The following is a 144,179-nucleotide window of genomic DNA, read 5'->3' on the forward strand; positions in this document are numbered from 1 at the left end:
ACCTGACATATGGTACTCCATCAAAAGTAGATATTACTATTAGTATTATTATTTCACCATCCTCATCATTGTTACCACTACAGCAACTCACATAACCCAAAACAATTCTGTTCTCTTGGGCATATTAGAAAAGCACCTCCCAACATGTTTTTTGAGGGTCTATGCTTGCTCCCCTTCAAGAGGCAATTGAAGACAGCAGTGCTTATCCTACAATCTTCCCCAGGCCCCACCTTCACCCATCACCCCTTCTTCCTCTACCTTCCTTCACCCCTTCATCTAACTCCTCAGCCCAAAGCATCCTGGCTACTTTCTTCTGGGAAACGTGGTTGTCTACAGCTAGACCACTTCACTCAGTTAAAGAAAGAAACTAGAGGGCCTCTAAGAAAGGAGAGCTAGACGGAGATGTTCTTTTCAAAAGAGAGTGTGTGTGCATGTGTGTGTGATTACCAAGCCTTCCCAAACATCAGCAAATGAAGAAAAAATGATGGATAAGTTACCTTTGAGCATTGATGATAGTTGAAACCCAGAAAATCTTTAATCATCCACAACTAAATTGAGCTTAATATAAACACTTGCTTAAATAAATCATTGCATATGTAACCTAGATGATCACAACCTCCTTCCCACTTCTGTCACTGAGCATCATGAATTTGTAGTCAAACACCTTCTCTTTTGCCTGAACTTTGAAGGTCATCAAATTTCTATTCCCCACCCCACCTCACCACCAAATTTTTCTGGGATGCAATATTATTCACCTTGGCAGATTCAAAATCTTATCTACTGCTTATAACTCTCCTAAAGACACTTACACTTCCTTTGCCTAGGGTTGCCATATGCTCAGGATTTCCAGTACAACCCCAACCTTGAATCTCTCTTTCTTCATTCCTGTAAATTCATTCACATTTTTCACACTATGTACCCCAATTTATGGTTCTGAAAATAGTTCATCTTTCTTTCTGTTTCCATTCCAAAAGAGGCCAGAGCAATTTTCCCATGTATACAAAGAGAGGAGGAATGTTTAGGGACAGATTTCCAGAGCCTCATCACAGTCTCCTGCTATTCCCTAGAGTGGATGTTAAAAAGCCCACTTTGCACATCCAGCTGGTCAGAAAATCAGACCAAGAAACCAGAGTATTTTATTTACTGAGCTGTTAGACTGGAGTAGAACAAGTTGCTTGGTGCTTTTCGGTTCCCCACAGACAGAGCCATACTCAGCAGGCGAGGCTTCCTCCTCGCTGGTGGCTCCTCTGTGAGCAATGACATCTTGCTCCACCTCACTTTTCTTCTCCATCAAATGAGGCTAACGAGGGTGTTAGGAGACATAATTGCTGTTTATAGAGAGCCTCAGCGTCTTAGATGAAAGGTGTCAGAGCTGGGTAAAGCTTGCCCAAGACGAGCTAACACTTTGATTAGTGGAGCCCAAGGAAGAAAAATATACCTCCTGTCATCTGAGAATTATCCTGCCTACCGGGAGAAGCTCGGTTTCACTTTACAGGGGACTTGCGGGGATTTTTGTTCTCACTTGAATAGTGTTTACAATCCTTGAATTTCACTCCAGGTCTGAGGTTAGAGGAAGTCCTCAAACACAAAGGGAAATCCAGCTCATTAGATCCATAGGGCATTTGGGCCGGCCCGTGGCTTAGCGGTTAAATGCACACGCTCCACTACTGGCGGCCCGGGGTTCGAATCCCAGGCGCACGCAGACCCACCGCTTCTCTGGCCATGCTGAGGCCGCGTCCCACATACAGCAACTAGAAGGATGTGCAACTATGACATACAACTATCTACTGGGACTTTGGGCGGGGGGGAAGGAAGAGGATTGGCAATAGACGTTAGCTCAGAGCCGGTCTTCCTCAGCAAAAAGAGAAGGATTAGCATGGATGTTAGCTCAGGGCTGATCTTCCTCACAAAAAAAAAAAAAAAGAACCATAGGGCATTCAGATCATTCCTCTACATAGCTATGCACAGAATAAGTGCTCAGTAAACTACACTACATGGCCCAATCAAGTACTTTATTTGCTCAATCTGTCCTAATATCCGTGAAAGAGGTCCCAAGAACTAGGTCGGCATAACAATTTCAAATCACAAAAAGATGAAGAATCCCATGAAATTACATGACATGATCATTTTGAGCCATGGAAAATGTTCACGTTCCATTGAGAATAATTTAGAAAGCCATACACAGATTCCCTCAGGCTGAAGGCTGAGCATGCAAGCAACAGCAAACTGATACATAGTTCAAATTATTTGTATTATTTGAGATTATACAGAGAGAGAGAGACTCTAAAGTAATGTCACAGATTTTTAAACAAATGCATCAAAACTTATACATCCTGAGTACAGACCTGAGGGGCCAACTCTCTTATTCCAACAATCATCCCATTGTTCAAAGCATTTTAAAATCCCTCTTTAGAAACTTTATATAGAGGGCCGGCCCCGTGGCTTAGCAGTTAAGTGCGCGCGCTCCGCAGCTGGCGGCCCGGGTTCGGATCCCGGGCGCGCACCGAAGCACCGCTTGTCCAGCCATGCTGACACCACGTCCCACGTACAGCAGCTAGAAGGATGTGCAACTATGACATACAACTATCTAGTGGGGCTTTGGGGGAAATAAATAAATAAATAAATAAATAAAATTAAAAAAAAAAAAAAGAAACTTTATACAGAGCCTGAGTCCTATTCTTTTTGATATCTGTTGCAGTGGCAAATCTTCACATTTGGAGGGTAAATTGATTCTTTTAGACAGCTAAAAGGCATTAGGGACAGATGGGTGATTGAGTATTCTAGGTTATAAACCAAAAGAGGAATGTGATTATGATGTAATGAGAATTAATTTTCTTACATAGCTGATAAACTGGCCCTAAAAGCAAATGCAAAGAAGCAGTTCTGGAAATGGTTTTTTAGGGTTGATTTGGTAAATCTGCTCACTCCCAGAGAGGGCACAAAACGAGCACAAAGAACACATCATAAGCATCATTATACCAAACATCTATGTGTTAGGATTTATCATTTACAATGGGCTTCAGCATAATAGGCCCTCCTTTGCCCTTTACAATGGCCCCTGTCCCAGGTCTGAGTACAGAACCATGATGTGTTTAGCTTCAAAAAGCATCTACAAAATATAATTTTGAGACTTTTTTTTGTAGTATCCTACAATTAATAAAATATATTCTTAGGGGGCCGGCCCCATGGCCTAGTGGTTAAGCTTGGTGCACTCCACTTCAGCAACCTGGGTTCGGTTCCCAGGCACGGACCTACACCACTCATCTTCAGCTATGCTGTGGTGGCGACCCACATACAAAATAGAAGAAGGCTGGCATGGATGTTAGCTCAGGGTGAATCTTCCTCAGCAAAAAAAATATGTATAGATATATATATATTTTTTTTTTTAAATACTGAATAATGAAAACATATCAATAGTCCCCAATTTTGGTAAGTCTCTCTAGCAGTCAAGTGAGTCTTCCCAATCCACAAGGTCCTCCAGATAAAGGATGCGATTTAGAGGTAAAGGTGCCAAGTCAGTCTCAGGAATAAGGACGTGATCTTTCAACCAGGTGACACTGGTGCGAGTGAAACCTCATCATCCTATACAAAGGTCAAACCAACAGAACAAAAGGGGAAAACGGGAAGTTAAAAGACCACATGAAATGTAAAATCCTAATTCCAAATTAAGCATCTTTGTTATTATCCTTGGAGTCACCATTTCTTAACATTTCTTACCTCCAATTCTTTTCACCTAGACGTCATCATTGCATCAAAATATCTACAGCCTATAAGACAACTGTGAGCAAGCAGAAGAACTTCTAGGCTACCAATACTCCCCTAGGCCAATTCTGGAAAATATTGGAGGATTTAAGTAGTGTCTTCTGGTAGCACAAGGTGGAGGGGTGCCCACGGGAAAGTCTATGTCATTGGGTTGGTGTTGTCTTGCAGAGACAAGTCACTCCTCAGTGGTGGTCAAAATATGTACCAAAGATCAAAGTAATAGCTCTCTTTGTGCCTATAGCTATTCACACATGGAATTTATTTATTTATTTATTTATTTATTTTTGTGAGGAAGATCAGCCCTGAGCTAACATCCACACCTATCCTCCTCTTTTTGCTGAGGAAGACTGGCCCTGGGCTAACATCTGTGCCTATCTTCCTCCACTTCATATGGGACACCACCACAGCATGGCCTGACAAGCGGTGCCTCGGTGTGCGCCCGGGATCTGAACCCATGCCACCAGCAGTGGAGTGCGCGCACTTAACCACTACACCACGGGGCCGGCCCCCTGCACATGGAGTTTAAATGGTGCCCATTCATTTTCCATGGGTGTTAGGATATAAATGTCTCCTAGGGGGACTAACTGTCCCAGTTTGCCTGGGACTGTCCTGGTTTTAGCACTGGAAGTCCTACATCCCAAGAAACCACTCAGTTACAGGTAAACTAGAACAAATCATTGATCACAGGAAAAAGGTGCCCATCTGAGGCCATAAGATATATTACATATATTACACAAGGAATGGAAGTCAGCTCTCCTGACATCATCCAGTAGGTCGTCTTGTCTATTTGGCTGGTGCTGGCTCCAAGAACTAATTTTCCCCAGCTTATGACCTAGCAGGTTAAAAGAAGAAAATGAATGCAAGCTCTGGGCCCCAACTTCAACATGACACCTGGGTCGTGCCACACCACCTCCCTGGGCCTCAGAGCCATCGTGTGTAAGCAAGGCGTTTATATTTCAGTGTTTTCAAACTCCAGATAATAGTTTGATTTTCATGGGTTAGGAAATCAATTTGTTGGATTATGAACAGCATTTGTAATGAATGAAGTAAAACAGACAAAACAAGTAGAAAATATTACGTGGTAAGGAAGTATTGTTAGTGAAGCATGTTTCAATTACATGTATATGTACTGGGTCTCAATGTCAAATTTATTGCTTAATGTGGGTTACAGTCAAACATTTAAAGTCGACAGATAATATCTCCAAGTTTCCTGCTGGCTCTAGAATTTTACAGTCGTACAGAAGTCATTTTTATAAATGGTTTTTCTCTTTTATTATTGTAAGAGAGTCTACAATAAAAGTTATTGCTGCCCTATTTACAGCACCCAGTACAGGGACTTACAGTTTGTACATTCTCAATAAGTGTTTCTTATATTCCAAAGCACCACAAGAACACACTTCAACATGATCACTGTTGCGATCTTTCAGCTCTGGCAAAAGCAGAAGTCTCTGTGCTGGGTGGTTGTCCCAGCCAGCAGAAAAACAGCCTCTTGAATATTGTTGCCTTTCAGCTTGAGAGAATAGAGAGCCCAGTAAATGCCACAACCATGAGGGCAGCAGCCTCTGCAAACATAAACTTTGATACTGAGGTGAGATGCTGGTTTCAGGAACAATCTGGTTCAGTTGCTGGAGAGATGAGCACTCTAGCAAGGGAAAAGCAGAGGAGAGGAAAAAGGGAACAGATACATCCTAGAATTAAAAACAGGTACACACTAACTACACATTGGCAATGACTGCTAGGAGCGTGAAACACGACTGGTACTGCCTGCAAATTGCTAAGGAAAAGAACAAGAAGTATAATTTTATGGATGTTGCTTTACAATAGCAAGATATAGAAAGCAGGAAGGTTAGCAATTTTTACATCAGGAATCACAATTAGGGAACACTTATGTTTTCTCCCTCCCAAAAAATATATAATCAGGCCTTCAAGTAAAAATTTCAGCATCCTGAAAGAAAAATGTCATTTCCTTCTAAATCACATTTCTTTCATCAGGTAATTCTGATGTTAGTTAAAAAGAAATGGAGAAGGCCCAGTCTTTAAAGAATTTGTTGTTGTTAGTCCCATCTAGTCAATTCCGACTCCTAGTGACCTATGTACAGCAGAGCAGAGCTCTGCCCAGTCTTTTTGTGCCATCCTCTCACCTTCCTGCACTGCATCAGACAATGCTCCACTGCTATTCGTGTGGTTTTCAAGGAAGTGGGTGGCCAGTTCCTTCTTCCTAGTCTGTCTTAGTCTAGAAGATCTGCTGAAATCTGTCCACCAAGGGTGACCCTCTGGTATTTGAAATCCCAGTGGCAAAGCTTCCAGCATCACAGCAACATGAGGCCACCACAGTATGACAACCAACAGACAGGTGGTGTGGTTGCCTAACCTGGAAATGAACCTGGACCTTGGTGGTGAGAACACTGAATGTTAACCACTAGACCACCAGGACTGGTTCTTTAAAAAATTAGGAAGTGATATTTCTTTTCCAAAATGTAAGAACAGATCAGAAATAAAAACTTAACATTTTACACTGAAGCCTAAACATTAGGCTGCATCAGGAACATGGCTGGCCATGGGACAGGCTCACCCCCAAATGAGGGTGCCTGAGACTCTGGGGCCACATCCCACACAGGTGAGGGAAGTCCATCCAAGAAAGAAAAATAACTTAATATGGAGTGTGCTGACAGAGGTCAGGAGTTGTCCAGGCCGGTGGGGAGGGACTTGGAGTGTAGACACAGTGAGGTGCACGGGTTCAGAGAGGCAGGCAGATGGCCTGCTGTAGTCAGAACCTGTCGCCCTGGCAAAACAAGGTTTAGGGAAAGGACACACATGCTCCGAATCCCAGGATGAGCTGGGCGCTGGGTCTCAGGCGGGGCGAAACTGCTGCAGCTGAGCACTGGCCACTCTCTTTTCTGCTGTCTGGTCTTTTTATTATGTTTCTCAAATCTAGGTATAAATTAAACAACTTCAAATGTAATCCAACCAATCTACAAAACTAGCACCTAAGTTCTTCATGGTTTTTCAGCACTCATCACACCAAATTCCCAAGAAAAGAAGCAGCTCATCTCTCCCAGCAACACACTCCTCTAGCCCGATCAGGATGGTGGTCTTTGGGTCATTTATCCCATCAGTGTGGCTGGGGAGGGGAACGGAGCCCTGAGGGGCCTGCATGGCTCCTTAGACAGCAGGGCTCAGGGCAGGCAGGTTCCCCAAACCCAAGTGACCCCTACAGCTTCAGGAAGTCCCATAGACAAATACCAGCACGGATTCTGGCTCAGGGGAACAACACAGGTACCCAGTGAGTAAAACTGGGGCACCAGAGGAGGCTTACTTACAGGAAAAAGACAGCAGTCACTGAATGTGGGGCGCCCAGTGAGGGACGATGGAGGCACGTTGAACAACTGCCTCTCCTGCAGAGATCCAGCCACAGAGCCCTGCATGCGGTAGCAAATCAATAAAGATTGTCTGGCTGTTTAATTGATTAACTCAGCCCCATATTTAGCTAAATCAGGTCTGCTAGCCTTGAAGGAAAACGCGGATCCGTGTGTAAGTCAGGCTGGCAGCCCTCCGGCATCAGAATCACACGGGGAGCTTGTTTAAGATGCAGAGACCAGGCTCCAAAAGAGCCATAAGGAATCCGAGCGCTCGGGTTGGGCCCGGGAATCTGTTCAGCACCGTGGGCTACACTCTGTAGATGCAGGCCATCTTGTTCCACTGGGGAAACTCTTGCCCTTCGGATTGTTTGCCCTGAACTTCAGGTTAAAATGAATTTTCCTCCAGCTGAACAAAATGGAGGCACTGACAGTATTCGGATAAATATATCTGGTGTGATTTGTCCCACTCTTCAGTGGGCTGTGGTCCATGGGCGGAGGTTATCTCGCTCCCGCCCTGCACACTGGACTGGTTTTCCCAGACTCTGCTTTATACACAGGCCCAGCTGCAGGGCCGGGCAGTCCCAGTTTCTGCTGCAATCCCCACGGCAGGATCTTAGCCCCACCCTCTACCCACTGTGGCTGATAATTAGGTCATTCTTTCCAGACTTGACATCTTGGGCCTGACCAGCCCCGCTCCTAATTGTTTTCTGAAGGTGCTGGAGTCAGAGTGCCAGAGGAGAGCCCTGTGGGTCCACAAATCTCTAAGTCCCAGCATCTCACCCGCCCTCAGCATATCCACCCGGACCACAGGAATGGCTATTGCCTCAGTTCCCTTACCAGTTTCCTTTCCTCATTCAGACACAAATATTTATTGGACACCTACTGTATACCTGGCACTGAGAAAGCAAAGTGAGAGCGTCCTTGGAGTCTCAGGGGTCTTCAGTTTGCCAAAAGAGTATTGGTTGTTGTTGCTGTTTTCATTTTGATGATAATCTTTTTTTAAAAAATTGATATTCTACCATATAATTTAGAGTTTATATTTATATTTGTAAATATATTCTCACCAAGTGAAGTCCAAATGGTATCATGTTATGATGGACAATGAAGGGTCCAAAATAATTTGAATAACTTAAGTAGTTAGAATGCCAAGTGTCTTGGAATCCAAACTCAAAGAAACCTTGGAGTAATCAGAACCCCATTGTCTTTCTGTTCATAGGCCCTATTTTGTACCTACCAGCTTGTGAATGTTCATTTAGTGTGAATGTAGCAGTAAATGAAGAATGAGGAAATTTCCTGCTTCTCATTCTAGCAATAATGCAATTAGACACTTGCTTAATGCAGATTTCCAGGATGTGGCAATGCTCACCTCACTTTTGAATGAACAAGACAGTTCCACAGAGTTGTCAAGTGGCATTTCCTTAAAATCAGCATTTCAGGAATGCTCAAGGGCAGAGTTTTAATTAACTGTGAGGTCTGATTATTCTGAACCAGCAAATACGGCCAGGCTAACAGTCTTCTGTGCATTAGCATTGAACCCAAAGGCCAAAGTAAATACAGAACTGGACTTGAGACCACATCTTCCTACTGTTAAACCCAACTTGACCGATCAGTTTCAGAACAACAGCATCATCTGTTATATTAAATTCATGTGGCTTTCTTGAACAATATTGGTTTTGCAGATGTGGTTGTGCTTCATTCATACATCGGCTTTGTTTTTATAATATAATAGCTAGTACTTGTTGAGAGCTGACAACATGCCAGGCACTGTGCTAAGCACTTTACATGGATTAGCTCATTTAACCCCCACAACAGCTCTGTGAAATAGGTACTATTACCGGCATTTTACCAGCAAGTAAACTGAGACACAGAGGTTAACTTGCCTAAGGTTATATATCAACTAAGTGGTGGCTCTAGGATTTGAACCCAAGCACATGTGGCTTCAGAACCTGTGTTCTTAACCACAACACTGTACTGCTTTATAATTATATCATTATATATGTATATAATGGGACTGGTGTGGCATGGAATATATATATTCCGTATATGTAAATGGAAATATGGAGTTATATAAATAACTCCAATATATATAATATAATAACTATATAAATATAGTTATATAAATACTATGTGAAAAGTTTATATAGCTTTGTATTTTTACATACTTAAGTAATTACAAAAAAAACCATTTAATCCAATATTCAGCTTGTGAGAATTTCCTTTTTTTTATTTGGTATAATTGACATGTAACATCATATTGGTTTCAGGTATACAACATAATGATTCAATATTTGTATATATTGCAAAATGATCACCGCAAAAAGTCTAGTTAACACAGAGTTTCTTTCCTGATTAAACAAAGGAAAAAAAAAAGGTCTGTAGTCTATTCAAGTGAAAGAAATGCTGGTTTAGTGGTTTCTGCTTGGGGTAACTGGCACCCAGCCTAAATCCCAGTGGAGACTTTTACGAGAAAGGGGCTCTGACACCCAGCTTAGCTCTGGAGCCCTCCTGTTCCTCACATCTCCCTCTCCTCCCACTCCAGCACCCCCTCCCCACGAGGGAGGTCCTGCTGTGTATAGACCCCTGAACTCATCTCTACCCCTGAACAGTCCCAGTGCCTAGATTCCTGTGACGGGTTCTGCCATTGGGCCAGATCTCCTGATATGAATGGAAGCCTGAGTCACAGCCGACTTTGCGGTCTGTGAACCCAATGTATTGCTCAGCTCACCCCACCCACACCCACACATCCCCTTCTGCAGGGTTCCCCCACCGCTCTCCCACAGCTGACACCTGACTGTGAGGTCTCTATCAGGATCAGCTTCCTCATCCCCTTCTCCTCTCCTCCCTGCCAGTCTCACGTTGCTGCAGTCCAGATGCTTCTCCCTTGGCTCAGTCGAAGCCCCAACAGCATATGTGATTGCACTGCCAAAGTCTCCAGTTCACCAGGCCAGTATTACAAAAGTGAATTAGGCCATTAAAACTACCTTTCAAGGGAGTTAGGAAGATGCAAGCAATAAATGCTTCTGTTCTGCTGGAGGGCCCATGAATGACCATCCTCCCTCTTTGCCATCACATAAGATATGAAGCATAATTACAAGTCAATGAAACTGACTTTTGCATGTGACTTGGGAATTACGAAATTATAGAGCTGACAGGGTCCTCAGATCATTCAGTTACAAGTTGCAACACTTGTTTACAAATGCAAGCACTTTTACCAGCAGCCATTGTTTCAACTTTAAAAATTGAACCTCAGCGATCTTGAGGCACTTGGGTAAAGTACTGTCCACTGTCCAGTCCTCGGCTTCTTGAGTGATGAGAGGTGGTCACAGTAGCAGCCAAGTGCCTTCCTGGTCCCTGGGTCACAGCTGTGGCACTGTGTTCTTGATGTCCCTGTGAGGGTCTACTAATGGTCCACCTTCCTGATGATGGCAGAAGAGGGAGCTCCCCTGACAGGCCAGTTTGGAAGTGTGTTCCAGAAGCCATTCTTGCAGCCTGGAGCCTGCTTCTCTAGCCTTTCACTGATTTTTATGTTCCTAATTCCATGCATCAAATTCTTTTTCTGCTTCAAGTACTCAGAGTGGTTCCTGTTTCCTCACAAGAGTTCCTCCTGAGACACCTGCACCTATTCACATAATAGAAACAATAACCCTATGAGGAGGTACTATTATCCCCTTTTCACAATCTGAGGAAACCGAGGCATGAGGAGGTGAATTAGCTTGCTCAAGATCCTATTTAGAAAGTGGCAGAGCTGTGTTTCTAACTCAGATAATCTAGCTCCACAGCCCATACTCCAAAGGCTACACTGCCTCCTCAGTAGGCCACTTTAAGTAGCAAGCATTAGTGGCGTCTCACTGGACTTGAATTATTTTTCTGACCCGATGTTATTCCACTCATGATTCAAATTCCCAGAAGAGTCTGATTGGCTTAGCTTGGGTCTCAGATCTCACCCCTCCCCCTCCCCTAGACTCCTTGATTGACAGTTTCATTAAGACTGGTGGAATAGAGTAGTTCCCCCAAAGGAGATTCTGGCTGCTGTTTCCAAAGGGCAGGGAAAGGGATACTGGTCAGACCAAAACAAATGTCCAGTGCAAGTACCAAAACTGACTGAATCTGGCCACTGCTCAAAAGTATCATGATTAAAATAGACAAATGAAAAATGCTCAGGGGTTAAGTGGAAACTTACCTTAGTTCAGTTATTAAATAGTCCCATATGGACCTTGAAGACCGCTCTTAAAATGTGAAGACTTTTATAAAACATCATAGGCATCGTCTCAGAGCTGCCACGGAAGGAAGCCAAGCACCCTGGAAGGGAGGATGGAAGAGAGACCGCACTGAGAACACGATGACTGGGTGCGGTGGTCAGCTGGCCTCACACCCACCTCAGTGAGGAGTTCTGGCAGGCTCTGGTTGAAGCCCCTGCAGAGCTTGGTGGTGGCACTTCACATGCTGTCACAGCCACTAGCTAGAGAATGTCCTTGCGCTAAAATTGTATAGGCCTTAGAGGTGCCCTGAAACAGCCTGGGTGACAAATGCAAAACTGATGCCCTGAAATCAGAATTTATCTCTGGGCACCTGGTGAATTCGTCCATTTCCTGGAGATTTGTAATTTGATTTCAGGAATACATTTCATGGTGCTCTTGGGTGGTTCCAACATCTACCTCTTATTTAATATTTTTTAGTTTTTGTTTAAAGATTTTTTCCAGAACTTAAAAAATAAAAGCCCGTCTCTCCCCACCCCCCCCTGCCCCCATACAGGCACTCTTTGCTGCTTTTACTGAGATTTTCCCTCCCCCATCATTCCCTGGGATTTCTCCCTTGATTTCTTTCCATTGCTCTTCTCTGTTTTCTGCTGAAGGTTGATTATGTGACTAAGAGGTGGTTGCAAAAACATGTCCCTGAATACCACATTTCCCCAAAGCTCTGTCCTTTTCCCAGTTCAGATTTCATGTTTTTACTTTTTCCTACAATATAAGTAATCTCCCAGCTGTAAATTCATCAAACCTCACTCGTGGAGATCTCTCACCCCATTCTGGTCATTCTCTGAACTGGCCAAAGAAGGAAGGTCTCAAGCGTCATTTTATGAAGGCCACCTTTCCCAGTGATCCAGACCAAGGGACACAGTGTAGAAAGGGGAGGAGGACTTATTCTAGTTGAGGTCAGCCTCCCGCAGCAGTCAGCAAAGCAGCAAAGCAGTTTATCACTAACCAAAAAGACACTAGGGCTTTATCTACCTCTGTAGATAAAGCCATACCCAGGAAAGAGGCAGAAATATACGAACCCTGGGGCATTCTTTCTTCTTTTAGAATAGGAAGAAAGATTTTCAGGAAGGTGGGGTCTTGCCTGATATGCCTGGTCATTAATGAGCAGAAATCAGTGCTGTTTACCATATTAGCTGAGTAAGAAAATGTGTAGGGGAATGAAAAGAGGCAAATATTGTTACTGACAATGGTGACGAATCAGATTCCCAAGGGTCAAAGCTCTCTGGACATTCAGGGAGAATTTTCTAAAGCTTTTCCTAAGTTGCTGAACAATCATCTCCCTACAGCAAATAATTTACATCAACTGAGAGAACAGTAGGGCCTTGCATCAAGATGTGGTGAGACACATCACTTGCAAATGGCAAATGAGCAGCAGGACCAGTCACACAGATATAAACTATAACCATGGTGGCAGCCACTCATTAGGAAGCTCCAAAGTGGAATCCCTCCTTAATGGGGTGTCATACTCAGAGTTGTGCCCAGCCTTGCCATGGCAGAAGCTCAATTCATTTGCTTGGAAGTGCCAATAAGAAGTCCTCCCTGATCATATACCATGATCAAGTGGGATTTATACCAGGGACGCAGGGATGGTTCAACATCCGCAAATCAATCAACGTGATACATCACATCAACAAAACAAAGAGTAAAAACCACATGGTCATCTCAATAGACGCCGAGAAGGCACTTGACAAGATGCAACATCCATTTACGATAAAAAGTCTCAACAAAATGAGAATAGAAGGAAAGTACCTCAACATAATAAAGGCTATTTATGACAAACCCACAGCCAACATCATACTCAACGGGGAAAGACTGAAAGCCATTCCTCTGAGAACAGGATGAGGCAGGGCTGCCCACTCTCACCACTCCTGTTCAACATACTACTGGAGGTTTTGGCCAGAGCAATTAGGCAAGAAAAAGGAATAAAAGGAATCCAAATAGGTAACGAAGAAGTGAAACTCTCACTATTTGCAAATGATGTGATTTTATATATAGAAAATCCTAAAGAATCGGTTGGAAAACTATTAGAAATAATCGACAACTACAGCAAAGTTGCAGGGTACAAAATCAATCTACAAAAATCAGTTGCATTTCTGTATGCTGATAATGAACTAACAGAAAGAGAGCTCAAAAAGATAATACCATTTACAATTGCATCAAAAAGAATAAAATACCTAGGAATAAATCTTACCAAGGAGGTGAAGGACCTATACAATGAGAACTACAAGACATTATTGAAAGAAATCCATGATGACATAAAGAAATGGAAAGATATCCCATGCACGTGGATTGGAAGAATAAACATAGTAAAAGTGTCTATATTACCTAAAGCAATCTACAGATTCAATGCAATCCCAATCAGAATCCCAATGACATTCTTCACAGAAATAGAGAAAAGAATACTAAAATTTATATGGGACAACAAAAGACCCCGAATAGCTAAAGCAATCCGAAGAAAAAAGAACAAAGCAGGAGGCATCACAATCCCTGACTTCAAAACATACTACAAAGCAATAGTAATCAAAACAGCATGGTACTGGTACAAAAACAGACACACAGATCAATGGAACAGAATCGAAAGCCCAGAAATAAAACCACAGGTATACGGACAGCTAATTTTCGACAAATGTGCTAAGAACATACAATGGAGAAAGGAAAGTCTCTTCAATAAATGGTGTTGGGAAAACTGGACAGCCATACGCAAAAGAATGAAAGTGGACCATCTGCTATCACCATTCACAAAAATTAACTCAAAATGGATCAAAGACCTGAAGGTGAGACCTGAAACTATAAAACTCATAGAAGAAAATATAGGCAACACCCTATTTGACATTGGTCATAAAGGAATCTTTTCAGATGACATGCCTACCCAGACTAGGGAAACTAAAGAAAAAATAAACAAGTGGGACTTTATCAGATTAAAGAGTTTCTATAAGACAAACGAAACCAGAATCAAGATGAACAGACAACTCACCAGCTGGGAGAGAATATTTGCAAAACATACATCTGACAAGGGGTTGATCTCCATAATATGTAAAGAACTCACACAACTGAACAACAAAAAAACAAACAACCCGATCAAAAAATGGGCAGAGGAAATGAACAGACACTTCTCCAAAGAAGATATACAGATGGCCAATAGGCACATGAAAAGATGTTCAACATCACTAATCATGAGGGAAATGCAAATCAAAACAACACTAAGATATCACCTCATGCCCGTTAGAATGGCTATAATCACCAAGACAAAAAACAACAAGTGTTGAAGAGGATGTGGAGAAACAGGAACCCTCATACACAGCTGGTGGGAATGCAAACTGGTGCAGCCTCTATGGAAAACAGTATGGAGATTCCTCAAAGAATTAAAAATAGAGATGCTCTATGACCCAGCCATCCCACTACTGGGAATCTATCCAACGAACCTGAAATCAACAATCCAAAGTGGCTTATGCACCCCTGTGTTCATTGCAGCGTTATTCACTATAGCCAAGAAGTGGAAGCAACCTAAGTGCCCCTCGACTGACGATTGGATCAAGAAAATGTGGTATATATATATAATGGAATACTACTCAGCCATAAAAAAGACAAAATCGTCCCATTTGCAACAACATGGATGGGCCTGGAGCGTATTATGTTAAGTGAAATAAGCCAGAAAGAGAAAGATAAACACTGTATGATCTCACTCATATGTGGAATATAAACCAACACAAGGACAGAGAAAACTGTACTGTGGTTACCAGAGGCAGTGGGGGTGGGGGGTGGGCACAAGGGGTGAAGGGAGTCATATATATGGTGATGGACAAACAAAAATGTACAACCCAAAATTTCACAATGTTAAAAACCATTAAAACATCAATTAAAAAAAAAAATAGAAGTCCTCCCTGAATGGTAGTGCTGTCTTGAATTTCTTAGCTATATGTGACCTCGAGCCAGGGGACTTCCCTTCTCCATATATGACATTAAAAGGAAACAAGAAAGCATATTTCCTCTTCTCATATCAGGATCTCAAAAAAATTTATTTTATCACCTCTTTTTTATTTTTTAATAAAATATACTGATGTAATGCCAATGTTAAGAAGATATTTGGGGAAAACTTACCACTTTACTAAATCACTCTACTAAAGCTACCTTATAAATTTATCGCCCCCTTTTATTTTGGCAAAGTTAAAATCATAATGTATATGTGACATATTAATCTGCTCTTTTCATTTATCATTATGGCAGGCATTTCCTCGTTTTAAGTTTCATAATCATAATTTTTAACAAAAGCATATGTCATCATATTGTTGGCCCTAATTTAGTAAATCATTTCCCTATTGTTCATCCAGGTTGAAAGAATCCCTATCAGCACAAGGTCAAAGAGGCTTCCATTTACTGTTAAGAATGGAGTCGGGAATTCTATTTGGAGAACATTTACTGTAAAAGCTCTACACGACTCCCCCAGATGCAAGAGTGAGGCCAAGTCAGCTGGCTGAAGCTCCCACTGCAGGGGGCTTAGGGGCTTGTGGAAAATTCCAGAAGCTGGAGCTCCATCACAGAACTTCGACTAGGGTGAGAGGAGTGAGGTACCCACCTCAGGTGTAAAAACAAACAAACGAACAAAAACTTCTACATGACAAATTTGACCCATAATTAGTTATGTTTAATACTGCTTATCTTTCACCTTTTAGTTACTAGAATTTAAACCTTTAACATGAACAAAAAATTTTTTCTTTTAAAATAACTTTAATCATAACTTTTTTTGTTATTCTTTTTTCATTGGAAAAGGAATAAATGCATATGGTTTTAAAAAAAAAATCCAAACACAACAGATTATCTCTGATCCCCAGACATCTATCCTTCATCAAGGAGCAAACATTTCTAATACTTTCTTCCATGTCCTTCCAGAACTTTTCTTAGCCTATACATGCATATTTATATGTTCATGTCCCCTTTTACTGTTTACACAAATGAGGACACACACTATAATGCACTGCTATTTTCACTTGACCTCCGATCTCAAATTGATTCATCTTGGCAAATATAATCTATTTCATTATTTTTTAAAGAGCTGAATAGTTTTCCATTATATGAAAGCCCTATAATTTATTTAACCATTTCCCTAGTGAGAGACATTTTCATAGTTTCCAGGTTTTGGTTTTTGTTTTATATTACAAATAATGTTGTAACCACAACATTTTTTTTGATAGATTCAGGGCAACCAGAAGTCTTAGATTTGCTATCAATTTAATATAATAAATTATTTTTAATAAAATAACTTACATAGATCCCAGAAAGGTATTTGATAAAATTTACCATTTCATTTCCAATTTTTTTTAATTCTTAGTAAAGAAAAAGAGATTTTTAATTTTCATATTTAACACAGAAATCATAGAAACTTTCCCATTAGAGTCAGGAAAAAGACAAAGATGCCTACTCTCACCACTATTGTTTAGCATTGCTCTAGAATTACTAGCCAATGCAAAAGAAAGAAATAGAGGTATTAAAATTGGAAATAAGAAGGGAAAATTATCCTTATTGGAGATGATGTATTATATAACCGGAAAAACACACAAACAGAAAAACTATTAGAAACAATAAGAGCGTTCAGTAAGACGACTCTCATACTCTTGGTGACTGGTAAAGTGGCACAACTCCTGGGGGGACAATTTGAACCATCTGTCAAAACTAAGTGTGCACATGTCCACAGAGCCCATTAATTCCACTTCCAGAAGTGTTATCTTTCAAATACACTATCTTGTGGGTTCAGAGACTCATGGGACAGGTATGTGTGTGTGTGTATATATATATATATATATATTTTTTTTATATATATACACACAGATATGTTCATTAGAGCAGCTTTTATAATAGCAAAAAGGCTGGAAATAGCTTGTTTTTTTAAGAGGCTCCCTATACATGTAAGAGGTGGTATATAATATAAACATACAATATTTTTCAAAGAATAGCAAAGAAACTGGTCTCAGTGAGTGTCTCTAAGGAACAAAACCTAGAAAGGAGGAGAAGGAGCTTTATTTTTCATCTTAGGCCTTTTGTACAGTTGGAATTTGCCATGCAGCCACCTCCAAATGAACACCTTTAAATGTGATTTACTTTTTATATCACACGTAAGGTTTTTCTAGTAGATACATTTATTTTCACAAAATCTTTGATCAAACCTGGAGATTGATTTGTAGTTCAAATAGATGGATGGCCTTTGTTCAGTACAGAAAAGCCTATTTACCGACATTAGGGAGAGGCAGCCTATTCATTGACATAAACTAAAAACTTTGGTTTTTTTAGTTTTTTTTGTTGTCATTGTTGTGATTGTGCTTGTTGTGTTTTAATTTTTTTTAATTGAGATATAACTGAGTGTTTTAGTCTTGATAGCTCTGAAATGGTATGACTGTGTCTCTACTCATCAATTGACTTTACAGATCCGTATTTTTTCAAGCCCTGTGTCCAGGTACCAATTCACATCACTGAACATGGTGAATTCCGCTGGCACATAACCCAGGACCAGCCTCGTTTCCCTGAGGGCTCTCAGGGACCCAGTTAAATGGAGGGATGCTGACTCAAAGAGCTTACCAGACCAGACCAGCAGGAGAGAGCGAGAGAACCTCATCAGGTGGCTGTTCTGCTTGCTCTAGCCAGCTCCTCCATTCACAGTGACAACACAGTTGCACTCTGAATCTCCTTCACCTGTCCTCCCCCTCTGAAGTTCACTTCTAATACAGGGAGGGGTGCTTGGGTAATTCTAGTGGGCGGAAGGATGCAAAGAAATGAGGACATGTGGTGTTGGCAACGGAAAATTCTACACATAATGACAATAACATTTTAACCATAAAATCACCCAGGACTAAACTATATCGATCACTTTCTCACTTCCGGAAACCCTACTCCACCAAGAGGGGCCGGGCTGCTGCACCTGAATCACTGGGGAGCATCTTCAAATGGAAGAATTCCCAGGCTGCACCCCCAGGGATTCTGCTTCACTGAGTCTGGGGTGACACCTGGGAATATGTATTTTCAAGACACTCCCCACGTAATTCTGATGGGCAGCCAGGCTTGGCAAACACAGTTATAAATTATTCAGTTACACCCAAATTATTGTGAACCATATAACAGTCTAATAAATTTGGATGTGACCCTTTGGGGGAAAAAAGTCCTGGAAAAATTGCTATCATAAAAGGATTAAACTAATCCTCAAGAGTGAGTAAATTAATCCCTGTAAACACATTATAGTCACTGCATTAAGTAAAAATTTTGTCTGTCCAATCAATAATGAAATAAGCAGAGAAAGGACATTTTAAAGCCTGCGGGAGATATTATAATTCAAACACTAGCCTAGATCTGATAAATATTTTATAGACGATCAATTTTATTTCATTCTGCTTGAGAAATGAGTAAAGGCTTACGTTTCTATTTGGCAACACCAGGTTTTTTGAATTGAATTGGAAGCATATAGGGTTGGTTAAACTAATGTGAATTTCTCCCTCAAGGTGAGTATTAGCAACATCATAAGTGAAAAACACCGTGTCATTTTCTCTCCTCGGGGCAGGCTACTTCATGCGCCTTTTGGCTCTGGCTTTGAAGTGCAGTTCTGTGAGTCATCTTTTGCGGAGTAATGGTCCTGTGAAACGTCCCTGTTCTCCAGAAAAGGCCAGGTCTGGAGAGCTCCGGTGCTGGCAGGACCCGGTCCTGGTCCTCCTTAATTTCCTCCTGCTGAGAACCTTGCAAAACCTCAGGTTCTTTTCACTCGTCAATGTACAGGACCACAACAAAAAGTTGCGCTGACAGCGGATGAGTTTATGAGTACATATCCATGGAGGGTGAAAGATTGTCATGGGTTTTTTTCCCCATCCTACATTGAGTAAGATGCTTTCTAAAGGATAAAATCAAGCAAGCCTAGAAATCAAGCCAGCTTCAGGGTTTCACAAACTTATGGAGAGAGTCTCTCAACACAAACAAGGAATCTAGACTGTGAAAATTAGGTGTTTGGGGGTCTCAGAAAGTTGCAGGACAGGGCGGTCCAACTTCACGTGACAATGTACTAGAGAAACTGGTTGTCAAAGTTAAAGCTGAGATTTTTCTTCTCCGAGAAACAACGTTCACCCGTTTCCCTGACCCACTTCACCACCGGCTGCTTACATTGGGTATTTTATTTAGGGTCAAGAAGTAATGAGAACCTCCACTGGATTTAACTGGGATGCCACAGTCGGCCTCTAGAGGGCGCATTGCATGAAAGACCTTGGGCTTCCCAGGAGAAAAAGGGAAGGCAGCTGGGAATCAAAAATCAAGCCCCCAGACCCCAAGGTTAAGCCCCCTGAAAGCCGGCCTTTTGGAGAGAGCGTCCCCAGAAGAGAGAAAACTAACGTACACGAAATTTGAAAGCTGTGTGCTTTATTTCAAGGCAAAAGAGGAAGGTAAAGATAACTGCACAGGGGTGTGCTCCACCAAGGCCCCCAGCCCAGCCCCTCCGGAGCTGTGATCACATTCAGCGCAGACTGTCCCCCGCTAGCTGAGAGCACTGTCGCCTGGAGAGAGTGTTCTTCCGTTGTGGGGTGGGAAGAGAAGGGTCTCTAAGCAAAATATTTAAAGAACGGGGTGAGGAGCCTCCGTTTCAGAGTGGAGCCATGAGGCGGTGTAGCGGGGAAGGGGGGGTGGGGGGTTCGGGGGAACAGGGAGGACGGGGTGGTGTAGTGATACAGACAGCTTTAAGCAGCCTCCAGATCCACCCACCACCAACCAGGAAAGGGTTGGGACTGAGGGTTACAACCTCCTGATCATCACGTTTGCACCTGAGAGGAGAGAGGAAACCAGCCAGGAGTGGGAACTCTGAGATTAACGTCCCAGTACCCATATACCTGATTATAATCTTGGCCCTCAACTGCCCCTCCTTTGTGTGTGTCTGGTGTGTGTGTGTGTATGTGTGTGGTGTGTACTGAGAAGAAAGAGGTAGACATAGGTCGCTAATGAATTTCTCATATTTCTATATTTATAATGCACAGGAATACATGATTGAATAAACTGGATACAAAGAATGCATGATTCTTTGAGAATTATATGAGAATTCATATGTGAGAATTATATGAAAATTCAGAGCCTTGGCTCTTCATTAAGCAAAAAATAATTACTTTAAGTTGGCTAGTGCTAACCACTATCTCCCTTTCACATATATAGGTTTTTCCTGCGGTTATTGGAAGCAAAATATTTACCCAGACCTCCAAGAGTTTTATTTGAGATGAGATGACAAAACACACCCATGTAATAGTTAAAGATAAATATAAGGCAGAACATAATCAGAACCTAACTGGTGCAGATGTGGATGAAAATCACAACAGTAAACTAGAGAAAGAAACACCAGTGGGAGCTGAAGTTACTGCTACAGAGAAAGGTTTCCTAAAAGTGGGACTTCAGTGGAGGTCTGAAAATAATTTGGTTAAATATACATGGGCATGGAGACAATGGACGTTTATCAGAGAAATAACTGCAAAAGTACAGAGGGCATAGTATGGAGGGTCCTCAAAAAATAAAAAATAGAACTACCTTATGGGGCCGGCCCCGTGGCTTAGCGGTTAAGTGCTCGCGCTCCACTGCTGGCTGCCCGGGGTTCAGATCCCTGGCGCGCACCAACACACTGCTTCTCCGGCCATGCTGAGGCCGTGTCCCACATACAGCAACTAGAAGGATGTGCAGCTGTGACATACAACTATCCACTAGGGCTTTGGGGGGAAAATAAATAAATAAATAAAATCTTTAAAAAAAAAAAAAAAAAGAACTACCTTATGATCCAGCAATTCCACTTCTGGGTATTTATCCAAAGAAAATGAAAACACTAATTCAAAAAGATATCTGCACCCCCATGTTCATTGTAGCATTATTCACAACAGTCAAGACATGGAAGCAACCTAAGTGGCCATCAATGGATGAATGGATAAAGAAGATGTGGTGTACATATACACAGTGGAATATTATTCAGCCATAAGAAAGAAGGAAATCTGACCATTTTCTACAACACAGATGGACCTGGAGGGCATTATGCTGGGTGAAACATCAGACAGAGAAAGACAAATACCATATGATCTCACTTATATGTGGAATCTAAAAAAAAAACCTAGCTCATAGATCAGTAGTTGCCAGAGGTAGGCATAGGCTGCGGGGGGCAAATGGGTGAAGGGAATCAAAAGGTACAAACTTCCAGTTATAAAATAAGTCCTGGGGATGTAATGTACAACATGGTGACTATAGTGAATAATACTGTATTGCATATTTGAAAGTTGCTAAGAGAGTAGATCTTAAAAGTTCTCATAATAAGAAAAAAATCTATAACTATTGTACACCTGAAACTAATATAATGTTGTATGTCAATTATACCCCAATTAGAAAAAAAAAGTACAGACAGTAGAATGAGAAGGGTGTGTGCTGGACAATGAGATAGATGTCTGCCTGTCGTTCTCCATAGTCCATGACAATACATAGGAATATCCCTTAAATTACCTGCTCACTCTACATAATCATTTAACTTAATCTCACTCACTTAATTTAATCCTCCAAATTGCCAGCCCCTGTACCTGACATAGTCACGTATTACCTTTCTACATCCTCGCAAAAGCCCAATGAGCCAAGTCTAGTTTTACAAACGAGAAGAGAAGGGCTCGAAGGGGTTCAGTAACTTGTCCAAGGTTACATGTTAGTAAGTGGCGGAGCCAGGACTCCAGCTGAAGTCGGCTGAGTCCAGAGCCTGTACCATTATCTTCTGCACAATTGTCTGAATCAGTGGCCAGGTGGCCAACGGGCAGCACGGAGCTGTATAAGGCTCTCAGGTATATGTTCTCAGCCTGCACAATGTTTAGCAAAGCAGAGTGACTAGACAGATAGGCCGGCTGCCCAACCAGCTCAATTCCTATTCTCCTATCCTCCCTGTTCCACACATTCATGCAACCTGCCCAGGCAATTGTGTGGGGACCCACAGCTGACACTGAGGCAGGGGAAGGGGGAACGGAAAAGAAAGCCTATTCTTGAGACTCTTCTAAAAGAAGAATTTGCAAACAAAGACGAAAGAAAGGAAAGAGTTAAAGATGAAGATGCAAAGTCTACAAGGTTTTTCAAAGGGTGTCCTCCAGCATCAGAATTCCCTCTGGAGCTTGTTAAAAACACAGAGCCCAGGCCTAGGAACACCTACTGTGTCTCGGGGATGGCCAGAGAGTCTAAATTTTTAACAGGCTCCCAGGGAGATTCTGATATACACCACAATTTGAGAACTGTTGAATTGTACTCGTTCCAGAAAAACCCCTCACAATCATCTATTTTTCCCTTCTTGCAAATATAACTCTTTGCCACATCTACTCTAAACGGAAAACAGTTTTCACCATCAGCTTGTAAAAATACCTCACTTATGTCCTGGAAAAACCTTTAACTTTATTTTCCCTGAGCACTTCTTTTTATCTTTGAGCTTTGGAATGTCCTGAAGTCAGTCCTAAATACTTTTTTGACCAGCACTAATGTCAAAAGGACTTCACTGTAATCCAGCTCATCCGAGCCATTTTCACCATTCATTCTCAGTCTGCTATTGCCAGCGAGCTGGTCAGTGGCATTGAGAACAACTTTTCACACTGACCAAAGATCGGGGTTCGTTGAGCCACAGATATGTTTCAGGGCCACAGGCAGTCATTCAACCTTCTTCTCCTGCCTGTTCCCTGGGAAAGGCGGGCGAGACGTCAGGGGTACCTAGGCCCTTGCCCTTGACCTGAGGAAAAACTTTCACATCTCCATGCCCTCTATTTGAAGTTCAGTATGCCTGGAATGACTTTCCCTGCCTGCCACGCCCATAACCGATTCATCCTCCAAGTCCCAGCTCAGAAGTAGTGATAATAAAAATAATAATCATAGGGGCCGGCCAGGTGGCACAAGCGGTTAAGTGCGCGTGCTCCACTGCAGTGGCCCGGGGTTCGCGGGTTCGGATCCCGGGTGCGCACAGACGCACCGCTTGTGAAGCCATGCTGTGGCGGCGTCCCATATAAAGTGGAGGAAGATGGGCATGGATGTTAGCCCAGGGCCAGTCTTCCTCAGCAAAAAGACGAGGATTGGCAGATGTTAGCTCAGGGCCGATCTTCCTCACAAAAAAATAAATAAATAAAAATAATCATAAATCAAGTTTCCCTCTTCTATTCTGTCCTAGCCTGCCATAATTTCCCTTTATAGTACTCATCAAAGTCTGTAATGATATATTTGTGTGATTATTTTATGAGCATCTATCTATCCCACTTGACTGAAAGCTACATGAGGGTAGAGACCATTTGCCTTGCTCACACTTGAATTTATAGCCTATTGCCATGTCTGGCAGACAGTGGGTACTCAATTAATATTATTGAATGAGTGAATTAATAGGTTTACATTTATTGAGTACTTCCAGTGTGTCAGGTACTGGGCTAGGTGCTCCTGATACAAGGTCTGTTTTAATCTTCCCAACAACCTTCTCAGGTCAGTATTATTATTATCCCTGTTGACTAGATAAGGAAATCGAGGCTCAGTGAGGTCTCAAGAACTTGTCAGGGTTACACAGCTAATAAGTAGGGGCACTGGAATTCAAACACAAGTTTGTCTACCTCTAGAACTCAGCTCTCAATCAGGATATTGTACACTTCCTATTTGAAATGGTCAACCTCCCTGACTGTTACCTTCTTGGATGCCCTCATACTAGAATTAGTTGTTTCCTTCATCGTTTTTTCTTATTAGCACTTCAACTATTCCTCTATTACCACACTTCTCACGTTGCATCATCAGGATTGAAATATGCGTCTCCGAGCTCCATGAATGCATGGACCATACTTTAGTCAACCAGCAGGCCAATTCTAACCACATAGTCCATACCCAGGGGCAATTACAATACTGGACAATAAGTGCCCAATTAACCCAGGATCAGTCTCTCAATACATTATTGTCACCTCATGGTAAAGAAAACAGATGCCATTAATATAGGTGGACAAATTAACCAAGTGAACAAATAGAGAACTCAGAGGCAGACCAACCATACATGGGAACTTGACATATGAGATAGGAGGCAATGGGAAAAGGATGGAGCCAGTACACTCGGTTATCCACATAGGTTATCCACATAGAAAGGAATGAAATTAGACCCCTATCATACATCATACACAAAAATTAATTCTGAATGAATTAAAGATGTCCATGTGCAAAACAAAACTTTCAAACATACAAAATGATGAGTAATTGCAACGGTAATCAGAGAAATAAAAATTAAGACTATGGTAAGATAATCATTTAAAAACCACTGAATTGGCAAAAATTAAGAAATCTGATAATACTCAGTGTTGGCAAAGATGTGGATCACTAGGAACTCTTAATAGACTGCTGGTAGGTATATATATATTAGTAAATCATTTTAGAAAAAAGTTTGGCAATATCTAATAAATTACTTTATAGTTATACTATAGAATATCATATGCAGTAAAAAAATGAATGAACAGATGCAGCTGCTGTGGAAAACAGGACATATAATGATTCCTCAAAACATAGAATTACCATATGATCCAGCAATTCCACTTCTGGGTATATACCCAAAAGAAGTGAAAGCAGAGACTTGAACAAATATATATGCACTTATGGTCATAGCAGCATTATTCACAAGAGCCAAAGTTCAAAGCAATTCAAGTAACCATCAACAGATGAATGGATAAACAAAATGTGGTGTGTATATATATACAACAGAATATTATTCAGCTTTAAAAAGCAAGAAAATTCTGATACATGCTACAACATGGATGAACTTTGTAAACATTATACTAAGTAAAATAAGCCAGTCACAAAAGGACAAATATTGTATGATTCCCCTTATATGAGGTACCCAGAATAGGCAAATTCATAGAGATAGAAAGTAGAATAGAGATTGCCAGGGACTAGGGGGAGAAGGGACTAGGGAATTAGTGTGTAATGGGTACAGAGTTTCAGCTGAAGACAAAAAAGTTCTGGAGATGGGTGGTGGTGACAGTTGCACAACAATGTGAATGTACTTAATGCCACAAAACTGTACACTTAAAAATAGTTAAAATGGTAAATTTTATGTTATGTATATTTTACTGCAATAAAAAAAATGAACGAGCAATGCATTTACTCATTCTCCTGTCAATGGACATTCAGGATATTTCCAGTTTTGTTTGTTCATTTGTTTGTTTTTGTTTCTACTGCAGACAATGCTACTCTGAATATTCTCTTACACGTCTCCTGGTACACATGTGCAAGAGATTCTGTAGAGTATATACCTAAAAATGGAATTACTGGGTCAACTTTACTATGCCAAATTGTTTTCCAAAGTGATTGTACTATTTTACGTAATTTACATCTTAAAAATAATAATTTGTAAAAGATGTTCAGGAAATGTTAAATTACAGCCAAAGGGAGGTAGATGAATCTCTCAACTTACCCAACCATCTAGAAGTATACTGCCCAGAGAGGCAGGCTCCTGTCAGACCAAATCTGCCATATTGCATTCCTTTGCTAGGCATGCCTTTTAAGACCATTGGTTATTGATGCCAGCTAGTGGCAGACCTCCAAGATGGGGAAAGGTCTGGAAACTCTAAAAGAGGAGAAAGGCAGAATGAGATGGAGTGCTGGTCTGGAAAAGTGCTCTTGGGCTTTTTGGAGAGTCTAGTTCAGAAGCACAGCTTCTGCTCTTTGCTTGGCTAAAGCACTGCTCTCTTCCCTCTGGGAAGTTCACCCTCTTTGATTAAGTGAGCAACCTCAGAAAGATCCAGATCTACAGAATCAGCTTGGAAAAGGAAAAGGGTGAGTTACGGTACACTTGAGACCTAACTATTAGAAAATCTGTCTTATAGAAGTGGATTCACTCTGAGAAGTTCCAGAGAGCAGGTCCAGTGGTTAGAGGCCACAGGGGAACTGTATAAACTTAATCTGGGCAAGCAACCATGAGATGGGCTGCCTGCGAGGTCCTGGGCTTGTTCAACCATCTAGATGGTTAAGGATTCCCGCACTGGAGGCTGGGGAAGCCAGAGAAGATGACAGCTAAGGTCCTCTCCCACTCTGTGATGGTGGTTCAAACACAACCAAATGGTAGACACCCCCCCTGCCAGAGGGGTGTTCAGTCTTAGAACTGCAGTCAACATTTATTTTGAGTTGGTTTTTCTGTCTAATTATTCCATAACCCATTCAGATCTTATCATGAACCATATTCGCCCTTTTAACATAAGTTATGGTCCCTGGAGAATTAAAACTGCTGCCAAGGCTTAGTTTTACTATTTATAAAGTAAGTCATGCATTCCACTAATAAAAAGCTGCTTGAGCAGATGTATACATTTTTTTTCTATATTCCAGACAGGTCATAGTTTGCTACCTCTCCTATAATGGGTCTACCAAATTTTCAAGATTTTCTCCCACAAGCACTTTAAAGCACTTTCATATCCCGCAAACAAAAGTTCTTCAATTACCATTTATAGAAGCCCACAAGACACTGAACTTAAAGATTTATAAAAGCAGCCGCAGGCAGATCTCTTTTGATACTGTCCAACACAAAGGCATGAAGAAGGGACCACAAAATAAGTCAGCTAATTACATGTCACTTTAAAACCACTGGAGGCAGACTGAAGGCTGCTGAAAGGTTTTGATCAATACTTGAACAATTTGATCAATACTCTTTGATCAATACTCTCGCTTGACCACCATGAGAAATGTGAGGCATGATGCTGATGTCTTTTCCTCGGCACCTAAATCTGGCAATTTCCTTTCTAAGCAGTAATTAAATCAGTGAAAATCGTATATAGTCATGTGACTTGCTCAAATTTTTTTAGCAGCAATCATGAAACCAAAATCCCACTGATACACCTAAAAAATCTTCACTTGGCAAATTTTTAAATGTAGATCCATGCTAACTTTTTTTTGCAAGCTACTCCAAGGAAGCCAGGCATCAGCCCAGTCTTCCCTGTTAGTAGGAGAAAGGCTTCAGAAAGTCCTCCATAGCTGATGGCAGAGCCCGATGGGCTCCCTTTGTCCTTTCCCTGGCACCATTTGGGTGGTGTCACTGTGAATTTTCTGCTTCAGCTGCCAGCACTGGCATCGTGTCAAATCTTGGTTCAACATTTCAGTGTGTGCTGAGTCAGAACAGGTGTGAGAATGAAGTAACCGCCTTGTGCCCACATTTGAATATTTCAGCTCGTGAGCAAGTTGGCTCAGGTGTGCTTCCTCCTGTCATCTGCCATTGGTTTTCTTGGCCCAGGATCGGTTGGCTGCCCAGCATGACCTGAATTAGTTGCTTCATCGCTATAATTTGTTGAATTATTGACAGTATATTTGAAGTGGTCCTTTCATTCTTATGAAGTAACTTCTTTCTGTTGTGGAATCTCTTCTTCCCTCAGAACACACGGTTTATGGCAGTACCTAGACTCGGCCCTGAGACCATGTCTGGAGACTGTCATAAAAGGGGGGCAGGTCATGGGTTTTGTCTTGTAACATCTCACCAACCTTCTCCTCAAAAAAAACAAAAGTATATATCTGGCAGGCACCATCTTCTGCTTCCAACCTCAAAAGTGCAGATCACACAGCCAGCACTCTGCACAGCTAGCTGACTAATAAGAGCTTTTTAAAAGCAAACTGGTAAGTGAAACATATTTAAGCAGTCACTTCTTCCTAAAGGCCATGTGAAAGGAGAACTGTCAAATCCCTGACGCCGGAAAGTCAATCAAGGAATCCGCCAGATACTCTCTCTGTTGCGACCTCCATGTTTAGCATCATCTAACCACTCTGACTGTGTGGGTGGTGAGACAGAGTCCACAGGACTGTGACTCAGGGAAGCATAAAGGGGAATAGCCACCCTAGCCATGGTTTGGAGGCTGTGTGGAGTAAAGCAATGAAGAGCAGAGAGAGGAACTATAAGTGGCACTGGCTTCCTTGGGTACACATCAATACGGCACTTCTCTAAGGTTTATTACAGGCGTCCATCAAACACTATAAGATGGAGGTAAGTGAAATTGACATTTTCTTCTTCAGCTCGAGCGTTCATTCCCAGGGACATAATCTTAATTCAGACTTTCCCGGCAAAGCTTTGCCAGAAATATTGCCAATTCTGCTGTCCAGGGCTTTTATAAGAATACAGTCTGTTTATGGCCACTAAGTGAATATAAGCTTCAGGAGACTGTCAGGTTGGTTCCAGACAGCTAACAAACGCATGCATGTGGCAAAAAAACAGAAACACAGATCAATGGAACAGAACTGAGAGCCCAGAAATAAACCCACATGTTTATGGACAGCTAATTTTCGACATAGGAGCCAAGAACATACAACGGAGAAAAGAAAGTCTCTTCCATAAATAGTGTTGGGAAAACTGCACAGCCACATGCAAAAGAATGAAAGTAGATCACTGTCTTACACCATACACAAAAATTAACTCAAAATGGATTAAATGTTAAGACCTGAAACCATAAAACTCCTAGAAGAAAACATAGCCAGTATACTCTTTGACATCGGTCTTAGCAGTATCTTTTTGAATATGTCTCCTCAGGCAAGAGAAACAAAAGGAAAAAATAAACAAATGGGACTACATCAAACTAAAAAAGCTTCTGCACAGCAAAGGAAATCATCAACAAAATGAAAAGACAACCATCAACTGGGAGAAAATATTTACAAATCATGTATCCGATGAGGGGTTAATATCTAAAATATATAAAGAACCCATACAACTCAATAACAAAAAAACAAACAATCCAATTAAAAAATGGAAGAGGATCTGAACAGACATATTTCCAAAGAAGATATACAGATGGCCAACAGGCACATGAAAAGATGTTCAACATCATTAATTATTAGGGAAATGCAAATCAAACCACCATGAGATATCATCCCATGCCTGTAAGAATGGAAATTACTAAAAAGATAAGAAATAACAAGTGTTTGAGGGGACATGGAGAAAAGAGACCCTCGTCAACTGCTGGTGGGAATATAAATTGGTGCAGCCACTATGGAAAACAGTATGGAAATTCCTCAAAAAATTAAAAATAGAGCTACCATATGAATCAGCTATTCCACTTCTGAGTATTTATCCAAAGAACACGAAAACACTAATTTGAAATGTTCATTGCAGCATTATTTACAATAGCCAAGACTTGGAAAGAACCTAAGTGTCTACCTACGGATGAATGGATAAAGAAGACAAGGGACCACTCAGTCATAAAAAAAGATGAAATCTTGCCATTTGCAACAACATGGATGGCCCTTGAGGGTATCATGCTAAGCAAAATAAGTCAGACGGAGATAGCCAAATACCATATGATTTCACTCATATGTGGAAGATAAAACAACAACAAATAAACACATAGATACAGAAAATAGATTGGTGGTTACCAGTGGGGAATCGGGTGGAAAGAGGGCAAAAGAGGTAAAGGGGGACATCTGTAGGCTGATGGATGGCAACTAGACTTTGGTGGGGAACACAATGCAGTCTATACAGAAGGTGAAATATAATAATGTACAATGTTTATACAGTGTTACAAATCAATGTTACCTCAATAAAAAAAATTAACAAAAGAAACATGCATATACTAATAAGTAAATAGTGTTCTTTTAAGTAACCTAGACTCTAAAACAGTATTCTCCAAAACATGTTTGAATGGATAGTAAGAGGAATTATAAAGAAAAAAATGTTTGTAGTCAAATAAACTTGGGAAATACAGAGTTAAACAAAGCTAGACAGGCTCCTTTCCTGCAGAACTTCCCAGGGGCCTTAATATGTGAGTGGACACTGGGATCTGCAGCAAGAGGGGTCCATTGTACGCCGCTTTCCCCACACTTTTTGGTCACCAATCCCCCCTCTCCCTTTTTCTTCCCCTCAGAAAATCGCATGAATGTGGTTGCCCAGAACAGTGCTGCTTTAATGTTAACTGAAAGTAAAATAAAATGGTTAGACCACCTTAACCTCTGTGAAAAGCATGCTGTTGGAACCCTATTGGAATAGGCAGTGGTCATCAACGATGGCTAAAATCCGTAGATGAAAGGCCCACAGGGAACATTATCATGTATGAATCAGACTGACACCAAGGGAAACCACTGATGAGTCCTAACATCACAGAAAGAGAGGCGCTCCTAGGTATACACCCAAAAGAATATGAAACAGGCATTCAAGTAAAAACGTGGACTTGAATGTTAGCATCACTAGTCACAATAGTGAGAAGATGGAAACAACCCAAATGTCCATCAACTGATGAATGGATAAAACAAAATGCGGTATATCCCTGCAATGGAATATTATTCAGCCATTAAAAGGAGTAAAGTACTGGGGCTGGCCCAGTGGCAGAGTGGTTAGGTTCGTGCGCTCTGCTTCAGCGGTCCAGGGTTTGTGAGTTCAGGTCCCAGGCACAGACCCACACACCGCTCATCAAGCCATGCTGTGGTGGCATCCCATATACAAAGTAGAGGAAGACTGGCACAGATGTTAGCTCGGGGACAATCTTCCTCAAGCAAAAAGACGAGGATTGGCAACAGATGTTAGCTGTTAGCTCAGGGCCAATCTTCCTCACATACACACAAAAAGGGGGGAAGTACTGATACATGCTCCAAGGTGGTTGAACCTTTAAAACATTATACCAAGTGAAAGAAGCCAAACACCAAAGGATACATATTATATGATTCCACTTATATGAAATATCCAAAATAGAAAGATCAGTAAACACAAAAAGCAGGTTAGTGGCTGCTAGGGACTGGGGGGAGGGGAGATGAGGAGTGATTACTTAATGGGTACCGGGTTTATTTTTGAGATGATGGAAAAATTCTGGAATTAGATAATGGTGATGGTTGCACAACATCGTGAAGGCACTAAATGCCACTGAACTATACATGTTAATATGGCTAAATTTGTAAATTTGATGTTATGTGTATCTTACCACAACGAGAGAGAGCAGCAAGGCAGGACGTGCCTCCTGACGGGCTGCAACAGGAGGCTCGCAGCACCTCCTATGAGGCAGTCTTGCCAAAAAAATCCAACCTGATTATGTCTCTAGAACCAACTACCAGTTTATAGGAAAAATGACCACAGGCAACAACTGCATGGGGATGCATTCAGCAAAATCCAAAATGAGGGACATCTAGGGAACAAATGACCAGATTTCTTCAACAAATAAATGAAAAGAAAAATAAAGGAAAAGTGAACAGATTTTAAAAGATTTACAAGACCCATTAACCAAATGCAAATTATGACCATGTTTGGATTCTGATTTAAACAAATCAACTGTTTTTAAAAAGCATTAATAAGACAACCAGGGAAATTCAATTACTGACTGGATTTTTGATGATATTATTGTTAAATTTGTAGGTATGATAATGGTATTATGGTAATGCAAAAAAGAAAGATTGTAGAGACACATATTGAAGCATTCATGGATAAAAAGATATGTCTGGGGGATGGCCCCGTGGCTTAGCAGTTAAGTGCGCAGGCTCTGCTGCTGGCAGCCCAGGTTCGGATCCCGGGCGCGCACCGACGCACTGCTTCTCCAGCCATGTTGAGGCCGCATCCCACATACAGCAACTAGAAGGATGTGCAACCATGACATACAACTGTCTACTGGGGCTTTGGGGAGAAAAATGAGGAGGATTGGCAATAGATGTTAGCTCAGAGCCGGTCTTCCTCAACAAAAAGAGGAGGATTAGCACGGATGTTAGCTCAGGGCTGATCTCCCTCACAAAAAAAAAAAAAAAAAAGGAAAAAAAAAAGATATGTCGGGGATTTGCCGTAAAGTGGTTCAGTGTAAGGAAGGGGAGGAAAACAGAGGGCAGCATAGAAGAAACAAGGTTAGCCATGAATTGATACTTGCCTGAAGCTGGGTGTCCTGTCTAACTTTGTATTAAATTTGAAAATGTCCATTATAAGAAGTTTTTAAAAAAATACATTGCTGAGCAGCAGAATGAAAAAGAAGGACCTTAAATCTTGAACATGGGGTAATTTTCTAATAATCAAACCTGTTATGGATATAGGATGCTAAAATTGGACCTAAAAATTGTGAGATCAGGATTTTTACATTTGCTTTCCATCCTTTCTGCCATATCTTAGAAAAGAAAACACTATTCTTATAAAAGGAGATCACCTTTAGAGTCAAGGAAAGTAAAAATAAGAGCTAGCATTTTTTGAGTACTTACTGTGTGCAGTGTTTTAAGTGTTTGGCATGTATTAATTTCTTTTCTTTTTTCTTTTTTTTTTTTGTTTATTGCAGTAACATTGGTTTATAACATCGTATAAATTTCAGGTGTACATCATTATACTTCTATTTCTGCATAGATTACATCATGTTCACCACCCAAATACTAATTACAACCCATCACCACACACATGTGCCAAATTGTCCCTTTCGCCCTCCTCCCTCCCCCCTTCCCTTCTGGTAACCACCAATCCAATCTCTGTCTCTATGTGTTTGTTTATTGTTGTTATTATCTACTACTTAATGAAGGAAATCATACGGTATTTGACCTTCTCCCTCTGACTTATTTCACTTTGCATAATACCCTCAATGTCCATCCATGTTGTCACAAATGGCTGGATTTCATCGTTTCTTATGGCTGAGTAGTATTCCATTGTGTGTATATACCACATCTTCTTTATCCATTCATCCCTTGATGGGCACTTAGGTTGCTTCCAAGTCTTGGCTATTGTGAATAACGCTGCAATGAACACAGGGGTGCATGTACCTTTGCAAATTGGTGTTTTCAAGTTCTTTGGATAAATACCCAGCAGTGGAATAGCTGGATCATATGGTAGTTCTATCCTTGATTTTTTGAGGAATCTCCATACTGTTTTCCATAGTGGCTGCACCAGTTTGCACTCCCACCAGCAGTGTATGAGAGTTCCCTTCTCTCCATATCCTCTCCAACACATGTTGTTTCCTGTCTTGTTAATTATAGCCATTCTGACAGGCATGAGGTGATATCTCATTGTAGTTTTGATTTGCATTTCCCTGATAGTTAATGATTTTGAACATCTTTTCATGTGTCTATTGGCCATTTGTATATCTTCTTTGGAGAAATGTCTGTTCGGTCTTTTGCCCATTTTTTAATTCAGTTGGTAGCTTTTTTGCTGTTGAGATGCATGAGTTCTTTATATATTTTGAAGATTAAGCCCTTATCAGATGTATGGTTTGCAAATATCTTCTCCCAATTGTTAGGTTGTCTTTTCGTTTTGTTGATGGTTTCCTTTGCTGTGCAGAAGCTTTTTAGTTTGATGTAGTCCCATTTGTTTATTTTTTCTATTGCTTCTCTTGCCCGGTCAGACATGGTGCTTGAAAATATGTTGCTAAGACCGATGTCGAAGAGCGTACTGCCTATGTTTTCTTCTAGAAGTTTCATAGTTTCAGGTCTTACATTCAAGTCTTTAATCCATTTGGAGTTAATTTTTGTGTATGGTGTAAGGTAAGGGTCTACTTTCAATTTTTTGCATGTGGCTATCCAGTTTTCCCAACACCATTTGTTGAAGAGACTTTCTTTTCTCCATTGTATGTTCTTGGCTCCTTTGTCAAAGATTAGCTGTCCATAGATGTGTGGGTTTATTTCTGGGCTTTCGATTCTATTCCATTGATCTGTGTGTCTGTTTTTGTGCCCGTACCATGCTGTTTTGGTTACTATAGCTTTGTGGTATATTTTGAAATCAGGGAGTGTGATACCTCCAGCTTTGTTCTTTTTTCTCAGGATTCCTTTACCTATTCGGGGTCTTTTGTTGTTCCATATAAATTTTAGGATTCTTTGTTCTATTTCTGTGAAAAATGTTGTTGGAACTTTGATAGGGATTGCATTGAATCTATAGATTGCTTTAGGAAGTATGGACATCTTAACTATGTTAATTCTTCCAATCCAAGAGCACGGAATAGCTTTCCATTTCTTTGGTCTTCTTCAATTTCTTTCAGCAATGTTTTATAGTTTTCCGTGTACAGCTCTTTCACCTCTTTGCTTAAGTTTATTCCTAGGTATTTTATTCTTTTTGTTGCAATTGTAAATGGGATCGTATTCTTAATTTCTCTTTCTGCTACTTTGTTGGTGATGTATAGAAATGCAACTGATTTTTGTATGTTGATTTTGTATCCTGCAACTTTACCATATTCGTTTATTACTTCTAAAAGTTTTCTGGTGGATTCTTTAGGGTTTTCTATATATAAAATCATGTCATCTGCAAATAGTGACAGTTCCACTTCTTCCTTTACAATTTGGATCCCTTTTATTTCTTTCTCTTGCCTGATTGCTCTGGCTAGGACTTCCAGTACTATGTTAAATAGGAGTGGTGACAGTGGGCATCCTTGTCTGGTTCCTGTTCTTAGAGGGATAGCTTTCAGTTTTTCACCATTGAGGATGATATTAGCTGTGGGTTTGTCACATATGGCCTTTATTACATTTCTTACTTTCATTCTACACCCATTCTATTCAGAGTTTTTACCATAAATGGATGCTGTATCTTGTCAAATGCTTTCTCTGCATCTATTGAGATGATCATGTGATTTTTATTCTTCATTTTATTAATGTGGTGTATTACGTTGATTGATTTGCGAATGTTAAACCATCCATGCATACCTGGAACAAATCCCACTTGATCATGGTGCATAATCTTTTTAACATATTGTTGTATGCGATTTGCTAGTATTTTGTTGAGGATTTTTGCATCAATGTTCATCAGTGATATTGGCCTGTAATTTTCTTTTTTGTGTTGTCTTTGTCTGGTTTTGGTATCAGGGTAAGGTCGGCTTCGTAGAATGAGTTAGGGAGCTTCCCCCCCTCCTCAATTTTTTGGAAGAGTTTGAGAAGGATAGGTATTAAGTCTTCTTTGAATGTTTGGTAGAATTCACCAGGGGAGCCGTCTGGTCCTGGACTTTTATTTTTGGGGAGGTTTTTGATTACTGTTTCGATCTCCTTACTGGTGACTGGTCTATTCAAATTCTCTACTTCTTCTTGATCCAGTTTTGGAAGGTTGTATGATTCTAAGAATTTATCCATTTCTTCCAGATTGTCGAATTGGTTGGCATATAGCTTTTCATAGTAGTCTCTTATAATCTTTTGTATTTCTGAGGTGTCTCTTGTAATTTCTCCTCTTTCGTTTCTGATTTTACTTATTTCTGCCTTCTCTCTTTTTTTCTTGGTGAGTCTAGCTAAAGGTTTGTCAATTTTGTTTATCTTTTCAAAGAACCAGCTCTTGGTTTTATTAATTTTTTCTTTTTTTTTTTTTGGTCTCTATTTCATTTATTTCTGCTCTGATTTTTATTATTTCCCTTCTTCTACTGATTTTGGACTTTGTTCTTCTTCTTCCAGTTCCTTTAGGTGCATTGTTAGATTGTTTATTTGAGATTTTTCTTGTTTGTTGAGATAGGCCTGTATTGCTATAAACTTCCCTCTTAGAACTGCTTTTGCTATATCCCATAAATTCTGGCATGTCGTATTTTCATTTTCATTTGTCTCCAGGTATTTGTTGATTTCTTCTTTGATTTCTTCATTGACCCAGTCGTTGTTCAGTAGCATTTTGTTTAATCTCCACGTATTTGTGGCTTTTCTGATTTTCTTCCTATAGTTGATTTCTAATTTCATACCGTTGTGGTCAGAAAAGATGCTTGGTATTATTTCAATCTTCTTAAATTGATGGAGACTTGTTTTGTGGCCTAATATGTGATCAATCCTGGAGAAATGTTCCATGTGCATTTGAAAAGAACGTGTATTCTTCGGTTTTTGGATGGAATGCTCTGTATATATCTACTAGGTCCATCTGTTCTAGTGTATCATTTAAGTCCAATGTTTCCTTATTGATCTTCTGTTTGGATGATCTATCTGTTGGTGTAAGTGGAGTGTTAAAGGCCCCTACTATTATTGTGTTACTGTCTATTTCTGTTTTTATGTCTGTTAATAATTGCTTTATATATTTAATTGCACCTACATTGGGTGTATAGATATTTACAAGTGTTATATCCTCTTGTTGGATTGTTCCCTTGATCATTATGTAATGCCCTTCTTTGTCTCTTTCTACAGTTTTTGTTTTAAAGTCTATTTTGTCTGATATGAGTACTGCTTGCTACTCCAGCTTTCTTTTCATTGTCATTTGCGTGGAGTATCTTTTTCCATCCCTTCACTTTCAGTTTGTGAGTGTCTTTAGGTCTGAAGTGTGTCTCTTGTATGCAGCGTATATATGGGTCTTGTTTTTTAATCCAATCAGCCACTCTATGCCTTTTAATTGGAGCATTTAGTCCTTTGACATTTGAAGTAGCTACTGATAAGTATGTACTTTGGCATGTATTAATTTCTTTTCAAAATCCTCTAACAGCTCCCCATCCTACTCAGAGTAAAATACAAATTCCTTGCCATGGTCTGTGATGTCCAGTATGACTTGGCACTGATACCGCTCTCCCTTCCTGCTGCACTGCACACCCCCGCAGCCCCCCCACCCTACCCCCACCCCCCGCTATTCCTTGAACACAGCTGGTACTCTCTTGCCTCAGGGCCTTTGAACTTACTGCCTCACTACTTGGAATACTCTCTCCCTCAGCTAACTGTGTGGTTCTCTCCCTCACCTCCTTCAGATCAGGCTTTCCCTACCCACCTTCTCACGTAACACAGGTGGGTGCACCCATCCACATACCATCACTCTCCTCCTCTTTATTCCTTTTCCCCTGCTTTTTTATTTTTATTTATTTATTTATTTTTTAAAGATTTTATTTATTTTTTTTTTTCCCCCAAAGCCCCAGTAGATAGCTGTATGTCATAGCTGCACATCCTTCCAGCTGCTGCATGTGGGACGCGGCCCCAGAATGGCCGGAGAAGCGGTGCGTCAGTGCACGCCCGGGATCCGAACCCGGGCAGCCAGCAGCAGAGCGGCACACTTAACTGCCAAGCCACAGGGCCGGCCCAACTTTTTTATTTTTTTAAGCATTTATCACTCCCTGACAAATTACTGTTTATTGTCTGTCTGCTCCAAGTGGACTGCAAAACTCCATTAGACCTGGGCTTTGTTTTATTCACAGAACAGTGTTCTCAAAACAATGCCTGACACACAGTAGGTACTCATTAAATATTTATTGAATGAATTAATTTAGTCCATACCAAAAACCGTTTAGGTAAACATGCCCATGGGAGCTGAAATATGTGTTTCCATACGGGCCAAGACCCTCCCGGTCTAGCTGGACCTGGCCAAACTGGGCCAAGACGTCTGCAGGGCAGCCAAACGCCTTGCAGTGAGAGGAGACCCGCACTCCTAGTCCACCCCGACCCTCGGGAGGCACGGCTGGAGGAGCCGGCCTAGAGCTCTGTGGAGGCTGGGATGACTGCTCTTTTCCTGAGAAGAGCAAGATTACATGAAGGTCCAGCTGAGCAGTGGCAGCATCTGCTGGAAATAAACTTGGAAGAAATGACTTAGCTGGATGGGGTGTTTTGGGGTCATAAAAATGTTGTGGAGTCAGACTTTACAGATTGTTTGAGGTCCCCAAATAGATTTATTTTCAGGGGAGAGCTGGACAAGACACAGATGGATTAGAAATTCTGAGTGGCAAACATCCCACTGAGCAATACTCTGTAGGAGGAGAACGGGACCCTGAAAGCTGCCGAATGTATTTTAAAGAATTTCACTCCTACCCAAGATGACCTCTTGAATTAATCTTCAGGTTGCTGGTGAAAGGAATCTGGGTTTTCTCCAAGGGAACCCAGGTAGCTAAGACTGTCCTCTGGAACTCAGATCGGGCAACTGACCATACTTCAGAAACTGGGCCTTGTGTGTTATGCCTCCACCCTAAAACTGCAACAGAACTGAGTTTCCATACGTAATAGAAGAAAGTAGTGAGCTTATTTGCTTAAGAAACAGCATGGTTGAAATAATGGAACCATAAGAGGGGAATTATGTCTCATCAGTTGCTCACTTCTTAGAAGGCATGCAACAAAATGACTTGTTAATGATCTGAATATTTAAACCAACTAGGTGATCCTGTTGATGAAAAGATTCCTATGGGGGGCCAGCCCCATGCGTACTGGTTAAGTCCAGCGTGTTCTGCTTCAGCAGCCCTGGTTCACAGGTTTGGATACCAGGCGCGGACCCATACCACTGATCAAGGCATGCTGTGGCAGCGACCCACATACAAAATAGAGGAAGATTGGCACAGATGTTAGCTCAGGGCCAATCTTCCTCACGCAAAAAAAGAGGAAGATTGGCAACAGAGTTAGCTCAGAGTGAATCTTCCTCACCAAAAAAAAAGATTCCTGTGGGAAATACTTTGGTAAAGTAAGTAATCCCTAGTTTATAGTTTCTAAAATGAAACACATTTCTATACTTCCAGTTTTCACATAGCAAAATACCTCTTTACATTAGCCAGTTTCTGATCTGTAAGCCATCTTGCTGAATTTCAGTATCAGTTACGCCAAATAATCATCTCTTGGCTGTGAAAAGATTTTCTGGCAGGCTCTCAAAGACAAGGACAGATGGCATTCCATTGGGGGTACCCCCTGCTCTTTGTTTTAGCAAATATTGACACTTTTGTAGGAAAAAGATCCAGATCCTGTTTCTTCCTAACTCATTTTGGCAATCCTGAAGGTTTGGAAAGATACAGTTCAATAGAATTGAGAAAATGCACTTGTCACTGAATTCAAAAAGACATACGTCAGGGAGAGTCACGTTCGTGGTTAATTCATGCTTGTAAAAGTCACAAAGTAGTAAATAATCCATGTGATCACAAAGCACTTTCAAACAGAAATGAGATAGAAAGGGAGAGGGGAGACAACTGAAGAAAAAGGCTCTCCAAAATAATTCAAATTACTATACAATACTTTGTTTAAAGATTGTTTCTAATCTAGATGTTAAGAATAGCAAGGTTATATTAGTTTTACTCAGAAAATGAAGGACTATTTACTGAAATTCAAAATTAGGATATACTGTTACCATATATAGTCTTTTCTAGAAAGCAATTGGCAGAATATGTCTAACTCTCCCCAAAAGTTTATATTCTTTGACTCAGAAATTTTGGGGAATTTATACTATGTAAATAATCAGATATGTGCCCAAAAATATGTATTACAGGTTATCACAGAGTTGTTCATAATAGTGAAAACTTAACAACAACCTAAACATTTATTAGTAGCAAACTGCTTAACTAAATCAACGTACATCCATATTATGGGATATTTTGCAGCCTATAAAGACGACAATGTGAAGCTTACATCCATATTATGGGATATTTTGCAGCCTATAAAGATGACGATGTGAAGCTATGTTTGTTTATATGGAAGATGTCATCAGTATAAGTGGTTTTTAAAAAGCAGTTACAAAAAATAATTTGTTACAAAAAGAAATTATTTTTATAACAATTATTACATAATTTATTTGTTGTATAAATTATTGCAAAATTATTTTTATAAAAATATATATGTGTATATTACATTTTAGAAAGTACCTATCTTTGGGTGGTGAATTCTAGGTGATTGTAAGTTCTTGTTCCCTTTCTGTATTTTCTGTTGGCGTTGTTTTACAACAAGCGTATATCACTTCTATCTAAAACTAAAAAGAAAACTAAAAGTTATTTCCAGTTTGTAAAAAGAAAGTCACGATAACTTTTCATCAACTTCTCTTACAAAAGCCTAAGGCAGCGTTTTGCTGGGGCCTTGCTGTGCGTGACAGGAGAGGGACAAAATAAGGCTTGGTACAGATGGAGCCTTGAAACTAAGATACAGGGACCAGGCAAAGGGTTCAGGTGGCCTCCAAGACAAGCCACCTGCCCATCTGCCCCCGTTACCTGAACCAACTTTGTAACTCCCTGCTTCAGGAACACTCCATCCCATACCCTGGCTCTGAGGTTGTCACGAACTTGGCAGCACCTAGATTGCCCAGTCTTTACTCAGGGAAGAAATAGTTCTTATATAACAACAAGAACAAAACAAAAATGGAAGGAAAATAAAAAACGTATTTGTATTAGTTTCCTAGGAATGCCAGAACACATTACTACACCAAAAATTTGGTGGCTTAAAACAACAGAAATGTATCTCTCACATGTGGTTCCAGAGGCCAGAAATCTGAAATCAAGGTGCCAGCAGGGCTGCACTCCCTCTGAAAGCTCTTGGGGAGAATCCTTCCTTGCCTTTTCCAGCTTCTGGTGGCTCCTGGTGTCCTTGGCTTATGGCTGCATCACTCCAATCTCTGCCTCTGTCTTCATATCGCCTCCTTCTCTGTATGTCTGCGTGTCCTTGTCTGTCTCTCATAAGAACACTCTCATTGGATTTAGGGCCCACCATAATCCAGTATAATCTCATCTCAATTCTTACCTTAGTTACATCTGCAAAGACCCTATTTCCAGTTAAGGTCACATTCTGCGGTTTGGGGTGGATGTGAATTTTGGGGGGTCACTATTTAACCCACTGCAATATCATAGACAACCTTTGTTCAGCATGCAAAAACTCTGACTAGTATTTACCTTTTAAAAAGGTGGGTAGAAGGCTGGCAGGGTTGACAGCGAACTCAGAAGCAGATCTGGACGGCCCAGGAAGCGCCTTCTGTCTTGTAGTTTGGCAATCAGAAAGCTGCCGCTGAGTTAAGATCAGATAGAGATTCCAGAGTTCAGGAAGACAACACTAGGAATCAGAGAAAATCAGTAAGGACAAAGAAACAGTTAAGCAGGAATTGGTTAATGATGTGAATTAGTAAAGAGAACATTATAGCTGCTATCAAAAATACAAATATGCTTGAGGGAGATGATTAAGCAAATGAGAGAATTCAGGTGCTAAACTAATCACCAGTTCAGATAATAAAAAACCCATCAACTTTATTAAACAATGATCAGGGTTGTTGGCCTCACAACTAGTTTCTTATAGCAAAGGAGCCATAAATCGGGCCTATGCAAACTGTATTGGTATTAATTCCCAATTACAGGTGCTTGAGTTTTCTACTATGTGGATGATCAGTGACTTTCCCCACAACCCCACTTACGTGCTGCTTCCCTCTCAACCAACAGCGTGAAGTTGGAGAGTGAAGATCAACATGAGTGGTAGACCTTCAAAATGTCATCAAGCAGGTACACGCGCTAACAAAAAAGAAAGATGCATCTCAAAGTCAGAGAGACACCTTTCAGATCCTTCTTCCAGCTGGAGATTTAATCAAGAGTAGAGGCTATTACCTTTTGCTTTCTTTTCCAAAGCTATGTGGTGGTGCTCTTAGGACTGAAAGCCTCATAGTTAAGTGAGAACACTGGGGTTTGGTAGTAATCTAACATAATTCCTCAACTGTCACGAAGACTTTCAGAGACACTCAAAGCAGGACGGGAACTTAGACACCTGTCCAGTTCAAGTTCTCACTGTGCAGGTGAGAGGCCCGAGGTCCGGAGATGTAGGCGCCCTTTCCAAAATGACTTGCTTGGCCCAAGCTAGGATTAGATGCAGGAATCCCAAGCTCTTTCCATGATACGCACCACCTGCTTTGAGCACTCTCACCAGGCGGCATCTTAAACACCTAGACTTGTCAAGCTTGAACAAGCTGCTCTGGGTCTGCATTAGTGTGTTAATTCACTGTGAGGGGCTAAAATAATATTTTTAGTCAAAAGAGTTACATACCCAGTAGCTGATGAATAAATAGTTTCTGAATGAATGGAATGCAGAATAAGACCAAGGGACAGTGGCTCACCAGATGTGCCAAAAACAGATATCCATGCTCCCTTCTTGGCCGTGAGGACACTGCTAGGCCCTATCTTCCAGCCTCCCTTGCAGTGAGTTGTGGCCATGTGGCTTAGTTCTGGCCAATGGAACGTGAGTGGAAGTCATGGGGGCCACTTCCAGGCCTCGCCCTTAAAATCCTCCCACTCTTGGCCTTCACTCTCGCTCTCCATCACCAGCTGAATGGAGAAGACACTGAGGACCTAGAGGAGGACAGAGCCAAAACAGGGAAAGGGCCTGTGTCCTCAAATGACCCCAAAGAGCACAGACTCCCCTTATCCCAAGCCCTTTTTTGAGCTATGAAATAAGAAAGAAGTAAATTTTCACTGGGTTAAGCCACTGAGAATTGGGGGTGTTTGTTATAGTGGTCAGCCACCCTGACTAGGTTTGTGTGGGTGGTTAAACAGACCAAGGTCCATAATAGTTTAGGGGTCTAGCACTTTGGATGTGATGGACAGGACAAAGGTTGGCAATGGTAGTTCCCCTTTGCTCCCAAATGTGTATGCTGCAAACTTCTTGTGGACTTCTCATTCCCTGCCGATCAGTCTCACTCCAATGTCCCCTAGACCTCCCTACCTCTCTTCCTAATTCCCTTTCTGTGCCCTGCAATCCCCTTACACACACACAGAGCAACTGCAAACTCTGGAACCTTCCCCTGAATGTAAGAATTCCAATTCACACTATAGAGACTGGGTGGGAGGCAGCAAAGCCACTTAGCTTGTGAGTTTCCTGGCATAGGCATGACCTTAAACAAACCTATTTCTCAGGAGGAGTCCCACGCTCTCAAATCAGTGGCGTGAATTTCACCCTGTGCACATCCTGCTTCCCTAATAAGACTGCAAGCTCTTGTCTGGAACATCTCCATATCCCAATGACTGTCACCAAATGGGTGCTTAATATGTGTCATTGATGGTAAATGAGACCGGCATAGATCAACAGCAATCAAAACTGTGCAAGAATCACCTAAAAGCCAACATGATAGGGTGCCCTAAATACAGGGTGGTTATTTTTGTGTAAAAGATCAAGAAGGAGGAGCATCACCCAGAGGGACAAAACCAATACTTCATTTCCCCTGAAACTTAGCAGATTTTACATTTTCAAAAGCTGTGAGAGTGCACTTCCCCCCACAGGAGGAGGATTAGTAATGAATAAATAAGCTAAACATTGCAGAGGAGGGGTGGACTGCAGTTGGAAGTGGAGAGATTGGGGTTTGAACTCTGACTCTGCCATTTACCAAGGGCATGTCATTGGGCACAGAGTGCCATGTCCTGAGCCTCAGTGACCTTATCTAGACAATATAAAATGGAGGTAATACCTACTTCATAAAGTTGCCGTGAGGAGTAAACACGATTATACGTGAAAAGGGCCCAGCACAGAGTAGGGTTCAGTACATCGTGGTTTCTATTGTGAGTGGTACGTCTGAGCATATAGATGGTGATAATCATTATTATAATGTCCAAAACAACTTTATAGTCAAACTTTCAGAAGATTATAGACTAACAAGAGAAAAAGGATAAACTCTTCCTCTTCATTAAGTATCAGTTGATTCATCATCACCAAGACTGGTACTAGATAGCAAATTAGGCCATTCATTAGTCAATTTTGCAGAAGCCTTTGGCAAAACATCTCAACAACTGCAGAGTCATTTAAATTCTAGTGACTATGCCTGTTTTGAAACTTGTTATGTGCCGTCGAGTCGGCTCTGACTCCTGGTGACCCTATGAATGAGTGACATCCACCATATCCTGTCCTCAACAGCTCTACTCAAACTCATGTCTATGGCTTCCTTTATGCAGTCAAGTCATCTTACATTTGGTCTTCCTCTTTTCCTGCTGTTTTCTACTTTTCCCAGCATCGTTGTCTTTTCCAAAGAATCCTGCCTTCTCATGATGGCCCATAGTAGGACAGCCAAAATTTTATCATTTTTGCCTCCAGCGATAGTCATTTTTGATAGTCATATCATTTTTGCCTCCATTTTCTCCAGGACCCACCCGTTCATCTTTCTGGCGGTCCAGGATATCTGTAGAGCTCTCCTCCAACACCATATATCAGACAAATCCATTTTTTTTCCTGTCAGCCTTCTCCACTGTCCAGCTTTTGCACCTGTGCATAGTAACTGGGAATCCGAGGGTGTGGATGATCTTGGCCTTGTTCTCTAATGATGCTTCCTTACACTTGACGATCTTTCCTAATTCTTTCATCGCTGCTCTTCCAAGTCTCGGTCTTGATTTCTTGGTGGTCGTCTCCATTTAAATTGATGACTGAACCACGGTAAACAAAATCTTTAACAATTGCAATGTCTTCACTGTTCTTCCTACTCATGACATTTTGAAACCAACTATGCTTAATTCTTCCTCCTAGATAATACAACTTAACATCTTACTTTATGTCTTGGACTTTTTTGTGTGTGTGTGTGAGGAGATCAGCCCTGAGCTAACATCTGCCAATCCTCCTCTTTTTCTTGCTGAGGAAGACTGGCCCTGGGCTAACATCCATGCCCATCTTCCTCTACTTTATATGGGACGCCGCCACAGCATGGCTTGCCAAGCAGTGCGTTGGTGCACGCCCAGGATCCAAATTGGCAAACCTCAGGCCGCTGCAGCGGAGCGTGCACACTTAACCGCTTGTGCCACCGGGCCAGCCCTTGTCTTGGACTTTTAATAGGCTATTTCGCTTAATCTTGGAATTTCTACCACAAATTTAAATTTCCTGTGGCTAATATTAGCAGAAACTTTCTAAAAAAGGGATGCCAAGGTTCTGATGTTTTCTTTCTTGCTGAATTTGGATACTTACAAGAAACTGCCATGGAAGAAAGCACTTTGCTCACCTCATACCAGCCAATGGTGGCTATGTTTTAGTGGTAACTATCTTTCATGCCAAGTTACAATCTTACATTTAAAGGAGTAAGCCAGATTTTTGCATCTCGGGACCAGAATGTACTGCTGTAATGTTACTTCATAGTTATAAACTATTCATTGAATATATCACTAACCAGGCAGCAAAATTGCAATTGCATTTTTAGTTTTTCCTTCCACTTATCTCATGTCCACTCTGACACAGCATACGTTGTTATCTAGGCTGCATAACAAAATACCCCAAAACCTAGTGCCGTGAAACAACATTTATCATCTTAGAGTCATTTCTGGTTCAGGACTCCATGTGTAACTTAGACACGTCCTCTGGCTTGGGGGTCTTTCCCCAGGTGCGATCAGGGAGTTGGCCAGGGCTACAGTCATCTCCGACCTCAACGGGGAAGGATCTGCTTCTAAGCTCACTCAAGTGGCTGTTGGCAAACCTCGGGCTCTCACTGGCTACTGGCTTCTACAGAGGGATGCTCACAAGATGGCACCTTTCTCCAAGAGGGAGAGAGCAAGAGATGGCGAGAGCGGGTAAGTGCTATGGTCTTAATGTTTGTGTCCCCCCAAAATTCATGTGTTGAAACCTAACTCTCAAGGTGATGGTATTAGGAGATGGGGCCATCGGGAGGTGATGAGGTCATGAGAGCGGAGCCATCATGAATGGGATTAGTGCCCTTATAAAAGCCCTAGAGAAAGCTCCCTTGCCTCTTCTACTATGTGAAGATACAACAAGAAGTCAGCAGTCTGGACCCAGAACAGGGCCCTCGCTAGAACCAGACCATGCTGGCACCCTGATCTCGGACTTCCAGTCTCCAGAACAGTGAGCAATAAATTTCTGCTGTTTATAAGCCACCAGTTCTACGGTATTTTGTTATAGCATCCCAAACAGACTAAGACAATAAGCAAGACAGAAGCCACTCAGAGTCCTTTTGTAACCTAATCTTGGAAACGACATCCCATCACTTTTGCCATATTCTGTTTGTTAGAAGAAAATCACTAGGTTCAGCCCACACTGGAGGGCTGAACTTGAGGAAAGGGGAGCACTGGAAATCATCTTAGAACTTGCCTACCTCACAGGAACATCATTTAAGGCAGTGATTCTCAAACTAATCCTGGCGAAGGACCAGCTTTTTTTTTTTTTTTTTGATTTCCAATCTCTTGTAGGTCAGTACTTTTGTAAAATAAATAAAAATTAATTTCTAGAAAAATAAAATAAAAAACAAAGGCATAAAAAACAAACCCACTGATCACATGATGGATGTCACAACAATGTCAAATTGCTATAAAAGTTTCTAAACACTCTCAGTTCTATTGCTTACCTCATCTGGACCAGATACAAACGGTTTGTGGATTGGTATCAGTTTTGGACCATCCTTTGAGCAGTACTGATTTAAGGACTTCAATAAATGCAGATGACTTTGCACTATTCACTTGGCTATTCCTAGATGGAGGGATTCTAGAAATAATAAAAAAAAAACTTAAGTAGAAATCATTCCTTCTAATCTCATTCCACTCTCTGCATTCCAAAAAATGGGACTTTTGTTTTGATTAAGGTCAAGGGTGTGTGGGAATGATTATGAGTTTCCTGATTAATATTTGACCCCAAGGGCCTTTGTGTGTCCTCCTTTTCACCAGTCTGTAAGCTAGCATTAAGCCCCACTTTTGAATTGAGCTTTCTGACAGACACTATGACTATCAATTCACATTTTAAAAGGTGAGGAGTCAGCCCCCTCTCCAACTAATGCTATAAAGGAAGTCTGAATGCCCCTCCTGCTCCTGGTCTATTCAGATCCATCTAAACACTTCTTAATGTAAACTCCTCAATTCAACTGAAAAAATATTTTTTGAGCACCAACTGTGTGCAAGATTCTGGAAGATACCACCTGAAGCAGGCACCATCTCTGTTCTCACCTGGTTTACAGCTCTTCCTTTATAGTGATTTACATCTCCTCAATTCTTGGCATTTGAGAACATTCTTTTCCTTGTTTCTAGGTGATTCACGCATCTATAGCTAGTCTCCCTAATGAAACCATAAACTTACCAAGCAAAAGTATTCCATTTCATATCCATCACAGCCTCCAGCAAGGCATCAGGCAGTTTAGTAGGTCCTCAGTAAGAACCTAAATTCAGCTGACGTTTACCAAGCTCACAGTCCAAATCCCCTGACCAGGGACTAAATACTACCAACAGGGCTTCTGTCCCAAATCTTGCTATGCTGGTGAGCATCTCTCTTTGTCCCTCTTCCAGCCTCTTCACTACTCCCTAACCTATCCTCCAAGGCTTAAAGCAGAAGCAGACTCTTCTCCCCTGGCTTGCGACAGGCAAATTAAAACCTAGTATGAAGTTATCACACTAGCCCCAAGAAACAGGAGAAAACCAAGTGGAGGGAGGGGCTTTTAAGAACAAGTCTTGCTTGGGGCTGGCCCGGTGGTGCAAGTGATTGGTTGCATGCACTCCCCTGCGGCGGCCCAGGGTTCTCGGTTCGGATCCCGGGCGCACACCCACGCACTGCTTGTCGAGCCATGCTGTGGCTGCGTCTCATGTAAAGTAGAGGAAGATGGGCATGGATCTTCCTCAGCAAAACAAGAGGAGGATTGGCAGATGTTAGCTCAGGGCTGATCTTCCTCACAAAAAAAAAAAAAAAACAAGTCTTGCTCAACTTCTTACACAACTGCCAACCCTCAGGTGGGCATCCCCTCCTTCTCCCTTACCCCTCAAGGAAGGGAGTGAGAGTTAGTAAAACCCACATTTGCAAGGCCCAGTGCTTGGTAGCATGAAGGCACAGAGGTGTGCCAAACAGGTTTTTTGCCCTCAAGAATTTACAATGGGCAAATCAGATCTATCTCAACTACAATACAAAGAAGAATGTGCCAAGTGTCGCAATGTCGGCATATGGAGAAAGCACTGTGGGAGAGCAGATGGGGGAAGAGATTAATTCCAAACCGTGAAAACTCAGAGGATATATCTTTGGGGTTAAGCCTTGGAGGATGGGCAATACAAATAATGGGTAATACTCAGAGAACACTTCCTACCTACCAAGTGCTGTGGTTGGTGCTTTACATACATCTCATTTGGGGCTCACAACAGGTCTGCTGGGGAGGTCCTATTATTAGGCCCATTTTACAGGGAAGAAACTGAGGCACAGAGAGAATGAGCAGTTTGTCTAAGGTCCAGGCTAGTAAGTGCTGGAGGGGGTATTCGAACTCATACAGGGTAACTGTAGAGCTGATGCTCATAACCCTCACTTAAGGAGCAAAGGAGACCATGAGGGAAGGCCAAGCATTGTGCAGGGCACCCCCAGGAAACAGTGAGGATTCTGTGACGCTCGAGCACAGAGCCCCTGGGGGCGGGGGGAGAAATGGGGGTCACAGGAAAGGACAAGGACAGGGGTTTGGGGGCAGTGCTGTTTAATCCCAATGGCAGCTGTGGTATCTAAATGTCAAACATTGGACTTTACATATAATACTTCACCTGACCTCACCACATCCCTATTGGACAGGTACTCTTATCCCCATTTTACAGATAAGAGAACTGAGGAACAGAGAAGTTAAGTAACTTATTCAAGGTCACACGACTGGCAGATAGTAGAGCTGGGATCCGAACCCAGGGATCAGACTCCTGAGGGCACTGCGCCTGCCTGGTGTTCTCACGTGGGTGCAGTCCCTTTTCATGCTGCCCATGCCTCGACTTTTCCCCTAGTCTACACATCCTGTCCTTCCCACCCACCTTTACCCCTGGCCACCTACTCCCACCCCGCGCATTCAGCTACAACAGCCCAGCCCACCGCCACAAGGTAGGGGACACTGCGCGCCCGGAACAACTGCTCCCAGAGAGCTTTGCGTTCCCCCGGAATAAAGAGCCTTTGAGCTGGGGAGCCCCGCCCCGCGCGGGCCCCTCCCACGGCGCGGGCCCGGGGCGGCCGTGGGCGTGTCCCCTGCGGCGGCGCCCGCGGCCCGGGGCGGAGCCTGGCCGGGGCGCGGGGCTGCAGGGTTGCAGGGTGGATGGGCGAGCGGGCTGGGCGAGCAGGTGGCTTGTCCTCCGTCTCTCCTGAGCCCAGGCACCGTGCCGGCTGCCCAGGGAGCGCCTTTGTGCCCGGCCCCGGGAGCCCGCGACGGCCGCTGGGCGCCCGGGTCCATTGTTTCGCTTCTCTGACTCTTCCGGGCAGGTGCCGGCGCCGCGCGGGGCCCGCACGTGCCAAAGCGGCGGCCGGAGCGCCGGGACCTGTGGGCGCCGGCAGGGGTGTCCGCGGGCGCGCGGCAGGAGATGAAGTACCTGAAGCCGTGGTGGTCGGACGGCGGTGGTCTCCTGCACCTCACCATCCTGCTGAGCTTGGCGGGGCTCCGCCTGGACCTAGACCTGGACCTGGACCTCTGCCTGTTGCTCCCGCCGCCCACCCTGCTCCGGGATGAGCTGCTGCTCCTCCGGGGCGGCCCGACGAGCCCCGCCTACGCTCTCAGCCCCTTGCCCGCCTCGGGAGGGTGGGGGAGCGCACACCAACTGCACCCGAAGGGCCGGGACCCCGACCCCGCAGCGCCGCCCGAGGGCCAACTGCTCCGGGAGGTGCGCGCGCTGGGGGTCCCCTTCATCCCCCGCACCCGAGTGGATGCGTGGCTGGTGCACAGCGTGGCGGCCGGGGACGCCGACGGGGCCCACGGGCTGCTCGGCGCCGCCGCCGCCTCGTCGGCCGGAGGTGTGGGCGCCGGCGTGGACAGCGGTAGCCAGGCTGCGCCGGGGGGCGGCGGGGACCCCCGAGCGGCTCCGAGTAGCCCCTTGGCCGCCGGGGAGGAGGAGAAGGCACCGGCGGAACCGACGGCTCAGGTGCCGGACGCCGGCGGACGCGCGAGCGAGGTAACAGGAGCCTGGGGACGCGAGCGAGGTGCTGGGGGGGTCTGGCCAGGAGCCCTAGAGGGTGTGAGGGACCTAGGGAAGGGGCACACCAGCGCTCTCCTTCCACCCTCAGTCCCTGGCTGGTTGCGGGTTCGCGGACGACTCTGCGCCTCTCCTTTTTGTGGATCCGAGCGAAGGCTATTAGTGCCGTCACTGTGGCTTTTGGGTTTTTGACAAAGAAGTGGGTGAAATCATCCGTTTGGTTGTAGAGGAAACCTCTCCTGAGTTTGGCAGCTATCAAAGGGAGTTCGGAGGAGGGGAGGGAGGAAGGGATGCTGGTGATTTTCTTGCCCACTATCTGTTCAGTACCTCCTGTACACTGAGATGTCTGTTTCTGGAACCCGTGCCCGACCTGGAGGATCCGAAGGAGACCTTGGCCTCCGGGGGCGATGCACGTTTCTCTTAAGAACCACTCTCCCGGCCTCACGCGACGGCCGGCCCCCGCCCGTGTTTTAACCCAATGGCAGTTCGTTTTTGCTGCTTCCCTGGGTTAAGGAGCCGTGGTCAGTATCCAGGCCGAGGCCAGGGGGCAGACGATCCAGCTGTGACCTAACAATCCTCCTCTCTCTTGGAACTTGTATAACCCCTTATTACCATAAAGAAAACAGGTACCCTGACGGTCACCTAGTGACTAACAAGTTCCCTTTCTTTGGTTTATGGGTCCGAACCCTTCGGCTTAACTTCCTTTTGAAACAAAGTTCGCCGAGATCTGTCGGTTGAGCATCCTATCTGATGCTCCCATTGGCCCGCTGGAGTCTTAAAGGACACTTAATACCAATTTCCACAAAACCACCTTATCCTTCCAAGAGGCCTTTTTAATTCTCTCTTGGCCCAAACCTTAGTGTTAACAATTGGCTTCAATCAAAAAGTGTTGCGTGGACGTTGTTTTTGTGGACTGCAGTCTTATGCAAAAGGGGCATTGGGGCCGGACAGGTTTGTTTGCTGCTCTTCGGAGTTGCCCTGTTTGTGTAGGTAGTTGCCAGACGAGCTTCTCCACCCTCTCCTGGAGGGGTCATTGTGCCAAAGCACTTGGTGATTCACTGTTATGCAGATCTGATCCCTTCCTCTTCCTGGGGCCGGAACTCGGGGTGGGGGTTAGTGAGAGTCTGGTGGGCTCCTGTCTGTTCAGAACAGTGGAAGGTTCTTCCCATTCACTCATCCAGTCTGGACCCTGTGGGTTTGTCTCAGCTGAATCCTCTGTCCCCTGACGTGGTGCGTGCTGCACTGCTACTATTCCTGATTCTGTAACACGCGGGGGTGAAACCCGATGTGGATGCTGTACCAGATGGCACCCTGCCCCCCTCACAGCTGAATGCCAGCCAGCTTGCCAAGTGTACAGGGACCTGGAGGGAGGCAAGGCTGTTCACTCTTGAGGAACTTCCCTCCGCCTCCCAGTATCACCTGGTTGATGCCTATTTACACAGGCGAGCTTGCCTTGGAGGAAGCTCGGGTGGCCTAGGCCCAGCCTGACCTCCTTGGATGTCATGAGCCTAGTTTTCTTAGGGGAGAGGGTGAAGTTCACCCAGGATCATTCTTCTGGCACTGCCTTCCCAGCCGGCATGTGTGGACCTGTTGGACCGTGGTAGCTACTGGGATGACCTGGTTATGATGTCCTTGCTGGCAATAATCAGCTGTGGAGCACATTACAGTTTTCCCAGCCAATTCACTTTTATTGATAATGCCTTTTACATCAACCCTGTGGGATATGCAGGCCAGGCATCTTTATATCCAATTTGTACTTAAGGGAAATAGATGCCCAGTGAGGTCAGGGGACTTGGCTTAAACCACACAGTTAGTTAGTGCCAGAAGTGGGACTAGAACCTGAGCTTCCTGACTCCCAGACTGGGAGATTAATTAAACACCAGGTTCTCTGGACAAGCAAACAGCAGGAATGGGGTGATGCCCTCCACTCTTGACTCCAGGACCACTGCTCTCCAGTGCTGGGTTGACTGTTAAAGGCAGATTGTACCATCCATAATGCTGAAGTTACAATTTGAAACCACGACTGTGGGAGAAAATGGCTGGGAAAACACCGGTTTTTGCAATGAGCAAACCTGGGTTTGGGGGCATCACTTACTAATGTGCCCTCTTATGGGGTTACGTTAGTCACTCCAAGGCTCAGTGTCTCATCTGTCAAGTGGGAGAGTAATTCTTACCTCAGGGTGTTATGCCAATTAAATGAGAAAAGCATGTGTGAAGTGCCAGCCCAGGGCCTGGAACGGAATTGTTGTTCTCTTCTTTCGCCCCCGTCCTCCACGCACCCTCCTTAACCTGTCCCCACTCACTTGATTCCCTTTTGTCTTGTTCCTGTGTCGAGCTTGGTTGGTTGGTTGGTAAGGGGGTGGAGTCTGTTGGAGCCAGACTGCCTGGTTTTGAATCCCCAGCTCTACCACTTATACCTCTGTGACCTTGGGCCATTTCTTAACCTATCTGTGCTTCATTCTCCTCACCTCACAATGGGAATAGTATAGGTGCCTACCACAGGGTTGTTGTGAGAATTAAACAGTTCAGTCCACGGAACCGGCTGGGAACTGTGCCTGTCAGTGCCAGTCACTCTTTGTGCTTCATAAATGTCAGCTACTGTTAACTTCAGAGAGGGAGTGCTTTGCCCCATAGGAATGTCATAGATTTGTTTGGTTTTAAAATAGATAATTCCGGTGCCTTACATTGGAGTGGTAGATTTTTGTCTTATAGTATAATTTTCCATAATGTTTGTACATGTGCATAATATTTTGGACTCAGGGATTTTCCAAGTATCAAAAGAAGTCCTGCTTTGGTTTTACTTCTTAGTGGGGCTAATCATTATCTGCAAACAGAATCTGGAATTCCCCAGGGCAGACATGCTTCCCCCTCGTAACCACCACCATTCACTTACAACCGGTGAAGCACGTGTTCTTCAGAGTAATGCATGGGTTAAACAAAGAAATGAACAGTTTTGGCAGAATTGAATGTGTGAGCGTATTTGAATCTGGTGTGACTGCTTGTGGCCAGCATCAGTATTTCAGAGAGCTGTTGCCACACAGAAACTGAGAGGGCTTGTGGTCATCTTGATGCGGTTTCATGCCCTGGGACGAGGACCCTGTGCTGGGTGAGAGGTGTCCAGCAGGACCTTTTGATTTACTGCCCATTGGGCTGGGTTTCTTCAGGTCACAGGAAGAATCTGACACAGTCGATACTTGTGTCTAAGAGTAAAGGGAAGAGAAAGAAGGTCCTTGATTGCTAAAGTAAAGATTGTTTTTTTGTTTCAAAATAAAAGATAGTCCCTGATACCTGGGCAATTGGAGATAGATGAAATTTTAAACACTTGCCTGTTTTTAACCCATAGCTACAATACAGAAATTGTCTTATAATTACATATGTTGCAGTACAGCGAAGTTTCACAGCAGGCTCTTCACTTTGCTTACTAAAGGACGCAGTCAGGAGGCACCTATGGTCTCCTTATGGGAAGGGTGGCATAGGTCACTGTATTAGTGTCCTAGGGCTGCCGTAACAAAGTACCACAAACTGGGTGGCTTAGACAACAGAAATTTATTGTCTCACAGTTCTGGAGGTGAAAAGTTGGAGGTCAAGGTGTTGGCAGGGTTGGTTCCTTCTGAGGGCCGTGAGGGAGAATCTGTTCCAGGACTCTCCTAGCTTCTGGCAGTTTGCTGGCAGTCTTTTGCAACCCTTGGTTTCTACTGCATCACCCCACTCTCTGCCTTCACCTTCACATGGCGTTCTCCCTGTATGCATATCTGCATCCAAATTTTCCTTTTTGTAAGGACACCAATCATACTGGATTAGGGGCTCACCCTACTCAACTAATTACATCTGCAATGACCCAATTTTCAAATAAAGTCACATTCTGAGGTATTGTGGTACCTCAGGTTATGACTTCAACATGTGAATTTTGAGGGACATAATTCAATCTGTTGCACAATCACCATCTCCGTTTTCCTGGCAACTCTTGGAGTGTTTAGCAAGTAGACTCCAGCCTTTGAAAGCTAAGGCAACTGTTTCTGGAAGCAGCTGGTCTCTATAGGATCATTCGCAGCAGAACTTGGTATATGATTATGAGCAACTCTGGGTCTTTTGCTGGCTTGATTGCCACAACTCGGAGGAACCTTATTTCAAACTTTTTCCAGCCTGTCCTTCAACTCTGTTGGTAGGTTACAGAGATACAGTCTCTGCAATGTCCCTTGAATCTTTCTCCTCCTCTCTATTCCCCCTACTTCTCAGTTCAACTCAAATCAGAGTGCAAGGCTGGCCTAGTGGTCGAGAGTGCTGACCCTGCAGTCAGGCCGGCTGGGTAGCCGTGGATCTCAGCTCCGCCGCTGACTGGTTGTATGAACTGCAGCACAGTTCTTAACCTCTCTGCACCTGGGTTCCCTTTTCTGTAAAATGGGATGGTAAGAGGACCTTAGGGAGTTGTTGTGAGGATTAAATGAGGTGATGTGAGTTCAGCAGGATTGGTACATAGTAAGCCCTCAATAAGGTCAGCTATTGCTGTTAATTCAGCTGGGGCTCTCCAGTGCCCCTTCCCCAGTTTATCCCTGTCCGTTCTGTTGCCGGGTGCAGGTTTCCAAAGCACGCTTTGGTTCTCTCCGTTTTCATTTGGGGGGCCTCCAGTAGCTCCTCATTACCTACCAATTCCATATTGTCATTCAGGGCTCCCTGTTTGGCCGGTGTGACTCATCTGCCGCTGATCCTCTTCCTGTGGCCTACTTTCCTGCTAAAACTTTCTTCCTTCCTTTTCCCCAAACGCCCCATGCCTTCCTGCCTCTTTGTTACGTGTGCCCAGAATGCCTCCTTTCATTCGTCCCAAGTCTTTTAATGTTAGATTCTCCGACTCCTCTCAACTATCACCTCATCTATAAAAGCATTTCCTGTTCTTCCCTTTGAGCCCTGTGGCACACTGTAACATTTCTTCTATGGGACTTGGCATCCTCTGCTTTGAACCTCAGTGTCTTGAGTGTGGAAACTGAGTCTTCGCTTTAACCTGCAAGTAGCCCCCAGGATCGGGGTTAGGAGCGGAGGCCAGCTCAGCCAGCACCTGTTGAGCACTCCTCACCCATCCCTCCACGTTGGCTTTGCAGAACTTCCATGTTAGCATGAGTTTGAATGTGTCTTGAGTCCTTCAAGGCCAGAGTCCCAACTAGAAAGTAGATCAGATCTGAAATCCTGATGGGTCATCTGACCATTTAGTGCCAATTTGAGCAGATGGGGGCAGTGGAAAGCAGACTTTCAGGTTGGCATTGTAATTCGTCAGGTGGTGAAATTTAGGATTGCCTCAAGTTATATAGCAACTTAGTGACCTTGCCTGGAATAGAACATGTCACTCTTCTTAGGCACTGAATAAACCATACCTCCCACCCACTGCAAAACTTCAAACATAAAAACAAGCTTCTCCCATTTGTGGCCACCTTCCAATATGAATGGTTTACTCTCAAAATCTACTTAGGGATCTGCGTTAATATTCAAATACAATTCTGGGCAGCTGAAGCTGGCTGAGGCTCAGGGACACACCTGGGTTGTTTTGGGTTGAGTTGCAGGTGGTGGTTGGCCAGACTATGGGCAGTGGCATAGAGGCAAGGCATGACCTTTCGAGGTTTGCATAGAACTGGGTTCCTATTGGTATCAGTTGGGGTTCTCCAGACAACAGAACCAGTATAAAATAAATAAGTAAATATATATATTTTAGAAATTTATTTCAAAGAATTGGCTGACACAATTGAGGAGGCTGGCAAGTCCAGACTCTGTAGGGTGACTGGAAACTCAGCAGGAGCTAATGCTGAAGGCTTGAGGCAGAATTTCTTCCTCAGGGAAACCTCAGTTTTGCTCTTAAGGCCCTTCAACTGATTGGAGGAGGCCCACTCGGATTATCAAAGATATTCTTTTTTACTTAAAGTCACCTGGTTGATGGTAGCTAGTTAACCACAGCTACAAAGTACCGTCACAGCAACACCTGGGTTAGAGTTCATTGAATACCTGGGTACTATGGCCTAGCCATGTTGACACAGAAAACTAACCATCACACCATCCCAGTTCCCAGGCTCTTCCTGGGCAGCCTCTGTGAGCCTTGGTTTCTAAATTGTCAAAGGAGAACATTAACCTTTTTTTGAGAGAGTTCTTGTAAGGATTAAATAACACTGTGTTAAAGGGCTCCTACAGTTCCTGGCATGTTAATAGATGTTCAACAGGTGATTTACTATTATTGCCTCTGAGCTGGGGGTTGAATCTCCAGGAATTACCAAATGCTGTTAGGTCACGCTGGGACCTGCTTTGGTGTGGAAGGAACCCCTCTCTCCCCAAGGGGTGAAGTCACGCTGGAAATGGTTGAACAGACTGGGGATGTTCCATGCTGAGAAGATCAGACTTGAGGAAGGGACATGACCGCCAACTCAAATATTTGCAGACTTATGTGAAGGAGGCCTTGGACTTGTTGAGGAGGCACAACCCTGAGGGCTCATCCAAAGCAAGAACTTCTAGCCTTTCTTTAGAGCCAAGTTTCTCCAAGGGTGATCCAGCAGCGACTTCGTCACTTACTGGGTTGCTTGTTAAAATGCAGATTTCCGGCCCACCCCAGACTGGCTGAGTTAGAGCTTCCCGGGTGGGGCCTGAGAATCTGCAGTTTACCAGACCTCCAGGGGATTGTTGTGGGGGCCCAAGCTTGACCTCAGCCCTAGTGTTCCTCCTCCAGGGCCTCCCGATATCCAGCAACAGACAAATGGAGGGGATGCCTGGCTGAAAGCCTGCCCCTCTGTGAATTGAGGCCCAGAATAGCTAAAGGCCTGGGCCACCATTACCTGCTTGGGCAGCAGTACCAAGGCTAGTGTTTTAAAACTGAAGCCAGATCTAATTCCTTGCTGGGGGATAGGGAACTAGCTTGCCAAAAAAAACTAATAATGAATGCAGAACTAGCTTGCAAATAAATGCAGTTTAAAACTCGGTGCTGAAGTTCCAGAACAGGCAAAGCTAAGGTAAAAATATCAGAACAGGAGAGAAGTTTCTGAGGAGGTAGAAATGTTCTGTAAGGAGGTTGAGGTGTGAGTTAAGTGGGTATCTCCATTTGTCAGAATTGTACAGCTAAGGTTTATGCATTTCTGCATGTGTAAATCCTACTTAAAAACTGTGAAAGAATAATTGGGGGGAGGGGGTGGAGGTATCAATGATATAAGAATGGCAGAATGTTGATAATTGTTGAAACTGGGTGATGGGTACCTGGAGGGTTGACTATATTATTCTGTTTTCTGTTCATTTTATGGGGTTTGAAATTTTTCATAATAAAGAAAATACAAAAACATCATGCATTTTGAGGGCCAGCTGGGCTATCCTTCCTGCTGGGGTAATCCAGCATTAAATAAATGAATCATAAATGAATCTCTTCTGCTCCCCCCGCCCCCCCTTCCCAGTCCCTCAGCCTACAGGGACGGGTTACTTGTGTGAGAAGTGGCTCCTTTTAAAAATCAAAGCCAGCGGGTTGGAGATCTTGCCCTTGTGTCATGTGTGTTGAGGCTTCTACTGGGAGACACTGGTTATTTTTATACCTGACCCATGGTGGGCACTCACATTGAATAACTTAGCTTCAGCCACATGGAGGATGCCTGCTAATTTTTTTAGCTGCCTCTCTGCCTCCTCCACGGGCTTTCAGAAGTGAGTTTAGCCTATATCACATGTTATTATGGAAAATTTCAAGCATATGTTACAAGTAGAGAGAATGGAGACTAGGAGAATGGAACCCCCTGTCCCTGTCTTCTGGCTTTAACAGTTACCAATTCATGGCCAGTCTTGTTTCATCTACAATTCCCCTTTCCCCTCCCCCCATTATTTTGAAATAAATCCCAGCCATCTTTTCTTGTGATTCCTATGCCAGCTCGTTGCAAGGACTTAGCAAAGAGAAGAGAAAAGGCCAGCTTTGTTCCTTTACTACTTTTCCCACTACCTTCATTGACTCAGAAAACCTATAAATATTTCAGCATATTTTCCTAAAATATAAGGACTCTTCTAATCATAACCACAGTGCCATTAGCACACCTAAAAAAATCAGCAATTCTTTAATATCACCAAACATCCATTCAGTATTCAGATTCCGCCAATTATCTGATGAATGGTTTTTCCACGGTTGGTGTGTTGGACTCACAGAGACTATCATCGGGAAGGGGTGGAAAGGGTGTTACCAGAGCTGAGTGAAAGGTGCAGCCCTGGGGTTGGAGCTGTCACGGCAGAGTCATGGGGAGATGCCCTGGCCTCCCCTCTACCCACCCTCCAGTCTCCCACTGGTGAACCCTGCTGGAAGCCAGCCAGCCAGCACGGGAGCCCCGGAGTTTGCAGAGGTCAGCTTCTGGGGGACACATGGATCTGCAGGGGCAAACAAGAACCAGTACAGTGTGTAAGAGCTGGCTATGAAGTAAAAATGCCTGCAGCTAAATCCTGCTTCTGTCACTTACTAGCTGTGTGGCGTAAGGCAAGTTATTTAACTTCTCTGTGCCTCAGTTTCCTCCTCTGTAAGAAGAGATAACAACAGTACCTACCTTACAGGGAAGCCAAGCAACTTCAGTGAGATCACGTATGTGGTGCCTGGCCCACAGCAAATGCTCAATAAATGTGAGCTATAATTATTATAAACTACTTTCAAAACCACCCTGGCCAAACAGGACAGTCTTTCTTTATGTGGCTCCTCATGTCTCCCCTGACCTGATGACTCCAGCTGCCTCCAGCCTAGAGACAGACAGGCCTCAGAATTTTGGGCCTTCACCCCTCTCCCTCTGATGTCATCCTTCTCGTAGGCACCACATTGTTCTTTGTCTTTGAAGGTTCATCCAACCCTAAGGGTCAAAGCAGGTCTCAGTCCTTCCTCCCCCAGATGAATAAATGAAAGGCCCAGCTAAGCCAGCTGGGACTGTTCACAAAGAGTTTTTTCAGGGTCAAACTCTCCATCACACTATTCAAGTCCCAATACAGTATAATAAGTACAGACCCAGAAACCATCTTGCCAGTTATCAGGAACTTCAGAGGCTTAGCAAGGAGAAGAGAAAAGCCCAGATTTGCTCCTGTCTTCCCCTTCTACCACCTTCATTGACGCAGAAAACCTTCATGCAGGGCTCAGTAGGAAAGAAAAGTCCCAAATAGTTTAATTTTAGATAGAAGAAGTGTGATAAGAGAAAACTTAGAAGCCACGGGATTTTAGAGACAGAAGAAGCCAGTTTTAGCTAAGGAGCCCAAACTGAGAAGGTTCTGGATCCATGCAGAGGATGAGATGGGTTGGTTACCAGCAGACAGGGCTGTGGCGGGGAGGGCCTTTCTAGCAGGTGCCGGCTCAGTACAAGTCGCTGGGTATTTAGTTGTGATTAAGCACCCCAGCTCACAAGTTTACGATGGCTTCCTATGGCAAGTGTGGAAACCTTTTTTTATTGAGTCCCAGTCCCACAGGAGTAAAAATCACCCACACACCAATAAAAAGTAACTTAATGGTGTGTTTAACTTACCCATTCTTTTTTTGGCTGGGAAAGAGTTGCCCTGAGCTAACATCTGTTGCCAATCTTCCTCTTTTTTTTTTCTTCCCCAAAACCCCAGTACATAGTTGTATATTCCAGCTGCAGGTCCTTCTAGTTCTTCCATATGAGCCACCACCACAGCATGGCCAGCGACAGACGAGTGGTGTGGTTCCATGCCGGGGAACCAAACCCCGGCCGCCGAAGCAGAGTGGCGAACCTTAACCACTAGGCCATCTGGACTGGCTCTGACTTACCCATTCGTTAAATTAAGAGCGTGGACCATAAATCTCCAGTATATATAACAGTACTTGTAAAACACATACTCTCTATCTCAGCTCCATGTCACTGAGTTGAGAAAAACAGGAAAAAAGAAGAGATAATAGTAATTACTGGCTACCAGGAGCTGGTATCACTTTCTCTTTGACATTCTGATTGAGTTGTCAGCAGTTAGTCATTGCAACTCTTCAGACTCAAAAAGCAGTAGAAATGAGTAGTAATTCATGTCTATATAGCATCTTAAAATATATAAAGTGCTTTTTCTCAACTAATTCCTTAAAATGTGAATTAGAAATATTATCCTTTCATTTCACAGGTGAGGAAACAGGGTCAAAGTGTCCCAAGGTCACACAGCTGGTAGGAGTAAGATAGGCCTTTTTACTCACCGGTTTTTTGGACCTGAGCCCTCCTAGCCACAAGGCTTTTGTGGGGCCTTGTGAACTGTGCAAATTATATTACAAGTACCATAGGCCTTTTTCACTTTCTAAACAGGAATATTATAATAATGAATCCTCCACCTCTCCCTGCCTTGCGATCCTGGTCGTCCCCTCCCCTACTCCCCCCAAAAATAGAATTGCTAACTGTCACAAGTTCGGTTCTCTGGGAGAGGGACTCTGAGACTGTTTAGTGTGCAGCGTGTTTATAAGGGGAGACCTTTGGGATCTACAGCTGTGGAAGGAAGAACAAGAAAGCAGGAGTGGACAGAAGCAGAAGTCAAGCTGTGATGCGGGCTAACAAGACCAGGCGCTCTGGAGCTGAAGTGGTGCAGCAGTTATCTCACGTCGGGCCCTGATGGCCAGGCCTTCACACCCTCCTCGCTGTCGTGGGATGTGGCTGCATCCTGGGAAGGGCATGACCTTAGGTGAGGTGGCTCTCAGCAGCTGAGGCATTCCGTAGAGGCACAGCTGGAGGCTGTCTGCCCACAGGTCCCCAGCAGCTGCCACAATTCCTTCCTTGAGGGGAGTCTGGATTGCACAGCTCCATGGGCATTACACAAACCTGGTAAAAATTCTTCTCATTCATCACTTGTGTGTGTGTGTGTGAGGAAGATCAGCCCTGAGCTAAGATCCATGCCAATCCTCCTCCTTTTTCGGAGGAAGACTGGCCCTGAGCTAACATCCGTGCCCATCTTTCTCCACTTTATGTGGGACGCTGCCATAGCATGGCCTGACAAGCGGTGCGTCGGTGCGCGCCCGGGATCCGAACCCTGGCCACCAGTAAAGGAGCATGCGCATTTAACCACCAAGCCACGGGGCCGGCCCCTCATTCATCACTTCTCATGATACGTTTCTCTTAGCTTTATAATAGGCTCTCAATAAATGATAGCTGAATGAGTAAGTGAAGGACTAGCCAAGAAAGTATTGAATACCTAAAGCTGTGCAAGTTAAAGTATCTCTCTTCCCCAGGTCTGTGGAATTAAGCCAGCACTTTTCAGTTTGCCATCAAGATTCTTGATGGTTATGCAGTCTCCTCTTTCCCCTGTGGCCTCATAGATAGGGTGGCCATTTGGGACAGTCTTGGTTTATGCCTGTTGTCCAGTTTAATTGTTCATAGCACCTTCTTACCCTCTCAAAAATGGACTGGTTTGGGTGATAAAATTATATAGGCACTTACTGAGAGACCCTTGGATTGTCAGAACTGGAAAGGGCCCTCAGGAAATCACATATTCAATGCTGAAGTGACTTGCCCCAGGTCTCACCTTCTGCCTCTTCTGCCTCTCTCTCTGGCTGAAGAGGAAGAAGGAACTACCCACAGGCAGCAAAGAGAGCTCAGATTCCTACTCTGACCCTGACTTTCCTCCCTTGGCTCCTTTAGCTCCTCATGTCTCCATCTTAAGAGTATTCATGGGCCGGCCCCGTGGCTTGGTGGTTAAGTGCGCACGCTCTACTGCTGGCGGCCCGGGTTCGGATCCCGGGCACGCGCTGACGCACCACTTGTCCGGCCATGCTGAGGCCGCGTCCCACATAGAGCAACTGGAAGGATGTGCAACTGTGATATACAACTATCTGCTGGGGCTTTGGGGGGGGGGACAAAAAGAGTATTCAGATTTCTCTTACATTTAGAATCTGTCTCTTACCCCAGTCTAGAGCCTTCCCTTACTGCCTTCACAGTCACCACTTGTTTCATAGGAACGTTTAAATCTCCAAGATTATAGCCACTAATGAGCTGCAGTTTTAGCCTTTTAGTTAACAGAATATTAAGAAACAAACCCAGAGTAGGTGGGATGTGAGGAAATGGATATCCTCCAATACCACTGATGACAATATAAGTTAGAACAGCTGTTCTGGAGGGCTGTTTGGCATACCCCACAAAAGAAGTTGAAAATGTTGTCAGAATAATTTCTTTAAAAAAACCTCTTGGTGGTGCAGGCAGAATTCAAGGACAGTTCTTTGAAACTTTCCAGTAAGGAATTCTGATGTTACATACAGCTTCCCAATTCTTTTTTCAAAAGCAGCATGACGATGACGCCAAGACCTAAAAAAACACATCAAAGAAATCCAGGAATCACTTTTTCTTGTTGTTTTTTTTTTAATGAATGAGGTAATTTATTAACCTATCATGATTTGTTCTAATGCTTCTTGTTGGCAGCTGCCACCTGTCCAGCGATTGTGTCCAGATCTCTGTCCCTGAGATGTCAGTTTGGAGCCCCCATCTTGGTCCTTTTTGACCATTTTCAGCCCCTCCAGGGCTTGGAGGACCCGGCGGGCCACACTGTTGGAGTCTCTGCTGAAGTGGTTGGGCATGATGCTGTGTCTCTGATGTCCCCTACAGATCTTGGTCATGGAGCCGACCCCAGTGCCATCCTGGAGGTACAGGTGCCGCTCTGTGGAAGCAGCTAGTGTGTAGAACCAGTTCTCGTTATAGGGAGTAAGCTCTTTGTGCTTGGCCAGCTCGACAGTGTCCACGCATTTAGGGACTTTCAGCTTCCCGGACTTTTTGTGGAAGGCTGCCAGAGCTCTGATGAACTCCTGCTGGTTCCTGCCTTTTACAGTAACTCTAGGCATCATGCGGCCTCCACACTGCCAGCCAGGAGAAAAAACCAAGAATCACTCTCATGCATATTCCTGCAGAATATTAAATAAAATATTAGCAAGGCATACAAAAAATATAGATACAAAAAGCATTTTTTTAATGTTTTTATTAGTTATCCATTGCTGCATAACAAATTGTCCCAAAACTTAATGGCTTACTACAACAAACATGTATTATCCCACAGTATCTGTGGGTCACAAATTCTGGAGTGGCTTAACTGGGTGGTTCTCATTCAGGATCTCATGAGGTTGTAATCAGGATGCTGCTTGGGTTGCATTCATCTGAAGACTTGGTTGGGGCTGGAGGATCCACTTCCAAGATGGATCACTCACATGGCTGTTGGTAGGAGGCCTCAGTTCTTTGCCAAGTAGGCCTCTCCGTAGACAGCTTGAATGTCCTTACGACATGAGCACTGGCTTTCACCGGAACAAGTGATCAGAGAGAGAGCAAGGAGGAAGTCACAGTGCTATACCATCACTTCCACCTTACCCTCTTTGTTAGGAGCAATTCACTAAGTCCAGTCCCTACTCAAGGGGAGAAGAATTAAGCTTTACCTCTTGAAGAAAAGAGGGTCAAATAATTTGTGGACATATTAAATCACATTGATGTTCAATATCTACTTCTACTTTTTAAAAATACCCTTCAAAAATAAAAATAGATCTTCCTACTACCAAATCCACAAATATATTCTTGCATCCACTTTCTACTCCTTAATCTTGAAATAAAGACTTTATTTTTCCGTCTTTCAAACTTAATCCTGTCACCTGTACTTTGGAGTCTATCTATTACCTTCTAAAGGACCTTGCTTTGCTGTTATCCTGTCTCCTAAGTCATTCCCTTACAAACATACTCTAGTATCTCATCATCAAAACAAAACACTGCTCTGACGCATTTCTCCACTCACTTCATAGCCAGAATTCTTGAAAGAATCATCTGTACGTTCTTTCCAATTTGTCATCCCCCATTTACTCTTCAACACAGTATCATTTGGCTTCTACGCTAAATTGATTTTTCGAAGGCCACCAACAGCTTTCTTATTGCCAAATCCAATGGATACTTTTCTGTCCTTACCTTGTGCAACTTCCAAGCAGCATTCAACACAATTAACCACTCCATTCTTGAAACACTTGGATTCTGAGACATTGCTCTCCCCCCACACCTCACTTCCTGTCCTCCTCAGTCTCTTTGCTGGCTTCTCTGCCTGACCTGCAGGATGCAGTTCCTCAAGCCCAGGTGCTGAGCCCCTTCTCCTTACTTTGTCCTCTTGCTGGAATCTCATTAGTTCTCGTGGATTCTTTTTTTATGTTGATGTGTTCCCAGTTTATACCTTCAGTTCTAACACAATAAATTTCACATTCTCATCTCGTCAGTGTAATGGATATTTCTACTTGACTTTTCACATCTCAAATTTAACTTATCCAAAATGGAAGAACTCCCTCTGTTTCCCCTTTAAACTGTTGTCTCTGTAACTATCCATCAAGTTCTTCAAACCAGAACTCTAGGAGTCATTCTTCATTCTTCCCTTTCCTCTCCCTCCCATTTCATCAGTCCATCTATTCTTCCATAGTATGTCATGATTCTTCCACTTCTCTGTCTGGTACCACCACCTTTTCCCAGACTGTGATCTACTCTCAAATTATGGCAATAGCCTCCTAACTGGTCTCCCCACTTCCACTCTTGCATTTTTGCAGACTGGATGGGAGGAGGTGAGTAAAATGGATCTTATCCTACTTCCGATCAATAAGAAAAAGACTAACACTCCAAAAGAAAAATGGACAAAGGCCACAAAGAGTTCACAGAAAAGGAAATACAAATGCTTTTAACTTGTGCAAGATGTTCAATCTCACTCATAATAAAGAAATATAAATTAAAATTACAGTGAGATACCAGTTTTCATCTATCAGATTGGCACTTTTGTCCATTGTTGGTAGGAATGTAAATTATCACAAACATTTTTGAAGGGCTATTGGGTAAAATCCATCAAATAAAAAAAAGGACATATCTATTGACCCAGCATAAAGTCTAGAAATTTATTCTGCTTGCACGTGTGTGCAAAGAAGTATGTATGAGGACGTTTTAATATTGTTTGTTAAAAGATTGGAAACAACTAAATATCCATCATTAAGAAGCTGATTAAATACATTACAGTAACAGTCGAACGAGTACATTGGATACTCTCTCTGTCTTGAATGCGTTCCTCTCCTCTTTTCATACAACTCTTCCTATTTCTTCAGATCTCGCTAAAATATCACCTCCTCTTCGCGGCCTTCCCTTTACTCTTTCTAAAGTAGGTCTCCTTTTTCTTCTCTCCTTCACTTGCCATAACTTGCAGTTATTTTGTTAGTTCACTTGTATTTTTGGCTCCCTCTCCCTGTGGAATGGAAGCTCTGAAGGGGCAGTCTGAATGTATTTTTTCACTACTGTATCCCCAGTATCTAGTGTAGTTTTTGGCACTTAGTATGTATTGATTGAATGAATGACTAAAAAAATGATTGACGGTTGAATCTCAAATAAAAGTCCACATGTCATCCTCATTGGAGAAACATTAAATGCATTCCTATTAAATTCATGAGCAAGATAAGAACGTCAGGTGTAACGACGTGATTTAAATATATGTTTGGTCCTCATCCCCCTTCCTCGCCCAGAGCTGCCAAAACTCTTGGAATTTCCTAAGCATTCAGAGCACTGGGAGCATCTTTTGTTATAATATTTCGTCTTTTGTCCTCAGTTCCTGAAAGAGCTCCAGACCCATAAAGGTAAAAGGAGTGTCTTGTTATGTATAACAAGGGCCTTTCAACCACACCTGAGTTATGTTAATGAGGTGACTTTTGGAAAGCCCTTAAGGATGGGGGCTGGTTGCCAGGGAAACCAACCATGTGATTAGAAGGTTGGAACTTTCAGCCCCACCTCCCAGACCCCTGAGGAAGCAAAGCCACTGGAGGTTGAATTCAGTCACCAGTGGCTGGTGATTTAATCAATGGTGCTTATGTAATGAAGCCTCCATAAAAACACAGGACTAGGTTCAGAGAGCTTCTAGGTTGGTGAAGGTGTGGAGGTGCTGGAAGAGCGGCGCGCCCAGAGAGGGCATGGAAGCCCCACGCCCCTTCCCACATACCTTGCTCTGTGCATCTGGTTGTTCCTGAGTTGCATCCTTTTATAAAAAAATGGTAATCTAGTAAGGTAAAATGTTTTCCTGAGATCTGTGAGCTGCTCTAGCAAATTAGTCAGAGAGGGTTGTGGGAACCTTCAATTTATAGCCAGTTGGTTGGAAGCACAGGTGACAACCTGGACTTGCAATTGGCATTGGCATCGGTGGGGGGGTGGGGGGGCAGTCTTGTCATACTGAGCCCTTAATCTGTGGGATCTGACACTATCCCACGTAGACTGTGTCAGAACTGAGTTAAATTATAAGATACCTAGGTGGTGTTGCAGAATTGCTTGGTGTGTGGAAACCCCACACATCAGGTGTCGGAAGTGAAGTAGTGTTGTAGAGTTGTTTTTTTTGTTTGTTTTTGTTTTTGGTGAGGAAGATCAGCCCTGAGCTAACATCCATGCCAATCCTTCTCTTTTTACTGAGGAAGACTGGCCCTGGGCTAACATCTGTGCCCATCTTCCTCCACTTTATATGGGACGCTGCCACAGCATGGCCTGACAAGCGGTGCATTGGTGTGCGCCTGGATCTGAACCGGGCAGCCAGCAGCGGAGCACGTGCACTTAACCCCTACGCCCTGGGGCTGGCCCCTGTAGTAGAGTATTGAGAGTAGAGACAGTGTTTTCCTTTACATCAGGTGTCACCATTAGTATTGAACATTACTCTGGAAGCATAACCAAAGCAATTAGACAAGAAAATGAAATATGAAGTTTAAATGTTGGTGAAACCGGGAAACAGTTAACCATTGATGATTAAGCAGCTAGTAACTATGGGGGATCAGAATTGGCCCCCTCCACTAACTAACCAAAGGAGTGTGGGATGGGAGGCCTGCCCCCAGAACAGGCCATTACCATAGATATCTCTGGCATCTGGGTGGGTCTGTGCTAAGCCCTGTCTTAAAAGCCCTTTATAAAAACATTTACATTTGTAAAGAAAATCTCCATTTGTAAAGGTATCTTCTTCCCTGTACCAGGAGGCAGGGGGGGATGGCCTTACCTAGAAACTTATCAGAACAGAAGATGAGGACTTAAATCTGCATGATAAACTTACCCATTGTTAACTGTGCTGTTTAGGTAATATGCTATCTTGACTCCCACTAGGTTCCTATAAGTAACATCCCCCTGGAGCTGGGGTCACCATGGTAATGGGTGTTTGAGTTGTTTTTTTCAGGAATTGAACCCCTTGTCCACTTCAGGCCAGATTATGAGACCACCAACCCATCAACTGTGCCCACGCAGACAAGTATCCGATAAGCGACCTTTTCACTGCAAGAGGTTGGAACTCCACCCTCAGGGCATGCTAAAGCCGCCATTCTGTGAACGTGCTTCCTATGAAGAGGCATGAAGCCTGACTACGGTTGCACAGATCATCAATTACCTCATCTCTCCTCACCTCCAATCATTTCAGACCACCTTGCCCCCACCCCATAAATATCCCTGAGGCCCTATTTTCCAGGAAGCAGATTTGAGATTCATTCTCCTGTATCCATACTTGGCTGCCTTGTGATTAAACCCTTTCTCTCTGCAATCTCATCATCTCAGTGTCTGGCTTTCTGGGCAGTGGGCAAAAACAGACCTGGTGCGGTAACAATGCAAAAGAAGTTGTTGTTAGTGCCTTTGGGTTGACTAACTCCTAGCGATCCTGTGTACAGCAGGGTAGAACCCTGCACGGGTTTTTTGCCCCATCCTCTCACCTTGTGGTGCTGTATCAAACAGTGCTCTGCTACTTATTCACAGGGTTTTCATGGCTAATATTTTTGGAAGTGGGTGGGTGTCCAGCTCCTTCTTCCTAGTCTGTCCTAGTCTGAAAGCTCCGCTGAAACCTGTCCACCATAGGTGACCCTGCTGGTATTTGAAATACTGGTGGCATAGCTTTCAGCATCACAGCAACACACAGCCACCACAGTATGACAACCAACAGACAGGTGGTGTGGTTCCCTGACCAGGAAATGAACCAGGGCTGCTGTGGTGAGAGTGCCAAGTCTTGACTAGACCAGGGCTGGCTGGGAAGGAAGAGATGAAAATAATTATTAAAGCAATTGATATGACTATACAGTTTGGAGGGAAAATACAGATTAACAGAAAATTGAATGGAAGAATAGTTCTAGGTCAACCCATTGCTGTTGCTTTGGCCAGAAATATTTTGCTATGTAGGGATTTTTTTAGGGTAACTTTTTAGTTAGATATAATTTTAAACTTAAAAAAAGTTGCAAGAATAGTAAATTTTCTTTACTCAGATTTACCTATTTACAATTTACCTCATTTGACTTATAATCATATTTATCTCTAAATATACATATATAATTCTTTTTGTTCTGAAACATTTAAGAGTGAATTGAAGCCATTGTGTCCCTCAATACTCAAATACTTGAGTGTATATTTCCTAAGAATAATGATTTTTTTATATAGCCAATTATCAAGATCAGGAAATTTAACATGAATCTAAGACTATTATCTAATCTACTATCCATATTCAAATTTTACCTATTGCCCCAGTAACGTTCTATATAACTACTTTTTCCCCTAGGTCAGCATCTAACCCAGGATCACACATTGCATTTAGTTGTCAAGTCTCTTAGTCACTTTAATCTGGAAAAGTTCCTCGGTCTTGGTATTTCTTGACCCTTAGATTTTGAAAGAGTATCAATCAGTTATTTTGTAAAATGGCCCCCAATTTTTATTTTCCTGATGTTTCCTCATGGGTCATTGAGATTATGAATTTTGGGCAAGAATACCACAGAATTGGTAATATGTCCTTCTCCATATCATGTCAGGAGGCACCTCACGTTGGTTTATCTCCATATTGTGATGACAGATTGGTCCACATGGGGTAGACGGTGTTTGCCAGGTTTCTCCTGTAGTGTTTTTTTTTTCTTACTAATTAAAAAGTAATCTGTGGAGTGATACTTTGAGACTATTTAAATATCTTGTTTCTCATCAAACTTGGACTCCCTAGTTTTAGCATCCATGGATGAATTTCTAACTCCATTGTTCTCCTGTATTAGCTGCATTCTACTGTAAGGAAGAGATTTCCTTTTTCCTTCATTTACTTGTTTGTATTCAAATGGACTCATTGATTCTTTTATTTTAACTGATTTTTTTAATGAGTAATGATCCATTATTATATGGTAGGATTTTTAACCTCATTTCTGATTCTTGCAATATGTGAGTTGTGGTCATACAGAATTGCTACCTTCAATTCTTTCTTAAGTTTTTAGGCAGGCCATCCTACATATTTTTGATACCAGACTCTTATGCACTCTAAAAGTATTCCCCACAAAAAAAACCTTCCCAGACTAAAGTTTATTTGATCAGTTTCCTTATGGGCTTGATCTAGTCTTGTATTAGCCAACTGTTTCCTCTGTCATTGTTTATTTATGTAAACATTATAGATAACATAGTCTTATGTTTGCAAGTTCATGTGTGTGTCCATGTGTGTTGCATTAACTCACATATTACAGATTAACTAAGGAGACCTTGGTTCATGGTTCTAAAGTAGATCATGTGATTTAGAAATTGCAAGCTTCTGTGCCCACCAACAGCAAATTTATAAACAAAGTTAGCTGCCTCAGGAATCCATAATTTTGAATTTTTTTTTTTAATTTTATTTATTTTTTTGCCCCCAAAGCCCCAGTAGATCGTTGTATGTCATAGCTGCACATCCTTCTGGTTGCTGTATGTGGGACACGGCCTTAGCATGGCTGGAGAAGCAGTGCGTCAGTGCGCGCCTGGGATCCGAACTCGGGCCGCCAGCAGCGGAGCTTGCCCACCTAACCGCTAGCCCACGGGGCCGGCCCTGAATTTTTTTAACTTCAGGTTTAACAAAAGAAATCTTGCCTTGGCAAAAGGTAGAGCTAAGAGTGATGACCAGTCACCTTTTTATTCTTTCCCCATATTTAAGATAGTAATCAGCATTGTAGCCAGAATCCTTTGTATGGGGAAGAGCAAGACTATGGCATCTCACCCATCAGAAGTCAGATCCCCATCAAAGTCTTAGGATGTTGTGTCTAGGAGTTCATCTATTCAACAAATATCTATTAAAGATCTACTATGTGTCAAGCTCTGGGGTAGGCAGTGGGCATATAGCAGGAACCAAGCAGACAGTCCCTGCCTCAAGAAACTAGCATTCTAGTGGGATAGATAGACAACAAATAAATGTGATCGTATATCAGCTGGTACTAAATGCTATGGAAAAAAAATAAAGCAAGATGAGGGAGTTAGATATTGATGGGAGAGGTCGTTTTTTTTTAATAGAGAGTGCTTAAGAAAGAAAAGTGAGATAGTAATATTTAAATAGGGACCTGAAGGGGTGGGGGTGAGAGGGAGGTGAACAGAGGGAGAGCCTTATAAGCAGCAGGAACAGCAAATACTGAACAGCAAATCCTGGCCAGAAGGTGGGAGGGTGCTTGTTGTGTCTGAGCCTGAGCCTTGGGGCACTGCCATGTTTAGAGATGGTGAAGATGAAGAATCAGCAAAAGAGAAGTAGTCTGTGAGGTAGGAGAGGAAAGAGAAAAGGTACTTGGATGCCAGGTGAAGAACTTGTTTCCAGGAGGAGGGAGTAACTAAGTGAAATGTTGCTGATAGGTCAAGTAGGATGAGGACAGAGAACTGTCCAACTTGGGAGATCCCGATGAGCTGCGTCAGTGGAGTGGTGGGGACAAAATCCTCATTGGAATAGGTTCAAGAGAGAATACAGAGTCCAGATGACTCTTGGAGGATTATGTTCTAAAAGGGAGCAAAAAAATGGGATGGAATCTAAAGAGTAATATGGGACCAAGGGAGGGATTTTTAAAGATGGGAGGTATTATTGTATATTAGTAGGCTGAAGGGAATTATCCAATATACAGGAAATAATTGTTGATGCAGAAAAGAGGGTAGATTAGCAGAAGCAGTATCCTTGAGCACACAGCAGAGTTGTGTGCAGAGACGGATTGAAGTAGGAACAAGACCAGCATCCACAGTGTCAGGAGGGAGGCTGAGTATGTCATCGAGTTAGCACCGTCAACAGAGAAGCAGGTAAAACCAAGCAGGCCACTAGCACATCAGCTTCCTTTTTCCGCTCTTGCCTTGATTTCTCTCCTTGCTTCTGGCATCTGTAGATTTCCATTTCTTTGACCTTCATTTTTTTTTTTTTTTTTTTTTTTGGTTAACATTTCTGTGGTTTAGAGTGGGGGGACGTGGTGCGGTGTGCTATCCTTGAGTTAGTCCAATGTGCTGTGTTGCTGGAAGAGAAATTAAAAATAGATCCTTTGAAAGAGTTTAAGAAGCCTTGATGTTATGTTAGAGAAGAAAAAAATACAGAGAGCTTTTAATATCAAAATTGAAAGTATCAGTATTACAGTGTATGTTAAATGGTAACTATTTGAATGTTTAGAAGAATTCTCTAGCCTTTTAATTATTTAAGTCTCCTCAGTTAAAGGAAATTAAAAAGTGGAAGGACTCATCTGGGTAAATAAGCATAGTTGAAAATATCTCTAGAGATGTTAGTTTAAGCTTTGTTGTTAACTCTTTTGTTCAAAATAAAAAAATATATTTACCTTTTTCCTGATTGTAAAAGAAATACATGTTTGTGGTAAAATATTCAAACAGTACAGAAATGTATACAGTGAAGTCAACTCTTTTTACCCACCCTGCCCCAACCCATCCCACCTTTCAGAGACAACCACAATTAATACTTTGTAATAAGTTTCCAGATTTTTCTATGTATATTTGATTAGTATTTGCTTCCAACTTAGCTGTTTGATCTCTTTTCAACAGAAAACTAAATAAAAACTGCCTGCTGTTTAATCAAATTTGCAAATATTTTAAACTTAAGGGTTTATAAATGCATATAATTTGAATTATGCAAATTAGAACACCCTGTCTCAGAGGGACTTCTTAAGAAGTACAGGACACAAAACTGACCTTGGTTTCAGAATTAAATGTTTCTTTGATATTGAAATAATGAAATGCCAGTCTTAACTTTTAACTCATGGGTTTTCATGATCACTGGGCAGTAAGGACAATGCAGTTTTAAAGATTGTTTGACTTATTTGATGAAATATGTATTTCTACTTAGCACATTTTTGGGTACTTTTATAGGAAAATGAGGTACTAAGAGAGAGGCATGAAGCTGTGGATCACAGTTCTCAGCATGAGGAAAATGAGCACAGAGTGTCAGCCCAGAAGGAGAAATCACTGCAGCAGAAGAATGAAGATGAAGATAAAATAGCAGATAAACCTGACTGGGAGGCAGAAAAGACCACTGAATCTAGAAATGAGGTGAGCATGCCAGAATATCCTAGCCTTACTAACATTTTGGCTTTAATGTAGATTGTGTGTGTGTGTGTGTGTGTGTGTGTGTGTGTGTGTGTGTGTGTGAGGAAGATCAGCCCTGAGTTAACATCTGATGCCAATCCTCCTCTTTTTTCTGAGGAACACTGGCCCTGAGCCAACATCTGTGCCCATCTTCCTCCACTTTATATGGGACGCCGCCACAGCATGACTCGACAAGCAGTGTGTCGGTGTGCGCCCGGGATCTGAACCAGCGAACCCCGGGCCACCGCAGCGGAGTGCGCGCATCTAACCACTTGTGCCACCGGGCTGGCCCTAATGTAGATTTTATGGCTTTGACAGTTTGTGTTACAAATGAATTTTGCATATAAGTACTCTACTATAAGCAAATCTGATATATGAAAATAGATATTTCTTTTAAATTGTGGGAGTGGTTATTTGATTTACAAAAGAATCAGCCGATAGAATGAGTTTTTTCTGGTTAAACTCACCTCCAAGAAGTTGCTAGCCGGTTTTGTTAGTTGTGTTTGCCATGGCAAGGGATAAAGAAATGGCTGGCACCCTGAACCCAGGAATCCTCAACCAGCTACCCACAGAGACAGCCAGGTTGGCTAAGTCTGGGAGAGCAAGCCAGAGGACGCTACAGGCAAATCACCCTCAATACCACCTGGGGCTTGGGCTCCAATCCTTGCTTAGTCTCCTGGCGGACCATGCTGAATCGGCAGCCAGGAGCCCATTTTGTACCTCTGGCCAGACCCACTGGGACAGCCTCCTTGGCTCCTCTATGTCTAACCACACTCTTGAGTGGTGAGAGAGGTATAGAAAGATGAACTCCAGGAGCCAGGCTGAAGGGATGGATTCTTCCTGCAGCTGTGCTTCTCCCTTCTTTTATTTGGGCCATACTCTGGTTTCTACTCAGCCCTGCTGAGGTCCTAGCCCACAACCCTGGCAAACAGATGCTCCAAAGACCTTTAACCAGGAGGAGTTGGGGCTGTGCCTTGAACACCCTTAGAGGGTAGAGAGTACCATGCCTTGGCCCTTCTCAGACAGCCCATCATCACTGTACCGTTGTCATGTAACATTACACGGAACATTACATGATCGATGGAGTGAAATCAGAAAACTGCTTTGCTGCCTTTGCCCACTCACCCCTTCCAGCCTGTTCTAACCTGTTCTAGGGGAACTAGTTCTTCCCTACACCTTGGGTGAAATCTAGGGAAGGCCTTATAACTTCAAGATTATCAGATTAAAATCTCTCTGGTCAGTGTAATTCTCAAAAACTCTGAACTGAAATTCAGCTTCTCCCCTCCTCCTGTCTCATCTGCTGCAGCAGCCTCAAAGGCTGGCTTAAGTGGAAAAGGGAGTGTGTGGCCTTGTTCTCTATTTCTCCAAGTCTTCCTCCTTTGCTCAGTAGGCTGTCTTCTCTGGGGCTGAGGGTGTGGTGGGTGGTAATGTTCAGGAAAGGTGTTACTTGACTGGCACCGATCTGACACTGGTTTCCCTTGACTGTAGGATGTATTTAAAACTACTTGTCAGATGGGCACTTTGATTTCATAGGTTCTTTGGAGACTCTTTCCCCACAGCTGGGAGTCGTTCATTTGCCCTTCTCTTGACAAGGACAGATGCACCTCCACCTCCAGGTAGCCTTTAGGAGTCCTTCCTGCATTTTCAGTGGCATATACCTCACCTGTCCAGGCGGCCCTCTCAACCACATGCTGGCTCTCCAGCAGCTGTTCCTGGAAACATGACCCTCTTCCCCCTTCGTCAGTCCAATCACTTCCCTAACTGCAGCCCTTGCTTGGCCTCTTGCCCTTTTATATTTCTCAGGCAAGCTCTGGACACTCTTCTACTGTGTTCCCCAAACTGCAGAGAACACACACTACGTTTCTAAGTGGTCTCCTTGAGTCCCTTTTTGCTAGTCTTCTGGTGAGGGGGTGGGGGGCTCACCCCAAGGAACCCTCCCATTTTCACTCCCTAGCCTCTGAGGCTTCAGAACCCTTTTATAACCTTCAATGGAGGGAGGGCCCCATTGCAGCTTCTCATTCCACTTGGAAATGCATAAGTGTCTGCACCTGTCTGTGCTTTTACCCCCTGGCATTCTCCCTAGACCTTGGCTTTCCTCATAACTCATGGACCCTTGGTGTGGCTTTACCCCATGCACTCCCCTCCCCCGACCCCACACACCATACTATCACATCAATGCCAGTGGACTTTTATATTAACAAAATACTAAATACTAAATACTACTATTTATTTTGAAGGAGACATTTCAGCCCCCTTTCCTGAGTACCTCACAGTCATCTTTTTTGAGGGAGATATTTTTATCACCGTCTACCACTTCATTGTATATAGATTTACGCTATTGGTTCATTTTTCTTCTGGGTATGTCTTTGCCTTTACTCCCTCACTGGGCTTCCCAGAAAAGCAGGAACTGTATTTTCTACTTCTTTGAATTACTTGTAGTAACTAACTCACTGCTAGACACATAGTAGGCACTCATTAAGTACTAAGGAAGAGATAGATAAAGTAGGGAGCTTCCTTGGAGAATTTAAAATATAATTTGAATTAGGACAAACATCAGTTTGGACAAAACTTCAGAAACACATCAATCACTCAAAGCAAGGGATCTGTGCCTTAATTCATAATTATCAGGCTTGGCTCCTCATTTTGTACCTCCATGTTCCTGGCCTGTGTCAGTCTTGTTTAGTTAGCATTTACACATTTTTGTGTTCTGCAAATTACACATTTGGCGCTTCTGACAATATCTGTCTGCTCTTTTACTGAGCTGTTACTTAGTAGGTGCTCTTACAGTTTGTTGAAGTAAAGAAAGCAGAAATGGGTTGTGTGTGATCACAGTGAATCACTGGCATTTATTTCCATTCTTTGGGTGACAACCATGGAAGACTATGTAGGATGACTGACATAATTTGCTCCTTAACAGTGACATCTTCTAGCCCCACTGGAGTCCTACACTTAGACTACCGGATATTAATGAAGAAAAATACGCAGTATATGTAGGTTAACTGGTCTGAAGACATTTTCTTCTCACTAAAGACGAGTTTATATTAATGTTTAATCTTTTAAAAGATATGTCTTATAAATTTAAATCTGTGTCCACCGTATTCTTTGAATATTCCTAGTGATCTCTGTTCAAAATGCAATGAATTCTTCACCCAAAACAGAACTGTATGTTCACATTTTATGTGAAGACTTAGGAAGGAGAATTATGAGTCTGACTTAAGACAACAGAAAAGGCCTATTTCCTGGCAATCTAAATTGAGCTTAAAGTATGGAATACGTTTCATGGATTAACTGTGAAAATGGCTTAGTTCATTTTATTTTTATTTATTTATTTATTTTTTTGTGAGGAAGATCAGCCCTGCGCTAACATCTGCCAATCCTCCTCTTTTTGCTGAGGAAGACTGGCCGTGGGCTAACATCCATGCCCATCTTTCTCCACTTTATATGGGATGCTGCCACAGCATGGCTTGCCAAGCGGTGCGTCAGTGCGCGCGTGGGATCCGAACCCGCGAACCCCAGGCCGCCACAGCGGAGCGCACGCACCCAACCACTTGCGCCACCGGGCAGGCCCCTTAGTTGTCCATTTTTCTGCAAGATCTGTACCTAGCTGAACAGATAAAATTAAGCAATTAGATTTAGAAATGGATTAACTAAGTTCTATGAAACCAAATGCCTCAAAATTGTTCTGAATAATTTCTTAAGTGTGGTAGACAGAACTCTGTTGCATAGACTTCAAACAGAATGCTGTTCACAGATTAGGCCCTCAAATAGAAGGCACATGCTGAAGAGAAGTAAATGAAGGGATTTTTAACAGAGGTGAGAGCAGGTTTAAGGGAAACACCAAGGAATAGGAAGGCTCCCAGGGACCAGCAACAACATGAAGCCATTACCACCATCAGGACAGAAGGGAACCTGGGGAGAAATAGAGCTCAGTGAGAACTGGAATTGATGCGACACTCAGCAGAAGCTGTCGTCTCTAAGGCATTCTATCGTTCCTCCCACCTCCTATCTCTTGCCTCTGTCTTCTGTGGACCCAATCAGAGGAATGGATTGGTAGGGCTTAGCCCCTCCACCTGCCATCTCCTGGGGCACTGGAGAGGAGGAAACAGGCAAAAGGTTTAATGAAACACATATTTGACTAGCCAGAAGGATCACTCTATAATTCATTTTAAGCAGAATCATCTTCATACCCTTAACTTCTGTGTTCTAAATACTTTTTCTACAAATAATGTTATTTATCCACTATTATGGATTGTTTTCACAGGAATACAGATTTGTGCAGATGTTATCCATTCTCATACACTTGTGACCATCAGCAAATTTTGGTCAATGGTTGGCCAAGACTAATGAATCAAATTTGGGGTCATTAATAGAACACTTCTGGAATTTCATAAGAAATTAGGAATCATTTTAAATAATTCATTTGGTGAAGAAGTCCACTATCCACTAAGAACGTGTAACTTACCAGTGAAAGAAAAGCAGGAAATCTTATCACTTTAGCTTAAGTAGTCCTGTAGCATCCATAGGCAAAGAAAGCCTTGTGGCTTTGTATTATGGGCCTTGAAAACATGGCTTTATGGAACCCAAGGTATTTGGTTCTATAGAAAAAGAAACCAAGTATTTGTACACAGCTACTCCTCAGTGCAGCTGGTCTGAATCTTCAAAAAAGGAAACCCTGAAGTAAAAAGTTAGGGCTGGGAGTGATGCACAGCACAAGTCAGGAATGTGAACCAGCTAGCACGTAAAGATACCCCCTATGACACACCAAAAGTAAATCTTGGATAAAACATCATGGATAGTACTTTTAAGTGTATGGCAGAACTCAAAAGCAAGAAAGAGATTCTACAGATATAAGAAACAAAGAGGAAACTGAAATCCAGAATTTAAGATTAATCAGGCACCAAAGCTGAAGAGCCCCAAGGAGGAATTGGATCCAGATGTCATGACAGAGACTGGGGTTGAATGGATGGGAAATGAGGTGTCAAGCCCATACCTAGGGGTACCTGAGTTCCCTGCTTAAAGCTCAGAACATTTAAAGGCTCTTCTGTTCAGGAAATGGGGACTAGGACAATTATAGCTACCAGCTAGTAGACATAGCAAGGAAGCTGTCTATCCACCCTTTAGAAACCAGAACCCCAAAGCCAGATGTAGAGTCTGAATCCACAGTACCATCACAATCAGGAATCTTGAGACAAGAAAGCAAGGTCTAGAAAATGATATAAAAACCGGTACTTGCAGAGGGAAACATAGAACTGCCTTATAGTTAGTTTGGTAACCCTTGTTATGTGGGATTCCTACAGAAATAGCTCCCAAGAAAGATGAGCTTACTTTTAAATATAAAAGAAAATTGAGACAGTGATAGAATGAGAAAAATCTAAATTATTTCTAACAGGAGTCCTAGGAGAGACTAGGAAGTATCAAGAAGCAGTATTTAAGGAGTTTGTGGCAAAATATTTCCAAAATTAAAATGATCTTGACTCAGATTAAAGGAGTACAGAGTCCCAAGCAGAGTAAATAAAATCCAGTCCCAGATATATCAAAGTGAAATAGCAGGACAAAAAAGACTTAAGGAAAAAAAATTTTAATAACTGGAAAAAAAGATTGGCTATAAAATGACTGATAGCAAACATGAATAGTAACATATGCCATGAGACAAAGTACTGAGGGAAAACATTAAACCTGATCTTACCAGATAAATTGTCACTTAAGCATGAAGGCAAAATAATTACAGGTTACAAAAAACTAGAGAGTAGAGCTTCTCTAAAAAGAACTATCCAAGGAGTTATTTCAACAAGAAAGAAACTAAACCCTGAAGGCAGAAGATGAAGCACTGATGAGTCAAGAAGTTGGTAAAACATTTTGGTAAATCTAAGTATGTATTTAAAGTTACATAATTTTGTAACCAATTTGGAGGGTCACTGTTGAAGGGCAAAATAAGGTGGAACCGAAAATTCTAGCCAAAAGTTATATGGAAGATGGTTAGGGGAGGAATTGGGGTGGAGTTTGGAGTTAAGGTTTTTAAGGATAATAAAACATTGAGTACTAAAAAGAATTGAATGTAAAAATTCCAAAATAAGGATAAAAATCCAGCATGGAGATACGACCTGGTTATCCTTTCAAAATTAAGCCTAAAGCCCCAGGCAGCCAATTCAGTCTTTTAATTTAAATTAATGATGCATGCACCTTGTGTTTTTCTAGAGACATCTAAATGGAACAGACACATCTTTCTCTCTGGAAGACTTATTTCAGTTGCTTTCATCACAGCCTGAAAATTCACTGGAGGTAATTGGAACTTTGGCTTTTATCCTTGCAGGAAAGTATCTGCACTGACTTCTCTGAATAAATATAACTTTACCTGGATGACATAATTTAAATACTTATGTAAATATCTAGTATGTTGTTACTTAAACACAGATTTAGGATTACTTTTTATAGAAAACTTCAACTTTGGAGAATTAACAGAATATGTATACTGTTCCTCCTTCCAAATAATAACAGATATAATCAAATTATATAATTCATATTGAATCAAAATGGCAGTAAGCATTTGACAAACTAAGGCATAGCTTTATTTTTCTGGTAGCACTTGTCTCTTGATTGTACTTTATAATGCTGGTCTGATTTGCTTAAAAAGAAAAAAAAGACACCCCACCCCCGACCCCCAATCCCCTTGCAGACTACTTCACTATAGCTGTTATTACCCATGACCCTCCACAATGTTGCCAATAGCTAGGATGAGAATTGCATCTTATAAAGCAGTAAGTTACAGTAAGACGTTAGATTTAAAAACAAGGCCTTTTATACTACTAACCTTATCAACTTTTTAAAATTTCCATGATACTCAAAGAATAAATCTTCCAAGTATAGCATATTCCAATTTGGGCTCACATCACATATTATATTGCCTATACTAGTGAACTAGGGAAAGTTATTCATGGCCAACAGCATATTCCTGTTTGTGGACAGGAACTGACTAAAGTGAGGAAAGAAATGTTGTATTAGATACTAGAAGTGCTGTTGAAATAGGGTTTTATTTAAAGTGTTCTCCTTTCCTTTTTCAGGGCATCTCACTGGGAGATATTCCTCTTCCAGGAAATATCAACGATGGCATGACTTCCTCAGCACGGTATAACGTAAATCTTAGCCAGGCTGTAAGTCATGATGTGAATCTCCATGAGGCCATGTTGCTGTGTCCTGACAATACATTTAGAAGAGATCAAGTAGCAAGGACTTCACAGCCACAGGAACCATTTCTGCAGTTAAATTCTCATACCACCAATTCTGAACGGGCCCTTCCTGGAACTAACTTGTCAGCATTTCTTCCATTTGTTGACAATCAGATGAGGAATCTAACAAGCGAAGACTTTTTACATGACCTCGATATAAACATATTTGATGAGATAAATTTAATGTCTTGGGCCACAGAAGAAGGTTTTGATGCAATGGAAGCTTCTCAGCTTTTTGAAAAACCAGATTCTGATTCTGGGCTTTCCTTAAATTCAAGCCACAATAGCACCTCTGTCACCAAGTCTAATACCTCTCACTCTGTGTGTGAAGGTGCCACAGGTTATAGTGACTTTGAATCTCTTTCCCACCATGACTTAGAAGGGGCTGTGGGAGGCTGCTACCCAGAGCCCAGTAAGTTTTGTCCCATGGGTCATAGGAGTTTTCATGGGGACCTTGCATTTCAACATGTATTTCATAACCACACTTACCACTTACAGCCAAGCGCTCTAGAATCCAATTCTGAACCTTTTTCACGGCATGGAAAGCCACAGAAATTGAGTAGGTACCTCAATGACACAGACAAAAATTTAAGCCGTGATGAACGGCGTGCCAAAGCTCTGCATATTCCTTTTTCTGTAGATGAAATTGTCCGCATGCCTGTTGATTCTTTCAACAGCATGCTAAGCAGATACTATCTGACAGACTTACAAGTGTCGCTCATCCGTGATATTAGACGAAGAGGGAAAAATAAAGTTGCTGCTCAGAACTGTCGTAGGCGCAAACTGGACATAATCTTGAACCTAGAAGACGATGTATGTAACTTGCAAGCAAAGAAGGAAACCCTAAAGAGAGAGCAAGCCCAGTGTAACAAAGCTATTAACATAATGAAACAGAAACTGCACCACCTTTATCATGATGTTTTTAGTAGGTTAAGAGATGATGAAGGTAGGCCAGTCAATCCAAACCAATATGCTCTTCAATGCAGCCGCGATGGAAGTGTTTTGATTGTACCCAAGGAAGTGGTGACCTCAGGCCACAAAAAGGAAAACCAAAAGAGAAAGAGGAAAAGAGAAGAAATTGAAGATGGAGTCCGTTAATATGCATAAAGCAGTAATGTTCAGAAACTGAGGTTCAACTCAAGTGTTACATCTTTTAAGTACTCCTACTTTAATCATTCAGTTAAAGCTATGAAGCTTACATGGACAAAGATTTGGGACTTGAAGATCAGACTTGTAGGAAATTTGGGGGAAACCACTTTTCATGAAGCTCTACTACTGCATTACATGCATGATTCATAAGTAGTATGTACAAAGAATAAGGTAAGGTGACATGAAAACTAAGATGGTCACTTTAAAGAGAGCAAACACTGGATATAATTATCTTAAAATGTTATTTTTTATGACTTGAAATGCAAAGTAGCCTTAACCTTTTCATTTAGTTTGTTAGCACTGAAGTATAGTGAGCTTTCCCAAAGGTATTTTACTTTCTTATGAATACTTATAAATTATAACTTTTTCTGTGCAAATAAATTTTATATATAAAAAGTTAACTTTTCCCTTTTATACAGAAATTCTAAGCAAATTTACTTGGGGTATTTTTCCTCCAAAATACTAGCAAATAGGACAGCGCAGTATTTATTTTTAAAATTTGCACAAATTGATCCAACTCAAGCCATACTGAAGTCAACATACATTATATGAAATAAAACCAAGGTGCCAAAAACAAAAATGGGGCTTTAAAATATTAGGGAGCTAGAACTCCCTGGCAGTAAGGCCAGCCTGTAAGAGATGGTCTCACATCTACAACACTGATGTCTCAAAAACTCATGGAGCTTAATGTGAAAACATTACAAGCCATACAGGAACACACAAGAACAAACCAACAGTAAGGAAACCGTTAGTAGATGAGCACAGACTTGACAACCAAAGAACTGGAAATACTGGAACCATATGACAGATTTTTAAATGCTGAACAGTAGCAAAAAAGATAAGTATTTGTTAAAAACAAGACAATAGGAAACCAGAAGGTTTGAAAACATAAAACATAAAAACAGTCAGTCCTAGAATTTAAAATGAAACCTCAATGAATTTACTGGAATAAACAAGAAATTTTTGAAGATAGTTGCCCCAGGCTGTGAAGGTTGGTGAACAATCAACGTGAATACTGTTAGTTTGATTTCAAAATTTGGAGAATCGAACTTGTCAGATCTTATTTCTGCCATAAGAATCATTTCCTACATAGAATATCAGAAGTCAAGGTATTATCTTGGGTTACAGAAATAGTATTTATACAGTCTAGATTTTTACAATCAATTTTTTTCCATTTTATATTGGGCCTAGGCATTTCTTTCAAGCCCTAGATCTCACCAGTAAACTGCTTCTAGATACATCACTCTTCTCACCAGTTTTGTACAGTGATCACACACACAGGTTGGCTTTTTGCAAGGGAATACACCTCAAATGTCTTAATTTTTGGTATTCAGATTTATAGCTTCAGGGCACATCACCACAAATTATTTCAAGTCTACAACATGAAAATCTACAGTACCAATTTACTTGTAGGTTTCAAAACTGCCAAGCAATCCTATTCCAGGGCCTACTTGTCAGACTTGGCATTTTTCTCCCCAAATCCCTAAAAATATTAATACCGCAATGAAATATAGCATCAAATGGGCAAGAAAAAAAGACCTGTAGTGGAGAGCTGGGACTCAAAACATTCACAGTAACTGAAGCTGAAACTATAAACAATTAGTAAGGTATTTGGTGCATTGAAACCCACACAATGAATCAAACTTGCAACAGCCAGTTGATGATCTCATTTACCGTGGGCTAGCTGACAAGGATCACCTCACAGGACAAAAATCACAATGCATTCAGGGCAAGTAGACGTAAGCTGCTTACTCCATCATTGATACTCCAGTTTTAGCACTTAAAAAATCTCACACCAAGATTTCAGTCTAAACTCCCTGTTTACAGATTACCCAAAGTGTGATTAAACTGTTTTGCTAATTCAGTAGTCTTAGCGTGCAGCTTATATGTGAAGTTGAGGAATACGTGGAGTGTTATGAGAAAACAAGAAACCTATTTAGCTTCCGATTTTAGGAATGGATCATTTTCAAAAGGTCAAGTTCTAATTTAAACTGTATGCATTTTACTGAGAATAACCACTGAATAATCTGTTCACTTAGGCCTCTAAATTTAGGCCTCTTAACCCATTCCTTACAGTGTCATCCATCTTCAGTTAATCTGAACTAGACAGTGACACACAGTTAAGACTTCATTGAGAAACAGTTCCATCAAAATCAGGTTTAAGGGGGTAAGTATTTGGTATAGGGTTTAAAAACAGAAAACAAACCTCAAGGGAACCAGAAAGAACTAGAGAATTAAGATCAGTAATGTTTGCTCATTCATCTAGTAGTTCGTATAATTAGCCCTTGACTTCTTTTGAAGTTTTCTGGTAGGCACCCTGAATTTAGTGGCTTGGCCCAAACCTACATTCCATTTTGAATTGGTCCCAACATAAAGCTAGTCTTACCCTCCTTACCTATGGAAAATATTATTATTCCTGGAATGATTCCTCCAGCATCATAAAATTTGTTGAAAAATTAAGAGTTAAAAGTGAAATGCAGTCATACAGCCAGATGATCAGTCTCCTTTGTCCTCTTCCTACTAAAACCTTCACATTTCCTTTTGGTAGCTATCAACAGGCCATGCTGAACATCCTCACAGGTGAGATTAGCATGTTGGACAACATATATAACCCCAACCAATGTGTGCTTAACAAGAACATCTAGGTGTTTGGATTCCCTCTCAAGGCTGCTCAGCACTGACCTTTAGAATATAGCAGTCAGAAGTCATTTCAATTTCCACAGATCTAAGCCCCAGGACAAAATGTCAGCCTATGGTGCCTATAAATCATTTGAATATGTTTAAAGTGTACTTTCATATAAGCAGTTGGATCAGTTTCCCCCCCCCCCATCATCTTCAAAGAACTGAATTTGCTGCTTTCTTGGGTAATCCACTCACTTCACTGGTTTGACCAGTTAACAAAAAAAGAAACGAAAAACCAACACAATAACTAACAAGAGCATTAGTTGCAGCACTAAATAGTGTGGCATTATAATTGTATGGGGTCACATTAGTTCCAAACCTTAAAGATCACTTATTTAAATAAAAGAGTCAAGAATATACATGTACTTCAGATATACTGAGATTAGTGATGTTTTCTACCTTCTGCAAAAGCACATATCCACACACTTCTGAATTAACAATTATTACTAAAGAACTGAGACATGATTCTTTTAAAGCCTCCCTAAATTAGCTCTCAATACTTTAAATCTTTAAACCTTTAGTACACCAGTTAGAATCACTTTTGGTCCAATTTACCTCATATTCACACACCAAATTGGGCTGTTGAAAACATTACATGCAGGAGAGGAAGATCAAGTTTCATCAACTCTCACAAAAAAGAAAACACTCCAGTGTGGGAGCCAGACCCCCAAGATGGCTCCCAATGATGCTTGCTTCTTGACAATCATGCAAGTTAAACATTCCCACATTGCTGACCATTAGAATACAAGACAGTGTGACTTTATCTAAACATTGGTCATATTTTGAGGCGCTTCTTGTTGCTCTTGGGATAGCTCACTAAGGGGGAAGGAAATAGCTACCAGTTCCACCCCAGTCAGCAGGGTATTCTGGATGCAAATTTTCCAGTTCCAATCACCATTTTCCCTGACTGCAACCTTGAGCTTCAGCCAGAATCACACAACTAAGTTTCTTGTTAACCCACAAATAACTGTGTGAAGGAACAAGTTTATTGTTGCTCTAAACTGCTAAGTATTGACCTAATGTGTTATGCAGCAGTAACAGTTAAGCCTGCGAAGAAAATATAACTTCCTATACTAACGGAAGTTATTTCCCTTAGAACACCCTACAGTTACACAAAACTACCTAAAATCTCCATTTCTAAAAAAAATTAACAGTTCAGTATACAACATACACACATGGGAAAAATGCCTATGTTGAATATTTAAGCCAGTTTATTTCTGCTTATTATGCATTATTGAATTTTATCCCTGTTATTTGTGCTAGTTAATGGTTGGGTATTGTAAGGTTGTGTCGTTTTATCAACTTTTATCATCTTCGAAGTTCACCTTCTCTGTAAAGCTAGACATTTTTAAAACCTTCAAAATTAGTTTTCTAATAAAGTTGAAGTATTCTAACATGTTTATAATCTGTAGATACAGCTATTTTATACAACACAGCTCATCTTCTGCCCAGCCATCATTAGTGTGACTTACCTGTAAGATACCTCATATTATCAAAACTAAAACTGTAGTTTAAATACGTCAACCTTACTATGTTTCTTTCCTGCTATTTTTCTGGTTTCTTTCATTATTCCACATAAATGTCCAAGAAAATCACTGCTTGGTATTCAATTTTATCCTCAATGTTTAACCCGTTAAAAAGACAACCACTGATTCTAAGTGTAAAACATGTAATACAACTAATTGACATTTGAGAAACTAATGACAGATTTTGTCTCAGTGCTTTGCATAGCCACCTCATTTGTATCATTCTAGCTGGTTAAAATCTGTAGTGATTTTAAAAACGCCACTAGCAATGTTAAACATACACGATAAAGCCAGAAAACTATAGCAGTATTCAAACGCTGAATATACAGTGTATCAAGAATGGCATTTTATTAGGACAGCCAATAATGTCCACAATGCTTTTCTCATGTCTATCAATACTGTAAGAAAAATGGCAATATGCATTGCTTTGTGAAACTGCTTTAAAAGTCTAGGGGATGGCAATCCTTTAGACAACTGAATGTTTATAAAACAAGATTCACACATTTTATGTGTAAACATTACACCAAGTATTTGGATACAAAAGTATTTATTTTATAAACTTTATATTTAAAATAAAATTTTAATCTGTCTACTCACAAAACCTAATTTAAAACATGATACATTTCTCTCTCTAACCAATTTGATGTTACTCTTTTACAAACAATACTCAATTTGTAATTGTTTTATATTAAGAACCTGTACTAAATGAAGTTTGTATTTTATCAGAAAACATTTCCCTTTAATCTTAAAGAGTGCTTTTTTTAAATGAAGGCACCAACAAGAACTACTTTCAGATGGTACAGAATTTCTTATTTCTTGAAGACTCTGTGGTTGACCACTTCTTCATTAGTTACCTGCAGCAAGACACCTTCCTGCCAAAGGAAAAAAAAAGTATCTGAAGAAGTTTATCATGTTTGTCCAAAGAACCTAAATAAATTCAGTGGTGGTCTTAGGATCAAAGAAGACTCACTGGTGCATACAGTAGAATACGCCCTGATTTAATATGCCACATTCCTGAAAAGGCAATAAAGCCAGGCAATCAAATCTGATGACATTTAAGAAATGAATTTCAGCAGCCAACCTACATCTTTCCTATATTGTAGGGGATTGGGGAAGAATTACCAAATTGAAACCCAAGTATTTAGCACTGGATACATAGAAGATTTATAACGTAGACAGGCACTTTATTCATTAAAGTATAAACTATTATCTGAAAATTTAGATTCAACCATTATGCCCCTACCTTTTCCTTAGCCTGATCCTGATAAGCATGTAAAGCTAGAACAACCATATCAACAGAACATGTAACAGAAGAACACAATGTCTTTATTTTTAATAAAAAATCCTAGTTCACTCAAAATGCTTGATCCAAGAAATGTGAATACACAAGGGTGTAACGATGGGAAATTTCATGATTCATTGAACTTGCAGCCTAACTGTTACCTACCATTTTACTACCAACACCACTGAAGGAACCAAGAAAAGCTTTATTAATGATCACTTGGCTTGCCTCAGCTGTTGAAATGAAGCACTTTACAGTCTTTGTGGCAGCAGAATATACTTGTCCATGGTTCATAGCAATGCTAAAATTCCAGCAGGGAAAAAAATGATATGTTAAGCACCTGAATCTTCATAGAGGGGGAGGGGGTGGGGGAAAGAAGGAAAAAAAGGGAAAAAACAACCAAAATGATTTAAGTAAATGACAGATTGGAAAACAGGGTTTATAAAATTATTCTCTTGAGTTTATAAATTGTTAAACTCAATTTAATTTATAGCTATGTTAAACTACATTAAGAATCACTATACTGAAAGACCATTTAAGAGTATTAGTTTATCTTTTGGGGAGGAAAATTAAGAAAGGAAAAGTAAATAAGATCTTACCTAAAGAAGTTTAACTGAAGCTTAGAACTATTTTGCTCTACACCCTCAGCTTTCGTTGGCATCCTTATAAACTACTGTAGTTTAAAGCTTTGTAGAAACAGCACAGTTTTTTAAGACTGGCTGAACTTAGTAGCCGTCAAGAGTTCTCTTGTACTAGACCTGTATCCCTGAAGAGTACCTCGCTGGGGTTATTTCCTTTCCTTGCATTGAAGAAGCAGCATCTAAAAGATCTAAAAAGGTGTTTCTCCTTGCAGAGATATCCCTTAAGTTATCTAGATAATTTAATCCTGATGAATTGCAGACAACACACTTATATCTGACCAACATTTATCTTACACAAATATAACAACAGCTTTGCAATGGACCTTAATTATACTACCCACTCCTTAACTTATTTAAAATAAAAAGTCTATAATTACACAATTTCCTTTAGAATTATTTTATTAAATCATAAATGTACAACAGCTTCTTAACTCTACACACGCACTTAAATTTTTTTAAAGGAAAAACGTTATGTCTTATTACACCATGATCCTGGCTAATAGCTTTTCAAAACTTTGAGAAAAATCTTAAAAAAGGTTTCACATGTCACCTGAAACTTACAAATTTAACATTATCAAAGAAGGAATGCTTCTACACTCTTACAAAGACCACTAGAAAGAAACAACAATTAAAAAGCTAAGAAACTGTCTCGAAGGCATTTTTTTTTTTTTTTTTTTTACAATCCTTCCTCCACAGTAAGGTAATGTTATTAAATAATCCAATCCATTCACAAAATGGCTCTCTGCATCTGCTCTGGTGTCTTCTGCCATATCACTGCATATTTATGCATGACTGAGATAAGTTTCCTTAACATTGTTATTTCGATAACCTGAAGCTGTTCTGTTACCTCTGGGCTCTCATCCTCTCCTATTTATACAGTGAAGCCTGTTTCAACAGAAGTAAAGAGTAAAAAAAAAATAGGTTATGAAATTATCCATCTAACCAGATTTTAAGGAAAGATAACATGATCCTAAAAAGCTTTTACTCCTGGCAGCTAGGTCTCCCAAGAAATAATAACATAAAACTCAAAAGACACTTACCCATGGCAAATAGGAAGAAGCTCAATATCGGCTTCTTCCTCCATAACCCCCACTTCCTCCACTGCCTCCTGGACCATAGTTTCCTAGAATTGTTGGAAGAGCAAGAGAAAGCAAACTTACTTCGATTTCCCATGATTACCTTAATACTATAACTGATTCTATTTTATAGCCATATACTCTCTAAAACGAGATCATAACCCATTGTTTCTAGTTAAGCTAATTACTTAGGAGATAAGTTATCCAGATTCATAGCTATGATAATTTCATCCTTTAAAATTAGAAAACATTTTAACAATGCTTTTCTTTTAGAGAGTTCTCCACCACAATCATTTGGTTAGAAAGGAATTAAAAAAAAAAGTATACCAAGCACAAAAGGCAAAAGAAATCCGGTCTTACTAAAAACTTTCTCAAGAGTAACAAACAATGGTTTGAGCTTATTTACTATAACTTTAAAAGAGACAACTCATACAAATTTATACCACTTGCAATGTGCTCAGCAATTTTATTTGGCTGCCTCTTAAAAAAAGGAGCCAAGAAAAGGAAAACAAGAACCCCCACCCAAAATATTAACCTACTTTCCCAACTCCTAATTATTTTACATTACTGAACATCCCACCTTGACCACACCAACTCCAAAAACTGATGTTAGACTTGTTTCCTTCCGTAAAATTTTTATTTCAGTAACACTATATATGGTGGAAGTGTTACCCAAACATAAATAAACTAACAATTACCATAGTATCTTTCCTTCAAGTCATGCAAGACCAATCCTTTAATAACACAAAATAATTTTAAAGAATCTAATAAATTACCTCCACCATATGGTCCCCCCATGTTCCTGCTACCACCAAAGTTTCCACTCTTCATTGGACCGTAATTAGAAGGCTGCTGGTTATAATTTCCAAAATCATTGTAATTTCCACTTCCGTAATTTCCTGTGGGGGAAAAAAATGGAATACTAGCTTTGCATAATGAACCTCAGAATACAATCAAATATTAAGCCAGCAATACATGTTAAGTATTTAGGACAAATCTCCCACAAAAACAAATCATTAGAATAAATGCAAAACACCTATCTACAATTCTACAATTTTTAAAGACAACTATTGACAATATTAAAATGAAAAATCTCACGTGTTAAAAGTCATTCATTTCAATCCAAAATCCCACATAAAGGTTGCAGGTGAATTTATTACCTCCTCCATAGTTGTCATAACCACCTCCGTAGCCCCCACCCTGGTTGCCATATCCAGGTCCTCCACCACCATATCCTCCTCTTCCTCCTCCATAACCAGGGCTACCTCCAAAATTGCCACCTATTATAAAATAAGCCTTTAAGTAATTACTTAGTATTTTCAGTGCCATTTGAACTGTCTTATCACACCCATTTCCAGCTTTCCAAAACACTTATTTATAGTAAAATATTTGTTCTGTGAAATCTTTTCTAGAATAGCCTCAAGGGCAGAATAGAGTATCTTTGGTAAACATCTGAGGGCAGGAAGTGCCTACCCACAACCAACTGGATAAAACCTTTATAGAGAAATACCTGTAATGCCACAGCTCTCCTCTAAATCTAAAGATATTAAGGGTGCTCCTGAAGGCATCCTGAAATACTATTTATATTTTGTGTAAGAGTTGTGGGGGCAGACAAGAGGCGAAGCCTAGTGAGAGAAAGTAGAAGAGCCACATCCTCCTACTGGTCCAAAAGATCGCAGCTCACGTTTCCCTATGAATTACCATGTCTCTTAAACAACATGCCCAGTACCCTCTTTCTGAGTAGAAATGGGGGGGAGGACCAGAAATTAGCAAACTTGCATGTAATTCAAAAAATTAAATTGGTACAGGTAGTCTCAAATTACATGTAGTTTAAATACAAGAACTCATCTTTCTCATAACACCCAATTAATATTTAGATTTCAAAACAAAGTTGGAAACGATGCGATGTAGGAGTAACTTAAGTCATGCCTAATGAGTGGTAAAGACAGAAAACAGGTCTATCACTAGCTCAGAGTTTTAATGTCCCTTTCTTATTAGGACATTTGTCACCCAAGTATCAACCTTTTTTGTACTCCAACAAAAGATACATCTAATGTATCATGTGATATAATAGTGGCTCACAACCTTAGCTGGACCCAGGAGCACACTTATGTATTTTGGAAAAGTTCCTTTGGTGACTTTTTGGATGTTCTCCTGTGGGACTTATCTTGCTAAGAGCCAAGTAAGACACAACTGCCCTTATATACACTCCCCTTAAATGCTTATCTTGGTCATATCCAGTATTCTTTATTTTTCCAGGAAAACAGACTATATAAAGTATCACATCTATGTCCAATTCTTTTGCTTAAGAAACCAAGGGATAACATGATGCCATCTTTAAATTCTCATTCAAAATCCACTCAAATGATTCTGCAACCTATACTAACAACTATAAGTACACTCTTGCTTTAAGCTGTACAACAGCTAAGATGTAAAGTAACTGTAAAGAAAGAGTCATACATTGAGAGAAATTTCACAAATACACTCAACTAGGCCAACATACAGTGTGATTAACTAAGTCTTTAAGTCACATCAAACGAAACGCAGAAGAAACTGACCTCCAGGTCCTCCTCCGTACCCATTATAGCCATCCCCAAATCCACGACCACTTCCATATCCATCTGTTAGAGGCAGAAAAAATATATTATATCCTGTTCACCCTACTCGATTCCTCACCCTGTTTTCCTCTACATTCTCTATTAGTTATCTCTGGATGAAAATTATTAGGAACCATCCCCCTTACGCTGGAAAACTGGTGTTATGTGTTTATTCTTAAAAATAAACACACAAAAGGGTGTAACTAAATCTCATTATCAGGATAACTGCCTAATTTTGGGGCTTGAACTTGGCAAGTCTCAATTTAAGAGACTCCACTTATTTATACTTAAGAGGGACACTGGACCGGGATGAAAATTTTCCTATTGGCGTCTTTATATTAATTTAGATAAATATATCTCAAGCCTAAAGCAAAAAACTTAAGATACAGACCTTTTTAAACCCACAGGCAAGCCTCTATGGTATTTTCACTCACTATTCAGGAGAATCCTCATAATTTTTAAGGTGGTTAGAATGTCATTTTAGCTTTTTTAAGAAAATTGGAGATCATAAAAGGATGTGGACAATTCACTGTCTTTGATTACAATTTTAAGAATATCTTCTTTAACTATTTTCTCTTGCCACATCAGAACATCCTACCAGGATACAACCTATTTAAAAAGCCTTAAGGATAACTTTTTAAAATTAGGTTGTACTTCCTGATTCTAATCAAAACTTAATCATATTTTTAATCAAGTACATTCACCCTAACACTTAGAACTTGAACTTACCAGATCCTCCTCTGAAGTTACTTCCAGGTCCAGGTCCAAAATTCCCACCGCCACCACGAGAATCTCCAAAACCAAAGTTGCCTACAATAAATTTTCTGGTTAGTAACAAGCACCGATACAAATAATTTTTTTTTTTTTTTACTGGAATTGAAGTTACCTCCTCTTCCACTTCTAGAACTTTGGACTTCTTGCATTTCTTGTCTAGACAAAGCCTTTCTTACTTCTGCATTATGACCATTGATGGTATGGTATTTCTGCACTGAAATGAAAAATTCAGACTCCATTAAGTCAGCATTCTATAATAGTAACCAACTCATAAATTAAAGTTTACCTTTTATTAAAATTGTAATGTTAACATATGCAAAATTTAACATATGAAGCAGTCACACACCTAATTCTTAGACACTTACACACAATCTTATCCACAGGATCATGGTCATCAAAAGTAACAAATCCAAAACCTCTTTTCTTTCCCGACTGCCTATCAGTAATTATCTCAATAGTATCAATTTTTCCATATTCCTCGAAATAATCTCTAAGATGATGTTCCTCAGTATCTTCTTTAATTCCACCAACAAACAGCTTCTTTACAGTTACATGAGCCCCCGGTTTTCCAGATTCCTGAAACAGTGGGAGAAAAAAAGGTCACCCGCATAGAAGAAACCAAATATGATTGAAAGCACACTATGTGGGTACCACAGATGGCTTCTACTCTACGATAAAATACCAAGCAAAGCAATGGCTTGTAAATAAGAATGTAGTCTTTTGAAAAATACTTCTGATAAGTCTAGAAAAATCAAAAATACAGAAACCCAACATAGCTTTAATGAGGAAAAAAATTTTCAGCTAGATACACAGCATCTAGTTAGTTCTTCCAAAAACTACATTCTAATTTTCAGTGGGACAGAATTTTCTTCACATTTATTGCACAAAGAAATTATATTTTGCTCACCTCTCTTGCAACAGCACGTTTGGGCTCAACCACTCTCCCATCAATTGAATGAGGTCTTGCAGCCATGGCAGCATCAACCTCAGCCATAGATGAAAAAGTTACAAAACCAAATCCTCTTGATCTTTTGCTTGCAGGATCTCTCATTACCTATACGACCAAAGGGGAAACGTTAGCATTTGATCTCATTACTTGTGTTATGAACTAGCAGTACGAATTGATGGCTGATTTAAGTGATTTTTTCCACAACTCACTTAACATTTTAAAAACAGAAGCTCAACAGCTGAAGGACTACTATCTGTAGGCACTTTTACATTTAACGTACCACACAATCTGTAAGTTTTCCCCATTGCTCATAGTAGTTCCTCAAACTTTCTTCTGTGGTTTCAAAGCTCAAGCCACCAATAAAGAGTTTACGGAACTGTTCCTTTTCTCTCTGCAAAGGAAAACACCATTTCAATTTTTATTTACATTTTCTCTTTGTATGCAGGAAATTAAATTCTTAAATATGAGGTGACCTGCTGGCAGAGTACCTTTTTCCTCTCCAAAGGAACAGTTTCTAAAGTTTTCTGGGGGGGAAAAAAAAAACTTACATCAAATTTAAACCATATGTTAAACTGCATATTAGTTGTGTTACACCAAAAAAATTGCCTCAGCTGAACTACACAAGTTTCAAAGTCATTAATGCTTGATCTAAATTTACTTGACATTAAATTATTTCAAACAAATTTATTATCACTTATTTTTAAAAATACTTTCTGAAGAGAAAGAAGCAAATCTACTCCCTGGTCATTGAAGGGTTAAAGGATTCTCATCAAAATTAGCATTCAATCCTATATCCCACAGAGAAGTTAAAGTTAACTTTTAAAAGCTCAGTTGAAATCTTTTTTTTAAACATAAAAACTGTTGGTTCCTTACTTATAACTCATAGTTTACCATTTACTTCTGGATTCAGTATATCTGAAAAGTGACATTTTCCCCTCATTGCTCCCTCTGGTGGTGATTCTAATGCATCTCATCAAAAAAAAAAAAACCCCCTGGTAAAGATCATTCTTTCCCATACACCAACTCTCGATTAGGGAAAAAAATTCAAACCTTCAGTATATGCTCCAAAACATCCTTAAAATTTACCTCTCTTCTGACCAAGGCAGACTTTTTTAATGACCGTTGGTGTCTAAAGCTTCAAGTTTTAACATAACTGACTTTTTGTGGGCACCCCCATGTTTGGTTATTTAAATGACAGTACAGAAACAATCCGATTATTGGACCAATAACCATAAATACAATGAATGTAATCATTTTCTCCCAAAAACCACAAAAACGTTTAAATGACCACTGTGACTATTCAGTAGTTACATATTTAACTATCATTTACACTTCAATTCATTTACCAAAAAACCCGAAACCTCAAGTGTATTTAACTTAGTGGCCACCTGGCAAACTACACAAGTTACATCTAATTTCACAAATAAAAAAGAAAAAAGGCTAGGCTGAAATTTTTTAATCCCTATAAACCAGCAAGCAATTATGTTGCATTAATAGCCCTGTATTTGGGACTCTCAGTTAAAGAATGCATCATTATAATTTCCAGGTGACTAGGTTAAAAAATTAAAAATATTCAGAAACCCAATAAATCATAACGTCCAGGACAATCTGCTGTAAGTGTATAATACAAATTAAAATGTAAAATATAATTTTCAATACAACAGGCGATAACTTATTCCCAGCAAATAGCATTACAGCTCTCAACCCACAGTTCTATGGAGGTTTCTCCTTCAACGCATGATATTCTCCCAACAGCTCAAAAAATACAGCGATAAGAAACAATTTACAGATTTTCTTCCTACATAGTTAACTATTTTCAGGATTCTGAAAAATTTTAAAAGATTAACAAACTATTAAACTAGCTCCCGAGATGTTTACTTAAAACTACCAAAATGGTTAATTATACGGCATATTGATATTTGGATTCTTCACTTTACACCAAATACTGTCAGTAAACACGTCTTTTAAAACCCAAATTACGGAAATTTTAAAAAGCACATCTACAACAATTTTTACACATCACCAACAAAAGGCAAAAACTCATTACTTACCTCTGCTTTTTCCAAACTTACCCGATGTCCACTATCGATTACAAACAAAGTTATTTTTTAAGCGTGCTTAGGGTCAAAGAAAATACTCAGGTAGACCCCCTTCGCTTGAGACCTTATGCTTATCAATGTAATGATCAACCACGATTGCAAACATAAATGAGAAAAGTGACAAAGTTCAAATACAGAGCGGCCTAGCCTAACACAGTTCTGTATACAGCAATACACGCACTGAAGGACTGAGCCATGTTTTAACCGAAGTACCACTAAGAATAAACTCAATTTTTTTCTTCACTCTCCTCAAAATTTCTAACATCATTTACAAGGATCCGTAGTCTTATCCAGTAAAGATCACATTTCCCAGAAAAAATAGTATTTAAAAAAGGAATAAATTCTACCATTCTAAGGGAATCCTTCAGGAAAAAGTCCCCCCCACCTCCTTCCCCGCTGCCACCCACGCAGTCGGTAGTAATCTGACGGTTCCAAATTCTGACTTATTTCTCAAGTTTCCTGCGATTCAACTGTCTTTTTCATCACTGCAGGCCCAAACAAAACCGTTACTCAAAGAAACAGGACTGGAAAACAAAATGTCTTCTTTGTACGATGGCTCGCTTGAAACCGGCCCCCCACCCTCGCTCGCTTTACCTCCTCGGACGCCGCGCGCCCGGGCCCCGGAGGAACCCCCCCGCCCGCTGCTCGCTGCGGCTTCTGGACGCAATGGCGCCATTTCATCGAGGGGAAGGGAGGGAGCCTCTAACGAGGTGCGCAGGACTTTAAAGATCCAAGCTCACAAAACCCTCGGAATCCACCTCGAAACGGCATGAAAACAGCCCAAGAAGAAAGAAAATTAGTTAACCACTTCTCTTCTTCGGTAAAAGAATCAAACTAGCAGAATTCAGAGGTCGAAAAGAAAAATGCTGCGAGGAAGGAGAGAAATGAAAATGGCGGCCGCCAAATCCGGTTCCCGGGAGAGAGGGGGAGGGGAAGCTCCGCAGCCTCGCTCACGCGGACCCGAAACTCGCCGAAACGCTCAAACGGGGGCCGCCGGGGCCCCCCAATCGGCGTGCTTCACGAGGGGAGTAAGAATTGCCGCCTCGGCGCTCCGCTTTCACTACCGCGGGCCGCGTCCGCCATGTGGAAGTTCCCCATCCCCCACCCCCAGCAAAGGGAAATGGCGCCGGGAGGCTGAGGGTGGGGAAGGTGCTGTACAATCAGGCCTCCGCTAACAGCCCTCTTCGAAAATATCCTGCGACCAACCGCTTCTTAAGTGGCCCGATTTCACTGCCGCTCTCCGTCGGAGGCGGGGGGGCCGACTTCCACCGAGGCGCCAACGGCCTCGCCATGCCCTTTCCAATAACTCATTGATTTCAAACCCGTTACCTCCATCGCGGACTCAGTCGCTTCAGCCCGATTTCCCGCAGCCGAGCGAGATGAGAGAGATCTCCGCGGACGAACACGGACCGGACTCGTCCTGGCGCTGTAGTGAGAACTGCCGCTGCTCGAGAAACAACACCGCTAAGAGCACCTCCGCACAAGACCCGGCGTTGCTGCTACTGCCGCTAGAGCCGCTGCCGCCGCTTTTCTAGAACCTTCCCCCCGACTAACGCGTCTTCCCCTACGTCAGGCCGTTGCGTAAACGCCCTAACCGCCGCCAATGGCGGGAACGCTCTACCTCCTCCTTACGCCAAGTACGTACTCCTCCCCCCCTTGCGGCCAGCGGTGGTGCTTGACGTCACTTGCGTAAATGGGCTCAGTGAATTGCGGAAGGCGCGAGTCCTGCGTATTTCTCTCTCTCCGAATTGGGTCCAGCCCCCGCCTTAGCGCAGGGCAGGTAAGAAACGGTCGCGCAGTTTGAAATGAACGCTGCCGGGAGGAGCTTAATCCGCAGCTCTCAGGTCCAGCCCCCTCAGCCCAGGAGGTGGTCCCTGCAGCAACGCCGTTGATAATCCGCCCCCCCTCGCCCCCGTTCTCCCGCCTTAAAAATCTTTGTAGCCTCCCCCCTGCGTTTTCCCTCCCCCACCCCCTTCCCCTGCGCCGAGGACTGACTCGGCCCCTTCCGGAAACACCCGAAGCGACTGTAGTCAACAAATTACACTTCACCCTCCACCAACCTAACCCTGGCCGACGTCTTTGGGACTGACCCCTCGGGTTCAGAAAAGGTCTTTGCAGAGGGTGGTCCGAAAGGGGCACTCTTTCTCAGTGTCCGATTCCCCCCACCCAAATTTATCTTCATCCTCTCACCCCCAACGTTTGGAGGCACGCACCCCCAGGGGCGAGGAAGTGGGCGGAGTCCGGTTTTGGCGCCAGCGGCTGCTGCTGCGAAGCAAAAACGCCTCCGCCGAGAGGACTCTGGACAGCGTCCTCGCCCCTCCTTCCCTCTTCCTCCCCTCCGGGGACCACCAGGCGCCACGCCGCGAACGGTAAGTGCCGCTGTCGCCACCGCTCTCCCCCCCGCCCCCTGGGCCCGGGCTCCCGGCGGGCGCGGCGCCGCGCGGCCCCTCCCCCCCGCCGGGCGCGCGCCCCCTGCCCCGCCCCTGGCGGCCGCCCGGCGTGGGCGGTGCCACCCTCCCCCCCCCCCGGCGGCCGCCCCGCGCGCTGCTCCCCAGCCCCCTCCCCCTCGGATGTGGCTGGAGCTGGAGGCGCGCAGGGCCGGAGACGCTGCAGACCCGGGACGCGGAGCAGCTCGGAGGCGGTGAAGTCGGTGTCTTTCTTTCTCTCTAGTTCTCACTCGGTGGTGGCGCTTAACATACCACATGCGCCCCAGCTCCCCACCCCCTGGCCCCTGCTTCCCGTCCGACCCCGAGTCGGGAGCTGGTGGGAAGGAGCGGAGAGGCGAGCGGAGACCCCGCGGCGGGCCTGGCGCTGCGCCGACGCCTGTAGTTAAGTGGGGGACGAGACTGTCCCCGAGAAGGTGGAGAGTCGTGGCGACAGTCGCCTTATTTCTAGACAAAGCGCATTTTCCTCTCCCCTCCCCCATCCCGGATCACGATGAGGGGCCCTCCTCCCCCTCCCGGGCTTGGCCGGCGACTGGGGCCTCCAGGGAGGGCGGTGCATTCTCCCGCATCCGCGCGGCCAGCTTCCTGGAGGCTGCGGCGGGCGCTCCGTTATGTGGCCGCCGCCGGGGGCGAGGCGCGAGCCTCGTGGCGCAGTGCCCTTGAGCCCCCGCGCGCGGCCTTTGTTTCTCCCCGCGGATGCGCTGACCACGAGGCCCGCGCTCCCGGGTGGGGGGCGGGCGCCCGGCGTTTAGGCCGCATTCAGCAGGGTGGGGCCTGGGGCTTGGGAGCATATGGACGTACCGAAGAGGTGACTTGTTTTCAAAAGTGGCACGAAATGGGCCTGAAGCATCTCAGTGTGTTTTTCTTTTAGTGTTTTAACTAGTGATTGGGAAGAGGGAGGGTTTCTAAGAAGAAACCAAGTTGGGATTACATAGGCGACTCTTTGGACTGTTAAGAGGTCTCGACGAAAAATTCACGGTAGTTTAGGAAATTGTCCGATTTTGAACCAAAATATTTGGCCATTTTGTAAAGAATACTGAATATGTATAAATGGCATTTGAATTGAAAAAACATATTTGTCTACTGTTTTTCGGCCAGCGAAGCTGTTTCAAGTCCCAATGACCTCAGTAAGGTTTTCTAGACTCGCTGTTAGAACACTGATATATTCTCAGGCATATTCTCTCTAATAATTTACGCAGGAGCTTAAATCTGCTTTTGTATGGATTTGTATACATGTTTGATAATATGGGCTACATAGGTGGGGGTTGGAATCCAAACAAAACTTGTATTTAGCTACCTTTTTTGTGTCGTGCAAACTTCCTTTTAACTGTCATGCGTTTTTCTAGTAATAGCTCTTCAAGTCTGCAATAAAAAATGGCCTCCAATAAAACTACATTGGTAAGTTAATGAAAACCTGAAATATGTAAGGATCTAACTCAAAATTTTTTCCCCAAAAATTATAACTTTGCGTCTCTGTGGTTCAGAAATTTACATCTATATGTATTCCCCAGTCCCTTCTCTCCCCAGTGTTGTTATGGGGAGAATTAGGGGCCAAAACGAAGTCGTTACATTGAGATATTTACTGACTTGCCTGGATAGTGTTTTAATTCATTGAAAGAAACCTAATCTTGGGAGGATAGCGCAATGTGAATTTTAATGAGTATTTTTATCTTGAAATACAAATGCACAAATTTATGTAACATGAAAGAATATGTTACAAGCATAGAGAAAGCAGTAAAGTCTTGTTGATTGGCATAATATTTTCTAAATCACTGTACTGAATTCTAGAGAAAGCAAGTATTTTCAGTATTGCCCAGTGTCAAAAACAGGCACCTTGTACACTTAGATTGGGGCAGAAAGTGAATCTTCCAAATTACTTTCATCACGTTGTCATATTTCAGACTTGCTTATTCTAAAGTCAGACGGGCCTTAAAATTAAATAATTGCAGTGTTCTGGTAATACACAAAATGAACACAATCATGTATGTCCAGGAAGGAGAAAAGACTCGATCTTTCAAGCAATTTTTGGTCTCTAGCAGTTTCTTAAATCCAAAGTTTGCATTCTCAGGCTTCATTACAAGTTCTGCAAATGTGTAAAAGCCATGTCAAGTTAGAAGTTTAAAAAAAACACGAAATTCAGTTACGGTTCCCACAGTATTTAATTCTAACACTGCGTTAATAATAATCGAAAGCATATAAAGGTGAGTGTTAATATCTAAATAAAGCAAAACATTTGGTTTTAGTTTGTATTGTCTGTTGGGTTTCACAATTAAAAGGGCAAGTTGGTGATTTTAATTTGTGCCATCATAGGTTTGCCCATTTAAGTCAAATTTCCTGGGAAACAAAAACAACTATAAAGCCTATGTGGTGAGTCTCTGTGGCACAAATGGTTCCATCAAAGCCATCAGTGGGAAAAGCTCTTAGCATGTTCTGTGCCCCCTCAGGATGGAAGTGTCCTTCAAATTCCATAATCAGTAAAGGAAAGTAGAGATAATAAATTGATTTTATGAACACCTGTGTTCAAGTATTGGTGGGGAAGGGAACTAGCTGTTCATGAGGCTTTGAGGATGAGTATAGATACAGAAAGCAAGCAAATAGATGATTCCATTAAAATTAAGTTGCTTTTGCATATAATTTGATAGTTTTCAATGTCTGTAACTTACTGGTATTTAAATATTCTTTTGTAGGGGATCACATATTGACAACTTTAAAAGTTTTTATTTGACTTTTCATTTTAAAATAGTGTTGTGAGATGTGTGCTATAATTTAAATGGTAAAGTGAATGAATTTTCTTTTGAAAAGAAACAAATGAGCCCTTGAAATTAGCTTGAGTGCCATAGTAGTAAATACTTCATTTTTTATGCCAATTTTTTTCTTAGTATTTTTGTCCTTTTCATTTTCTGTGTTTATTTTTGTCATCCTCTTTATTCTGTTAACCTCTTACCTTCATGGACATAGCTGTTCTGGTTTTCATCTAGGATCAGTATCTAATAAGCTTTTGTCTACACCAATTTTTCTCCACTCTTCCTACTACCATTCTTACTTGCTTTTACTGAACAGAAGCAGAAAGCTATCCGACGGGGTGCAATACCCAAGTATCTTGATTAATGGAAATTGTAAGGCCTGACTTGGAGATGGTATCCAACAAAATCAGATGTTTGCTGCATTTTTTTTAATTCCAGAAGATTTTTATTTCTTTGTGTGTATGTGTACCTCTAAATGACTACATGGTTTTAATGTCCTTTTGCAATCTTGAGGCATTGCTGTTAACTTATATGCTATATTGAGGGATGACTTTAGTAACTAGGCAATTAGGATTTTTTTTTAATAGCAGCTTTAAGATGAAATAATTTTAAAACGAACATAACATTTGAGGTTTTACCCCCTTAGTCTCTCCTAATTAACCATTTCTGTTTTCAAAACATTTATTCATTTTCAATCCTTGTAACAAATCTGAGTTATTAGAAAATGGCAGGTTGAGCCTGGTCTGCTTCTCTCAAATAGTGTTATGCAAGAAAGAAACTTAAAAACTTGTTTGAAGTGAATTTCGTTGGCTACCAGTTTAGACTCTTTCTCTTGAGAAATGAAGAAAGCAGGATTTTTTTCACAGAGAATAAAAATAATCCAGCATTTTGGCCTCTTGAAGTGACAGCATTATAGCTTTGTCCCAAGTGGTCAGTAATACTGTCTACAGAGATTATGGAAAAATAATCTGTCCTTTTTAACTTATTAAAAAGGTCTTCTTGGTTGACCCTGCAATTGATATCAGGATTCTGAACTGTGTTTTCATTCTGCAGTTCCCTTTTTTCTATATTGTTGAGGCTTTTAACGTTGCTGTTTGAATTGGGAAAGGGGTTCTTAGTGTTTGGGGGCTGTAGTTGTAATGGGTCTGTGGTTCACTTAGTAAGGCCTGTCGCTGCTACTTACTTTCCTCTGTGTCATCCTCTAATACTTTCTAGTTGGGGTTGCTGTGTTGTAGTTAAAATGAGTGAAAATTTGAGTAAATTTGGTCTTGTAGACTAGATAGAAATAAGAGTAGGAAAACATAACAGTATTTTCCAGATAGTGTTTTTGATTGTATTATTTCAGTGAAGGGTGGTGGGTGTTAGGCTTGAGCTAAAGCAACAGGATTAAGCATGCCTTTATTTTATTGATTGTCCAGTGACTTTTATCTTTTCAGAAGTTGTCTGTCCTGGGATATAGAAGTAAAAATTTAGATGTCAGATGCAACGATTAAGCAATTTAGCCTTTAAAATGTACTCAAAAATTAAAAAAGTTGTTTCTTAAATTTCTTTTGTTTTAGCAAAAAATGGGAAAGAAACAGAATGGAAAGAGTAAAAAAGTCGAAGAGGCAGAGCCTGAAGAATTTGTGGTGGAAAAAGTCCTGGATCGACGCGTAGTGAATGGGAAGGTGGAGTATTTCCTGAAGTGGAAGGGATTTACAGAGTAAGAAATCTCCTTTTATTGTATGTTTAACTGCACCTAAGTTGCATTTAAAATTTTTTTTTAGCCTGAGATCTTTTATCGGTTTTCACATAGGTGTCTTCAAATTTAAAGATACCTTTAATCCAGGGTATCTTGTTTGATATCTATTTAAAAAGAGCCAAGTCTTTAGCCCAGTGTTGTAACTAAGCAGATTTGAGGTTAGTTGATTACGTTGGAGAGTCAAATTTATAGAATTAGAGTGCAGTTTACTATGTAAGTAATGCATTTTAATGTAGTTGGATTTTGTACTAATTAGAATACCTACTCTACATACAGAGGGCACTAAAAAACATTGAAGCTATATGGTGTAGATTAGTGAATCTTAAACAGAAGTGCTCATAATCCAGGTCCTATGCTAGATTTATTGTATCCTAATCTCTAAAAAGTAGAATCTGGGCATTTTTTAAGCTCCCTAGTTCCTCATGTTCTTTATTACTAACTGCTCTCATAATCACTCTTGATAACGTTAGATGTATTGTAAGTAACTTACATGCAGAAATTTTACTCATACACTTACATTTATCATGTACTAATCTACTTGGATTCTTCTGCTTTATACCACCAAGACAGATCTAGGCTCCATGGGCAGTGACTGTTGATAATGGATAGGTGGAAATTGACAGCAGTTTTCTGAGCATGGTGGAGATGTGGAGTATGGTAGTCAAATTGTGATGCTTCAAATAGCTGTTATCTACTACTTCCCCCAACATTCACTTTTGAAGCCATCTCCATAGCAATTTGGGAATAATGAGTTGATTGTAAGATTTAGGCTTCCCTATTTTATCCTTCTAGTGCCCTTAGTTGACCCTAAGTATATATCATAAGTTCATAATTTACCACTAGAAGAATTTCCTGCAGATAGCAGAACCAAGGAAAAATAAGTCTGAACTATTTCTAAAGTAGATTTAACCAATTTGCCAAAGAATTGATTATCTTCATGTGGTAGACAGGCTTTTGTTTTTTGTTTTTTTTAAGAATCCCATGAGACATTAAAGTCTGTTTGTCTACGACCGACCCATCAAAACATTAGGAAACTACTCCTCTCTCTTTCTTCCCAAACTTAAGGCAACTAGTATGATTGAGAACCTGCTATATGCAGTATACTGTATTAGTTAATAATAGAAGGCTATAGTGAAACTACAGAACGGAGGCTCCACTTCAGCTCCTTTGTCCTCCTCTACCCTCTAATGTAGATTTGCCAGTTTTGGAGTCCTAGGATATCCACAGACGAAGTTGTAACTAGAGGTTAATGGCACCTTTCCCACCCTCTCTAAAATGATTAATTTCATTCTATCTTGTTCTGTAAAGGCTTTTTGGATCAGAGCACACAGAGTTAGCAAGTCTATCACTAGTATAGGATGATCTTACTTTCATATTTGGCAGTTGATACTCATTTTCATTCCAGCTGTTCTGAAAAACACACAGAAATGGTCATCTCGGCCTTATATCAAAGGTTGGCCAACTTTTTCGCTAAAGAAGCACGTGGTAAAATACTTGAGGCTTTGTGTGCCATAGGTCTCTTGTCACAGCTGCTCAGCTCGGCAAATGTAGTACAAAAGCAGCAATAGACACTACGTTAAAAAAATGAGTGTGGCTGTCTTCTAATTAACACTTTGTTACTGGGCCCTGAAATTCAGATTTCATATAGTTTTCATTTTGAAATTTTTTCCCAACCAATTAAAAGTGTAAAAATCATTCTTAGCTTATCAGCCATGCAAAAGGCTGGATTTGACTTTTGGGTTACCAGCCCCTGCTGTATATCATTTCTGAGCACCCAGCAGAAATTGAAAATACTGTCTCACATTTGAAAATGCCTCAGAATTGTTGTTTTCACACACAGTATTGGAGGCCCCAACACTAGGCAGATCTAATTAATCTGACAAAGTAATTTGGGGTAGGAATCAGGACCCCACATTTTTTTTTTTTTTTTTAATTTTGTTTGTTTTTTTCCCCCAAACCCCAGTAGATAGTTGTATGTCATAGCTGCACATCCTTCTAGTTGCTGTATGTGGGACACGGCCTCAGCATGGCCGGAGAAGCGGTGCATCGGTGCGTGCCCGGGATCCGAACCCGGGCCGCCAGCAGCGGAGCGCGCGCACTTAACTGCTAAGCCACAGGGCTAGCCTAGGAACCCACATTTTTTAAAATTTCCAGAGAAATTCTGAAGTGGGTTGTCTGCATAACTTGGAAAAATATTAGCTCCAATTATTCTGCTAAAGTCAGGTTCTGTTAACTTGGAGGTAATGTAGCAGATTGCCCACTTAGTAGGGGCTGTGCAAGTAAACACAAAAGGAAGTAGAAGCAGGGTTGTCTCAGAAGAATGTGGAGGATAGGGAGGAAACGGTTAGCATCTGCAGTACAGAGGACATTTTTTCAGATGTATGTTAAATGGATTTGGATGATGGTGATGAACCATGTTTTACTGAATGAACTTTTTTTTTTTTAACTGAAAACAGTGCTGACAATACTTGGGAACCTGAAGAAAATTTAGATTGTCCAGAGTTAATTGAAGCATTTCTTAATTCTCAAAAAGCTGGTAAAGAAAAGGATGGTACAAAAAGAAAGTCTTTATCTGACAGTGAGTCTGATGATAGCAAATCAAAGAAGAAAAGAGATGCTGTAAGTATAAAACATTGCCCACCAGACTGGCTTTTTGTAAAAGGTTGATGGCTTGATTTTTTAAAAATATTTTTAAGATACTTTTAAAAACTCAAATACTTTTAAAATATCATTTAAAAGCCTTTTTAAATGCTTAATATTTAGGACAAAAGGGATAGGCATGGTTTAGCCTACCTTGTATAAATGTGCAGTAAGTGCTTATACCACTTAAATTGTTGTGCTAATGTTATTTTGAGTGGATTCATGGGTTTGATGCCTGATCAGTTTCCTGTGTTCCATGACAGGCAGTATTAAATACAAAGAACACTAAGATTAGATCACTGAAATGCAATGAAAACGATCCACGTAGCAAGCACATCCTGATTGTAAACCACTAGTGGCATTGACCACCAAAAAGTGCTTTGGCTTGTGATCTTTGTATTGCCAAAGTATTCCCAAACAGTACTTTGATTTTGAAGTATATAATCTTTGGTAATAAAAAATTTTGTATGTTTTATTGGCATGAATAATCAGTTCATTCACCACATGTGTATTTTGATCTAGTCTTTGTTTTACTAATGTCTGTGTGGCTTTGGGCAAATCACATAACTCCTTGCTTCTACACTCAACTTCAAAACATTGTAGTTGCCCTGCCTGCTGGCCTAGCATGGCAATTTGGGAAACGGTCTTGGTTCTGAATTAGTATCTAGGCCTGAGGACTAAACATACAATGCAGATTTATTGATAAGGCCTTTAGATTTAAAATTTAATCATTTGAACTAAATGCCAAGTACTCTACAGATAGTCCATTAAATCTTCGTGACAACTCCATTAAGATTATAGGTATTGTCCCCATTTTACAGATGAGAAACAGGTTGGCTACAAATTTGGTTCTGGATGCTTTATCAGGCAAAGCGAAAAGGTAACAATGTTAAGAATTAGTATACATAAGTTGAAAGTCAACCACATGCTCAACAAAAGCACTGTTGAATAATGATAGTTATCCTATGTCAAGCCCTTACAATGTGCCAGTATTCTAAATAACTTAATTTGCATTTCATATACTATGAAATATCTGTGAGACAGCATAATTATTCCTCTTTTTTTTTTCTTTCTGAGGAAGATCAGCCCTGAGCTGACGTCCATGCCAGTCCTCCTCTTTTTGCTGAGGAAGACTGGCCCTGGGCTAACATCCGTGCCAATCTTCTTCCACTTTATGTGGTACGCCACCACAGCATGGCCTGAGAAGCAGTGCATCGGTGCGTGCCCGGGACCTGAACCTGGGCCGCCAGCAGTGGAGCTCGAGCATTTAACTGCTATGCCACAGGGCTGGCCCCTCATTATTCCTATTTTATAGATAATGAACCTGAACCATGAAGGTTAACTTGCCTCAAAGCTACACAGTGGTTGTTAGAGCCCTCATTCTAACTAACCTAAGCAGTCTGACTTCAGAGATACAGGGTATTAATACAGAAGTCTGGTAGGGAAGAAGGATTTGTTGATCTCTACAGTTCTCAAACATTTTTGGTTTCAGGACCCCTTTACGCTCCAGAAAAATCACTGAGGATCCCAAAGAACTTTTGTTTATATGGGTTATAACTATCATTGCTTAAACTGTATTAGAAATTAAAATAGAAATTTCTGAAATATTTGTATTCTGTTAAGAATGACAAAACCTATTGCATGTTATTCATAACTATGAAAAATAACCTTAAATGAGAAGAGTGGCATTTTACATTTTTGCAAACTTCAGTGTCTGGCTTAGAAGACAGTTCTACTTCAGTGTTTGATTTGCTGATAAAGTCACAGGTAAATGAAGAGAGAGCACCTTGATAATAAATAGACATCCCCAAAAGGTCTCAGGGATCCTCAGACCACACTTTGAGAACCACTGGTTACACTAAGTAGTTTATAAGGTTTCCTGTAATTCAGATTGATTACAATACTCATTAGTCTGAGTTTTAAAGTTTTGACTATTTTGTGTGTGCTTTAAAAATATGTGGAGGGGGGCCGGGCCCGGTGGCACAAGCGGTTAAGTGCATGCACTCTGCTGTGGCGGCCCGGGGTTCGCTGGTTCGGATCCTGGGCGCACACGGACACCGCGTATCAAGCCATGCTGTGGCGGCGTCCCATATAAAGTGGAGGAAGATGGGCACGGATGTTAGCCCAGGGCCAGTCTTCCTCAGCAAAAAGAGGAGGATTGGCAGATGTTAGCTCAGGGCTGATCTTCCTCACACACACACAAAAAATATGTGGAGGGGCCGGCCCGGTGGCGTAGTGGTTAAGTGCGCGTGCTCCGCTGCGGCGGCTAGGGTTCGGATCCCAGGCGCACACCCACACACTGCGTGTCAAGCCATGCTGTGGCAGCTTCCCATATAAAGTGGAGGACGATGGGCGGCACGGATGTTAGCCCAGAGCCGGTCTTCCTCAGCAAAAAGGAGGATTGGCGACAGATGTTAGCTCAGGGCTAATCTTCCTCACCAAAAAAAAAGTGGATAATTTAGACTAAAAAGTCCTGGAAGTAACTTGAAATATTAACTTTCAAGAATTTATAATTACTAATTGATTAGAGTTACCAGAAATAAAGGGATTAGTTTTTTTGTTTGCACGCGCACAGTTCTGCCCTTGATGTCTTTGGATGAAGAATTTTCTTGATTGCAGTTCAGCGTACTTTTAGACATCCAGATTTGTTTTTTCTCCTTGTAAAGTTAATGGAAATTATAGTGTGTTCTAGTGCAAAATATGTGCTCTTAACTCTAGTCATTTCTGTTTCACTATTGAAAAGTTTTTTAAAAGCTACTGTCATGAAAACATTGAAAGTTAATATTATTAGTTTGCTATGTGGAAAAATGTGTGCACACATTTATATAAATAATCATTTAACCTCTTTTAAACAGGCTGATAAACCAAGAGGCTTTGCCAGAGGTCTTGATCCTGAACGAATAATTGGTGCCACAGACAGCAGTGGAGAATTAATGTTTCTCATGAAATGGTAAGTGTGCAGGTGATTGCTTTTATATTTTAAAGTACAAATAGACATGTTTTTCAGAATCTCATGTAGCCTTATATAAGAAAGGTTTTATAAATAGTTTTCATCATTAGATAGAGAGTAATTATCTGCTGAAAGGATGATTCCAGTTAACTTTTGCTAATGATGTTTTAAAGCAAAGATTGGCAAACTGTGGCCTGTTTTGGAAAATGAAATTTTATTGGAACATAGCCACAGTTACCACATAACCCTTCTGAAGCGCTTAAATACCTTTTGTGATTGAATTATGATTACTTAAATGAACGAGTCTCAGTTGACCAAAACAGTTTAGACTTTTAACTGAATATTTTTTTCCTCTCGACAGGAAAGATTCAGATGAGGCAGACTTGGTGCTGGCAAAAGAGGCAAATATGAAGTGTCCTCAAATTGTAATTGCTTTTTATGAAGAGAGACTAACTTGGCATTCTTGTCCAGAAGATGAAGCTCAATAATTACTTGCATTGCTTTTTATATATATTTATATATATATATAAAATCTTGATCTTGGTTTTTTGGTTTATTAGTGTGAAAAAATAACTACATTCTAATGAAAATCAAGTTTGATATGTTTGTTTTGAAGTAATATTGGAGTTGTTGGGGGTTTTTTTGCGTGTATAGCACTGGTTACTTTGAACAAATAAAAGCTTTCTGTAGTTGCTTCCTTTATCAGAAAAGAACATTTGATACCATGGTATATTACTTCCTCTGCATTAGAGAACAGCTTTTCTAAATGTTGGGGAAAATCTCCATAGGCATAACTCAATCAGAATTTGTGTTTAACTCATGTATGCCTAAGGACCATTCGGGGTTTTTTGTTTATTTAGGGTTTTTTTGTGTGTATACATAAAATGCATATGTAAACGGTTTTCTTTTCTTTCTTTTTTTAAACATTCACCAAAACAAAACGGCATTTCACAACCATAGATTAGCCCATGTTTCTGGGATGCCGTCATTTTGAGCAACCTAAGAAATAAATCACTTCAAGTCTAATTGAAATTTTTCCAGAAGCCTTAACCTTTCAAATTAAATAGGTAATTTTGTAATTAATTGGAAAATTTAAAAGTAGCCATATCAGAATTTGTATCTACAGTCATATAAATGCAAGTTTATTTGCAAAACCCTGAAAGGAAAATTTTATCATTACCAACAACCTCCCCACCCAAATGAGAAAACTAGACAGATCCTGGTGTGTTTTAATTAGGCAAGCAAGGCTTAGTTAAGTGGACATTTAAAGGTTCCTTCTAGTGAACCAACTTGATAAGAAGTTGAAATCCCTGGACTATATTGACTAAAAGGACATGATTCATGGAATGTGTAAGACTTATTCATGGAAACCTAATCAGATGGTTAGAGATATTGGCAGTTTAGGACCTGCTGGAATAAATGGGTGAACAAACTTTTGTAATCTAAACTCATGACCTGCATGTTTTTTCTTTATCCCAACTTACTCCTTACATGTAGATTCAGACTTCTCAGTATTTGGGTTACTGGTTCAGCAGAAGCCAGGAGAAACAATAACTTTGTAGTAGTCAGAATGTTATCCAACTGTATATTGTTTACTTTATTGTAAATACTGGTAAACGGTGGTCAATAAATAGTTTTATATTCCTTTATGTGATTAGACTTTTTTTTCTTTATCTGATTGCCTTTATAGTGGGAGTAGAAACACCCACACACATTTATTGAATTACCTTCCTGTTTATAAATCATATACCACTAAGGTATTAGAGTGACATGTCTTAGATCTTTTGAGCTTAGGAATCTCAAACTTAACTAGAATTTGCTTTTCCACAAAATTTTTTCTTTTGGGGAGATAAAAATTACTTTAATGGGATGCCTAAGAGGAATTTGCTTTATTAAAGTAAAATTTTGATACTTAGAAGCTAGTTTTGGAAACAGCTATTTAAAAAATGTTAGATGTTCTAATAGGACTGATCTCTTGAATTAGATTTCTAATTTCCAAAATCCATGAAGAAGAAAGGAGGTCATTTTGCTATATATAGATATACTGAATCATCATGTTGTACACCTGAAATTAATATGTTGTATGTCAACAGTACCTCAAGTTAAAAATAATTTTAAGAAAGAAATCATAAATCATATGTATACTAAGTTGTTTATTACTTATCTCCTTCTAGACCTAGCACTGCTCTCAACAGTGGGCTCATAGATACAAAACCTGTTCATAACGGAAATTGATGACCCCACATTAAACTTAAGGGCATTTGTAGAAACAATATGTTGTCCATGTATTACTTTTATTATCCCTTATGATGTTGTCTTAGTTTCTTACTGGTGCTGTAAAAAATTGCTGCAAACTTAATGGCTTAAAACAACACAAATTTATTATGTTAACAGTTCCAGAGGTCAGAAGTCTGACATTAGTCCCACTGGGCGAAAGTCAAGGTATCAGCAGTGTTGGTTCTTTCCAGAGGCCATGATGGCAAAAATCGGTTTTCTTGTCTTTTTCTGCCTAGAGGCTGTCTGCATTGCTTGGATCCTGGCCCCTTCCATCTTCAAAACTAGCAGTGTAGCAGTCTCGAAACAAGTTACTTAATCTCTCTGTTCCTCAGTTTCCTTGTCTATAAAATCGATATATCATGGGTTTCTATGAAGATGAAATGTGTGCATGTGAGGCATTTTAGAACAGTGCCTTGTATTTAATAATCAAAATGTTTTATTGATTATTTTTAATAGGGGCATAGTAGGCTGTTTATATTATAGAGGTTCCCCAAATTAACCAACTGCTGTGGGTGTGAGTACTTAGTTTGTAGTTTTTTGCTATTAGATTAATGTAGTGAACATTGTTACGCATAATGTATAATGACACTTAAGTAGAAACAGGTGGATTCCCAGAAATGCGTGAAGTCAAGCTTGCATTGATTTACTCTTTGATCAGTAGCGATTACTTCATATCCTACTTGTACTGCAAGCTAATACTGATCTTATTTTTAGCCAGCCCAATGGCATTTTGTTTTAATTTGCACATCTGTGATATTTTTCTTGGGCATTTTTTTCATGTTTAATGACTGCATTTCTTCATCTATAAATTAATTGCCAACTTTATAAATTTTTTTATTGGTACGAGTTCCTTTTGTAGTAAGAATATTAAGTTTTTTGTATTGCAAATATTTTCTCACAGTGTTTGTATTTTGACATGATTTATGTCTTATACCAAATTTTTAAATTTTCATGTGGTCAACTCTTGTCAGTCTTTATGTCTTCTGGATTTCCCGTTTGTTTAAAAATACCTCTCCCATCCTAAAGTTGAAGTTACGTGGATATTCGTGTGTGTGTGTGTGTTTGTGTGTGTGTGTGTGTGTGTGTGTGTGAGGAAGATCAGCCCTGAGCTAATATCCATGCCAATCCTCTTTTTGCTGAGGAAGACTGGCTCTGAGCTAACATCTATTGCCAATCCTCCTCCTTTTTTTCCCCAAAGCCCCAGTACATAGTTGTATGTTGTAGTTGCACATCTTTCTAGTTGCTGTATGTGGGACGTGGCCTCAGCATGGCCGGAGAAGCGGTGCATCGGTGCGCGCCCGGGATCCGAACCTGGGCCGCTAGCAGTGGAGTGAGCACACTTAACCACTAAGCCACGGGGCCGGCCCCTATGTGGATATTCTTTTAAATTTTCTTCTATGTTCATTATCATATTTATTAGGTCTTTAATCTGAGATTTTGTTGGATATTGTGATAGTTTCTAATTTTTGTTTCTGAAGATGGACATCAATACCTCTGCGAAGAAGTCAAATGTGTAGGTAGCAAAGTTTCTGTAATCCTGTGGATCAAAGAAAACCATATGCCTCTACCAAAAAAGTTGGTCAACACATAAAACTGAAGTTTTTCTTTTTCATAAGGGGCCTGGAATCTGTTTACCTGGAGGAGTATTGGTTTGGCAGGATCTCTTGAGTTTAACACCTTTGAGAACAGAAGGGGACACTTGGATGTGGAGTTTACTACCAATAACCTACTTTTAAAACCTCTTAAGTTTTAGTATTGTGATCCCTCACTACTTTTTCCCACCTCCCTGTTCTTTCCTTTTGTAATTGAAAACAAAAGAATATTCCTTGTTTGTAAGCCAAAGAGCTAGTTCTTGGTAATTGTGACAGGACCTCATACTGCCCAGGGTGTTTGGTAGTACATAGCACGGACAGTAGTGGAAAGGTAGGAAAATCAGCCCTTCAGGGTAACTCTTCAGGCAGTTGAAAGAGTATTGTCTCCCTCCCCTTTCAAGTTCTTGAAGCTCAACTATGCAATGAAGATATTTGTTGGAAAGGAAAATGTGAGGACATCATGAGTTTGAGCTTGATCATTATTATATTTTCTTTTTCTATTTCTGTCACAAAAAACAACTCACTTTTGTTTTGTTTGTTTTAAACACCCCACCCACAGACTCCTAGCTGGACTCGTATTGGCTACATTCCCCTAGAAGGCTAATGAAGACAAGTGCTTAATTTTACTTTAAAATTTTTGTTTTAACAGATAATATTTACTTTAAAATATTTGTTTTAACAGATAAAGCTGAATGGCTGTCTTATGTTTTATTTGATCTTTACAGTATGCATTATTTTATGTTTTATTAAACCAATATGAAAATTGGGTATCAAGCAAAAGATAATCTAATTTGAAGTGGAACATGAATAGTGTTGTGTATTGGTATGTAACCTGTATAATGCATAGACCCTTTTATCTTATTGAATAAATGAATTTGTACCTTTGAATATTCACCAAACAAGGGGCGCAGTTTTAACAACTCAAAGCTCCAGTACAGTCATCCGTCACTTAACAAGGGGGATACATTCTGAGAAATGTTGTTAGGCGATCTCATCGTTGTGCGAACGTGATAGAGTGTACCTACAGAAACCTAGATAGCATAGCCTACGACACATCTAGGCTATATAGTGTAGCCTATTGCTCCCAGGCTACAAACCTGCACAGCATGTTGCTGTACTGAATGCTATAGGCAATTGTAACACAATGGTATTTCTGTATCTAAACATAGAAAAAGTACAGTAAAAAGATGGTATAAAAGATAAAAAATGATAAACCTGTATAGGGCACTTACCATGAATGGAGCTTGCAGGATTGAAAGTTGCTCCAGATGAGTCAGTGAGTGCTGAGTGAATGTGAAGGCCTAGGACATTACTGTACACACTGTAGACTTTTATAAACACTGTACGCTTAGGCTACACTAAATTTATTTTAAAAAATTTCTTCAATAATTTAACCTCAGCTTACCATAAATTTTTTACTTTCTAAACTTTTAAATTTTTTTAACTTTTTGACTCTGGTAATAGCTTGAAACACAAAGACATTGTACAGCTGTACAAAAGTATTTTCTTTATATCCTTATTCTATAAGCTTTTTTCTATTTAAAAATTTTTTTTTCCTTTTTTCCTTTTTAAACTTTTTTGTTAAAAACTAAGACACAAACACATATTACCTAGGCCTACACGGGGTCAAGATCATCAATATCACTGTCTTCCACCTCCACATCTTGTCCCACTGGAAGGTCTTTGAGGGCGATAACACACATTGAGCTGTCACCTCCTATGACAAGAGTGCCTTCTGGAATACCTCCAGAAGGACCTGCCTGAGGCTCTTCTTGAGGAGGTATCACTCTTCGGAAATATGTCCGTGGTGCTTTGCTTGGTTTGTTTATTTTTTAATCATAGATCTGCTTGTAAGCAGATAATGTACTGTGACCATTCCTCTCTCAATGAAAACGGGTTCGTGTTGGGGTCTATGTTTTAAAACTTCTGAAGGAGCTTGTTGAGGTCTGCAAAAGCGTCTGTTAAACCTTTCACTGAATTTTCTTGAAGGTTCTTTTTCTTCTGCGGTTTCTTTTTCTCTTGCCTCTTTTTCAGCTATGCATTCCTGTTCTGGTACCAACAACTCCTCATTAGTCAGTTCCTCAGGAACTACCTCTAAAAGCTCCCCAACATCATCCTGATCCACACCCAGGTTAAAGTTGTTTGCCATCTCAACCACAGCCTTGTTGATTTTTACAACCTCCTCGTCTTTGGCAAATCCTTTGAAGCCATGGACAAACTTCTTGAGTGTCTTCTTCCAGGTGCCATTCATACAGTCCTTGGTGACATACCCCAAGCCCAAGCAAGGTTCTTGATGTAGTCGTAGATGTCATAATCCTTCCAGAATTGCATCAGTGTCTTCTCAATGTCTTCCTCAGATGTGTCAATAGCCTGGGCAAAAGTCTTCCTTAGGTAGTAGGCCTTAAAAGCTGCTATTTGATCCATTGGTTGGATCAAAGAGGTGATGTCAGGAGGGATAAACACCGCTTTGATGTTGGGATGAAGATCACCAATAAAAGGACGATGTCTGAGAGTATTATCAACAATTAGCAAAATCTTGAAAGGCTTTTTTCCATTTCACTGGCATAGCAATTTAGGAGGACATCTTGGAAGAGGAACCGGATCATCCATAACTTCTTATTGCTCCCGTAATACACTGGCAGTATGTGCTTATTGATATGCTTGAAGGCCCTGAGGTTCTCACTGTCAGATCACAAAGGGTTTCAATTTGTAGCCTACAACATTGCCCCCAGGCAAGTGTTATCCTGTCCTTAAAAGCCTTGAAACCTGGCATTGACTTGGCCTCCTTTTGATCTTTTTTTTTTTTTTTGTGAGGAAGATCAGCCCTGAGCTAACATCCATGCTAATCCTCCTCTTTTTTGCTGAGAAGACCAGCTCTGAGCTAACATCTATTGCCAATCCTTCTCCTTTTTTTTCTTTTTCCCCAAAGCACCAGTAGATAGTTGCATGTCATAATTGCACATGCTTCTAGTTGCTGTATGTGGGACGCGGCCTCAGCATGGCCAGAGAAGCAGTGTGTCGGTGCGTGCCCAGGATCCAAACCCGGGCCGCCAGTAGCGGAGCGCGTGCACTTAACCGCTAAGCCACGGGGCGGCCCCTTGGCCTCCTTTTGGATGCAAGTCCTTTCAGGCATCTGTTTCTAGAATAGGGAGGTTTCATCCGTATTGAATATTTACTCTGGCAAGTAATCTTCCTCCACAATCAGCTTATCTAGAGTTTCCAAAAAACTTTCAGCTGCCTTCACATCAGCACTCAAAGACTCACCACTTAATCTCGCATTATTAATGAATAATGATTCTTGAATCATTTAAGCCACCCAGCGCTAGCAGTAAATTCAACATCGTAGTTGGGTCCAGTCTTTTCTTTCAACGTCGCAAACAAATTTTTTGGTTTGGCTGTGATCGTCATGGTGCTGAGAGGGATACGCTTCTGATCTTCAATCCAGGTCCTTAGAACTTTCTCCATGTCTGATATAGGCCCTCCTCAAAGTTTTCTTGGTCTCATTGCCTTCCATGAAGCAGATCCTTTAACAGCTTCCAGCACTTTGTTCTTGTTCTTCAAGATCATAGCTATGGTGGAATGGGGACATGCCTGATAGGTGAGGAATAACAATCATTGATTTTTTACTTTAGTCCTTAATCACGTTTAATTTTGTTTCTAGGTGAATCACTCAACATGGCCTCTTAGTGGCAACATTAGCAGTGGATCCTGTACGCTTAGGGGCTATCATGAACAAAACAGCACGAGATTAAATCAAGCACAAGAGGAAATGACGCAATAAAGAGATGCAGTACACACACGATATATGAGGCTGCTGCCAGCATAACATGGCATACTGTTTTACAGTGAACTTTTTTTATAAGTAGAGTACACTCTAAAATAAAGACAAATTGGGCTGGCCCCGTGGCTTAGCGGTTAAGTGCACACGCTCCGCTACTGGCGGCCCGGGTTCAGATCCCGGGTGCGCACCGACACACCGCTTCTCCGGCCATGCTGAGGCCACGTCCCACATACCGCAACTAGAAGGATGTGCAACTATGACATACAACTGTCTACTGGGGCTTTGGGGGGAAAAAATAAAAATAATAAAATAAAGACAAATAGTATAGTAAATACATAAACCAGTAACATAGTCATTTATTATTATCAAATATTATGTACTATACATAATTGTATGTGCTATACTTTTATACAACTGGCAGCACAGTAGGTTTGTTTACACCAGCATTACCATAAACATGTGAGTAATGTGTTGCACTACAGCGTTATGAGGGCTACAACATCACTAGGCGATAGGAATTTTTCAGCTCCATTATAATCTTATGGGACCACAATCATATATGCAATTCATTGTTGACCAAAATGTGGTTATGCAATGCATGACTGTAGTTGATTTGGTATAATCAAGAAAGTTGTAGTAGGTGCCAATCTATCTTGTTAATACTTCATAGCTTGATCCCTCTTCTGAATATACTATCTCCCATGAATATGCTGAACTTTTCAGATAAATGATAATCATTAACTTATCTGCTGATAGAGAATAATTAAGGAGGGGGGAAAGGGTTGTTGGTATTTGGGTGGGGTTTTGTGTGTGTTCTAAGTATTTATATTATGCTGAAAGATTTCTGCAGGCAATCATATAGGTCATCTGGAGAAGTACAAAAATATGAAATCATATTCATTTGGAGACTTTATTTTCCCATTACAGCTCATGTTTTTCTTGTAAAAGCAAACATAATGAAAATTTCCACGAGCACACAAGAGAAGTTAGTTCCTAGAAGAAATACCTAACAGTTGTTGAATATTGCGCTGTTTTTCATACTTTGTCTCATTTAATCCTCAAAATAACCCTCTGGGGTCGATATGATTGACCCCATTTTACAGGTGAGGAAACTAGGGCACAAAAAGTTTAAAGAAAGTCAAGACCATTTGTATGAACTAGACCATTAGCTGTGGGAATAAAGAGAAGAGGACTGGTTTTGAAACCGTCCCTCATACTCAAGGCTGATGTGGGAAACAAAGTAACCAAAGTTTCTGAGCTTGTTTTGCAGAACAGAAAGACCTCTGATAAGAGAACAGCTTGCTGACAGCCCCCTTGCCTGACTAAAGATGGTGCAGGTGCATTGAGAAGCTAAAATGACGGATGGTAAACTTAGGAGGTCACAGGTTAAAAATCCACCACGTGCAATACATAAAACCTCCCCTCCTCCCGAATTCGCACATGCGACCCATGAAGAAATGTGAAAGACAGTCACATCTGAGCAAGGAATTCTTAAAACTTCAGCCCCTAACTCCCTCCTACTCCCTTCCCTACCCAAAACCCAAGATAAAAACCCCTAACTTTTGTCCTTTGGGGAGGTGGATTTGAGTTTTACTCCCATCTCCAGGTCTGGCTGCCTTTTGATAATAAACCTCTTTCTTTGCTACAATCCTGATGTTTCGGTGATTGGCTTTGCTGTACATCAGGTAAACGAACATGAGTTTGTGCTCAGTTTCAGTTTGAAGATAGTGTTTTGTCCATAGTAACTGCCCAACATGTGTTTGTAGAATAAAGTGATTTGGGATAAAAAAAGAAGTGATGTGGAGGTTAGGAAGAAAGAGATCCAAAATGACTCCAAGATTTAGTTTCATCTTGGAGGGATAAAAATGTCATTTAGTGAGAAAGAAGTTTGAGATAGTAACGTGTCTTTGAACATACTTAGATTGAAGTATTCCTTTGATTCCTTTGATTAGTGTATTACTTAGTATATCTACAATACACATTACATAATTTGGCTGAAAGTGGGAGATACCCAACTCAAACTTGCCTTGATAAGAGAAATTACTCGCTGGTCTACAGACAGAATAACAAAGTGGTTCAGAGCACTGGCTCTGGAGTTTGACCCCGTGGGTTTGAATCCCAGCTCAGCTATTTATTGTAGTTACTTAACCTCCCTACGCCTCAATATTCTTATCTATAAAACTGGGAGGATGATAATGATGGTATTTATCTCATGGAACTTTCAGAATTAAATGAGAAACGTGAAAAATACCTAGAGCTCAGTGTCTGGTACTTCAAAAGGACCAGATAAATATTATTCCCAATCTCTACTGTAAGCCTCAGGATGACTGGAACCCTGGACTGGCACAACCCCAAGACTCGCTGTCTCTGGTCATTGGCTCTCTCTTCTGTGGAACTGATCTCCACAAATCAAAACCAGAAGTGCTGGCAGCTTCCAAATCCCCAAGTCTGCCTCTAAAGAGGCATTGAGTTTTTCTCTCTCTGCTGTCCAATTCAAAAATCCTTTTAAGAGATCTCTGCTTGTCCTGGCTTGGGTCGAATGCCTTTCCTGGAATTATCTACTGTAAATAGGTATGTAGAGCAATATGGTTGGATCAATCGCCAGAAGAGTGCTTTCCAGAAAAAGGTGGATATTTTATATAAACAAAGTGTATAACTAACGCAAAGAATTTCAGCCAATTTGAAAATGCCTTCTTAAAATACTCTTTGTCCTTGCTTTTTATAAAACTTCTAATGTGAATATTTTCAATGACCCGGAACATTGTGGAACTTCCTACCAACTCCTTACTTCTTTTCAAACCAAGATTGAAATCTGCTCTTTTCCTTAAATTTAAGTATTGGGGAAAAAACTGACTTGGGAGAGCAAGACAACATTGATATTTAAAACTACTCTTGGAGCTCCATGAATGCATAGAGAATTTTCACTTTTTAAAAATATAACCATAGACTCAACCTTTTATCCTTATTCAGAAGTTCTGCATTTTAGCTTCTTAAAGGAAAAAGTAATGACACTGAAACTAATATTAAGTGACCCTTCCTAGCAACATTTTCCCTTTCGTGATATTTCAGTGTCTACTATAAGGATCAAGCTCAATGGCACCCACCAATTTGTACCTATTCCCCTGACGCGTTTATTGGATACTAGTAACACCCTAATTTAGTATCCTGAATTGGTCGTCCTGGTATATTAAGCTAATATTTTTAGACCTCCAACGCCACTTTTAGTGTCTCAGAGCTCTAAGCCATTTTGATGAGGAGCATTAGGAGAGAATCAAGGAGGAAGAAAAATGAGGGGCAGATATTCAGGGGAAAAGTCTAGATGAGAGTGGGCATTGGGAAATTCGAGAATGAGATTGATTAACCAAAGAAGATACATATTACCTTCAGGATCCATGCCACCACTTAACAAGACCATTTTGGTATTTCAGTAACTGAATACCTTTGGATAGATTTCAAGATGGACTCACTTTAAAGTGAATTCATCTGTCTAGCAAGTAGTGTCACAATGAGGTTCCTGTTATACTTTCTCACTCCTCTCGTCTCTTCATTTAGCTTTCGTGGATATCTGAATACTCTGCAACAGGAAAAATTTCTGAGTAACAGAAACTTATCTCCAACGTGCTGAAAGGGATAAAAGTTGGGACATTTTGCAGAGGAAATGCTGTAGCTTTCTTGCAGTTTGTTATACAGAGTGGCAACACAATGAAAACCTCAATTTTACTCTGATAACCCAGTTGTTCTCCACAGAAAGCCATGCTCAGCAAACTTTCTAGCACTAGAGCATTACATCTAATAGGAGAGGATTCTTAAGTTACACTTTGCTCTTATATTATCATAAATAAATAGGATACTGATCTCTCTACACGTGATTGTTATGCAAATGAGGGCAGAGAATGACTCTGAACCTTTTGCTTTCTCCTTCTTCTAGAATGTCAGCATCATGGGAGCAAGTATTTGTCTTTTTCACTGCTGTATCCCCTGCACCTAGAAGAGGCCTGGTATCAACTTGAGGAAGGGAGTGATGGAGGGAGGGAGGACCCTGGATTTAACTTTGGGCTTGAAATATAGTGTTTCTACCATTTAAAAACTCAAAAAGGATCTCCCAAAAGAAGAGTAAACCCCTAAAATAAAGCAAGCTCAGTATATGGATCACATATTAAGGCTGGAAAGGGCAAAATTACGTATTTTTAAATCTAAAGTGCTGTAGTTTGGGCGAGTCAAGTGCCTGAATTAATGAAATAGATCTGGGAATATACACTTTTTTTTTCAAAATCATGAAGCCTACTTTAATTTACTCCACATAATTTGCAATAGCCTCCCTGTGCTTATTATTGTTTTCTAAACTGTTGATAACTTCTCCTTCATTGTTTCTCATTCATTTAACTAAAAGCATAAGTATTTGTCTTCAGTAGCAAATATGCATTCCCCATTTGGCATATATATTCCAAGAAAAGTGGACTAGAATGGTCCTATTTTGCTATTTTGATCTGAAAGAAGTGGGAGGAAGGAGGAGAGTTGAGAAGAACTCAGAGATTGTGTGTACATGTTCATTTTCAAGGATGAATTAAATCCGTGATGGAGATAACTATCATTCCTTCCCAAACAGGCTCAAATTAAAAATGATACAATTACTATGAAGTAAGTGTTGATCATTTCCTCTGTTCTTGCGTGGTACAGCCCTAGGTGTTGGACCCAGGTCTATTTTAGACAGACATACTTCTCTTCCTGGTGGCATTTACATTTTAAGATGGACACTGGTGAAAACACTCAATCAGGTTAGCCTGAAAATAAAGGTTTGAATAAAACAGACATGCAGACATACCTTGTTCAGCTAGCCAAAAGAAAGAATATACCTCATTTAAGAGCCAGGCCTCTGGTTGCACAAACCTGGGAATATAGTCAAAGCCATTGAACTGTACCTTTTAAATGGGCGAATTATATTGTGTGTAAATTATATCTCATTAAAGCTGGTTTGTTTTTGTTTTTGTTTTTGCTGAGGAAGACTCTCCCTGAGCTAACATCTGTGCCAATCTTCCTCTATTTTGTATGTGGGGCGCTGCCGCAGCATGGCAGCTGATGAGTGGTGTAGGTCCATGCCCGGTAACCGAACCCAGGCTGCTGAAGCTGAGCACACTGAGCTTAACTACTAAGCCACAGGGCCAGCCCCAGTAAAGCTGCTTTTTAAAAAAAGAAAAAGCTGAGGCATGAGAAGGCTCTTAGCTGAAAAAACACCTAAAAAAAAAAGTCACGGGGCTGGCCTGGTGGCATCGTGGTTAAGTTCGCGCACTCTGCTTCAGCAGCCCAGAGTTTGCAGGTTCGGATCCCGGGCGCAGACCTATGCACCACTTATCAAGCCATGCTGTGGCAGGCGTCCCACATATAAAAAGTAGAGGAAGATGTTCGCAGATGTTAGCCCAGGGCCAATCTTCCTCAGCAAAAAGAGGAGGATTGGCAATGGATGTTAGCTCAGGGCTAATCTTCCTCACCAAAAAAAAAAAAAAAAAGTCATGCCTCTTATTTTTCTCCTTGATAAACTCTTTGATTTGATCATGCCATCATTTTCTGTCACCTCCTTGAAACTTTCTTGCCTCCATGTCTTCCCTTCCTTACACTTGTATGGTGTTGCATCTATAAAACAGCCATGATATTATGCATCTCATAGAATTAAGAGGATGATTATGAAAGTGTTTGGCACACAATGATTCGAATTGGGTAAATGGCTGGATCTTGGAATGCCCTCCACTCCACAAAGCTGAGCTGGGGATGAGTGACATTCTTATAGGCAGATTTCCTAGTCAACTATTGTGGAAACATAGTTTGTGCTGTCTGGTGGCTTATCCCACAGAGAACCCACAGGCTATGTGTGAGAGCTGGCAAGAGGACTCTTAATTTTGTTGCACTTTCTCAGCCACATCCTTGGCTATTGACTCTGGGATTCATTACTAAAAACTCCAGAATAGTCTTTTGGGGCCCCCTTTAGATTATTCTGACTCTCCTGGGGTTGTAGTAATTTCCTACAGACTGGAAGCCTGAATATCAGTCAAGATAAATAAATCAGGATGAAATGCACCTTCCAAACAATTTCTGAACTTTGGCAGACTTTCTAGGTTTTCAATAGGAAGTTTAAAAATAACCCATTTTACTATTTGTTTACTGATTGATTTTTACTGTTTTCTCCTTGCCCCCCAGAAAACAATTCCCAAAACCAAAATGCAAAACAATCTCTAAGGTAATCCAAAAAACAACCCTAAAATAAATTACTAAAACAAGCTGGTGAATTTTTAGAATAATTCTCCTAAAATGTCAAGTTAACTATCATTACCAACTTGTTCCTATGCAGCAATGAGCCAGCAGTTTAACTCCCAAACACAAGAAACAAATGTCTTTAGGATAAAGACTCTAATTAGAAGACTGTAAATCACAAAAGGGTCCTTAGACTTTGACAGAAATTTTCCTGAGAGGCCTCACATTTCATGCTCATTGAAAGAACTCAGTCAACTAAATTTTAGAAGAAAAAAAACCTATGTGTTTGTCATAATGCTCTGATTTGTAGCATAGAAGCTCCTAGAGATGCTAAAATAAATACAACCGCACTGAAGTCTGGCAGAATGGCTATATATACCAACCAGTGAACAGACAATTCCAGTAAGGGGGTAGAAGGTGGAGTCTGTTAACTATAAAATTATACCTTGATTTCTATATCACTTGTTTTTCCATTTTAAATAAGGAATCACCCTCGACTAATAGCTCGTATGTAGATTTATTGCATATTTTAAATTATCTTAGCTTTAGTGATATGTTCCCTAAGAATTATATAAATGTGAGTGCATGAGATCTTTTAAAAAATCTTATCTCTTGTCCAACCGGTGTATAAGAAATTAAATGATCTGTTTTTACAAGAATAATTATTTCATTGATATTGGCCCCAAATAACTCACATTACCACTTAGGTCTTTTGATGCCTACTAGCTTTGTTCTGAAGCAGAGGTTGGCAAACTTTTCCTGTAATGGACCACATAGTAAATATTTTAGGCTTTTGTGGGCCATAGGATTTCTGTTGTAACTATCAACTCTGACTCTCTGGTATGAAAGCAGCCATAGATGAATGAGTGTGGCTGTGTTCCAATAAAACTATTTATTGACACTGAAACTTGTATTTCATATACTCTTCACAAGTCATGAAATATTCTTTTGTTGATATTTTTTCAATCTTTTTAAAATGTAAAAACTATTCTTTGTTTTTGGGTCACAGAAAAAGAGGCAGCTGCGCATATAAAAACAGGCTGATTTGGCCTGAAGGTTGTAGTTTGGCCAATCCCTGTTCTACAGGGTTAAGTGTGTAGATAAACCTCTCTAAAAGAATGATTAAGAACGTGCCATATCTGGGGTCGGGCCCGTGGCTTAGCAGTTAAGTGCCTGCGCTCCGCTACTGGCAGCCCTGGTTCGGATCCCGGGCGCGCACCAACGCATCACTTGTCGGGCCATGCTGAGGCCGCGTCCCACATACAGCAACCAGAAGGATGTGCAACTATAACATACAACTACCTACTGGGGCTTTGGGGAAAAAAAAGGAGGAGGCAATAGATGTTAGCTCAGGGCCGGTCTTCCTCAGCAAAAAGAGGAGGATTGGCATGGATGTTAGCTCAGGGCTGATCTTCCTTACAAAAAAAAAAAAAAAACAATGTGGCATAGCTTATTTTCATCATAGTACACCACTACCTTCCAAGGCCAACGTTTGGAAAATAGTGAGATTTCTGTTTGAGTCCCTCCTCCTCACTTGCACAGATTTCCCTTTCCCCTTGCTGGTTCCTCTACAGCGGCCCAGGGTTTCCTCCCCTGGGGACTACCCACACACGTGTGCTTTGAACCAGGAGTTATTAACTTGATGCCAGAGGCCCCATGAATTTAATGCAAAACGTGTGTGTGTGTGTGTGTGTGTTTCTGGAGAAATGGTCCATAATTGCAACATATTCTCAAATAGTTAATTCCAAGACCAAAAAAGTTGGTTTAAAACTAGTTTTAGATCTTTTCTACAGCATTCTTCAAACCCACACGTCCTGTTTCCTACCTTTTAGAACCACACCTAACTAGTATTTGCAGGCATATTAAACAAGATGTAGCTTTCTTTGTAGAGTGGAAAAAAGTGGTTTGTGTGGGTGGATGTGGACCGGGCGGTGGACACGGCTAGAGCTGGAGCGTGGGCGGTGTAGCTACATGAGCAAGTGCCTGCAGGGGGCTTCCAGATCTGTAGAAGGAAGAAAGGCAGTCTCCTTGCAAAAGAAAGTATTTTTGTTCATTTGTATTTATTAAATGGAAAAAAAGGAAAGAATCCCATGGTGTCCTTATTCTGTGGTGGAATTTAAATACTATGTTAAAAATAAAGTTGTATATTCCCCACCCACCCCACAAAACACAATTTTTCCAAGGTAAACTAAGGAACTACTTTGCCCTCCTTGCCCATCCTTTTAAAAATGTGCACTTAACAGTGTCCCAAAAATGATACTCAAACACAAATTTTCACTGTTGGAATTACAGGTTTTCTGGTAAGCTGGAGGTCTTACAATGCGCATGTACAGTCTTAGATGTGCCCTGCCATTCTGGGATCTCTCCCTTCTTTCACGTACCTTCTCCATTTCTTACCTACTTCTTTCTGCCTTCAATTACTCTCTACCTACTAATTTACATTTTTCCCCTGAAAAGAAATTTATGAGTTAGACTTCCTGCTGTGAGCTTCCTGTCTCTACTCCATCATACCTCTTACCTCTCATGGTTATATAACTGCTAGTTTGTTTGCCTGTCTTCTATGACAAGCTCCTAGGGGGCAGGAACTGTCTCTTGTTCACTGAGCCTTTCTGCCTAGCACACACACAACTGGTTCTGATTAACCATTTGACAAAGATGTGGATAAAAATCTCAACCAGTTACTTGTTCAAGCATCACACTCATCCACGTGCTCCCGGAGCCTAAAGACCATTTCCATCTCAGTTTATAGGTACATTCTTTGCAATGTCCTTACCTGCCATTGGCCCAAAATTCAACTCACTTCATAAACCAGACACTTCCAGCCCTAGACAGTTGCAGTTCACGTATGCATACGACATCTCGTAAAATTCCAAATAATTTCTCTAATATAACAGTACATCTATATCACACAGTGTTACTGTATCATAGCAACAAAGAAAGCTCTAGTCTGATTATTTATTGACTCCATATCAATAATTCATAGCCCATTTGCTCCTACAAACAGAATCCATTGTTTGGGAAGAGTCATCATCTATAAACATGAGATGGAGGCCCGAAAAGCTATAAAGAAATCCACTCTTCAAGAAAACAAATTGGGAGGAAGGACAAATTGCTTAAATTTATAATATTTTTAACTAGAGGGCTAAAAGCTCTATAACTTATTGTCATCTCCTGATGGCAGTTCTGAAGCATCTTAACATTATTTTGAAAGCTCTAAAAAATAGTAAGGTTTGGGGATTACATTATTCCATCTCTCACTCATTCCTAGCCCTCCTCTGTCTTTAATTTTTCCTACTTCTAAATTCTACATGTACTAAGGTTGATCACTGCATCGATTCTGAAGGGACATATGAATTGGAACCATTAGAAATCAGGGTATAGCCTGTGAATGGAATGGCTGACTGGAATGTTGGGGGCGGAAGTGCCCATGAAGATGGCAGCTCTGAAAGCGACTGCAGTCTCTAATAGGTCGGTCATTTCTATTCTTAGCCTATCTACCTGACTGTTGCCTGCCTTCCCGTATCAGAATGTAAGCTCCAGTAGACCATAACCATTTTGTTCTCTACTAGACCTTTACTGTCTAGAATAGGCCCTGGTAGAGCAGACGCTTAGTAAATATTTGATGAATGAATGATTACCTGGGAGATAGTCTACCCAGTACACACTTAACCCAATTTCACTTTTTCCTTCCTATCCCCCATGAGTTGTATCAAGTTGGCTTCAGGATGCAGAAAATCATATATCCTCAGAGATCATGGCTGTGGGTTTCTTAATGAATTACACCCACAACTCAGCAACTATGTAGAGCAGGTTTCTCAGACATTTTGATGGCAAATCTTAATAAATAAATTTTACACTAGGATATAGTATACACACCCACCACACACATCCACAAAACAATACAGCTAGACGTTTTCTTTTTTGTCTTTTATTATTATAATAATAATTATAATTTTGCTGGTCCTAGACCACCACTAATTTCACCTACAACCATTAATAGGCGGGAACCTGTGTGTGAACAACACTGGCGAGAGCACTGTTGGTCCTGGCCCAGCTGTTCCTGATTGGCAGTCAGTAGAGACCTGTTCCAGGCAGGAGGCAATAGAAAAAAAGATCACAGCCTGTCTCAGCTGAGACACTGGAGTGCAAATTCTCGTTCCACCACAGAGTGGAACTAGAGCAAATAACTTTTCTCAGGAAACTTTTCCTTTTCTAGGAAATTGAGGAAAGGAAAAGCCTCTTTTCTGGTAAAGGAAGATAATAATATCCTAATAGGGCTTCTGTGAGGACTAAATGAAACAGTGTGTATCAGGGCTTCCCAGCCTTGGCACTGTTAACATCTGCGGCTGGATAATTCTGTGTGGTGGGAGCTGTTCCATGCATTGTAGTACGTTAAACAGCATCCCTTGCCTCTACCCTCTAGATGCCAGTAGCACCTCCTCCAGTTTTGCCAACCAAAAATGTCTCCAGATATTGTCAATTCTCCCCCGGGGGGCAAACCACCCCAGGTTGACGATCACTGGTGTACATATACAAAGTGTCTGCCACAGTCTCTGGTGAATATTATTCTTCTAATGCTTCTTGCTTTGAAGAGTCTACAGTTTAGTCTATGGAGAGGACATACAGGCAACACAGCACCCAGCTGTGTGTCTGTGATTCTAAGTGAGGACATGAGCACTGCGGTCGCAGGAGGACAGGGGTGAACTGTGTCAGCAGTGCCACCATGAGGGGTCAGACTGAGTTTGGAGTTGGAGGAACATTACATGGTGAGAACAGTGTACGGCAGGTAGCCGCATTACAGTGGAGGCTGTGGGAAGAGGGAATGAAGATCTGAGTTAGACTCAGATGGGTGGGTTAGGATCTGTGGAGCCTGCTGATGGCTGGATGCGGAGGATGAAGGAGACTAAAGCAGAAGACTAGCAGGCGTCCTCAGCCTGGAAGATTTGGTGGAGCAGAGCAGCAACGAAGTCGTTAATGTTAAGGGGGGAAATAGGAATGGGAGAGAAGAAGAAAGGCATAAAAGTACATGATGAGTGTGGATGTTTCAGATTTCAGAGGAGTGGACTGTCTTACTAGACATTGCAGTGCAGAAAGCAGCACACTCCTGGCTACATGACAGAACTCCAGAATGAGGACAGCTCATTGTTTGAAAAGAAATCAGAAGCCATTTCTGGGCCGGCCCCGTGGCTTACCGGTTAAGTGCGCGCACTCCCCTACTGGCGGCCCAGGTTTGGATCCCACGTGCGCACCGACGCACCGCTGCTCCGGCCATGCTGAGGCCGCGTCCCACATACAGCAACTAGAAGGATGTGCAGCTATGACATACAACTGTCTACTGGGGCTTTGGGGAAAAAGAAAGGAGGAGGATTGGCGATAGATATTAGCTCAGAGCAGGTCTTCCTCAGCAAAAAGAGGAGGATTAGCATGGATGTTAGCTCAGGGCTGATCTTCCTCACAATAAATCAATAAATCAATAAATCAATCAATAAATAAAAGTCATTTCTTCATTTGCATAAAAGCCCAGGAAGGAACCCCTTGAGTCATGCAATAGGGGGTGTATTTCCTTGGACAGTGTGCAGTAATACTTGAATTGTACAAAAACCCTAATAAGCAAAAGAAGAGAAAACTAAGCCTTTATGCAAATAAAATGTTGGTTTCTATTTACAATTCCTCTTTAACTATAAAGAGCAATTACTCAAGATTGCCTTGTTACCATCACTGTTAATATTCTTTATGGGGCATTTGCATCCTTTATGAGAAACAGAATGCCTAGGACCATACGATATAAGATGAAAACAAAAGTGGTAGTGTTTTTTCCATGTTCTTTCTTCTCTTTCTGCAGAATATTAGTTGTAAATACTTTTCATCCACAGATTTTTTAAGTTAAGTTGTAGGTTAACTAATAGCTTTTATTTAGGCACAGGTAAATTTAAGAGTAAATTATATAGCTGCATTCTTATAGTCATTCAAATGCCCACAATGGTATCTGTATTTCTTTTCTAATACATGCTGGAGTATGTGAATTTGACCCCACAGTAAAACAAAGACTCTATGAAAAGATGTCATAATTATTAAAGTGGGAAACCTTCAGGGGAAAAAAAGCATTTAATGTAAAAAAAAACAACACCAGTAATCTTATAAGTAGAGAGCTGGTGGAATTTTATATAAAGTTAAGTTACTTCAACAGGGGAATAGAAACCTATAGTGAAGTAACTAATACCAACAGTGCATTGTATATAACGTCCAGATGTCAGAGAGCAGAACAGAAAATGTGGCAAAATGCCAATTAAATGCCACCAAGAGAGCAAGGAAACTTCTACTCCCTACAAGATATGCCTCTACAAACATATGGTTTGGCAAACCATGGGTAAGTTTACAATTCCCAGAGTGACTGAGTGGGAAACTCATTGTTTAAAAATGAAGTTTTGTTCCCCTGTTTCTACTGATCTTCAGGAGACATGAGCCAGTTGCAGATGCTGTGGTAGCCAGCCTCCAAGATGGCCCCCAATGACTCAGTCTCCTGGCATTCACTCTTTTAGGTAGTTCTCTCCCACACCGTACTAGCCTTGGTCTGTGTGACCAAAAGCATACAGCAGAAGACGACGGCATGTCACTTCCAAGATTAGGTTATAAAAGATTGCAGCTTCTGTCTGGGTGCTCTCCACCACCCCACCTCAACCTCAGATCACTTGCTCTGGGGCAGGCAAGCTGCCATGTGGTGAGGAGGCCTATGGAGAGGCCCACCTGGTGAGGAATCAAAGCTTCCAGCCAACAGCCTGTGAGGAACTGAGGGCTGCCAACAGCCTCATGAGTGAGCCTGGAAGCGGGTTCCAGCCAGCAGCTTGACTGCACCCTTATGAGACACTCTCAGAACCACTGTGTTAAGCCACTCCTGGATCCTTGACTCTCAGAAACTGTGTGAGAATAAATGTTGTTGTTTTAAGCTGCTAAATTTTGGAGTAATTTATTATCAGCAATAGGTAACTAATACAGATGTCTTCCTTGTCTTTTACTGACAGAACTCTTAGAAAACTGGGTGAAACTAGTTTTGCTAATCTGATAGACCACCAGCATGGGGAAAAAATAAATAAACCCAGGAGAGAAAATCTAGCAAGTGAGTAATCCTTTAAGGAGGAATGGTGCCTCATTAGATGGCTCCTATAGTGTTTATCCCTTTAGTAATGAAGTATTAACATCCACATAATCTTCAAAGGCTTTTCATTATACCCATGAAACTATGCTAGGTTGAGGATGCCTGCTGAGACAGAGGAGAGAGAAAACGCTTAAGCACAAACCCTCATCTGTCTTCAGGAGGTTGGTGACTCACTCAATAATATTGAGTCTATTGAACTCATACTTCTATACAACTATTACATGATGTATAAAAATGATATTCAAATGGCACGTGCCTAGCAAAATGCAAAACACAAGGGGAATGGTAAACTATGGACAGATATATTATGGACTCTTAATGCAGCCATTTGAAAGAATTTTGATGAAGAACATTGAAACTGGGAAATGTTGTGGATACATTGCTAATATTGAGCTGTACCTACATAGTATTACACTATTTATATATAATATATGTAATACTAAGTAATATACAGTAAAGGAGAAAAAGGGCATGTGTAAAATTTTAGTTGTGATTGTCACTCGGAGGTGAGATTACAGGAGAATTTTTTGGTGGGGCAGGTAGAGTAGGAGGCGTTTCCTCATAGGAGAGCCTAATCAGTAGGTTTTAGGATTAAAAATCCTAGCTGTGCCACTTAATAACTATATAATTTTTGGCAAGTTAGTTAACCTTTACCTCTATGAAATGGGGATAATGTTAATAATGTTAGTGCCGACTTTTTTTTTTTTTTAAAGATTTTATTTATTTATTTTCCCCCCAAAGCCCCAGTAGATAGTTGTATGTCATAGCTGCACATCCTTCTAGTTGCTGTATGTGGAACTCGGCCTCAGGATGGACAGAGAAGTGGTGCCTCGGTGCACGCCCGGGATCCGAACCCGGGCCACCAGCATCAGAGCACGCACACTTAACCACCAAGCCACGGGACCGAGTGCCGACTTTTTAAGATTGATGTGAAGATTAAACGAAAAAATGCTGGCAACGTATTTAGCACTAGGGCCTGTCATATAATAAATAAGCAACAAGCTCACAACTATATTCGCTTCGCTGTGTTTTCTGCATGACACATATCACTTTTATAATAAAAAGAAACAAAATAAAAAATGACATGTTTCCGTGCCCACTAAACCATCACAATGGCAAATCATAGACAACTGAGAGAATGATGGCTGTGACAAACCAAACAAATAAATACCCAAGTATTAGCAAATACATAACAACAACTACACTCCTACTCCTGACTGCATTTTAAAAATCGTCCAAGTGATTTTTATTTCCTTGCAAGATAGGGGCCACATACACAACTTAATACTTGAGTTCATGACTTTGTTTTTGAGTATTTGTGGTAAGACTGAAGGTATGATAATACGGTGGCGCAGAGCAGAATCTGCATAACCAAGCAGGTCAGTGAAAAACGGCAGGGGAGGGATGGGGTTGGTGATATTAACAGGCATCTCTAGATGATGAGGACACTTTAGAGATGGTCTTGGAGGGAGTGAGTGTTAAGGCCAGTTCTTGAGGCAGAGGTAAATCAAGAAAGGCAAGGACTAGGTAAGCCCAGCCTAGGCCCTTGATAGCCTCTTCCAATTATGCTGATACTGGGTCCAGCCATAGCTGCAGGTGCTCAGAGCCCTGCTTTGCAAAGGTCACTTGGTGTACCCCAATGTCATCATGAAGCTGAGGTTGGTCACTGGACTAACCCAAGAATATGTCTTTTAGGCCAATCTTGGACTTCTAAAACTAGACAAAATGTTATTAGGCCTGCAATGAAAAGAGAAGCTAGGGCCGGCCCTGTGGGTTAGTGGTTAGGTGCTCGCGCTGCACTGCTGGCGACCTGGGTTCGGATCCCGGGCACGCACTGACACACTGCTTCTCTGGCCATGCTGAGGCCGCGTCCCACATACAGCAACTAGAAAGATGTGCAGCTATGACATACAACTATCTACTGGGACTTTGGGGGAAAAAATAAATAAATAAATAAAATTATAAAAAAAAAAAGAGAGAGAAGCTTCCTGTTGTTGATTCAATGCAGAGATCCTTTGTGCTCTGAGACCAATGTGTTTTTTTTTTAATTATTTTTAAAAATTATTTTATTGAGGTCACATTGGTTTATAACATTGTGTAAATTTCAGATGTACATTATAATGTTTCAGCCTCTGTATATAGTGCAGCATGTTTACCACTAAAAGTCTAGTTTCCATCCATTACCATACATATGTTTTTAACAGTTCTATTATTTTGAACAACACTAAGAAAATGCTCACCCCTGGGAGGAGTCAAAGAAATGCAACTGAGACAAGACAGAATTTTACCACTATGAAATTGACCAAGATTTTGAAATGCTCGTGTGGTTTTGAAGACTCTGGTACATGTACTCACTACTGGTTATTTTGGAAAGTGGGATCATTTCTTTGGAGTAATTTAGCAAAATGTATTATGATCTAAAAATAATGTTGCTATTGAACCCAGTAATATCACTTTGGATAAAGTACTCATAAGGAAATAATTCACAGAAAGAAAAAGCTAAATGTACCTGATATTTATTGTAGCAAAAAATTGAAGAGTTGAAAACAATCTGAATGCCCCAAAATGAGGAACTGTTAAATATAGTGTTTCAAGTTGATAAAAATTAAAATTTCATTAAAAATGAAAATTATAAAAAGTAGCTGCTAATAAGTTATAATAAAGAAAGTTATAATAAAAAAGAAGAAAAAATGGTAAGTATGCTGTAACTATATAAATCATTTATGTTTATGGACAAGTTTTAAAAAGAAAAACAAAAAAATCATAAAAGTTTGTTAGCATGGTGAAATTAAAATGACTATTTCATGAATTGTCTTTATTATTGATATAATATGCTTGTATAAGTAATTTTAAGATCATGTTCAAATTTTTAAAAACTAGAAATTTGACTCAGGAATTCTATTTCTAGAAACATATTCTGAGAAAATAATCAAGACAAATAGAAAAAAATGTACATGTAAGATTATTCAAATAGAGCATTATTTATAATAGAGAAAAATTAGAAACAACCTGTGTTGCTAAAAACAGAAGGTCAGTTACATCACGAAGCCCATGTAGTTACATTGTGAGAACTGTGTAGTCATTGAATTGATAATGCAGATCTTTGTTGATAAATATGGATAAATATTGCTGATATGCTGCTAAGCTAAAGAAAATACAAACAGTTACGCATATACCAACACGGAGAAAAGCCTGAAAGCATGCACGCCAGAATATGAAGAGTGGTTATGTCTGAACACTGTTGTTTCAGTGATTATTATTTGAATTTTTGGCTAATCTGAATCTGTATTTCTGATTCTTCTATAATTAAAATGTACAGTTTATGTAATTAAAAAAAAAGCGGGGGGGAGAACCTTAGGCTTGCAACTGTGCTGCATATTCTTTTCTTATCTTCTCTCCTTAAAGAATCAGAAGCCAGTTTGCTGTCCAGGCGGCATGTGGACAGTTGAATTGAGCCCCAGTATACACCCCTGTTGGATGCACAGATGGAAGGTAGCTATGGCAATCTGTGGCCCAGAGCAATGAGCACCAAACCCAGAGCGTCTTACCTCCTTCCCTACTTCTTCATGGCTTTGGACACATCCCTTAACTGCCACCTCAATGTTTTTTGCAAACAGATTGAAAATAAATCACAAGTAAGTAAAATTAGTTAATTTCTCTTAGTCAATTCTCTTTATTTACTAAATGAGGAAAACAATGCCTGTCTTTCCTACCTTGCAGGGGCGCTTTAAGCATCAAGTGAAAGAATAGAATTCTAAAAGTGTCAACATCATTTTAAAATGACAAATATGTGCATTATGAAACAACATAGAAAATGTTTTCAAAATAAGTGAAAAAGAACACATCATACTTGCACATACACACTGCTGACAATGACGTAAAAACAGGTGTTGCGGGAGGACAAGTGATATTTTTTATGGTACTTCATTGAGATATAATTTACATATGGTAAAATGCATAAATCTTAAGTGTACAGCTCAATGACTTTTTATATATGTATACAACTATAGGACCATTACCCAGATCAAGATAGAGAACATTTCCTTCTTCCCAAAGAGTTCATTCATGCCCGTTTCCAGTCAATCCTCACCTCCCACCCCAGGGGTAATCATGATTCTGACCTTCAGATGATGGCATTTTAACAATAATGTTAATGTTTAAAGATTGATCAAAAATCCATTCAAGAACGTTTGAGGTAGAACCCGAAGTCCTGGGTTCATACCTGAGACCCTCTCTTTACTAACTGTGGCCTATGGGGAAGTTACAAATGTTTTTTGTGCCTCACATTCCTCATCTGTTTAAAGGGAATAATAGATCTCCCTCCGCCTTCATGGCTGAGGAAATTAAAAGCACCCTAAGTGAGCACCGGTCGTGCTGCCTGCTCATGGGAGGCGTGTCACAAACGTTTGTTGCTGGTGTATTATTCCCGTAGTGAGCATTGTTCCAGGGGGTGGAAATTCTGGGTTTGGATCTCTATTGTCTCACAACCCAGCTGAGTGACCTTGGTCAACTTTTAATCTATCTTTTTCTCAATTTATCTTCTGTAAATTAAATACCTTATTGTGTTCAGAATATATAATACTCTGAGAAAGACTTAAGAACCTGCATGCCAAAAGATCTTGAAAGCTAGATTTAGGGCACTATTCTGAACCCTGGGAGGCTTGTTTAAAACTCTTTTGGAAATGGGCTAATAGGGCCTTGGACACAGTGAATTAGTGATGGAACCAAGATCAGAATTTAGGCTAGGGCTGTGAGTCACCTCCAGGTTTGACCTTCACACCACCAGACACCTCTCCTCATAGCCATATAATTTATTAAAGAACAATGAAAGCATAAAACAGTCTATGGAAACCATTGTCAATTTTTCTTTCACTGACAATTTTTTTTAAAAAAGGACTACTTTGTCTCAGAGACTACATAATTACTTTATATTATCTTGTCATCATATAGTTTTAAGCCAATTTAGTGTCATCTACATCCATGACAACAGGTTCCAGTGCCTACTTCTGCTTTCACCATGGGAACATGGAAAAACACAAATATAATTGAGGGAAAAATCCCCAGAAAACTGGATTTAATACAGAGTAAGAAAGATAAGCTCAGCAAAGTCAATAGCTATTAGTAGAAATACCTTCACAGTGGAAACTTATCATTTACAGTATGTTATTAAAGCAAAGCAGGAAAACTTGTGCTCAGAAGCATTTCTAACAGAACTATGTTTTTGAATTCCAAAGGTAATTCTTATTTATTCTAAAAGAGAAATGAAAAGAAATGCAGAAATTAAAAAAACTCACCATGTGAAATTTTTTTTTGTGCTGAGGAAGATGAGCTCTGAGCTAACATTTGTTGCCAATCTTCCTCGTTTTTTTTTCTTTGCTTGAGGAAGATTAGCCCTGAACTAACATCTGTGCCAATCTTCCTCTACTCTATATGTGGGCTGCTGCCATAGCATGACTGACAAGTGGTGTAGGTCCGAGCCCAGGATCCGAACCTGCAAACCCAGGCCACCAAAGCGAATGTGCTGAATTCAACCACTACGCCGTGGGGCCAGCCCCATGTGAATATTTATATATATATATATTCTTCAATCTTTTTCATGCATACTTTTTAAAATCTTAGAATCAATCATATTAGATACAAACTCAGCTGTGCAACAACTATAACTTTTTAAAATTCTTCTATATAATTGAACTCAATATTTTTTTCAAGCCCCCTTCCATCTAGGAGTAGAAATTAAATCTCAGTCAATTAAATGTCACTCTCCTTTCTCTGCCCAGGGTTGGGGGGAGGGAAGAGAAGGCTAGCATCTAGTCTGAGCTCATTTTCATCTATCCACACTGGCTTCTTCGCCTTTTGAATCTTAAAATCCACTGGGATAATGACTACCACATAATGAACAGGAGGTGGGCAAATGGTTCTAGGAAATGTGGAAGACCTTTTCTTAATATCTCAAAAATTTAATTACATTTTTTTCAGCTGCATATTATTCCATTACAAGGATATTACAATTTATTTAACTACCTCCTATCACTATGAGTTTTAATGGAAATTTTTATTTGCTTCCTTAGTACCAATTCCTTCAGGTGAAACTGCTGCATCATGTGGTATGCACATTTTTAAGGATTCTCAAACAGAATGTCAAATTATTCTTGTAAAGTTTGTGGAATTTACACTTCCATCATCCATATGAATTCACATTTATTTGTAAATTCTACACAATATGGTTTTGTTCTCTCAAAATTGAAATAAATCATAAAATTGATATACGTTAATTAAAAAAAATGAAGCAGCCCCAAAGTCCAATCAGTAGAAAGTGATAACCCTGCTTCTCCCAACTCTATTCTCCACTTGTTTTGCCAACATCTTTTCAGGATTTTTTCAGATAGTAAAGTACAGAGAGATAGATGATAGATGGATACAGAAAAGAGGGAGAGATATACATATATTAATGTATATATGTAATGTAACACAAGATACATATATTTTTTAAAGACAAAAAAAGGAACATATATACTGTTTTATAACTTTTTTCCTAATACATTATAAATAGTGATTGATTCGGTAAATATTTATTGAATATCTACCATGTGCCAAACATTGTTTTATAAACTAGACATTTTTCCATGTCAAAAATATACATCTGTATAATCATTTTAATGGGTGCATAGTATTCCATTGTATAATACACCATAAGTAATTAACCAATCCTCTATTATTACCATTTAAAGCTACATTTAATCCTTGTACAACCATCTTTGTATACTTGGATTCTTTTCTTAAGTTAAACTTCCAGAAGGGGAAATGCAAAGGACATGTGCATTAAAAATGTTAATACGTATTCCCAGATTTATCCCCAGAAAATATGGTTAATCTCACCAATAGGGTATGAGAATTCTTGTTGCTCAACATCATTACAAAAATCTGTACTCTTTGTCTTTTTAATTTTTGCCAATCACATAGTCAAACAAACAAACAAAAACCACAACTTGTTATTTTATCTTGGTTTTAATTAGTACTTAATTCTATACGCAATTGAGAGAGAAACTTGTGAGCAGAGAAGGACTTTGCTCATCAATGTGAGGGCTGGAGTTGAGGGAGGAGACCCAGAGACAGGGAGCCCAGGTGAGAAGGACTCAGGTCTGAAGCAGGCTGTGAAGGCGGGACCGGAGCTTCCAGGGGAGTCAAAATCCAATTAAGATTATCTGGATGAAATCTCAGGTCAGTGTGGTCTGATGTGGTTATAACTAACAAAGGTCAAACCTAATCATTTATATTGTGCTTTAAGAAAGAATTATCAAAAAGGAGATGATATGCATGGTAAATATGGGTGCATTTAACCAGTTCTATGGAGGGGAGAGGGAACCTGGCCCTAATGCTCATGAATGAATGCATGATTTACCCCAGTGTACCTTGGGTTGGAGATAGATAGTTCATTCAAATCTATTATGATCTGGATTTTTTTTAAAATTCACAGAATAATTTTTTTTTCTCTGAAGGAAATTATGCTCATAGTTTAAAAGAAAAAAAAAAATCAAACATCACTAGTATTTATACAGTGAAAAGCAAGTGTCCTTGTCTCAAGATTGCCAGAGTTAGAGACTGCCTTCCTTCCCTTTCTGGGTCCAATAATGCTAATAATATCTCACATTTTTTTTAGTGATTACTATGTTCCAGAAACTAAATTTCCTACATGTATTAACTCATTTAAACCCCTCACAACTCCCTGAATATGTTCTGTTTATGATCCTTATTTTTCAGGCAAGAACGTTGTACCACAGGGAAGTTCAATAACTTGCCTAACGTTGCACAGTCTATGAGCAGTGGAGCTAGAATTCACACCCAGACAGTCTGGCTTCCCAGCTTGTTCGCTTAACCTAATCAGAGCCCTAAGTTCTTTTTCTGGTAGTGGGGTGGAAATTTCTGGATGTGAAGAGACAAGGGCCAGTCAAAGCCTTTGTATTATTCCCTATCACAGGCAATGCTAAGCAGATTTCATCTACCTGACCCCCGAGCTGGTGTGGCTCTCTGAGTGGTAGGGGTGGACCCAAGTGGTTTCTCCTCAGCTGTCCACTATTATCATTTCTCATAGGTCCCTCCTGGGATATATAAGTACAGGGATAGTTTCTGTATTTAACTTTTAACCAAGTGGTTAAAAATTCACCTTGGAAGTCATTCTTCTTCAGTTCATAACTAACTCATTCTTTTTTATCAGCTGATATTCCATTTCTTTATTTATCTAATCCTCTGGTAATGGACATTTGGATTGTTTCTAAATAATGCTACAATGAGTATCTTTCCGTATAAGTCCTTTGCATAATAGTAGTGAAATTATTATATCAAGGGGTACATGCATTTTAAAGTTTCATAGATTGTACCTAATTGCCCTCCAAGGTAGACCAATCTGCATTCCCACCAAAAGTGTATGAGAGCGTCCACTTCGTGGATTACATCAATACACCTTCAGTCTGACACTCCCTATCATCCCACAATCCATACACTGATTCCATTCTTCCAGGCAGCCTTCCAGTCAGTAATTCTGCCCCCTGGGCAGAAAAGAAATACAGTGGATAGAGGACATGCCTATCCCCTTCACTAGAAAGTTATGGCTTCTCTATTGTAAAATTAACAGACAGACATGATCATGGCTAACCTAAGTCTGTTTGCTTAACTCTGGGTTATAGACAAAAGCAAATTTCTAGAGCCACAAATCTGTGCATGAGACCCCAAAATGCTGTGACCACATCAAGGCGCTGATCACCACAGATGGGGCCCTATGCTTTCAGTGATAAGTTTTAAAGCTAACATTGACCAAGGGTATGTGGGGGTAGAACACACAGAGTCTTGTAGATCAATGAAAGGACTTTGGCTTTTACTCTGTGGTGGGAAACTATGGAAGGATTTCCATGAGAGGAAGATCTTTAAGGGGGAAAAAAAAGCAGAATTACCCTTTTCTCATTGGTCTCTGCTCCAAGGGGGTTTTGTGAGAACCTGGTTAGTTGGTGGTACATTTAGAAGCCCTCTACTTAGTTCTTCTCTCAAGTTGGAAAATAAATCAATCAAGATTTTATATGTAGGATCATTTTTTAGATTTAGTGCTTATGGTGTATGGCAGGACTGTGGCTGGATCCGCTCCACGTGAGAAGACAGGGACCACACACTATTTTATAGGGACTTGCACCACTGTTCTGTTAGCACCAGCAAGGATCTGGACTTGAGTTATCAATTGGACCACTTAGTTTTGGGGCTGGATAATTTCTTAAGGTGTTATTAAACTATGCTTTGTTCTCCTTGATTTCCCCTCTCCTGCACTCCATGCAGGTAGTCAGACTCCTTAAATATCCTGTCTTCTTATGTCTTTTTTACAGGACCTGAAGAAAGAAACTACTTGAAAATGGCTATTCCTACCTTTTGTGAAGAGATTATGCTAGGAATCCAGGAGGGAGAAGGGAAGATGGATCTTGAATAGATCCTGGGAGAGGTGGGCAACAGACTCCAAAGGTGGTAGGGGCCAAGCAGGCAAGACCCACACACAAGGATCTCACTCTCTGCACAGATTTCTAGTCTCCCACCCCCGCTTCGCAGGGTGGCCAGACTTGACAGGAATCATATGGCTTGGAAATGAGGACATGAGTAGTGACTGAACGGATGGATATGATCTAGAACTTTGAGGTCTTCTGTCATTTTCCAGATGTCCTGGAGCTCTCCAGACTTTGGTGTGGGAGGTAAGGGAGCCCCAGTAATGAATTTCTCACCAGCCTGGTGGGATGAGGACTCAATAATAATTAGATTGATTTAGAGAAAATAAAGAAATGCAATATTTTGTGCATAATCTTTTAGCAAGAATACTGCAGATACTGTGTATTTCTGATTGCATCACATCAGGTCACCTTATTTTGTTTGTTTGTTTACCTAATTCTGTTTACACAGGATCGAGCTGTGTGACCTTGAGTGAGTTACTTAAACTTTTCATGATTCAATATTCTCATTAATAAAATGGGGAAAATAATAGTAGTTTTATGAAAATTAAATAAGTTAACATACGTAAAGCACTCAAAACAATGTCTAGTATGTAGTGTTTGCCGTTACTATTATTATTCTCTATTTAAGTAATTGTAATTTTTATTGTTATCAAAATGTTAATTTTTGGCTTGACAACTAAAGCTTTACATTTGTACAGCAGTTTACTATTCACAAACTTCTTCAGCATGCATGATTTCATTTGGCTCTCTAAACAAATCTTTGAGATGGGCAGATAAGGACTTCTTATTCCTGTTTTAAAGATGGGACAACTGAAACTCAGAGACGTGTCTTTTTTTAATCTGTCCAGAATTAATTTGTATTCTAAGAGAATTAGTGCACCCGTGAAAAGGCTTGACAAATGATATTTTACTACTCTTTTACATATCTACATTATACATATTTTATTACTATTATTGTATTTTCTTACATACTATGTATTGCTTATTATTATTTTTGTAGTTGTTAATATTATTGTTATAAAGAAACAGCATTGCTTAGGCTGGTAGCTCCAGTCTGGCTTCAGATCATTTAAAACCCAGTACAGTATCTCTTCACAAACAGTCATTGATTACTTACTAATTAATGGTATAGAATACTTACTAATTAACTTTACAGTGGGAAAACATGGGAGACGTTAACTTATCCAAGTGATAAAAGTTAATCTCACCAGTAACGGAACAAATCAACATTATGTACTCTCTGATATGTTACACTGAGAAGACTACAGCATCTCTTGTGTGTTTTTTTGCCAACAATGCATAGTTTCAATCTAATCATGAGGAATCATCAGGCAAGCCCAATATACACAAGCATATTGGCACAATATACAAAGTAATGGGACTGTTATTTTAAAAAATGTCAAGGTCATGAAAAGACAGACAAATTGTTCCAGATTGAAAAGACTAAAGAGACAACAACTAAGTGCAGTTTTGACCTTGGATTGAATCCTGGACCTATAAAGGACATTATTGGGACTATCAATGAAATTTGAATGAGGTCTATGGATAGATGGAAATATAATATCTATGTTAATTTATTTTGTGGGTTGTATGTGATTATGTAGGAGAGTGTTTTGGTCTTTCTGAAATATACACTAAAATATTAAGAAGTAATGCAACTTCATGTCTGCAACTTATTCTCAAATTGTTCTGAAAAATAGTACGTAATATAAAGAGAATAATAAGGCAAATATGACAACATGTTAACAACTGGGGAATCTGAATAAAGGATATATGGGAGTTCTTTGTAGCGTACTTGCAACTTTTCTATAAGCTGAAATTACTTAAAAACAAAAAGTTAAAATAATGTTTAAAAAATAAAACATATCGCCATGCCTACAAGAAAATTTTACTAAGCTTTCAAGGAACAGATAATTTCAATTTAACACAAGTCTCCCATAGAACACAAAAGGAAGAAACAGTCCTCAATGCATTCTGTAGTGCGAGTGCAACCTTGCTACCTTAACTAGATATGATAGTACAAGAAGGGAAAACTACAATCTCATGCATGAACGTAAGTGTGAAACCCTAAACAAAACTGAATCCAGCAATGTGTAGAAAAGATAATACACTATAACTAAGTTCAGTTTATCCCTGGAATACAAGTTTCATCTAACATTATAAGTTTTATAAATGTAATTCATTACATTAATCGATTAAAGAAGAAAAGTCATATATTTTCAATAGTTGTAGAAAAAGCATTCGCAAAAAACCCTTGGCATACCAGGAATAGAGAGGAATTTCTTTAATCAGATAAAATACATCTAAAAAAACTCTACAGTCAAAATCATTCTGGGCCGGCCCCGTGGCTTAGCGGTTAAGTGCTCGCGCTCCGCTGCTGGCAGCCCGGGTTCGGATCCCGGGCGCGCACCAACGCACCGCTTCTCCGGTCATGTTGAGGCTGCCACGTCCCACATACAGCAACTAGAAGGATGTGCAGCTATGACATGCAACTATCTACTGGGGCTTTGGGGGGGGGGGGGTTATTCTTAGTAGTAAAACATTAGAAATTTTCTCCTTAAAAATCAGGAACAAGAAAATCACTATTATCATTCGTATTCTACATTGTACTAGGGCTTTTAACTAGTGCAGTAAGACAAGGAAGGAAGGGAGGGAGGGAGGGAGGGAAGGAAGAAGAGAAGGAAAGAAAGAAGGAAGGAAGGAAGGAAGGGTGGGGGGAGGGAGGGAGAGAAGACAGACAAGCATTAGGAGTGAAAAGAAACAAACAAAATTGGTTTTATTCAGATGATATAAATGGTTACACAGAAAACTCAAGATTCTTCAGACAAATTATAATTAATGAGTTTTGTAAGATGGGCTGGATATAAAGTTAATATACAAAAAATCAATTATATTTAGATACACCAGCCACAAGTAAATTTAACTTCCAAAATGATACCATGAACAATAGCAAAATAGAGACCCTAGCAATAAGTTTAATAAAAGATGTATAAGGGATTAAAGAAGACTTAAATAAATGCAGAAATAGCCATGTTCCTGGATAGGAAGATATTATCTTAAAGATGTGGTTTAAGTACATAAACTCTGGATCCAGATTGGCCTTGGCTCTGGCACTTAGTAGCAAGCAAGTTACTTAACCTCGCCATATCTCCGTTTCCTTATCAGTAATAAGGAGGTAATAATGGAACTTAGCTCATAGGGTTGTTAAGAGGATTACTGTACATGAAATAATGCATGTGAAGGTTTAGAACAGCGCCTGCCACGAAAGAAAGCTGTTCTGGATCACGTGGTGGTTCTGGGCTTGCAAACCATGCGTAGTGGAGCAACAAAAGCCCGGTCCTCTAACCAACATGCAGCGACCACTTCTCAGTTTTTATGTGAGAGAGTAAAATACACTTTTCCCTCGTTTAAGTCATTCTTGCTTGGGGTTTTCTGTCCCTTGTCACGGAGCTGAACCCCAACTAATATCCTGGCTAAGCCCTTATCTCTCACCCATCTTCCGCAGGCGCCGGCTCTCGCAGCCTCTCGGATGGGCCGAGGGAGGGAGCCCACGTGACCCCGTTTGGGCCAATAGGCTGTAAGGGGAGTCTGCAGAGGGCTTCTGGGAAAATCCCCCTCTAGTCCCACGGAGAGCAGTGGGAAGAGAGAGACTGGCTTGCTGCTGTCACTCTTCCCCGTCCTAGTTCGGGTTTCCCTAGGATTAGACTGTGAAACAAGGATTTGAGCGTCAGTAGTTTATTTGGGAGATGTTCCTAGGAAACATTGGTAGGGGAGTGGGGAAGTGTCTCGGGCAAGGAGTGTGTGTTTGTGTGGGGGTGGGGGATGGGGGGAGGGTTCTTACAGTTTGAGGTTGAGCCTGCATTCATGAAAGTGGTACATGCCGCTGGGATATGAATGGGGTACTGACAGCATGTGCTACACCCGTCTTGCTTCCCCTGCAGAAATGGTTGTGAGGGGATGTGATGCCGGGAGCTGCTACAGCCATCTCACAGCTGTGATGGGAAGGTAGAGAGAATTCAGAGATGCAGACCCTGAATTCTGACATCACACTCTGATGTTCAAAGAGCCTCTGGACTCCAAAAGCAAAGCCCTACCTCAGGACTTCCTGTTGTATGAGAAAAAGAAACTCCTCTTTATTAAACCACTGTTTGTTGGGCTAAATGCATTCTTAATAGTCATACTTCTTTCTCTTGATGTTTCACTCAGTGACAGTTAGCTTAATCTCAGTGGGGTTAGGGTTTTGGAAACCAAAGCCAGGAGACTTAGTGATATTTCTGATTTTTTTCTTGAATAGGGAAAAAGGAAAACACTGTGGATGGTGAAGGGATAGGGAGAAGGAAAGGAAGATTATGAGACACTATTTAAAAAACATTATCCTGGCACAGTGGCTCATTATGGCTAGAGCTGAGGGTGTGGAGGCCAGTCCCTGCATCTCAGTTAATTCCCCAGGCCCAGCTCTCATCTTAGCTGTGGTCCTCTTACCCCTGCAGTTCTCTTTCCAACTCCCAGGTAGAAACTTGAGAATTGACTAGAACATCCAGAATTCAAAACAAGTCTGAAAAAGTCTGAAAACAACCTAAGGATATAATTTGCTTCCCTGACTATAAATATTGGGTTTAAACTGCTATGGAGAAAAATCTGACTAGATATTGGAGTGTGGAAAGAAACTACTGTGCTTAGAGACACAAGGAAAGAGTGATACTTACTGGGGAGAAATTACACAGCCCTGCTCTTCCTTCTTCCTTACCCTACCTTGGCTTCTTGTGTTTCCTTGTTAGGATTAACCCTATGTGTGCCCGGACTCAGTCCTTACTGAACTTCCTCTTTTAACAACTGCTGCTTCACCGACTGGTAGAAATTAACCTCAGCCTTAACAGGATCCTGTTCACTTGGTTCTTGTGGTTCTGTCCCACGATACTATGTTCATGTGGCCACTGCGCTCAGCTGAGTTATAACGTCCTTCTGCCTTTCTAGATACCATCTTCAGTACATTGTTTTGTCTTCAACATTTTTTTTCCTGTTTTTTGAAACTTATTACCTTTGCAGGATCTTAAGGATCTTAAGAGAAGGAGAATGACAATGTCAGACTTTTAATTAGATTTACTCATGTTAACCTCCCACCTACCCTGAGAAGGTGTTGTTCTACCCATTGTGAGATCATTAATAGGGATAGTATTTGAGGTGTCCAAGAAGGATTGAAAGAAGAGGGTGCCTTTGAGAAGTCATTGATGGAAAGAAAAGATTCCCCAGGTGGAAGGTATGTGAGTCCTCCAAAAAGGGCCAGCAAAGGTTTGTTCTGCCTGGTAGAAAAAAATTGGGGGCCCCCCAGCAAGGATGCACCAGCTTAAAGTCTTTACATGAGTTTATATTTGAGTCCCAGACCCCCTTCTGACTGCAGGCTGGCTAGTTTGTCTTGGCTGTATACCACTCCTCTGTCTCAGCCCTGCCTGAAGGGAGTGGGTAGCTGCATTTCATTTTCTGGCAGGCCCAGGGCCTTGGGAGGCCTATGGGGTTGGTGGTACCCTTAGAACACTGACCTTTGGCAAATGACCTCTGGGCTTGGCCGAAGATTCCTTTTCTCCCCACAAGGCACGAAAGTGTCGGAGCCCTGACTCTGAAACAATGCGTGGCTTGGTAGTAACTAGGATAGACTGTTATCTGATAATCTAAGGCCTCCCTGGCGCCTTGGCGCTACGTAACACTGCAGGACCTTTGCCCAGCCACAGCAGAGGTAGCCCCAGGAATAACTAAGATTGAATTTCCCACAAGTCAGGTGAAATGGAGAACCAGAGCCAGATGGTTGAGTTAAAGAAAGTCAAGATATTTCTTGCACACCTGAGTTTATAGAGTGACATTAACATGGGTTACTTATAAACAAAGAAATTAAAGCTCAGAGAGGTTAAATAACAGATCGAACACTACAGCTAATGAGCAGCAGAGCTAAAAATTGAGTCATATCCCAGGCTTTTCGCATTCTAACTTGCTACCTTTCAGGCTTTATAAGTATAATATTCTTCTCTTCTGAAATTACTACCAAGCAAAACACTTATAGTTAATGATGACTGTCAATTTTGCTTTCTAAATACTTCTCAAAACTTTCCGTGTTCTCCACATTCATTGCCAACACCCTAGGCCAGTTACCATCATCTCCCGCCCAAACATTTGTAATAGCTTCCTAACTAGTCTCTCTACATTCACTCTTCCTCTTACCCCCATCCCCGTTCCAAATACTACCTAGAATGATCTTCTCAATATAGAAAACTGATCATATTCCTGTCCTATCTAAAACCCCTCACTGGTCTCATGATGTTTTAGGGTTTAGCTCCAAATCCCTAACCTGGCTACACATCTCTGCATTATATATCCTATAACCACTTTTGCAGCTTCATCTTCTGCTGTCATTCCCAGCCCTGTGCTTCAGCCATAGGGCCTTTGTAAATGCTGTTCCAAACGCCTGAAACACTCTCCTGCATTCTTTCTCTACCCTTCCAGATCTACGTCAAATCCCATTTTCTCTGTGGAAACTTCCTTGATTCCCCCAGGTCAGGTGTCTTGGTTTTTACTTTTGTAACATTCAGTACGTGTTCTTCACAGCACTTAACACAGATTATACTTAAAATTAATTTTTGTGGTTGTTAGATTAACATCTCTCTTATTAATTATTAGCTCCATGAGGAAAGGGACAATATCTAGGGAACAAACCAGCTTGTGGACTGACACATAGTAGGTGCTTATTAAATACTTGTTGAATGAATGAACAAACTTTAAGAAGATAAATATAAACCAAAGCAAAGGTAAAGGAGAGAGTTATGATCACCTATGGTTCTGGGTTTACTCTGATGGCCTTTCTTACCCAGAGGGAATTGCAGAGAACAAAGACATTTCGGTATTGTTTTAAAAATAAGTAGGTGTGGAGGTGATGTTTTGTAACTAGGGTGTTGATGTACAGCTGAAGTACATTAATTTCTGTATAGGAAAAATATTCCAGCACAGCCTATGACTGGCTTCGTCTGGACCACACTAATTTCCAGGAAAAGTGAATCACAAACAGTGAGACTGAAGAAAGAGAAATATTCCAAATGAGCCACCGGAACAGGCCAGACTGTGATTAACTGTGATTAACTGTGTCTCGTTGCTGCCTCACAGAATTAAATGC

The 144,179-nt window shown here is 41.0% G+C and overlaps 3 protein-coding genes, 3 long non-coding RNA genes and 1 pseudogene across 12 annotated transcripts; 4 read left to right on the forward strand and 3 right to left on the reverse strand.

Moving 5' to 3' along the window:
• Positions 1-39,546: 39,546 nt before the first annotated feature.
• On the reverse strand, positions 39,547-48,553 carry LOC131395535 (uncharacterized). The gene is made up of 3 exons (XR_009216368.1): positions 46,185-48,553; positions 41,289-41,382; positions 39,547-40,933 (listed from the first exon to the last, which is right to left on the reverse strand). It is a non-coding gene; the product is annotated as an uncharacterized LOC131395535 (long non-coding RNA).
• Positions 48,554-48,866: 313 nt separating this feature from the next.
• On the forward strand, positions 48,867-82,177 carry NFE2L3 (NFE2 like bZIP transcription factor 3). Its single transcript, XM_058527384.1, has 4 exons — positions 48,867-49,713; positions 71,766-71,945; positions 78,177-78,260; positions 79,040-82,177. Exons 1-4 carry the CDS (start codon positions 49,129-49,131, stop codon positions 80,300-80,302), a joined length of 2,112 nt encoding a protein of 703 aa, XP_058383367.1. The 5' UTR covers positions 48,867-49,128; the 3' UTR covers positions 80,303-82,177.
• LOC131395524 (small ribosomal subunit protein eS19-like) lies at positions 62,006-62,506 on the reverse strand (annotated as a pseudogene).
• LOC131395542 (uncharacterized) lies at positions 63,070-67,220 on the forward strand. Its single transcript, XR_009216369.1, has 2 exons — positions 63,070-65,714; positions 66,881-67,220. It is a non-coding gene; the product is annotated as an uncharacterized LOC131395542 (long non-coding RNA).
• A 2,708-nt stretch (positions 82,178-84,885) lies between the features above and the next one.
• Positions 84,886-95,500, reverse strand: HNRNPA2B1 (heterogeneous nuclear ribonucleoprotein A2/B1). Of its 6 annotated transcripts, XR_009216370.1 has the most exons (14): positions 95,309-95,500; positions 92,369-92,404; positions 92,161-92,271; positions 91,839-91,985; positions 91,297-91,507; positions 91,044-91,145; positions 90,887-90,967; positions 90,119-90,181; positions 88,721-88,840; positions 88,337-88,459; positions 87,525-87,607; positions 86,443-86,672; positions 86,009-86,144; positions 84,886-85,433 (listed from the first exon to the last, which is right to left on the reverse strand). XR_009216370.1 is itself a non-coding variant. In XM_058527424.1 (12 exons), exons 1-11 carry the CDS (start codon positions 95,312-95,314, stop codon positions 87,546-87,548), a joined length of 1,062 nt encoding a protein of 353 aa, XP_058383407.1. In that variant the 5' UTR covers positions 95,315-95,500; the 3' UTR covers positions 84,886-85,433; positions 87,525-87,545. The 6 variants fall into 6 exon arrangements, 4 of the variants coding, with proteins under 4 accessions (XP_058383407.1, XP_058383396.1, XP_058383413.1 ...); XR_009216371.1 differs by lacking the exon at positions 86,443-86,672; XM_058527424.1 differs by lacking the exons at positions 86,009-86,144; positions 86,443-86,672.
• A 744-nt stretch (positions 95,501-96,244) lies between these two features.
• On the forward strand, positions 96,245-108,147 carry CBX3 (chromobox 3). 2 transcript variants are annotated; one of them, XM_058527457.1, is made up of 6 exons: positions 96,245-96,348; positions 97,770-97,821; positions 100,727-100,869; positions 103,365-103,527; positions 106,404-106,498; positions 106,860-108,147. In XM_058527457.1, the coding sequence occupies exons 2-6, from the start codon at positions 97,798-97,800 to the stop codon at positions 106,984-106,986; spliced, it is 552 nt and encodes a 183-aa protein (XP_058383440.1). In that variant the 5' UTR covers positions 96,245-96,348; positions 97,770-97,797; the 3' UTR covers positions 106,987-108,147. The 2 variants fall into 2 exon arrangements, with proteins under 2 accessions (XP_058383440.1, XP_058383432.1); XM_058527449.1 differs by lacking the exon at positions 96,245-96,348 and adding an exon at positions 96,532-96,625.
• Positions 108,148-140,686: 32,539 nt separating this feature from the next.
• On the forward strand, positions 140,687-141,188 carry LOC131421964 (uncharacterized). The gene is made up of 2 exons (XR_009224008.1): positions 140,687-140,788; positions 140,965-141,188. It is a non-coding gene; the product is annotated as an uncharacterized LOC131421964 (long non-coding RNA).
• Positions 141,189-144,179: the final 2,991 nt, after the last annotated feature.

This window comes from Diceros bicornis, chromosome 3 (genome assembly GCF_020826845.1).
Source record: "Diceros bicornis minor isolate mBicDic1 chromosome 3, mDicBic1.mat.cur, whole genome shotgun sequence".
NCBI lineage: Eukaryota > Metazoa > Chordata > Mammalia > Perissodactyla > Rhinocerotidae > Diceros > Diceros bicornis.

Excerpts from the sequence above, each read along its gene's own strand:
- HNRNPA2B1 (XM_058527424.1), bottom strand. Across the intron at positions 92,272-92,368 it reads TTCCTTTGGAGAGGAAAAAG|AGAGAAAAGGAACAGTTCCG; the intron begins GTACTCTGCCAG and ends TTTCCTTTGCAG. Across the intron at positions 90,968-91,043 it reads TTCTAGAAGTGGAAGAGGAG|GCAACTTTGGTTTTGGAGAT; the intron begins GTAACTTCAATT and ends AATTTATTGTAG.
- CBX3 (XM_058527457.1), top strand. The coding sequence starts at position 97,798 with ATGGCCTCCAATAAAACTACATTG. Across the intron at positions 100,870-103,364 it reads AAGTGGAAGGGATTTACAGA|TGCTGACAATACTTGGGAAC; the intron begins GTAAGAAATCTC and ends AACTGAAAACAG. Across the intron at positions 103,528-106,403 it reads CAAAGAAGAAAAGAGATGCT|GCTGATAAACCAAGAGGCTT; the intron begins GTAAGTATAAAA and ends TCTTTTAAACAG.
- NFE2L3 (XM_058527384.1), top strand. The coding sequence starts at position 49,129 with ATGAAGTACCTGAAGCCGTGGTGGTCGGACGGCGGTGGTCTCCTGCAC. Across the intron at positions 49,714-71,765 it reads CCGGCGGACGCGCGAGCGAG|GAAAATGAGGTACTAAGAGA; the intron begins GTAACAGGAGCC and ends GTACTTTTATAG. Across the intron at positions 71,946-78,176 it reads CCACTGAATCTAGAAATGAG|AGACATCTAAATGGAACAGA; the intron begins GTGAGCATGCCA and ends GTGTTTTTCTAG.